Source organism: Leucoraja erinacea, chromosome 24 (assembly GCF_028641065.1).
Source record: "Leucoraja erinacea ecotype New England chromosome 24, Leri_hhj_1, whole genome shotgun sequence".
In the NCBI taxonomy this organism is placed as follows: domain Eukaryota; kingdom Metazoa; phylum Chordata; class Chondrichthyes; order Rajiformes; family Rajidae; genus Leucoraja; species Leucoraja erinaceus.
Genome location: NC_073400.1, coordinates 19,902,178 through 20,045,511, shown reverse-complemented (window position 1 = coordinate 20,045,511; position 143,334 = coordinate 19,902,178). Strand labels below are relative to the sequence as shown.

At 47.7% G+C, this 143,334-nt stretch overlaps 7 protein-coding genes across 9 annotated transcripts in view; 2 read left to right on the top strand and 5 right to left on the bottom strand.

Moving 5' to 3' along the window:
* LOC129708543 (probable G-protein coupled receptor 139) overlaps positions 1-1,436 on the top strand; it is a 4,563-nt gene extending 3,127 nt beyond the window's left edge. The window contains exon 2 of the mRNA XM_055654344.1: positions 535-1,436. Within this exon, the coding sequence (XP_055510319.1) occupies positions 535-1,436 (902 nt within the window). The remainder of the gene's footprint in view (positions 1-534) is intronic.
* A 42,700-nt stretch (positions 1,437-44,136) lies between these two features.
* LOC129708746 (cilia- and flagella-associated protein 45-like) lies at positions 44,137-64,928 on the top strand. Its single transcript, XM_055654708.1, has 12 exons — positions 44,137-44,272; positions 44,425-44,556; positions 47,775-47,920; positions 48,732-48,876; positions 49,537-49,698; positions 50,202-50,380; positions 50,845-50,974; positions 52,636-52,782; positions 53,310-53,423; positions 55,021-55,214; positions 56,732-56,956; positions 59,489-64,928. Exons 1-12 carry the CDS (start codon positions 44,270-44,272, stop codon positions 59,553-59,555), a joined length of 1,644 nt encoding a protein of 547 aa, XP_055510683.1. The 5' UTR covers positions 44,137-44,269; the 3' UTR covers positions 59,556-64,928.
* A 124-nt stretch (positions 64,929-65,052) lies between these two features.
* Positions 65,053-78,996, bottom strand: zgc:194627 (uncharacterized protein LOC799208 homolog). The gene is made up of 8 exons (XM_055654707.1): positions 78,903-78,996; positions 76,773-76,841; positions 73,479-73,521; positions 72,843-72,913; positions 69,984-70,058; positions 68,032-68,376; positions 66,340-66,405; positions 65,053-65,204 (listed from the first exon to the last, which is right to left on the bottom strand). Exons 4-8 carry the CDS (start codon positions 72,859-72,861, stop codon positions 65,110-65,112), a joined length of 600 nt encoding a protein of 199 aa, XP_055510682.1. The 5' UTR covers positions 72,862-72,913; positions 73,479-73,521; positions 76,773-76,841; positions 78,903-78,996; the 3' UTR covers positions 65,053-65,109.
* Positions 78,997-83,960: 4,964 nt separating this feature from the next.
* Positions 83,961-96,449, bottom strand: LOC129708742 (coxsackievirus and adenovirus receptor homolog). The gene is made up of 7 exons (XM_055654703.1): positions 96,147-96,449; positions 92,478-92,647; positions 89,783-89,984; positions 88,954-89,103; positions 87,652-87,774; positions 86,878-87,016; positions 83,961-85,055 (listed from the first exon to the last, which is right to left on the bottom strand). Exons 1-7 carry the CDS (start codon positions 96,211-96,213, stop codon positions 84,842-84,844), a joined length of 1,065 nt encoding a protein of 354 aa, XP_055510678.1. The 5' UTR covers positions 96,214-96,449; the 3' UTR covers positions 83,961-84,841.
* Positions 96,450-98,895: 2,446 nt separating this feature from the next.
* LOC129708739 (G protein-activated inward rectifier potassium channel 3-like) lies at positions 98,896-104,918 on the bottom strand. 2 transcript variants are annotated; one of them, XM_055654695.1, is made up of 3 exons: positions 104,783-104,918; positions 101,426-102,350; positions 98,896-99,333 (listed from the first exon to the last, which is right to left on the bottom strand). In XM_055654695.1, the coding sequence occupies exons 2-3, from the start codon at positions 102,288-102,290 to the stop codon at positions 98,939-98,941; spliced, it is 1,260 nt and encodes a 419-aa protein (XP_055510670.1). In that variant the 5' UTR covers positions 102,291-102,350; positions 104,783-104,918; the 3' UTR covers positions 98,896-98,938. The 2 variants fall into 2 exon arrangements, with proteins under 2 accessions (XP_055510670.1, XP_055510672.1); XM_055654697.1 differs by lacking the exon at positions 104,783-104,918 and adding an exon at positions 104,635-104,776.
* Positions 104,919-110,276: 5,358 nt separating this feature from the next.
* LOC129708738 (uncharacterized) lies at positions 110,277-128,228 on the bottom strand. The gene is made up of 8 exons (XM_055654694.1): positions 127,934-128,228; positions 125,690-125,989; positions 123,392-123,499; positions 118,483-118,524; positions 117,238-117,279; positions 116,895-116,936; positions 114,790-114,915; positions 110,277-111,385 (listed from the first exon to the last, which is right to left on the bottom strand). Exons 1-8 carry the CDS (start codon positions 127,989-127,991, stop codon positions 111,228-111,230), a joined length of 876 nt encoding a protein of 291 aa, XP_055510669.1. The 5' UTR covers positions 127,992-128,228; the 3' UTR covers positions 110,277-111,227.
* A 6,674-nt stretch (positions 128,229-134,902) lies between these two features.
* The window catches only part of LOC129708737 (uncharacterized), a 14,223-nt gene continuing 5,791 nt past the window's right edge, over positions 134,903-143,334 (bottom strand). For both annotated transcript variants that reach the window (XM_055654692.1, XM_055654693.1), the window contains exons 3-6: positions 142,843-142,950; positions 140,493-140,534; positions 137,585-137,776; positions 134,903-135,511 (exon numbers count right to left, since the gene is read on the bottom strand). In XM_055654692.1, the coding sequence (XP_055510667.1) occupies positions 135,354-135,511; positions 137,585-137,776; positions 140,493-140,534; positions 142,843-142,950 (500 nt within the window). In that variant the 3' untranslated portion in view covers positions 134,903-135,353. The remainder of the gene's footprint in view (positions 135,512-137,584; positions 137,777-140,492; positions 140,535-142,842; positions 142,951-143,334) is intronic.

Genomic DNA, 143,334 nt, shown 5'->3' with positions numbered 1-143,334 from the left:
ACCAGGAAATTTGAACTTTTGGCGAGAGTACCGATTTAATTTATTGCAATGGGCCAAGTCATCGGGAGATATTAAGACGAACTGACGAACTCAGTTCGGTTCAGGTTAGTTTATTGTCACGTATACCGAGGCACAAGGATGGTTCCCCTTGTAGTAAAGAACTAGAAGGAGTAACTCGGGTCTCCATAGATGGTGCCTTCCCGTGAATTAACCCAACATTTTGTTTTTTTAAGCATGTGGAAAGTGCTTGGTGTGTTTAAACAAATCTATACGATCATCTAAAAGGGATGAAATAAACAGGATGTGGGGAAATATTTTCGTGCAATGGGCCATGTAATGGGTTCAAACTGAAGGGGACGAATAGCCTCTTCTACTGCATCATTCTATCGTCATTGCCTTTCTATATAACCCCAAAGATCCTCGGGAAACGCGTGATTCTGAAAAATACATTTTTCTCTTTGGTGTCTACTTGGAATTGCGAACTTTCCTCTCCGCCTAATATGCAATTTTCCTGTTTATTTCCCGTACACGCAGTTAACTTGGTGACGATTGTTATCCTATCCCGGGGAAAGAGCGGCCTCTCCAAGTGTGTCACTCGCTACCTCGTGGCCATGGCAGCAGCAGATCTACTGGTCGTTGTCTTCGACGTGATTTTGAGGAAGATTCCAATTACTTATCGGGATTATTTCACTTTCGTGCGAACTATCCCGGTTTGCGATATTCACGCCGTTCTGCTTTTCACAGCCACAGACTGCTCGGTTTGGTTCACCGTCGCGTTCACCTTTGATCGATTTGTGGCCATTTGTTGCCAGAAACTGAAAAATCAATATTGTCAGGGGAGAACAGCGGCTATAGTTGTAGGAACAGTGACTGGGCTGAGCTTTTTAAAGAACATCACCTGGCTTTTTATGCTCACATCTGAATATTCTCTTGCGTATGCCGCCTGGTTTTGTATGCCAAGAGTCCGTCTCGTGAAATCACCGGTCTGGGCAGGAATCGAACTGGTTCACTACCTCGTCACCCCTATCATCCCATTTGGCCTGGTTGTGCTTCTCAATGCTTTAACTATCAGGTACGTTTTAATGGCCAGCCGATCCCGCAAGAGACTCCGGGCACCCAATCATGGGGATAGTGCGAGAGACCCGGAGATGGAGAACCGTCGGAAATCCCTCATTTTACTGCTGGTTATCTCGGGAAATTTCATCCTGTTATGGGCTCCATTCACGGTGTATTACGTGTGGAACCGACTGCGATTTTTGGGGGTGGTGGTTGCAATTCCACCATCATCTATGCGACAACTCTGCTTCATGCTGCAGCTCTTGAGCTGCTGCACGAACACAGCTCTTTACGTCGTGACTCAGGCTAAATTTAGGGAACAACTAAGGAATGCGATGAAATTTCCACGGATTCTAACTTTAAAATGCATTCAGTCCTGAGATCAAACGAACAATACGCGGTGGTGTCCCACTTGATCCGCCCTGCTTTTTATGTTAATAAATTGCGCTTATCCTAAGCGTTTTCTGCGCTGTGGCATTTGGAAGTATTGGTGTCCACATTCCTTCACCTGTTCCACTGATGTTTTACGCATTCCAAGTGCTCGCCCCCAACACACACACAAACACACACACACACACACACACACACACACACACACACCACACACACACACACACACACGCACACACACACACACACACACACACACACACACACACACACACACCCACACACACACACACACACACACACACACACACACCCCCACACCCACACACGGTTCACCAGCTTAACATCTTCACTACGCCTTACTGAAGACGCATATATTTATTGAAGTACTCGCAGCATGTGACGTCACCGACTGAATTCCCACTGCTCGCCGCATTCAGGGTATCTGCTGTTTAAATCACATCTCAGATAAACCTACACAGTCTGCAAATATTAGTCAGAGTGTTATGCAACATAGAAACAGACACATTCGGCCCATCAACCACATGCCGTCCAGCAGACACATTTCAATGTTCCACCTCCAGTTTAAATTCCATTGGAATATTTTGGAGGACCAAGAAACTAAGAACCAATAATTTATGTTACTACCATCATTTTATCAACATTTGGTTGTATGCACGCCTTCCACTCTTTGGTGATTCAAATATTATTCTACATATCTGGTCAGTTTGTTGCTAGTTTCTGCCTCCCCTACCCGCTCAAGCTATGTTTTCCAAAATTCAATAGCCACATGCGTCAAATTGTTCTCCCTCGGATACACAATAAATATTTTACTGTTTATTCTTCAACTATTGCCTTTAGCTTTAGATACCTCTGCTGTGGAAAATACTATTATACCACTCATACTATCAATGCTAGAATTGTGTGTATTAAATTAGGTATCAACCTCGACATCTTTCGCTGCAACGAGTATAAACCCAACCAATGCAGTCCCTCCTCGTAAATGCATACATTTCACTCTTCCTTTTCTTTCCCCATCTAACATATTTTCTCTCCTCGTCTCCTCAAGTCTCAAATTTACTCCACCCATCTGCAAATCACCCCCCTCCATCATCTGCATCAATCTATGACGTTGTCCGACTTTGTCATTACCCACCTCCCCCCCCCGCTTTCTCCGCCATATTCCAATCAGTACTAGGAAATATCCCGACCCGAGACAATTTTTGTCTATTTCCCTTCATAAATGCTGCCTGACCCACCGAGTTCCTGCAGTATTTTGCTTTCGTTCAAGATTCCTGCATCTACAGTTTCTCAGACCGCGCATATATACAGTTTTGAATATCTGAAGATAATGATGCAAGAATGCAGGTTTATCCAAGACATTTGCCCAAGCAGAGCGTAGAAAACACTCACGGAAATCAGTAGAGATATGGTGCGAGCTCACTGTCCCAACTCGCTGAGAAAAATACAGAACACAGCATACAAAATCGATATCTTGACCACGGACAGATGTGGAACCACACGCAGTGTCCCTCCACTCAAGCACTGAACGTACAAAAATAGCCACAAACACATTCAGACAAGGCGCTCGCGTACGGATATAGCTACAAAATACGCGCACACACATGCAAAAAAAAATGTCATGACACAAATTAGTCACCAATCTACGTGGGTGCAATTCAATGCAAGCATAAACCGGTAAGCGTCCGGTTTCCATGGTGGCACATACGTGGCGGACACACAAACTTACATAATGACGATAAGGTTATAAACAGAAGTGGGTGCAGTACAAACACTTAGATACTCACGTCAGACACATACATATCCATACAGATAAGCAGATACACATATGTATGCACGCACACATGCATTTAGATTGGATAACACAAGATCAGACAACGAAACAAATACGCGTGCGGACCTTAGTAAGAACAAATCCACACGTCGTATCCGCATCCAAGTGCGCACAAAAGCACATACAGGCAGGCACAGAGACAGGCACCATGTGAGCACACACACAAATGAAGGTGGACACAATATAACAAAGTTTCCATACACGCACATGAAGTGGTGAAAACACAAATATGGATTTAAAAAAATGTATCACTCAGGTAGGTTCACAAATAAGTGTAAACATTTTGTGCAAATTCACTCGCACAAACAGAAACACACGTACGCTCAGAAAGAATCACTCTTACGCACGCATATACACGACACGGCCTCATATTGGATGATACATATGTGGCTGCACACATGGAACGCAAGGACGTGAATTCAAACTCACGTATGCAACTGCAACTTCTCCCTCTCTCTCTCTCTCTCTCTCTCTCTCTCTGTCTCTCTCTCTCTCTCTCTCTCTCTCTCTCTCTCTCTCTCTCTCTCCCTCTCTCTCTCTCTCTCTCTCTCTCTCTCTCTCTCTCTCTCTCTCTCTCTCACACTCACACAAACACTCGCGCGCACACTCACGTACCGACAGACATCGAACAAACAAATGCTGACACCACGTACATAAGCACTCAAATACATCCACAGCACAGACCTGTCTCTTGGTGTTCTCGCCACCATCCTTCGTTATCCACTTATCTAAACATGTTGCATTTCGAAAGTTTCAGGTTTTAATCCTCAAATCCGAAAGTCACTAAGGAAGACATAAATAATTTGCCGGAAATAGCAGGGGACCGCGGGTCAAAGGAGTTGGAGGAATTGAGTGAAATCCAGGTTAGCCGGGAAGTGGCGTTGGGTAAATTGAATGGATTAAAGGCCGATAAATCCCCAGGGCCAGATAGGCTGCATCCCAGAGTACTTAAGGAAATAGCTCCAGAAATAGTGGATGCATTAGTAATAATCTTTCAAAACTCTTTAGATTCTGGAGTAGTTCCTGAGGATTGGCGGGTAGCAAACGTACCCCCACTTTTTAAGAAGGGAGGGGAGAGAGAAAACGGGGAATTACAGACCAGTTAGTCTAACATCGGTAGTGGGGAAACTGCTAGAGTCAGTTATTAAAGATGGGATAGCAGCACATTTGGAAAGTGGTGAGATCATTGGACAAAGTCAGCATAGATTTACGAAAGGTAAATCATGTCTAACGAATCTTATAGAATTTTTCGAGGATGTAACTAGTAGCATGGATAGGGGAGAACCAGTGGATGTGGTGTATCTGGACTTCCAGAAGGCTTTCGACAAGGTCCCACATAAGAGATTAGTATACAAACTTAAAGTACACGGCATTGGGGGTTCAGAATTGATGTGGATAGAGAACTGGCTGGCAAACAGGAAGCAAAGAGTAGGAGTAAACGGGTCCTTTTCACAATGGCAGGCAGTGACTAGTGGGGTACCGCAAGGCTCAGTGCTGGGACCCCAGCTATTTACAATATTTATTAATGATCTGGATGAGGGAATTGAAGGCAATATCTCCAAGTTTGCGGATGACACTAAGCTGGGGGCAGTGTTAGTTGAGAGGAGGATGCTAGGAGACTGCAAGGTGACTTGGATAGGCTGGGTGAGTGGGCAAATGTTTGGCAGATGCAGTATAATGTGGATAAATGTGAGGTTATCCATTTTGGTGACAAAAACAGGAAAGCAGACTATTATCTAAATGGTGGCCGACTAGGAAAAGGGGAGATGCAGCGAGACCTGGGTGTCATGGTACACCAGTCATTGAAAGTAGACATGCAGGTGCAGCAGGCAGTGAAGAAAGCGAATGGTATGTTAGCTTTCATAGCAAAATGATTTGAGTATAGGAGCAGGGAGGTTCTACTGCAGTTGTACAGGGTCTTGGTGAGACCACACCTGGAGTATTGCGTACAGTTTTGGTCTCCAAATCTGAGGAAGGACATTATTGCCGTAGAGGGAGTGCAGAGAAGGTTCACCAGACTAATTCATGGGATGTCAGGACTGTCTTATGAAGAAAAACTGGATAGACTTGGTTTATACTCTCTAAAACGTAGGAGCTTGAGAGGGGATCTTATAGAAACTTACAAAATACTTAAGGGGTTGGACAGGCTAGATGCAGGAAGATTGCTCCCGATGTTGGGGAAGTCCAGGACAAGGGGTCACAGCTTAAGGATAAGGGGGAAATCCTTTAAAACCGAGATGAGAAGTACTTTTTTCACACAGAGAGTGGTGAATCTCTGGAACTCTCTGCCGCAGAGGGTAGTCGAGGCCAGTTAATTGGCTATATTAAAGAGGGAGTTAGATGTGGCCCTTGTGGCTAAGGGGACCAGAGGGTATGGCGAGAAGGCAGGTACGGGATACTGAGTTGGATGATCAGCCATGATCATATTGAATGGCGGTGCAGGCTCGAAGGGCCGAATGGCCTACTCCTGCACCTAATTTCTATGTTTCTATGTTTCTATGAAAAGCTAACTCCGTTTTACTCTATATCAATGTCCCTCGTCCTGCTTAATATGTCCAGCATTTTCAGTTTGGATGATGCAAAAACTGTTCTGCGTATCACTGCTCGCGTGCCCGCACACACGCACACACTGGCGCACACTCAGCCTGCATACACACGCACACACTCACACACGAGCGGACGTGCGTAAGTGAACGCGCCACTATGGCCAGAAGTACTATCAGCTTCACCGATTCTATTCTCACGACATCCACTGACCTGTACAGGTGGAGGCGTATTCTCGCAGACATGGATATGCAAACGCTGATACCCGAGGGAAGCCATATGAGCGAGAACTTTAAATTTGAAAAGAGAACGAGTGGGGAGAGGTGAGCTGGAAATAAAATGAGTGAGGCAGAAAATTAAACAGAATCGGGAATGGAGACAATGCCAAAATAATCTATAAATACATCAGTGGAAAAGGGTAACTAGAGAGAGAGTGGGACGTCTCAGGAATCAAAGCGGTCACCTCTGTGTGGAGCCACGGAAGATGGGCAAGGTCCTCAATGAGTATTTCTCCTCTGTATTTACCGAGGAGAAGGACTAGGACGGCGGAACTTGGGGCAGTCAATGGAAGTGGCTTGAGAGCAGTCAGTGTTACCTTTGAAGAGGTACTGAAGGACATTGCATGAAACTAGTGAGGAATTTGTGGGAGCCCTGGTTGAAATTTACGAGTCGTTCTTAAATACAGGGGAGGTGCTGGAAGAGCGGAGGGTGGCAAATGTTGTGCCTCTTTGCTGCAGGGAAAATGCTGGGAGCAATAGGCCGGTGAACTTAACATCTGTAGTTGGAAAGTTACGATAGATTATTCCGAACAGGCATTTGGATGGGTAAGGGCAGATTAGGGGTAGTCATGTCTCACAAATCTGATTGATTTATTTGAAGTGATTAAAAAGATCGATGAAGGCAGAGCTTCCTACATGGATATCAGTAAGGCGTTCGACAAGGTTCCACATGGTAGGCTGCTGTGGAAGGTTAGATCGCATGCGATCCAAGCGGAGATAGCTGAATGTATAAGGCTTCATGGAAGGAAGCAAAGGGTGATGGTGGAAGAGCGGACTGGAGGCCTGTGACGAGGTGTGCTTCATAGTTCGGTGCTGGGCCGGTTACTGTTTGTCATCTACATCAATGATTTGGATGAGAACATACTGGGCAAGTTTGCTGGTGATATAAAAGTTAGTGGTTTTGCAGATAGTGAAGATGGTTGTGAAAGATTGCAGCAGGATCTGGATCGATTGGCCAGATGGGCGGAGGAATGGTTGTTGGAATTTAATACAGAGAAGTGCGTGGTGTTGCATTTTGGGGCGTCGAACAAGGGCAGGACCTAAGCAGTAAATGGTAGGCCTCTGGGTAGTGTTGTAGAGCAGAGAGGTCTAGGAGTACATGTGCATTGTTCCTTGAAGCTCGAGTCACAGGTATATATGGTGGTCAAAAGGGCTTTTGGAACTTTGGCCTTCATCAGTCGCAGTATTCAGTATTGGCAGGTCATGTTGCAGTTATATAAGAGACCGCATTTAGAATATTGTGTTCAGTTATGGGCACCATGTCAAAGGAAATATATTGTCAAGCTTGAAAAGTATTCAGAAAAGATTAATAAGGATGTTGCCAGGACAAGAGTTTGTCTGTTTTGTAGTGTCTGTTTTGGGTGGCTGTGGTTCGGAATATGAGTGTCCTGATATTCCCACTGATGTCAATATATCACGAAAGGTAATGAGGCAATGGACGGATTTTGTATTGATGGACCGATACATATTTAGCTCGGAGATTGAAACTTAAAGTGAACGTTGTATCCATTATGGACGATTAAACTGTTCAGAGATGTATTAGCTAAATTGCAGACAAGGGACTGCAGACGTTACAACTGAACTTCATTCAATGAAGAAAGTGAGACGTTAGCCAAGGAGCACGTGTTCCAATATCGGGTTGACGTGGCGTCGAGAGAAAGGGGCAAACAAATTAGTGAATAAGAGGGAGATTAAAGAGCAACAGAGATCGGTGTAAAGAGATGGAAAGGGAGATAAGAAGAGACAGTTTGGAAGAAATAAGGGAAAGCATTCAAAATGCGAGGAAGGTCGATGGTGAGGAAAATATAGAGTACGACAGATGAAGCGAAATGAAGAGCGGCTGCAAGGCAGGCAGGCGACAGAAAACAGAGAAAGTGGAAAGAAAGGAGAGAACAATAAAGTAAATGGGGGAGTAAGCGATGTGAGTATCGAGGGAGACACTGAAACTGGAAGGCTTGAGGGGGCGGGAGCGGAGGCGCAAATGGGAAAAGGCTGGAGTAAAGGAGAGAGTAAATATGTATGTAAACGGGAAGCAAGTGGGAGTCCGATACGTGGTTGGGGGGGGGGGGGGGGGGGGGGGGGGAACGTCAGGTCATCGGGTCAAAAGGCGTGACGCACGGTACAGCTCAATTCTGCTGGAGGACATGGCAGCTTCCGGCATACACACGAAACGCGTATTTTTTTCCTGTTAAAAACCGTGGAAATTGTCAATTTTTGCGCTGTAAATAATTGTGGAGGGTGACTGGACGCTCTGAACCAAATGCTCTAGTATCTTTGCTCTGAACCGTCACACCACAGCACGAGACTATTTTTTATCCGGAGCAAAAATGAGTCAGGCCCAGGAATAGTTGTTGATTAACCATAGCTGACAATATAAGAGTCTGTTGGTTAATGCATAAATTAACATGTCATTATCCGGCCACTGCTGAAGTGCTGCCAGTGACCGGGATCACAGAGGAAATGAATGACGGTAGAGGATAGGAGGCCGTTGAGATTCACCAGGATGCTGCCTGCGTTAAGGTATTGCTGTTATGAGGAGAGACTGGAAAGGCTAGTATTATATTTATTGCAACGACTGAGCTAAGGGGGAATAGTTGATATGTGTACATTAAATTATGAAGAATATAGGTACGGTAAATATTGAGAAATATTTCCACAAAGCAGAGTTATGTAACGCGGGAAGGCATAGGTTTATCATAAGGGGTAAGAGGTTCAAGGGCGGCGTGAAATAGAATATGTTCAGCCACAGGGTAGTCCGAATCGCTGCCCGTATGGGTGATCGATGTAAATATCAGCACTTGAATTGCCGAGGTATAGTAACTTACGGGCCAAGTCTTGACAAAATAAACAAATAAAGTGTTCGATGGTTAACGCATTATCACAATAGTGAAACGTATATTTTTCAAAAAATATTGTTATATTCCTGCTAGGGTTATTAAGGTTTTCAAAATGCAAATCCCGAATAGATTTTGCCGGGGTCGCTTACAGCATGAACATTAAAATCTCCAATTTCAGAAAACCCAATTCCCGTCTTTGTCCTTCTAACTCCTTCACATCTTGGCAGGTCCTCTCACTTACAAGTATGTTGGCAGGTCCTCCCACTTACTTCTTTCAAGTATACCTCCGAGCTTCTATCACCCATTTACCCTTTCCTTCACCGCGTGCCTCACCCGCCTAACACCCACGCACTATTTCCATTAGGTTTCTTAATCCATCCCCCACTGTTCCTACCTGCCCAACATCCCTCCCGTGTCCACTCTTCCTTTAGCATCAGATGCCATAATAAGCAATTTGTTGTCTCGAGTTATCATTCCCCGGCCACTGCCGCTATCTCCACCCTTCTCTCCATCATCCGACTTCATCTGTCATGTAACGCCTCCCTCCCTTGGATCCACAAATCACTTTCCAGCTAACCCTGCCCCGTCCTTCATCGGTTCATACTGGCTATCTCCCCGATATTTTTTAGTTCAGGCCCCGAAAGATCGTCTGCCCATTTCACACTACATGTGCTGCCTGTCTGGCTGAGATACGTCAACAGTTTGATCCGTACTTAGACTTGGTTGATTAAAAATATTTGAGGTCCTGATATTTGCCACAACGATTGAGCCTGAGGTTCTGCATTAATTTAAGGAACTTTGTCGTTTTGTCGGGATATTTTAGTGTTTCATTGTTAGCGGGAATTGATGCGCTATTATTTTTTTGGCTTGAAACTGTGTTTTAATGAGTTAGTAGCGTCATAATTGTGAAACGCAGAATATTTGAAGCAAATCCACGAGTCAGATATACGAAAGCAAAACATAGAAAAGGTCAGCATATACCCTTCGGTCCATCATGTCTATCCGCGACCACAGGCCCTTCGGTCCATCATGCCTGGTATGGTAATTATATCTCCTACCTCCACCGTAGACGTTGGTCACAGTTTGGGGCTCTTTTATCATCATGATATTTTGAGTTATTTCCAGGTCCTCTGTAGATTGATTGTGGAGTAATATTTACATGTATGAGTATTAATAGTCTTGCATTTTGAAAAAAAAATTATTGTGGGCCAGAGGTTTTCTATCATCTCAGGCGATGCCCATCTTAAATCTGTTGTATTATTTTGAGATTTCTACAAACCTGACGACCATCTGAAAGATGGTTCAATGGAGCCATGCGCAGTGGCCGTCTCTAATTTATAAATATGTGTTTGGATTTATGATCCGATATTTAATGTTGATGAGCTGGAATTGTCTGAGACCCTTCAATGGCGATAACGGTTTACACGCCATGGACTCGACATCATCGTGCAGAGCAGCACAAGGCGGACTGTTGTGCAAGGAGACAAATGGCTGAAAAAAGAGCTTTCAAAATGAGGATACAGGCCCTGGCCCCGTCATTGTTAGCACTGAAGATGGGAAACTGGAAGCTGTCTCCGCAACTCAAAGTGCGAATAACTAAGATCTGCTCATTATCAGTGATGTTTCTTTAAAAATAGAATATATTGGTGACCCTGAAGTAACCATGTATCGTGTTGTGCCGAGTAAATCAGTCCAATTTCCCGGGAAATATATATTTTAAATAAGTTATTGAATAGATTGGCGAATTCTTCAAGAGAGACTGACTTCAGTAGCAGTGGGGGTGAATCCTCCAGAATTGTGTGGATGGCCGGTACACAAAAATGCTGGAGAAACTCATTTTGGATGGATGGCCGATGGTCGGCATAGGCGAGTATTTCCACTAGTGTATGTCAAGTTGGAGAAATAGCGCCCCAGGTTAGCGATAACTTCGCGTATTAAAGAATTGGAGAAACATGTAAGAATAATGTGTGATGTTGCCTAAGCCTAAATCAACACTTTAATGCCTATCTATTATAAGCATCTACGTTCGCTTACTGTAGGGAGATTATACCGTATGTCATTCAAAGACTAATTTTCTTGCTGTATTATTTCCTTTTTCGGAATGGATTTAGTTGACAATAATCATTAATCGGAGCGGTGGGTCTCCCACCCAAACGAGAAGCCGATACTTGCACCTAACAAACCAGGACAGGTCGCCCGCGTGGAAAGAGGCTGGGGAGTGCATTCAGTGTCGTTTCTCTATATCTGAAATCACCCTCCTGACTTCTAATATTATACAGATTTTTCTTCTTGTTGATACCATTTGCATGTGTTATTTTACAAGATCAAGTAGATAGCGCGACACAACGCTGGTTTTATCATCATCTTCTTAAGGCTCCTTAAGGCCCCGTGGTTTGGGATTAATTGTTCTTGGAACAGGAGGCCATACTATTATGTACACTTGTTTAGTGGTTGGAACAAGAGGGTGATATTCTTAAGGACATCATTTTCAAAAAAAGTCAAGATGATTGGCAATATATGCTTCTCAGACCGCAGAACCAACCAATCCCCGTCTACCAATACTCTCCTCCACCTAGCGGAGCTGGTCCTTACCCTCAACAACTTTTCCTTTGACTCCACCCATTTTCTCCAAGTCCAAGGCGTAGCTATGGGCACGAGCATGGGCCCAGCTATGCCTGACTCTTTGTAGGGTACGTCAAAAAATCTTTGCTCGTGACGTACCGTGGTCCTGTCCCCGAACTCTACCTCCGCCACATTAACGACTGCATTGGTGCTACCTCTTGCACCCATGCAGAACTCACTGACTTCATCCATTTCACAACTAACTTCCATCCGGCACTCAAATTCACCTGGACCATTTCCGACAACTCCCTACCGTTTCTTGACCTCACTAGCTCCATCGCAGGTAACTGCTGACAGACATCTACTACAAACCCACCGACTCCCATGGCTATCTGGACTACACTTCGTTCCGCCCTGCTTCGGGTCCAGTGACCACAATACCGTTAGTTTCAATATAATTACGGAGAGGGACAGAACTGGACCAAGGGTTGAGATTTTTGATTGGAGAAAGGCTAACTTTGAGGAGATTTAAGGATTTAAAATGAGTGAATTGGGACATTTTGTTTTATGGGAAGGATGTAGAAGAGATCTAAAGGGGAAATTTTAAGAGTATAGAATCTTTATGTCCCTGTTCGGTTGAAAGGAAGTAATAATAATTGGAAAGAGCCCTGGTTTTCAAGGGAAATTGGACACTTGGTTCGAAAAAAAGAAAGAGATCTACAATAATTATAGGCAGCATGGAGTAAATGAGGTGCTTGAGGAGTATAAAGAATGTAAAAAGAATCGTAAGAAATAAATTAGAAAAGCTAAAAGAAGATATGAGGTTGCTTTGGCAAGTAAGGTGATAGTAAATCCAAAGGGTTTCAACAGCTATATTAATAGCAAAGGGATAACGAGGGATACAATTGGTCCATTATAGTGTCAGAGTGGACAGCTATCTGCAGAGCCAAAAGAGATGGGGAGATGTTGAATAATTTGTTTTCTTCCGGATTCAACTAGGAGAAGGATATTTAATTATGTGAGGTAAGGGAAACAAGTAGAGTAGCGATGGAAACTATGAGATTCAAAGAAGAGGAAGTACGGACACTTTTGAAAAATATAAAAGTGGATAAGTCTCCAGGTCCTGACAGGATATTCCCGAGGACATTGCGGGAAGTTAGTGTAGAAATAGCAGGGGCTACGACAGAAATGTTTCAAATGTCATTAGAAACGGGAATGGTGCCAGAAGATCGGCGTACTGCGCATGTTGTTCCATTGTTTAATAAGGGTTCTAAGATTAAACCTAGCAATTATAGACCTGTTAGTTTGACGTCAGTGGTGGGCAAATTAATGGAAAGGATACTTAGAGATAATATATACAAGCATCTGGATAAACATAGTCTGATGAGGAACAGGCAACATGGATTTGTGCCTGGAAGGTCATGTTTGACTAATCTTGATTTTTTGAAGAGGTTACTAGGGAAATTGATGAGGGTAAAGCGGTGGATGTTGTCTATATGGACTTCAGTAACGTCTTTGACAAGGTTCCAGGTGGAAGTTTGGTTAAGAAGGTTCAATTGTTGGGTATTAATGGTGGAATAGCAAGATGGATTCAACAGTGGCTGAATGGGAGATGCCAGAGAGTAATGGTGGATGGCTGTTTTTCAGGTTGGAGGCCGGTGACGGGTGGGCTGCCTTAGGGATCTGTGTTGGGTCCACTGTTGCTTGTCATATGCACCAATGATCTGGATGATGGTGTGGTAAGTTGGATTTGTAAATATGCAGATGATACTGAGATAGGTGGTGTTGTGGATAATGAAGTGGATTTTCAAAGTCTACAGAGAGATTTAGGCCATTTGGAAGAGTGAGCTGAAAGATGGCAGATGGAGTTTACTGCTAATAAGTGTGAGGTGCTACATCTTGGTAGGAAAAATCTAAATAGGACGTACATGGTAAATGGTAGCGAATTGCGGAATGCAGTTGAACAGAGGGATCTATGAATAACTGTACATAGTTCCCCGAAGGTGGAATCTCATTTAGATAGGGTGGTAAAGAAAGCTTTTGGTGTGCTGGCCTTTATAAATTAGAGCATTGATTATATGTTGGGATGTAATGGTAAAATTTTCCAATGCATTGGTGAGGCCAATTCTGGAGGATGGTGCACAATTGTGGTCGCCAAATTATAGGAAAGATGTCAACAAAATAGAGAGAGTACAGAGGAGATTTACTAGAATGTTGCCTGGGTTTCAGCAACTAAGTTACAGAGAAAGGTTGAACACGTTAGGTCTTTATTCTTTGGAGCGCAGAAGGTTAAGTGGGGACTTGATAGAGGTCTTTAAAATGATGAGAGGGATAGACAGAGTTGACGTGGATAATCTTTTTCCATTGAGAGTAGAGAAGATTCAATCAAGAGGACATGATTTGAGAATTAAGGGCAGAAGTTTAGTGGTAACATGAGGGGGCACTTCTTTACTCATAGTGGTAGCTGTGTGGAATGAGCTTCCAGTGGAAGTTGTGGAGCAGGTTCGATTTTATCATTTAAAAATAAATTGGATAGGTATATGGACCGTAAAGGAATGGAGGATTATGGGCTGAGTGCAGGTGGATGGGGCTAAGGGAGAATAAGTGTTCAGCACGGACTAGAAGGGCCGAGATGGCCTGTTTCCGTGCTGTACTTGTTATATTGTCTATATGGTTATAAGGCAAGGAACTACATTCAGGGGCTGACCTATCTGAAGTGAAAATAACTCCATGAGCCTATCTCGGAATCACAAGGACGGCAAAATGTCGCAATGCGATAATGTGATAATGTGATAATGTGAGATAATGTGAGGGTGGACTAGGGATCAACGAGAACATTCGGAGCCACAGCAGTAAAGCATGCATTCATTTCATTAATGAATTGCGGCAAGCGATGCGGTCTTGGCGAGGTAGCGTCGCGGATTCCACCATTCACCTCAGGAACGGGTGCCTTTTCCAATCAGAGTGATCGGCGATTTCACTCTGTCCTTCACCAGATCCCTAAATCCCTAAATTTAGCTTGGATTTGTGCGTAAAGAAACATATTTGTGCAGCAACTCAGGAGCTGCAGCATCAAGCCCAGTTTGTACATGGAGTAAGGTGGAGAATCAAACACAGAATCCAAATAATACAAACAGAAGGGCGGGTTCTATAGTTTGTTAATTGTGGTATTTGGTCGGTTTTAAATCTTTTTTGAATAAATTGTACATCATTGACCATATTAATAGCTTCGTATCCATGTTGTCCCATTCTTCTGCACATGCACGACTTACATCTATTTGTTCGTTGATTTCAATTAATGTCAGCCCCCCCATGGAGCCTGATTATGTCATCAAATGAGCGGCCACTATTAAAGGTACCTGCCCATGATTTATTGCAGTCAGAAAGAGCAGTCCTTGATACGGACGGATCAGTGGCTCCACGGAGGAGAGAGAGAGAGAGACAGAAAGACAGAGAGAGAGAGAGCGAGAGTGAGAGAGAGAGATATTGGAATTTTAGAACAATAGAGGGGGTTGTTGCAGCAATGGATCGGGATCTTGTAAAAGGAGGATACCCTGCCACAGCAATTGAAGACAAGCTGAGAATAGAAGAATGGAAGAATGTTACCGGAGTTGATCGGGATTTGCGACCATTGGAGTTGGATGATACGGGGTGGGGGAGGAATAGCTTCGAGTGGTCCAACTATATTCTTGGAAATGATGACTGGTTGACGATAGATCTTCGGATCTATTACGCACTCCTGACCATCGAGCTATTTTACTATCCCATCCTCGCTGTTGTTGCAGTGCCTGGTAAGTTGTATCTTTGTTTAAATTGTAATAACGTCATTCGTGGGCATCCATGTGTCGTAAATTGTTCACTCCGTATCCTTGATCTTGGTATTCGTGATCTGGCACTAACCAGATTTACTCGGTAAATCTTTGTTAGCGATGCTGCAGTTCTAATAATTAATTCCATAACCATGTTAGGGGTGCTTCATGAAAATCTCTGTATATTTTTTTTATAAAAAGTGGAAACTATATTTTTGTTTTGCCTTTTCACTTGTTCGTTTATTATTGGCCAATTTGTAGATGTTCAATTCTTAACCTCTCTTTCCAGCCTATCAGTCCACCCTCCCACGTGGCTCATACTTATCGTCGCCTCCTTGCTGTTTTCTTACAAGGCACTGAATCTGCTGCTCCATTAACTTTGGATGTAGTGCAGGAGACCAGCTCCCATTGTTGATAGAACGTTTATCAATGCACTCGCTGCCTCTGAACAACAACGTTACTCGAGCGCTTCCTTGAAGAAATTGCTCGTTTCACCTCCTCTTAACAATTGCAATTGGCATTGGTTAATTATTGTCACGTAACAACATACGTGAAAACCTTTGTTTTTTTTTGCTACCCAGGAAAATCTTACAATACATATGAACAGCGGTGTAGTGAAAAAGATAAATTAAATGTTACCGCTGAAAAGAAACGGCATATTAAAAGTGCAACGGGCCCAACAGTCTGTCTGTCCTTTCTTATTTTGTGTTTTAATATGTGTCCTGATATAGTAGTGGCCAGGGGATCTGGGGTGACGGAGGAATTGAAGGAAATCCACATTAGGCAGGACGTGATGTTGGATAGACTGATGGGACAGAAGGCTGATAAATACCCAGGGCCTGGTGGTCTGCATCCCAGGGTACTTAAGTGAGTGGCTAGAAATTGTGGAAGGGAGAAAACAGGGAATTATAGACCAGTTATCCTGACATCGGTGGCGGGTAAGATGCTGGAGTCAATTATAAAAGATGAGACAGCCGAACATTTGGATAGCAGTAACAGGATCGGTCCGAGTCACCATGGATTTACGAAAGGGAAATCATGCGTCATTAATTTTCTGGAATAGTTTGAAGATGTAACTGGGGAAATGGACAAAGGAGAGCCAGTGGATGTAGCGTACCTGGACCTTCAGAAAGCATTTGATAAGGTCCCACATAGGAGATTAGTGGGCAAAATCAGTGCACATGGTATTCGGGGTAGATTGCAAACATGGATAGAGAAGTGGTTGGCAGACAGGAAACACAAAGTTTAATGCAGATAAATGTGAGGTTATCCACTTTTTCTAATCTCTTACCTCGACGAAGATGCGATTTATTTCGTATCGTATACCCGTCCGAACTGCGGCCTAACATCGAGGAGTTGGAGACCAATTTTGAGAGCTCCATCGCGGGCGCCAGCACATCACCTTTACTAGGGATCAATCTCAGAGCTCAAATCGTGGGTGCTTGCGGACTTAACATCATGGAGCCCGCGGTCTCTGGAACTCCAGGCCGCAGGAGCTTCGACCGCCCCGACCTGGGAGCTTCGACCGCGCCGACCTGGGAGCTTCGATCGCCCCGACGCGGGAGCTTCGATCGACCGACGCGGGAGCTTCGATCGCCTCAACGGATGATTCGACTGTCCCGACCGCGGGAGAATAAAGAGGAAGAGGGTTGGTCTATTTTGCCTTCCATCACAGTAAGGAATGTAGGGAATCCGCTGTGGTGGATGTTTTAGTTTACCTTTATGTAGTTGTCGCTTCCTCCCCGTATGGTTGTATGGCAATTCGCAATATCACTGCACCTTAATTGGTACATATGACAATAAAAGACCCTTGGCACATTTGAAACCCGAAGACGCGTTTACTGAATCAGGTTGTTTGATCTTTCAGGCGATTGTATTTTCTGTCCGACGGCAGAGGGGAGCGACAGGGGTGTAAATGGCCCTTGACTAAATCGGGGGGTGGGGGGCGGGTGTAGGTAACCTTTAATTATATTTGGTACTTTCCAGATGCAGCGTGAAGTAGAGATGGAGTCATCGAGTGGAAGTCTGGCTTGTGTGATGGGCTGAGCTGCGTTTACATCGCTCTGCAATTCCATACCAAGCTGTAATGCGCGTGGTAAAAATCTTTTCAATAGTCCATCTGTAGAAATGGGTAAGGATCAGTGATGAGAATTTCCCCAAGCTTTCTGACGAAGTAGAGATACCCGCATGTTTTCTTGAAGGTATCGTCAAATGTTGTTGGACTCATTTTTATGACATTTACAAATAATAACTTGAAATTCTCGACTTTAACCACGAGAGCACTATTGTTGAATGCTGGATTGTGCACTGCATTCTGTTTTCAGAGGTCGTGCCCAGGCCTTTTTTTTTGCAATATAGCGGGACTTTGTTGTCTTGACACAATACTATTCATCTCTCACTCTCTCCTTGTACTCCATCTCACCCCTGTTTGGAATCCAGCATGTTGCTGCGATGCCATCGGCAAACTAGTGATAAAGCCAGAGCACAATTTGGCCGCACAGGCGTGAGTGCATTGGAAGGATCGGAAGGGACAGGGAACGCAGCCTTGCGGGGGTACAGTGTTGAGAATTATCGGGATTGATGTTTTATGGCCCATCCTTACAGATTTTGGTCCAAGTCATGGATCCCGTTTTCGGAAGTCCACCGAGATTCTAATACCAGATGCGAAACTCGTTGACCTGTCAAGCCTGCGCTCCCTGATCTATAGGTATAGGGTCAGTATAGGATCCATACTGACCCTATACTGGAAATGTTGGCATTGCCCAAACTGAGGAAGGCTGACACGTGTTCAGCAGGATTTACGCCAGCCACGGAAATTGATGTGGAAAGTGGCCCAGATGAAGTTTAATCCGGGATAATGTGAGGTGTTGCACTTTGGGAGATCGAATGTAAGTTAATGACAAGTGCCCCAAACACAATATGATTTGCAGAGGGATTTGGACGTCTACGTCCATAGCTCCCTAAAAGTGGCAACACCAGTCGATAGAATGGTAAAGGATACTTTCTATGGAATGCTTGCTATTAATGTTCGAGGCATTGAGCGTGTGGCAGGTTCTGTTATTGCAACTTTAAACAACTTTCATTATGCACCATTTGTTGTGTGCAGTTCTGTGCATTACAGTGGAGGCTTTTGGACGGAGTACAGAATGCCTTTACTAGAATGCTGCCTGGATTACATGGCATTATGAGGAGAGGTTGGCACACCTGGATTGCTTTCCCAGGAGAATTCGATTGTGAGTGGGAGACATGAAAGAAGTGTGCAAAATTACATGACGTATAGATAGGGTAGGCAGAATCTCACTTACTTCTGAGTGTCTGTGAGGGCTTTGTTTCCATTTTGACATGTTATTTCATCTTCATACAGTAAACGTTATAACGATTATCATCCTGTCCCGCGCCAAGTGTGGTCTCTCCAGAGGTGTCACTCGCTACCTGGTGGCCATGGCGGTGGCGGATCTACTGGGCGTCTTCCTCGATCTGATATTCAGACAGATTCCGATCATTTATTGGGAACAATTTACTTTCCTCATGGCCATCCCTGTGTGTAATATACATGCCGTCCTGCTTTACGCGGCCACTGACTGTTCTGTTTGGTTCACCGTTACCTTTACCTTTGATCGATTTGTCGCAATTTCTTGCCAGAAGCTGAAAGCGAAATATTGCACAGAGAGAACAGGAACTGTGGTTCTGGGAACGGTGACTGTGCTCAGCTGCTCAAAAAACATTATTTGGTATTTTATGCTCACAGGTGACTACATCCTCCTTAATAACCCCTGGTTTTGTTGGGAACGATATGGTACTCGGTTTTCCCCAGAGTGGGCAGTAATCGAACTCCTTCATTACTTGTTCACTCCTGTGGTCCCATTTGTCCTTATTCTGTTACTCAACGCTTTGACCATCAGATACATTTTAGTCGCCAGCAGAGCCCGCAGAAGACTCCGGGGTCACTGCAACGGGGAAACTAGGGACCCAGAAATGAAAAACCGCCGAAAGTCGCTCATTTTACTGCTGGTCATCTCGGGCAATTTCATCTCCTTATGGACATTCTTCACGGTGAATTATGTGTGGGCCCGACTTTGGTTTTTCCTGTCTTTGCCGCGGTCAATGCTTCCACCGTGGTCTGTTCAAGAATTAGGCTTCATGCTCCAGCTCTTGAGCTGCTGCACTAACACTGCTCTCTACGCCGTTACCCAGACTAAGTTCAGGGAGCAGGTGAAGGATATGGTGAAATCTCCCTTCAGGACATTAATAAAATGCATACCAAAGCGACAGAATATAAGGACTCCGTAGCACTCCTTATCCTAAGCCGTTCCCCTTTTCCCCACTCCCCAAGCTCTGTGAACACCCACTGTTCCACTGAGCATATATCCTTCCCAGTTTATCAAGGGCTCTGTCCCCAATATCAGATGTGTAAGAAGGAACTGCGGATGCTGGTTTAAACGGAAGGTAGACACAAAAAGCTGGAGTAACTCAGCGGGACCGCCAGCATCTCCAGAGTGGAGGAATGGCCCAAAATACCAGATGACGGTTTCATGGAGCACCTGCGGTCACCTTCAGCAGCCACTTTCCCCTTTCCGGTTGCATGTTTTATTTTTTAACTCGTCTTCCCACTCCCACGCTGACGTGTATGCCCTCGGCCTTCTCCATTGCTCCATTAATTCCCGTTGATTAATGTATTTATGTCACGCGTGCCGAAGTACAGTGAACAACTTGTTTGCGTGTTATCCAGTCACGAACATATTACACCAAGTTTAGTCTTTTTATGAGTGGATAGCGCGCAAACAAAAGATTTTCGCTCTACCTTAGTACACGTGACAACAAACTGAATTAAACCCGGTGTTCTTCAGCCACAAGCACTCACCTGTTCCCCAAATATTCTTCCATCTTCGTTCGATTTTCCTATCCCCTTTCCATCAAGTGTTTCCACGTGTTCATCGACCCCTCCCATCGGTTCCCACCCACCACCTCCTCCCGACTACTCCACACCAGGTCGCGTCTGCACAACCTCCCCTTCCCATCGTGTTTAAACTGTCACTTACTAGCCTCTTGTACCGACAATCCTTCTTCACACTCAGTACTCTAGACACGAAACATCAGCTGACACAATTTGGCTGCACAGATGCTGCTTTGCCTGGTGAATCCCTCCATCGTTCTATTTTTTGTTGCATACTCAACTTCATCACGTTGAACCATTGATGTCCTGTGTTTTTGCACTGTCTCCCGTACACCGCTCAGGTCCCTCTCTCTGGCTTAAGGACGCCCCGCGTTTACTTAGACTCGCGATGTCCTAATTAAGCCACATAGATGCACAAAACAACTCAAAAGTATAGTTCCTCCTATCCACATTTAAATTGTTCTTGTAAGGCATAATTAGCAAATAAAGCACTTTGAAACACTGGAACGTCTCAGAATAATAAAATATTTAATCATCGCGAAAGACGACGTTGAATGTAACTTAAACAAATATGCCCACCAGAGCCATGTATTAATCGCATCTTACAGCCATTAATGCAGATTCACAGGTCCCTACAGCGGGTCGCAGCAATACAGCAACACGGACACAGGGAATCTCAAAATAATCGAGAATTTCAAATGTATAAAACATTTGACGTGCGGAAGCAATCCTACAGTCAACTTAACGGTACCACAATCCTTCTCTAGATTTCGGTAATCAAAAACAGCAATGCACTACTGGGGGAAACACAGAATCGATGCCTAATCAATAACTATTCATCATAATTGCAACCGTGTAAAAATAAACGCGCGGAGAGGGTGAGATGGCAAGTGTTGTTATAGAATACGGACTAATGTCATAATCAGAAATACTTGAAAAAATGCAACTGCTGGACATGGCAGAGTAAAATAAAGCAATTGTAAAAGAAGAAAAAATATACGGTCACGTATCTGTAGATAACATACTGTTAAATCACTGTTAAATAAGGGAGGTGACAGTTTGTTTTGTGGTAGTGATATAAGTGCAATGGCTGGAGAATTGAAGCTGGATGTCGCTCGAGGTGATCTGCAAAGCGGTCTGTAAATAATGATGTTTTTCAAAACCACGAAATCCCTCAAAATTAAAAAAAAAACACATGACCGTTTGCACCCCACAAACCTTGTAAACTACTCTCCACAAAATAATGCCGCACCTGAGACCAAAACCCCATCTCACTGAAACACTACACACAGACAGCGCCTCGGCATAATGTGGCCACTCACACGTAAAACATCTCAAAGTATCTGAAAATCGAATTCATACAAAAAGCCTTACACCAATTTGGTTTCACAAGAGGACAGACAAACGGCTCAGAATTGAATTAATATGTACCTCGCCAGCGCCATGGAGCCATTTGAGGAAATCAACAGCAAACAGGAAGTTCTCTTCTCATAAATCCTCACCCCCTGCCCCCCCCCCCCCCCCCCCCCCCCCCCCCACAGCACCACAACCCTCCAGCCTCTTCCAATTCTCCAATCGCAATGAATTGAAATATATTATTTCGATGACAATCTAGAACTTGCCTTTACTTTCACGCTGGGTATCCCTGGTGTTTCTGGAGTTTCCTTCTCTTTCTAGATCTCTATTTTTTTTAGGGTGTAGGATACCCCAAAGGCTTTAACTACTGGTACAGAGTCTACCACGTCTACTTTGATTATAGTCCCTCCTCTTTGGCTCTTATATAGATGTTATTCGATGCCTCAGTCCTTTCGATAACCATATAACCATATAACCATATAACAATTACAGCACGGAAACAGGCCATCTCGGCCCTACAAGTCCATGCCGAACAAATTTTTTTCCCCTTAGTCCCACCTGCCTGCACTCGTACCATAACCCTCCATTCCCTTCTCATCCATATGCCTATCCAATTTATTTTTAAATGATACCAATGAACCTGCCTCCACCACTTCCACTGGGAGCTCATTCCACACCGCCACCACTCTCTGCGTAAAGAAGTTCCCCCCTCATATTACCCCTAAACTTCTGTCCCTTAATTCTGAAGTCATGTCCTCTTGTTTGAATCTTCCCTATTCTCAAAGGGAAAAGCTTGTCCACATCAACTCTGTCTATCCCTCTCATCATTTTAAAGACCTCTATCAGGTCCCCCCTTAACCTTCTGCGCTCCAGAGAATAAAGACCTAACTTATTCAACCTATCTCTGTAACTTAGTTGTTGAAACCCAGGCAACATTCTAGTAAATCTCCTCTGTACTCTCTCTATTTTGTTGACATCCTTCCTATAATTTGGCGACCAAAATTGTACACCATACTCCAGATTTGGTCTCACCAATGCCTTGTACAATTTTAACATTACATCCCAGCTTCTATACTCAATGCTCTGATTTATAAAGGCTAGCATACCAAAAGCTTTCTTTACCACCCTATCTATATGAGATTCCACCTTCAAGGAACTATGCACGGTTATACCCAGATCCCTCTGTTCAACTGTATTCTTCAATTCCCTACCATTTACCATGTACGTCCTATTTTGATTTGTCCTGCCAAGGTGTAGCACCTCACATTTATCAGCATTAAACGTTGTATCTGCCCCGATGGCGAGACATCACAGGTGGCTTTGATTCTTCTAGTGTTGTAGTTTCCACACCGGCAAGGTTGCAAACCGTATCTCAAGCAATGTCTGCAAAAACTCACTCTACACACCCTCTTCTAATAACCTCTATTCCAGGCATTATTCCCCATAAACCCTCTTCTGCAATGGTTCCATGTCGCTCCCGCAATGGGTCGTTCAGAACTCTACACACTAATCCAAACTTGACCTAACCAAAGCCCCGTTGCAACATGACTTACTTACTTCCATGCCTGTCCACTGTTATACTTAGTGCCCTAACCGGTAAGCACGCATTCCATAAACCTTCTTTAACACTATCTACTTGTGCTGCCAGCCCCAGGGAGCTATCGATGGAGACCCCCAAGATCGCACTGCAGATTAATGCTCAGAGTTACAGCACCAAAAAAAGTCCATCGAGTTCTCGCCGATTATCGATGCAGTCTGTTCACAGCTACTCCATGTTATATCATTTTCGCATTCACTCCCTACACACGTGGGACAATTGATAGAGGCACAGAGTTTACAGAATTAACTTAGAAACACGCACGTCTTCGGGATACGGGATGAAACCGCATGAAAGCAACACATTCACAAGCCGAACGTGCAAACTGCACATGGACAGCATCCGAGGTCAGGATGGAACAGGCGTCTCTGGTGCAGTGGGACAGCGGTTCTATCAGCTGCTCCACTGTGCCGTCCAACGTGGTTAAGGGTCTTGCCATTAACTATGTAGCTTCCCCTAGCATTCCACCCCCCCCCCCCCACCCCCCAGTTCAACACCCAGGTTTGTTTGGATCAAACATCGTGTGCCATTTCTCAGCCTATTTCTGTGGCTGATCTATATGCCTTGCATACTTTGGCAACCTTCCCCAGTCCGGAATTCTACCAAGGTAGGTCTAATCTGCAGAACTACTAAGCAAACGATCTAGTTTACGTCCACATCGTTTATGAATATGCGTCACCAATCACAGAAGTCGCTGCACAGGTTCCCGCGGAAGAATATTAGTCACAGACCTTCAGCCAGAATAACACCCTTCCACCACAACCTTCTAGGCCGGTTCTGAAGCCAAATGGCCAAATTAACTCACCCCCCACCCACTCTCCTTCCCTGCACGACGGCAAAATTCGCACCAATTTCTCCCCTACACTTCCATCGGTGGCGCCAGCAGTCTGCCTATCCCTTCCTTTTTTGTTGATTAGTAGTATGCGTTAAATGTATGTTTTAGTGTTCTTCAACTTGTTTTATGTGGGGGATGGGGGGTGGAGAGGGGGAAACATGTTTTAATCTCTTACCTCGACGGATACGTGCTTTTTTCCCGTATCGTATCTCGGTCCGCACTGCGGCCTAACATCGTGGAGCTGGAGGCCTCTGCTGGAGACCAACTTCGGGAACTCCAACCGCGGGAGCCTGTGGACTTACCATCGTGGAGCTCCAGAAACCGACCTCGGGAGATCGAAGCCGCAGGAGCTTCGATTGCCCCGACGCGGGAGTTTTGATCGCCGTCTGCGCGAGCTTCGACCGCCCCGACGGATGGTTCGACTGCCCTGAACGCGGGAGAATAAAGAGGGAAGAAGATTAGACTTCATTGCCTTATATCATAGTGATGAATGTGGGGAATCCGCTGTGGTGGATGTTTATGTTAACTTGTATGTAGTTGTGTGTCTTGTAGCTTTTTTTGTATGCCTGTATGGTAATTCGCAATATGACTGTACCTTTATTGGTACATGTGACAATAAAAGATCTTTGAATCCTTTGAAACCTTTCAAACCCTTCCCCTCCACTTGCATCCTTCCACCGGCTACACAAATTGTAACATTTCTAACCCCGAGCTCCACAATTAGTAACTCGTTATCCTTTTGAGCTCACGTCATTTCATCTCTCGCCTTTGTTTAATAATCTGCTTGGCCAGCCAATTTACTCCAGTATTTCGTGTCTTTGTTTGGTAAACGCTCCAGAGAGGGTGGAAATGCGAATTTAGGGTGAAACCTTTGCACAGGGTTTAGAGGTTTCAGTTTGTGGTGAGTTCTGTCAACTGAACACCGTCCAACATGTCAGCTACATTATGAGCCGAAGGGCCTGGTCCTGAACTGCACTTCATACCTTTTATGATTGCACGATGTTACAATTATTTGCACATCAGTCGAATATTTGAATTTATATTGTGTTATATACAGCCTGAAGTCGTTTCTCGAAGTCGATGTGTCTGTCGAGAAAGGGAAGGATAGAGGAGAAATGGCACTGGATGCCGTCTTCCCTTAGCCACGTTGCCTGTTCAATGTCATGCTTCTGGATACCTATGAGTTAACCGAAGTTTTTTTTCCGATAAGCACAATTAGGCTGTTTCCATGGAGTCGGATTGTGCAACCGGTGGAACTCCCCATTCTATTAATAAGGCGGACTTTCAACGATTTTCCATAGAGTTGGAAAGAACGGTCCCTTCGGTATTAACAGAGATGAACGGCTCCGTTGAGAGAGAGAGGGTTCGAAATTTAAGAACGTCAGCGGAGAATGTTACAGCATTAGATTGGAATTTGCTAACAGCAGAGTGGGCTGTTACAGCAATAGTGGAATCCATCAGAACAGGAGAGTTGAATGTGACAAGAACGGATCGGGATTTGAAACAAGTAGAGTGGGATGTTACAAGAATGGGGAGGGACGTCTTCGCATGGGCTTACTATATTTTTGCTAATTACAGCTGGTTAACATTAGACCTTCGGATCTATCATGCACTCCGGACAATTGAACTCATTTATTATCCCATCCTCGCTATTGTTGCAGCTCCCGGTAAGTACCACTAACCATTAAAAATATATATATATATATATCAATTGTTTGACTACATTTAATTATTAATGGTTACTATCTACTTGTTATCATACTCTTCTTCGTGGCATGTCCCGGATTCCAGGTATTAATTAGGAAAAAACACCAAAGCCGCGAAGGAACTCAGAGAATCAGGCAGTCTCTGCGGACGTTTCCTTTCTTCAGACTCGGCCCCGAACATCTCCTGCCCATTCCCTCCACCCATGCTCCCTGACCCGCTGAGCTCCTCCACCACTTTGTGTTTTACTCGAGATTCCGACATCTGCGGTTTCTTCTGCCTCTAATAATTGGAACTGCTAACTACAAACTGTTCCGTTCGTTCAGTCGGTACACGGGACATCGACAACATGGCGGTGACCGACTGAACCAACGGAGCTGTTTGTAGTTACTCTAAACACGGTAAACTGTATTATTTTTGCATTGCTCTGAATGGTAATTTCGTGGATCATGCTTAATCCATGCGATTTGCTTCCTGCTCTTGGATTCCATCCATCTATCTATCTATCCATCTATCTATCTATCTATCTATCTATCTATCTATCTATCTATCTATCTATCTATCTATCTATCTATCTATCTATCTATCTATCTATCTATCTATCTATCTATCTATCTATCTATCTATCTATCTATCTATCTATCTATCTATCTATCTATCTATCTATCTATCTATCTATCTATCATTATGTAAAACTCTGTGGCTGCCGACTGCCGTCCGTCCGGCCGGCTGCCTTTCTGCCTTTTGATTCGTTGACGCCTGCTCCTTCCTATCAGCTTCCAACACACTTCAAGACAAAGTTGCAAGACAGGAACACTCTGAACTTTTCACCTCAATGGGATATCACACCAAGTGCTTCAACAGGAGGGGGAGGGCCAATTGGTATTGCAATTGGAACTGCTGCAGCAGCCAGGGATGCAATTGGAATTTATTTTCAATCCACTGCTGAGGGAGGCAGGGGAGTGCTGGAATCTTACATTTGGGAACGGCTTCAGTTCCGTTGGAGGAGACGGGTGCATGGTGGAATATTGGGTTGGGGGTCTGCACTTGGTCTAGTATGTACTAGATCTCTGGCTGAAACTTTTGGATTCATGTCAAATGTTATTCTTCTATTTAGTTACCGATTATTAATTCACGTTCTCTCAATTACCAATCATTCTAGCGGCTGCAGAAAACGCCCCATTCTTTACCACGCTAACAGCCTAACTTCTCCTGAAATATGCATCCATAGCTTTGACTCCTCCACAGAGTTGATTTCGACGTCCCTCCGGGCATTCTCATCGTAACCGTGTTCCTTAGCATGTAAATACTCGTGGATTCTGTTGCCGGATTGCACTCGATCCTCTGTCATCCATGTGATCCCGGATCTACATTGACACTCGCTTGGGATACGAACCCACACATCCCCCGCTACGTATGCCCACTCACTTAGACTCTGTGAAAGATTTCACCCTCGTGTGCTTCTCAATTTATTTGCTCTCTTCCCCTCTCGTTTTAATTCTCTTTTGCTCCCAGACAGCCTCGTACAATGCACACACAAGACAATTTAACCCATTCCTTTTAGTTGAAACAGTCACAACGTTGGGAGCATTGCCGCTTTGTCATAATCGCCAGCCTCAGTAATCATTCGAAACGAATTATCCCGTATGAATAGATCAAGACCTTTTATGATTTGCTACTGTGCATTCATTTCCATTAAAAAGGGATAGCAAGAAGTGTTCATTCCTTAGAGATGAGCCATAACAATACATGACCGCGCAGCGTAACAGCCGATCACACTCTCTAAATCTATCTCTGTAACTTGTTTATGTCTATGCCCTTAGTGTGATGAGATAGGTTCATGCTTGTATTTGGATTTAATACAGCAAATGGGACAAACAGTCATTCAAGCACGCTAATTAACTCGCCCTGGCTGTTCGTCCCCCATGCCATTGTCGGAACAGGATGAGTAGAGAGTGTTAACTGACAAAAAGATGCGGGGAAACCTGGAGGATGGAGAAAGGAAGATTGCAGAATGCAATGCAGAATGGTTTAGATTATGAGATATAATATTGTCTAAAACCAAGGGCAGATGAGAGCGTGGATATAATTTTGATCCTCCTCACACATCCCCATTGCATTATTTTGGTTGATTTTTTCTCTGCAATTGTTTCACATTAGTCAATATCATTCCACATGTTGCGTTAAGCTGCATCAAACTACACCTGTCCGCTGCATCAAACAGCCGGTGATTCCATGTAACGCGGGTCCTCCTTACTCAAATGGTCTTCTCTGCGTCTGAATACATTGCATCGATATTAGTTACACTTATTGCAGCCCCTTTCCAACCCCGGGTAATCACATTACCTCACAATAGTTTTGGAAACAGTTCTTCAGCAGCACTACCTGCTGTCGATCGCTTCACAATTGTAAAATGTATCTTCAATAGCACATTTATTGTAGCAGTATGCTGGGAAGGAGTACAAATTCTGTTAACTTCTCCACATAACGCCAGTGCAGAAAGTTCACCTCTAGTTCCCTAAAACTGAATCTAAATGTGGCCTCACCAATATTTTATATAACTGTAACATGACCTCCTAACTTCTATACTCAATACTCGATGTCCTCATTATTTAGTACATTTAGTCCTCAATATCCGCGATGTCCTCATTATTTAGCACTTTTTTTAGCGCTCACCGTGCAGCCTACCGGCCTGCGTATTAAACACACCATTCTGCTACATTTCTGTCAACGCCAAAGTGATCCCCGTATTAGTCACATCTTCCCATCACTCCTTACCGCTTTCCGCATAGACTGCTTCCTCCGCAACCCCTTGGTTAAACTACCTCTTCCCCAGGTACATTCCCCTGCAACCGCAGGAGATATAACACCTGTCTTTATACTTCCTCCCTCGACTCCATCCAGGGACCCAGTCGTACTATGTCCAGGAATACAGAGAATGATATGCACCACCTCTTACCTCGTATATTGCATCTAGTGTTCACGATGAGGGCTTCTGTGGATCGATGACAGCAAGCGTGGACTCGGTGGCGGCTTTGCCACACACTGGCACTCGGTTCGCCAAGACCTGCTGGATCTCTCGATTACTAACTCGCTTTCCCATTCCCATACTCACCTGTCTGTGATTTGTCGGCGCATTTTTGCCACGTTATTGTTAAATCCACACTGACCTATGGGGGTCGTTTAAAGGCCAGTTGATCGCAACAGGCAAGCTCCGGGAAGGAGGAGGGACAAAGTAAATGATACTTGGATGACCAAAGAGGTTGTACATTTTGCGAAAAGGAAAACATGGCTTAAAATGTTCCCTGTGATGCTCATCAGTGTAGGGGTTACTAATATGCAAGGGCAGCGAGATCAGGAATTACGTGGTGTTGAGTCCCTTGAAGGGCATTAAAAGGTGGACAAATCCCGAGGGCCAGACGGATCTATCCCAATTTAGTCAGAGAAGGAAGAGAGAAAATCGCACGGGCCTCCATGAACGTATTTTCAACTTCTCTAGCACAGAAGTTGCAAATATATTCATCAAGGCCCCTGCAGTGATAATGTTCAGGAACTATTTGGATTTATTCAATCAAATTCAGCAAGGCTCGATCGGCAATTAGCAGAATACATCGGTCTCTCGGCAAAGTTTAGGAGCAGAAACGTGCACCAATGACTAATTACAACGATTAACCAGGGTTACTAAGTAACGAGCAGAACTATGATCGTTACAGGGTCTCTTCTATCCATCCAGGGATTACGGCGTAATAATGAAAAGTGGGACTGTGGGCTACTGTCCGAAACTAACCAAGGATTAGTCGGCATCAATAAGGAACAGAGACCTTCCACAATCCTATTTAAGATGAAACAGCAGGGGCGATATATGGCCTTTAATATAACTTCTGGTCATTGGGTATCCATTAGGACAAGTAACTTGAGGAGAAGCTAAAATACCTATCTTGAGCCATTTGAAATGATCAGCGGCAAGAAACTGATTTTGCCACGTGTGCCCTGAGTTCACAACCTTTCGCGGATAAAAAAAATCCAGCTAGAACCTAGCTGAATGAAAATAAAGGAATATTGGTTGATTATACCACGTCAACTGTGACCCGATCGCTAATGATCAGTTACATGAATCTGGTTTAATTGCTCCAAATATCTAAAAAGCATTAGAGACTGACGAAGCAACTCCAACCTTGAATCATTAACAATGGTGAAGTTTGGCTGAATTCGCCACACTGACCTATGATTAAAGTGATCCATGTCATGAACCAAATCTCAGTTACGTCTGGCCCATTTTAAGCGTTGAAATGTCGGATCATTTGACCCTGATGTAGTGTTTGTGATGCACTAATGTCTTGAATGTCAATTGGGCATGCTATCAGCGAATCCCTCTGCTTCAGACGTTCCTTCCATTTGTGGATACGAGAAAAAAAAATCTCACATTTCTCAGTGAATCTGCAATTCATGTTCCCGGCAAAAAAGCTAAAATATGCTATTTTCCTCCCTACAGTAAACATAGTGACGATCGTCATCCTCTCTCGCGGTAAATGTGGTCTCTCTGGAGGTGTCACTCGCTACTTGGTGGCCATGGCTGCAGCTGATCTACTGGGCGTTTTCCTCGATCTGATATGTAGGCAGATTCCGATTGCTTATGGGGAAAAGTTTCTTTTTGTACTGTCTCTCCCCGTGTGTAACATCCACGCCACACTGCTGTACGCAGCGACGGACTGTTCTGTCTGGTTCACTGTCACGTTCACCTTCGATCGATTTGTCGCAATTTCTTGCCAGGAGATGAAAATTCGATATTGTACCGGAAGAACGGCGGCCGTGGTCCTGGCGACCGTGACTGTGGTGAGCTGTTTGAAGAATATTTTTTGGTACTTTATGCTCTCAGGTGGCTACGTACTGATCAATAACCCTTGGTTTTGTTGGGAAATATACGGCGTTCGTTACTCGTTGGAGTGGGCCGTAATCGAACTTCTTCATTACATTGTCACTCCTCTGATCCCATTTATCCTGATTCTGCTGTTCAATGCTTTAACAATTAAACACGTTTTAGTGGCCAACCGAGCACGTAGACGACTCCTGGGACCCAACAATGAGAATAGTTCCAAGGACGCGGAAATGGTAAACCGCAGGAAGTCGCTGATTTTATTGTTGGCAATCTCGGGCAATTTCATCGTGTTATGGGTGATGTTCACGATCAACTTTGTGTGGGCACGTCTGATTTTTCTGCCTATTTTCGTTCGGGTTGTATATCCTCCTTGGTCTGTCCAAGAACTGGGCTTCATGTTGCAGCTCCTGAGCTGTTGCACTAACACTGCGCTTTACGCCGTGACTCAGACCAAGTTCAGGGAGCAGCTAAAGAATATGCTGAAACCTGTCCTCCTGCTAATAAAATGCAATCGGAGCTGAGAGAAATGTTCGGTAAAATTATTTTCTGGTTCACTCGTCACACTGAAGTTGTATTTTTCCCGCATTAATTAAACCAGTTAGACGCACAAAATAACTTAAACAGTGCAGCTCTTCCATTACCCACTGATCAGTGTGACAATGTGGCCACCAGGTGGCGCCAGCAATGGCCACCTCGCCAACAGTCGTTTCGCCGAACACCTCTGCTCGGTCCGCAATAAACAACCTGACCTCCCGGTGGCTCAGCACTTCAACTGCCCCTCCCATTCCCCATCCGACCTCTCCGTCCTGGGTCTCCTCCATGGCCAGAGCGAGCAACACCGGAAATTGGAGGAACAGCACCTCATATTTCGCTAGGGGAGTCTGCATCCTGCGGGCATGAACATTGAATTCTCCCATATTTTGATAGCCCTTGCTGTCTCCTCCCCTTCCTCAGCCGTCGGGCTGACTCCTCCAATCCCCCAGCCTTCGGGCTCCTCCTCCTCCTCCTTTTTTCTTTCTTCTCCCCGCCACCCCCCATCAGTCTGAAGAAGGGTTTCGGCCCGAAACGTTGCCTATTTCCTTCGCTCCATAGATGCTGCTGCACCCGCTGAGTTTCTCCAGCATTTTTGTGTACCTTTGTCTGTCCCATCCTTCTTTTCTCGTTTGTTTTTATGTTAAATGTCGGATGTTAGTGTTCTTTGGCTTGTTTTATGTGTGTGTGTGTGTGGGGGGGGGGGGGCTTTTCACCTACGCGCACATGGTAATAAATGTTGGAACCGACACCGTCAAACAATTAAGGTCACAGCACAGGTCGAGACCTGAATATGTCTGATTTTAAAGCGCATCTTGTGCCTCCTTACAAAAATAAAGAGAGGTCATAGGCAGATGGGATGCTGTGTAAGTGGTCGCTCTTTCTTTTTAAATGGACGAATTTACAGTCTGTCACATACTGACCTTTCTGTCCAGGGCCTCCTCCATTGTCAGACTGAGGCCAAACGCAAATTGGAAGAACGCACCTCATATTTTGCTTGGGCAGCTCACGACCCAGCGGAATGAATATTGATTTCTCCAACTTCAAGTAACCCTTGCATCCCCTTTCTGGAGGGGACGTTTCCATTGGTGGGAGAGTCTAGGACTAGAGGTCATAGTCTCAGAATTAAAGGACGCCCCTTTAGGAAGGAGGTGAGGAGGAATTTCGTTAGCCAGAGGGTGGTGAATATGTGGAATTCTTTGCCACTGAAGGCTGTGGTCGGCAATTGATTTTTTTAGAGCACTGACTATTGTTTAGTGCGTGTGTCAGCGGTTATGGGGAGAACGTATGGGAATTGGGTTAGGAGGAAGAGATACGCAGCCATGATTGGATGGCGGAGTAGACTTGACGGGCCGAATGGCTTAAATCTTCCCCATTCATTTGCGACCTTAAGGGCCTGTCCCACCAGCATGCGTTTGCATGCGTCTAGCGCGAACAAACGTGGTGGCTTGAGGCGTACGGCCTCTCGGGGCCGGTCCCACGCCAGGCGCTAGGCGTACGCCGTCAACACGGTGCGTACGGCATCAATGCGGCTGCGGGCCGACAGGCCGTTGTCGCGCGGGATTTTCGGACAGTGCAAGATTTTTGGAGCCCCGCGCGATGTCGGGACCAGCCCCGCACAACTTGATACGCCTCCGCCGATCGAAATGGGAGCGGCCCCGCGTGGCCGCACGCCTCAAGCGACCACCTTTGGTCGCGCTAGACGCATGCTATCGCATGTTGGTGGGACAGGCCCTTTATGACCAGAAGACATTTCTCTCCGTCTCTCCCCCACCCAAGTCGTCGTATCCTGTTGAGTTTCATTGTTTGTATAACTCGTTATCACCTTATCAGCAGCGAACAATCATAAAACCATTGTGGGCTCCACCTTTCCTCGATCGGCGCTACTTTGTTGCATATATTTTCATTTCGCGGTCCATTCCATGGGCTGCAACCCATCCACTTATTTTGGCGGGACATGCTTCATAACCCGAAATTATCTGGCCCGCAGGCGTATTTTTCCCTTCTTTTGAGGACCTTCGACATCCAGAATCTCAGAACAAGCGCACAGTGAGCGCGGCAAAACCACGACCAGCCGTGGCGGAAAACCGACTGCCCCCCAAAACCCTCCCTCCCCTCCGCTCAACGGCCAATCAGAGCGCGGTTCACAGTCGATATATGGGGCAGTGAACGAAACGCTGTGATTAGCCGCCGAGCGGAAGGGAGGGGGAGAGGGGGAGAGGGGAAGAGGGGAGGAGGGGGAGAGGGGGAGAGGGAGAGAAAGGGTCGGTCCCATTCGGGACCTCCACCACGGTATGTTTCGCCACTTGTCAGCCGGACATTTAGCCCAAACGAGTTGGTGAATGTCTCGGGGGTGCAGGTCGTGTATTTCCCACATCTTCTTCAACACCCTCCAGAACTCGGTATTTTTACCATGGGGCGCCGGTGCCAAGGTCCTTTAGGATAGCATGTTTCCCAAGGGCCCCTCAGGAAGCTTTATATCTAGGGTTGGCCCGCCGGGTGACGGGGGCACATTGTGCTAGTGTCGCGCCGTCCTCCGGTTGCGCAGCCGGACCAGATGAGTACGGTAGATGGGCGTCAAAGGGTGGACTCCCCTACGATCTAACTTTTCCCATTCGTCAATCCGATTGGCTTGTTGATCTAATTGTTTATCCTTTCCCTCCAATTCCGAAATGAAAAGATATGCAACAAAGTAGTGACGACCAAGGAAAGGTGGAGCCCACATGGTTTTATGATTGTTCGCTGTTGATTAGGTGATAACGAGTTATACAAACAATGAAACTCCAAGTATTTCGTGATGTCACTGGTCACATAAAGTACGGGAATTGGGGGAGTCCAGAACCAGGGGCCATAGTTTAAGAATAAGTGATAAGCCATTTAGAACGGAGATGAGGAAAAACATTTTCACACAGGGAGTTGTGAGTGTGGAATTCTATGCATGGGCGGTGAAGGGTGGTGGAAGCTGGTTCTCTGGATACTTTCAAGAAAGTGTTAGATAGAGCTCTTAGATAGACTGCTCTTAGGGATAGCGGAGTTAATGGATATCGCGGGAAGGCAGGAACGGGGTACTGACTGTGGATGATCAGCCATGATCATATTGAATGGCGGTACTGGCGAGAAGGGCCAACTGGCCTACTCCTACACCTACTGTCTATTGTCTAATATCCTCGTCTAACATTTGCTGCATTTAGTTTGCTACGTAAATCAACCGTCTGATTCTCCTCCTCTCACTCAACACGGGTTACAAGCATGCACCGGTGCAGGTAGGTAGTGTATATTTACAGTAAGATAAGAATTCTAAGATCGCTATCACCTTCTGAGAACACATTGCTCCTTTCCCCACGCATCCTCGCACCAGTTATATTAAAGTAATCCCTTCTTCATGTTGTCATCCTACTAAGGGAAAGGAGACATTCTTATGTATTCTGCCCCCTCCCCTCACAATCTCATGCACTTCAGATAATGTCACATTGTCAGTCTAAATCGTTCTTCTTTATTGCCAACGGGTTGACTAGATGTATCGTTTACAAACGTCTTCGTCCTGCATTTACGTCAAAACCATCCAGAAGGCTGCGAAGCACAAGCCCACGACAGGGTAAGTGGTCCAACCACGAAATCACAGAAAATATTTAAAATAGTACTAAATGCATTGGAAAATTTAACAATACTGCTGGAAAAGGACAAACGATTTAGAGGATTACACAATTCATCCAACTATGGCCGAAACATAGAAAAAGAAATAGAAAAATTGAGTATGATTATAAAATTCTTAAGGGGTTGGACAGGCTAGATGCAGGAAGATTGTTCCCGATGTTGGGGAAGTCCAGAACAAGGGGTCACAGTTTAAGGATAAGGGGGAAATCTTTTAGGACCGAGAAGAGAAAAACATTTTTCACACAGAGCGTGGCGAATCTCTGGAATTCTCTGCCACAGAAGGTAGTTGAGGCAAGTTCATTGGCTATATTTAAGAGCGAGTTAGATGTGGCCCTTGTGGCAAAAGGCATCAGGGGGTATGGAGAGAAGGGAGGTACAGGATACTGAGTTGGATGATCAGCCATGATCATATCGAATGGCGTGCAGGCTCGAAGGGCCGAATGGCCTACTCCTGCACCTATTTTCTATGTTTCTAGGTTTCTATGATGGTGAACTTGCAGAGGACATTTTAAAAACAAATTATACGAGCTTCTATATCCATGAAAAAAGAGAAAGACTGAAGGGGCCAAATGAGGTCCACTATTCCGTGATCTTTATTCATTTGCGAGTCTCTTATTAAATTGACGGTCTTTATTTAGAGGTCTCGTTTGTTTGGTGATCTCTAATACTTCGGTGTATTTACCATTTTCAAGATCTCTATTGGTTTATGCTATAATATTTGAAATCTCAATTACATTTGGGCGATTTTAGCATTTGTGGATTCTATTAGTTGCAGGGTCCCTTTTGCTTCAGATTCTCCTTCAGATTTAGAGCCTGCTAGTTTCAGGAATCTATTAAGTTGTATTTCCTGATAGTTGGAAGTATCTATTAGTTTGAGGGTCACCATTGGTGTGGCATCATTAATACGTTAAGTGTCCAATGGTTCCAACCAGTTCCAATGGTTTATCATCACTAATAGTGTTCTGTGTCTCTATTTGGCTCGGTGTCTCTTTAGTTTGGATGAAGCTATCCGTACGATTACTCCATTAGTTTGACCATGTCCTTTAGTTTGAGAGTTCCATTAGTATTACCTCACTATTAATTTGAGCATCTTCGTTAGTTTCGCGTCACTATTAGTTTGGGGACTCATTTAGATTGAGTTGCCTCTTTTAGTTTAAGGGAGCTATATTTATTTGAGTGTTCCTATCAGCCCGGGTTTCCATTTGGCAGGGTTACTATTAGTTTTCGTATGTATATTTGTTGGAGCATCTCCACTCGTTTGTCATCGCTATTTATTGCAGATCTGAGTTTGAGACGGTCTTAGTTTTGGAGGTTTGAGTTTTGAGAGTCTGTCTCAATTCAGGGTCTCTGCTCAGCTTTGGATCTCCAATAGCTTGCGGGTCTCTATTGCTGCGAGGGCTTCTACGAGTGTGAAGGTCTCTTCTAGGGTGTCATCTATACTTGGGTGTTTATATTAGTTTGTTGGCTTCACAAGTCTCAGGGCATCCATCAGTTTAATGATCACTATTACATTGGGTCATTAATTTTTCGAGGGCTTATTTGATGGACTCCACCAGTTGGCAGGGTTCCATTCGTTTGAAGGTCTATTAATTTTGGGTCATAATTTGTGGCCTTAATTTGAGGCTCGCAAATAGATTGATGGTCTGTATAGTATTGGTGGTTTTATTAATTTGGGCGCCTCTGTTAGTAGCGGGACCTGTTCGTTAATTCAGAGTCACTTATTAGATTGAAGATTTCATCGGTTTGAGGATTTTTATCAGCTCGAGTGTCTCTGTTAGATTGGGATTCCTATTTGTTTGAAGCTCCCCAATAGTTTTGTCTCTAGCAGTTTGGCGGCTCTTAGTCTGAGAGTCTGTGGTCTCTGCTGATTTAGTGGCTCCGTCTATTTTGAATCTTTTAGTTTGAGGTCTCTTCGTCTGACGGTTCTGTTAGATGGATATCACATTGGCCTGCAGGTCCCTATTCGTCTGAGGTTTTTACCAATTTCCACCTGCACCAACTTTCCACCGTCCTTCCTCCTTGGCGATTCTTACACGTCCAATGCTATTAATGTCCAATTTAAGTCTTGATATAACAAGCGTCAAGCTCAAAACGGTTAAACAAATTTGTTTGTTCGACGATTGTAATGAGCCCGCTCTCCGGGGACTATTTATGTCTTGGGAGAGTTTGCTGCTTCTCCCAATAAAGGGTGCTTCTCCCTCCCTCCCAGATATTCAAATTGCCAGCGAACGCACAGTGAGCGGCGCCTGCATATGAGGGATAGGCGGGACCACTATATGGGAACACCGATGTGGAATGTTACATCAATGGGTCGCGATCTAGGAACTGTAATCGGGAATGCTACTTGGACTGGTCGGAATCTAGGCATGGTCGACCGGAATGCAACTTCAATCGGTCGGGATGCGGGACCGCTAGACGCCAATAATCCAACATTGGGAACGAATCCCTTCTGGGCATTTGAGTATCTTTTTACCAATTATGATGTGCTCGCCTTGGAAGAACGGATCATTTTGGCTCTCAGGGGTATTCAACCCATTTATTTCCCCCTCCTTGCCATTTTTACTGTGCCTGGTAAGTAAATCTGTCCCATTTCTCTTCAGACCTCATTAAACTGCATTTACACATCACTAATCTCGGCTACGGGTTGTTTTTAGCCAATACACCTATTTGCCTAGACCGTGTCAGTATGGGCTAATTGTTGGAAACAATAAATGAAACTATTCATTGGGAAGACTCGGATGAAACAAGAGGTCGGTGGCTAATGAACGATTTTTGTTTTCAGGAGGACGGTGTGGATGGTGAGTTTGATGGCGTTATATGTGTATGTCGGTGAGGCAGTAAGACAAGGTCCCACGTGGCAGGCTGGTGAAGAAAGTTAAAAAGCCCATGGGACCAGAGGCAGAGCAGCAAATTGGATCCAAATTGAAAGGAAATAGAGGGGAACGATAAAGGGGTGTTTTTGTTACTGGAATTGCTACCAATGGGGCTCCGCGCGGTCAGTCTCCCGCTATCTATTGTTGATGGCAGCGAATTACAGCTAATTGGGAGGGGGGAGGTGAGGAGGGGGATGATAAATAAATTTGTAGCCGGTACAGAAATTTCCCGAGTGGTTACAATGGGGAGACTGAGGGGACTAGGAGACGGAGACGTGAGCGGTAAAGTAGCAAATTGAGTTTAATCCAGCGATGCGTAAATTAACGATTGGTGCAACAAGCTAGTGAATAGACAATGCATTAGAAGGTGTCCCGTAGGAAAGAACTGCAGATGCGGGTTTAAAGGTGGACACAAAATGCTGGAGTAACTCAATGGGACAGGCAACATCTCTAGAGAGAAGGAATGGGTGACGTTTCTGGTCGAGAGCTTTCTTCAGTCTGAAGAAGGGTCTCGTCCCGAAACGTCACCCAATCCTTCTCCAGAGATGCTGCCTGTCCCGCTACATTAGAAGGCGTTGGGTGGCGTGTGAGACTAAATCATCACGGAGTGTAAGTCTGTAGGTCCTTAAAGGTCATGTCTATGTTGGGGTTAAAAGGGCAGACGGGACACTTTTCCTTTATCTGAAATAGAGTATACGAGCAGGACTGTAACGCTGGGCCGTGTTAGACCAGAGTTTGACTACTGGTTGCCGTTCCGGTCCCGCTCCCAGGAAGGATGTTACTACAGTGCAGACTTGTGGGGTGTGCTAAGGTGAGAAATATGTACTTGCGAGAAGGTGTCCATAGGCTGGGAAGCAGAATAAAACTGCAGGCAGTGGAAATTTGAATTTAAATCACGGAACAGATATATCGGGGGCAAGGATAGGGAACACAGTCCCTCATTAAGATGTAATGTTGATCTCCTCTGTACACTCCCATCCAGCGAAGTAGACGTTTGATCTCTCCAACTCCCCGAATTATATATAAAACTCTCCCACCACTACTCTTTGCAGAAGAACGTTCGAAAGATTTGTATCTCTGAGAAATCGTTATTTTTCAGATGGTTTAAATCGGTGGTCCACTAGTTTGAAACGGTGAACAATAAATAGAATTTGGGACATGCGAGCTAATACCTTCTTCAATCGTCCCACCCACGAACTATTTGAATATTGAACGTTTCCATCCCTTTCTTTCCTCCAGGTTCTAGTGGATACAATCCGATCCTAGCCAGTGTTTCCTGGCAATCCACCATTCCAGAAAATCAGTCTGGTCAACCTTCTCTGAACTATTTACAATGCGTTTAACGTCCTTTCTTACAGAAGGAAAACAATATGTTGCACAATACTCCAGATGTAGTCCCACCATGCCCCCCCCCCCCACCCCCCCCCCCCCCCCCCCCCACACACACACACACACACACACCGTAACTGGAGCAGAACCTCCCGAACACTGTATCTTAATGACTTGCTTTCCTGCAGACCATGAATCAGCACTAGGACTCCCAATCCCCTCTGCATCTCAGGCTTCTCAAGTCTCCCTGTACCAAGATATTTTGCGTCTTTCGTTGACTGTGTGATAATAACATTAGATTAATGTTTAAGGGCGTTTGATAGTTTGGCGTGCACTCGGCGGGTCGAAGGCCTGTTTCTCTGGTTTTGCCTCTTCCATTCACATTGTTTCCCTTTCTACCGTTGCTAACTGACCGGTTGGGGAATTCCCCAGTAACCCCCCCCCCCCCCCCCCCATCCCCCCTCCCACCCCCACCCGACCCCTAAATCGTGTTGCTACATCTTCAACATCTTCAAACAATGGAAGATATTGGTAAATAATATACATATAGAAGTTGTAGAACTTATTCAATGATGGGTAAAACTGCTAACTCATCTCCCAGACCGCTGTTTAACATCCTGTTTATTCCCCCATCCCCTTCACAGTGAACTCAGTGGCAATTGTCATCCTCTCGCGGGGCAAGTGTGGTCTCTCCGAGTGTGTCACCCGCTACCTGGTGGCCATGGCGACCGCAGATCTGGTCGTCGTTGTCCTCGACCTGATATGGAGGCACATCCCGATGACATATCGGGACCAGTTCAGTTTCCTGTGGAGCATCCCCGTGTGTAATTTCCACGCCGTCCTGCTTTTCGCAGACGCGGACTGTTCCGTTTGGTTCACCGTCGCGTTCACCTTCGACCGCACATTGGCAATTTGCTGCCAGAAGCTGAAATTGAAATATTGCACAAAGAGAATCGCGGCCGTTGTTCTGTGGACAGTGGCCCTAGTGAGCTGTTTAAAGAACATCTTCTGGTACTTCATGCTGACCGGCGAGTATAATTTCCACAATGACCCCTTTATTTGCAGGGAGAGGCCCGGTATCTTGGAATCACAAATCTGGGCAGCGGTTGAGTTGATTCACTATATCATCACCCCGGTGGCTCCATTTTTTCTGGTTATGCTGTTCAATGTCTTCACCGTTCGGCACATCGTTATGGCCAACAGAGCCCGTCGGAGGCTCCGGGCTCCCAGCAATGGAGAGACCCCCAAAGATCCAGGGATGGACAGTCGCAGAAAATCCATCATCCTATTGCTTGCTGTCTCGGGCAATTTCGTCTTGCTGTGGTTCGTCTTCATGGTGCATTCAATTTGGAACAGGATGTACTGGTTAGGCTACCGGGTCAAGGTCCCACCTGAGATCGTGCAGAGGACGGGCTTCGTCCTGCAACACCTCAGCTGCTGTACAAATACCGGCGTTTATGCCTTGACCCAGAGCAAGTTCAGACAGCAGCTTGGGATGGCGCTGATCTACCCTCTCACTCGCCTCGCACGCGTCTTCAAATAGCGATGCGCAACGAATCAGCGGCGCTCTCTCCTCCCCTGACCTACCCCCCCCCCCCCCCCCCCCCACCCCCTACCCCCCCCCCCCCCCCCCCCCCCACCCCCCCCCCCCCCCACCCCCTACCCCCACACACACACACACGCACACACACACACAATCCCCCTTCCTAAGACGTGATCAATATTATATTGAAAGACACCAATAAAAATGTTCATATATTAAACAATTATAGTGCAAATCAGAGTTTGGTTGGTATTGATTTTGATTGACACCTCGGTTGATATGCAGTGTGAGCATGATGCAGGCAGATCTGACTGTCATCGCGGTCATCTCTCCCCCTCTGTTCAATCATGTGGGGAGGGACAGGGATATTCATAGAAGCAGAGTTGCATCATAGAAAACGGGCCCTGCCCCCCTCCCCCCACTCCTCGTGCCTGTGTTGACTCTCCTGTCCGTCTATACTAATCCTACTGGGATGACTTCTATATCCCACTGTGGCCAGCACATTCGGAGAAACCCCACGCGTTCACCGGGAGAACTTGCAAACTCCGCACAGATAGCACCCGTAATCAGGATCGAACCCGGGTCTCTGGTAGTTGTTCAGATGCCTCTTAAATGTTTTTTTTTACCTAATGTAGGGCGGCACCATTTTCCTGCACCTATTTTCTATATTTCTATGTTTTCCATACCTCTCAGATCCGCTTTTAACCTTCTACCTCTCTGCCTAAACCTAGATTTTGAATAACCCTAGAATGGGAAACATACATTTGGCTATCTACCTTTTCAACGCCTGTCACAATTTTATATACATCTATTATGTTATCTCTCAGCCTCCTTCACTTCAGGAAGATTACGCCCAGCCTATTGAATCTCTCTTTAGGATTCAAACCCTCTGACCCAGGTTGCATGCTTGTGAATCTTGTCTGCACCCTCGCTGCTTAATATTTCATAATTGTTCAACTTCTGTCAAGGAGAAGCTATACTCCACCCTCGTTAGACCTCATTTGGACTACGCAGTTGCAGCATGGGACCCATACACAAATAAAAATACATTTCTTCCATCGAACGTGTCCAAAGACAGGCAGCTCGGTTTGTTACTAACACGAGAGAAGCGAGTGTCACCAAACTTCTGAATTCTCTGGGGTGGAACCCACTCCAAGACAGACGTGAAGCTCACCGTTTGACCTGTTTTTACAAAATGTTAAATGGTCAGCTCGACATAGACTACAAGACCTACACCAAACCCAAACCAATTAGGGGCAGACGAGGACATTCGATCCAATTTGTGATCCCAGCTACAAAGACAGATGTATACAGCAATTCGTTCTTCCCCCGCACAATTAAAGCATGGAATAATCTCCATCCAACTATAGTTACCCAACCAGACGCAACTAAATTTAAAGTAGCTCTTTCTTCCCAATAACCCTTTCTGGCTTAAGCCCTCCCTTCACCACCTCCAGTTTAAATTCCATTTGGAATATTTTGGAGGACCAAGAAACCAAGAATATTGTCTTTCCTACATTGTGCTAGCCAGAACGGTGTACAGTACTCCAAATGAGGCCTTATCAACAGTCCATACAACCACCCCATGACATCTCGCCTCGTTGATGAAGGACAGCACTTTCTTCACCGCCCTATCTACATGTGTTGCCACTTTGCATTATCTCAGCATAGCACACTCAGTAGTGTTAGGAGCATCCGCCTGGATTATGTATGCCAATCTCTTATTTATTTTTAATATAATGTGCACGTTTGATATCTTTGTTCTTATGTGTTCAGCAGTGAATATAAAGCTTTCTTCCCATATCACGTTTCAAGATTAAACAAAAACACCTCAAAGACACAGAGGTGTACACAATCATGAAAGGAATAGATCGGGTCTCTCGCCCAGAATAGGGGAATTTAGGACCAGAGGACATAGGTTCAAGGTGAAGAAGAAAATATTCAATAGGGCACTGAGGGGTAAATTCATGTCATTCAATTATGTCATTCAATACAAACAAATGTAATTCCACGCATGTCTCACACAAGATCAAACCACTTTTATCGGAATACAACATGGGTAGCCATACATTGCTTGCTGTCGACCATCACCCATATCTAGGAGTCGAATTAAGCAAAGATTTAAGTTGGCGATGCATATTAATCAAGTGTCTAACAAGGCAAATAAAACTCTCGGCCTTCTCAAGAGAATTTTTCACGCATGTGGTACATCCGTCAAAGAGAATGCCTACAAGTTCTTGGTCAGACCCAAATTGGAGTATTGTGGAGACGTACGGGATCCTTTCAACAACAAGATCACCCTGGAGAAAGTACAGCGCGAGCAGCCCGCTTTGAATGTAGTGACTACAAGTGCAAATCGAGCGTGAACAATATGCTGACCTCTCGGATGTTATACCCTAGAGCTTCGCAGAATTAGGCTAAGACTTATTGCAATTGATAAGGAGATTCACAAAATCACGCCATCATATCTCCCATCATCCGAGAGCACCAACTGCCATGAAACATGACAAAATAACGGTCCCTACATCATCAACTCGCTAAATTTCAATAAAGTTTGCTATCAATATTCCCTTTACCCAAGGACGATGAGGGAATGGAATATGTTACCACCCAACACACGTGCTGCTCCCGATGTTAAGTCATTTAAAAAGTGGATTGAGCAACTAGATCTCCTCAACTTAGTCGAACAGGCCCACTTCAAAGTTTAATCGCTACTCTACTCACTCCGACCTGCGCGAGGTAACCACGAGGTAACCAGGTGTTTGCGCAGTAATCAACCAGAACCAGAACTTTTTCACACAAGGGTGGTGGGTGTATGGAACAAGGTGCCAGGTGAGGTAGCTGAGGCTGAGACTATCCCAACGTTTAAGAAACTGTTAGGCAGGTACATGGATAGGACAGGTTTGGAGGGATATGGACCAAGCGCAGGCAGGTAGGTGGGTCTAGTGTAGCTGGGACATGTTGGCCGGCGTGGGCACGTTGGGCCTGTTTCGACACTATATCACTCTACGACTCTGTGACATAGAAGTTGTGGGTTAATTGGCTTGGCATCATTGTAAATTGTTCCTAGTGTCCGTGTGTCTTCTTCTTGTGTATGGCGTGCAGAGCCTAAAGTTGTAGGACAACTTGTTCTATTTGATCGTATTTGATTGTGCACGCCAGGTTGTTTGCATTCGTCGAAACAAGGCGGACCACGTGAAGGTTGCAATCTTCCACCCCGTTCCTAGTGTGTGTAGGTAGAATAGTGTTGGTGTAGGGGGGTCGCTGGTCGGCGTGGACGCGGTGGGCCTGTTACCGAGCTGTATTTCTGAACTAAACTACGCTGAACTAACGATAGACACGAAAAGCTGGAGTAACTTAGCGGGACAGGCAGCATCTCTGGAGAGATGAATGGGTGACATTTCGGGTGGAGACCCTTCTTCAGCGTCTGCAATAGCTCAACATGGACTGTGAACACAGTGACTGGTGTCCAAAACTAACCACGCTGGCCGGATCGGGAGCCTGTGTCGGTGCCTGCATTCCGCCAGCAGGGGGCGGTGTCGCTAACCAGGCGCGGGATTGCCACAGAGGGAGGAGGGGGCGGGGTCTGGTGATTGACAGCGGCCGTGTTTTCGACCACGCGTGCAAGCGGCCGGTCTCCATGACAACGTTTGCTGTTGTTCGTAGCAACGGAAGGAGGTGCACGCCGCGCTTCCGGTGCGATTGAGCGTCCGTTTCCATAGTGACGGGAGATTGGGCCAGAAGTCATGGTGAGAAAGGGGAGGAGTGGGAGTAGGGGAGAGGGCCCGGGGTCTGTTCGCCGTCCCCCCCGTGTCTCCCACCCCCCGCCCCCCCCACCCCCACCTCGCTCCGGGCCCCCACCTGCCGCTCGCCTCTCACCGCCGCCCGCTGTCTCTTCCAGGTGGCCTGTCCTGGCAGTTGTGACCGTTATGGGGACAACGTCCCGTCCGCTGGCCTGGCCCGCAGCCGGCGATATCGTCCCAACGGCATCTCCTCTCAGGTGGACGAGTCTCTCTTTGGCAACCATCAGCAGGTAACTGAATCAACGGTTCCGAGGTCGAGTGCAGCGATAGACAAAGCAAGATCCCAACCCCTCGACCGCCTGAGCTCAAAGTGCAACTCCCACCCCCACTATTTAGTTTAAACTAAAGTTCTTTTTACGGCCCAGTTTCACAGTTTGCCAGTAGTGTGGTTCCAGTCGGGTTCAAGTGGAGTCCGTCTCGTCGGAACATCCTTTACCCAATACTGGTGCCAATGCCCCACAAATTCAAAACCACTTCTTCCACACCAGTCCTTGAGCAACGCATTCAACTCTCTTATCCTCTCAACCCTATGCCAATTTGCACGCGGCTCAGGTAGCAATCCAGAGATTATTACTTTATTAGTTCTGCTTTTGAATTTGGTTCCGAGGTGCTCAAATTCCTTTAGCAGAACCTCTTTCCTCAATCTTCCCACGTCATTGGTACCCACATGGACCACGATGACTGGATCTTTCTCCTCCCACTCCAAGTTCCTCTACAGGTCAGACGAAACGTCCTGAATCCCCGGGCACCAGGCAGGCAACACAGCCTTCGGGATCCCCATGACAGAGAACATTGTCAATGTCCCTACCAACACTATCCCCAATGACAACTACATTTTTATTTCCTGTTCCCTCTTGAATGGACCACTGAACCACAGTGCCCTGGTTAGGTTGCTCATCTTTCCTGCAGTCATCTAACTCAGTCCTAACCTCTGTTCCCCTGCCTGCCTCACTAGCAGTCACACCCTCCATGTCACCACTGGGCTTCAGTGGGCGTAACTGCTTCCAGATATATAGCGTCCAGGTAATTCACACCATCTCTGATGTGCCTCAGCGTTTGAAGCTCAGATTCGAGGTCGTCCACCTACAGTCTTAGTTCTTCAATCAACCAGCATTTGCTGCAGATGTGGTCATCATGATTGAACACCAGCTCCCACATCATGCAGCTGCAGCACATCGCGTGATCCAGCATGTCTCATGTCTCTTTTGCGTTTCTCATAATTCTTTGCGAAACTTCCTACTTACTGTTGCTCTGGGTCTTACAGGTCTGCTTCTCTCCTCAACCCTTCGCTCCGAAGCCTCTCAAGCCTAAGCCTCAAGATGCATTTTCCTCCACACGGCACTTCCCCTCACACGGCCGCTCCCAACAGCATCCAATCACACAATGAAATAAAATATTCTACCTTTATATATTTGCACAAAAATAATTGACTTTGTATTTTTTCAACTTGTATTCCATGTCCTTACCCAGTCAATTAACTTATCTGCATCTTTGTCATATTTCAAGCTACTGCAGGGCTTTGTGTCATCAATAACCTTGAATAGATTTCACTTGACCTACTCTTCCAAATCATTCATACAAGCGTCAAGAGTGTTTCATTGCGTGCACCAGGACTGGAACAATGAAATACATATTTGCTGCTGCTTCAATGGGTTAAGTGTTCGGCTGGCGACCGGAAGGTAGCCGGTTCGAATCCCGCTTGGAGTGCATACTGTCGTTGTGTCCTTGGGCGAGACACATCACCCACCTTTGCCTGCGTGTGAATGTGTGTGAGTGATTGGTGGTGGTCGGAGGGGCCGTAGGCGCAAATTAGCAGCCACGCTTCCGTCACTGCCCCAGGGCAGCTGTGGCTACAGAGGTAGCTCACCACCACCGAGTGTGACTGAGGAGTGAATTAATAATGCGATGTAAAGCGCCTTGAGTATCTAGAAAGGCGCTATATAAATCCCATCCATTATTATTAAGTGCAAAATCACAACAAATACAATAAATCATCAGTTGCATAAATTATATATTTTCAGTTCAGCAGAAATTGTGAGGAGCTGAGACCTCACTACCAATCTTGTGACATCCCAGTGGTCACATCCAAGAATGACCAATCTTTTCCATCTGTTCATTCCCATATCCTCAATTCATCTAGCACATGCCGTGGGTCTGAATTTTGTTCAATTATCTCTTTGCACAAAGTTTTTGAAAGTCCCAATGCAAGAGGTTTGTCTGAATTTAATCACAACTTCAAAATTATAATAGATTTGTGAAGCATATCATTATTTCCAATCGTTTTTTGCCTCGTTTAATTCGTTTTCAGAATCTGGGTAAAACTAGGGATATACGCTGGCTGTGACGGGTGCTCCTTCTCTCCAGCCAATCTAGCTCATGCATTCTGGTCTTGCCCCAAACTTGGTAACTACTGGGCAGGGGTTTTCAAAACCATCAGTGAAGTCCTTGGGATGACAGTGAGACCTTGCCTGCTTGTAGCTGTATTTGGTGTAGCAGATAAAACCTTGGGTTTAAATACAACCTAGTCTGATATCATTACATTTACATCACTTTTGGCCCGTAGGAGAATCTTGCTGGTCTGGAAATCTACCACTCCTCCATCTGCTGCTGCTTGGCTGGAAGACGTGATGTTTTTTTTAAGGCTAGAAAAGATTAAATTCACATTGAGGGGGTCTGTGAAAAAGTTTTATTTGAAATGGGAACCCTTTTTATCATACTTTTGAGGGTCTAAAGGAACTACCTATTGACTGAGGGCACTTGACAGTAAGTGGGGAGCCACCTTTATTCTGTTTTGTTACTTTATTATTGTTAAAATGTGCATTTGTATTTGTGATATATTTGTATTGTGAAAACATTAGCTGCCAAGGGGTGTTTTAGGGAGGGTGATAAGGGTTATTTTGTTATTATATATAAAACACAAAATGGAGGGAAATGTAAAGCAATACATTAGATGTACTGTAATTTTTTTTCCTCCAATAAAAAAAAAATTAAATTAAAAAAAAAAAAAAAAAAACTAGGAATATAGAATTTGTTGTCCAACTCTGATTGCCCTTGACAAAGTGGTGATCATCAGCCAGCCCTGAACAAAGGGACAAACCCTGGGATAAAAGTTCCTCTACTAGTTCTAAGTTGAAGAATATTTTATTTGTTCTGAGGTTTGAACATTTTTGGAATTGTCTCCCCTCAAGATTCAATAGGTGAGGGAGTCGTGACATCAAGGGTGTAGGCTCAATCGATTAATTTTAATTAAGTAGGTTGAAGGAGCTGGCTGGGCATTCTCCTATTCTGGTCCATAAACTAGCTATGAAGCGTTCCTGACCTGACCCAAGGAAGACAAGCCTGGTCAGGGTCGTTGGTAGAGCAAGGGGAGTTTGGGGGATGATGGTTGGTGCGGCTTTTGTGAGAGTAGAGGCGTGAGGTTTCATTGTCTGCACACATGGTATTTCAGAGATCGGCTCCCACTGAACAAGCAGCTGCAGGCTTCGACCCCTGCTCCGATGAAGCCCTCGCCAAGGCATTGCAGACGGTTCCCACCTCCATCAAGGTCCATGAGAGCATGCGTATCATCACCAAGGACCACATTCGGGACCTCATGTAAGACGGACAAGCTGGGGAGAGGGAAATCTAATTGAGAGGCTCCTGCCCATCACCAGGTCTCTCTCCGTGTCCCACTACTCACCCTACACTTTCACCATTGTCGCTGCCTCTCATCCTCCTGTCCCTGCACCATCACAACTTATTTTTGCTATTGCTCTCCTCTTCCCCAACCCCATCAACCCAAGCCCCTCCTCCACCTCTCTGCCACACCATCCCTCCTTCCCACCCTTTTCCTCCCATCCCCCAGTCTTTCCTTCAATTTTCCCACTACTGCTCACCCCCCACCCCTTCCCATCCCTCTCTACTGTACTTCCCATCTGTGCTTTTCTGTTCCTCATCCTTCACTTCACCCTACATCCCTAATCTGTCTAATCTGTGCCCTTTCCTAATCCCATTTCCATTCCCCTTCATTACTCATTCACAAAATGGTGACCTTTCTGCTCTCTCTCTCTCTCTCTCTTCCTCCCTCTCTCTCTCCCCCTCTGTCTCCTCTCTCTCTGTGGAAGCGTGGGTGTGTGGGCGCCCCTCTCTCTCTCTCTCTCTCTCTCTCTCTCTCTCACTCTCTCTCTTTCTCTCTCTCTAACCCCCCCCCTCTCTCTCTCTCTCCATTAATTTCTCTATCATTATATCTACCTTTCCTAATTCACTTCATTTGCCTTTACCTGCCCCATTCTCACGCTCTGTTTCAACCTTCCTCTTTCGCTCTCCCATCTCTTGTCTCTCGCTGATCTTATTTTCCCTCTGTCGACTCTGTTGCCTCCTATTTCTCTCTATCATTCATTCCCTCTCCCATGCTGTCTCTTTGCAGTATTCCCACAGAAGATCCCTCAGGCAAGACTCTGATCATCAGTCCTGTGGATTTCGAGCGAATAAAGGCAGCTTCGCGGGTGATCAGTGATGAGGAACGTGAGGTCATGCGAAAGGCTATTAGTGCAGAGAAAATGAATGCAGCGGTAGGTAATTCTCCAACAATGACCCACATAGGCCACAATGCAACGCTGGGGACCTGTGGCTCTCCCCCTCATAGGAGTCTGTGCATCCTCTCTCACAGAAGTGCCCCTCACCCCAGCTCTTACCCACACTCATCCCTGACTCATTCTTACCTTTGTCCCCACTTGCCATGTCATTGGTTTCTCTGTCCTAGCACAATTGCCCCTGATTATGCTCAGTCATTATGCCACCCTCCCACTTTTATTGGCCATCCTGGTTCCTCTTGCCATTATTCCTTTCCCAACCATTCCTATGATCACCCCTTCCCATTCACACCGTTGAGCCTTTCCCATCCCACCTCGAACCCTTCCCATCCCACCATTGAACCCTCTCCTTCCTACCTTGTCCTCCCCATCCCTTCTTGACCTCTCCCCATCCCACTATTGAGCCCTGCCCAGTCCAGTCGAGCCCTTCCCATCCCACTGTTGAGGCATACCATATCACTGTCAACCCCACACTACTGTCGATGCCTCCCCATCGCAGCTTCGCCCCTCCTCCTACCATTGCCCCACTTCCCCTGTCATCCTCTGCCACCATCGATCTTCCTTCCAGCCAGCATTGCCCCCTCGCTCTAGCCACTGTCTCGCCCTTTGACGCTCAGTGGTCTCTGCAGGAATTGGCAGCCGATCGGAAAAAGCTTCATCCGAACCAAGGAGTTGCAGAGACAGAAGAATGAGAAGCTGAACGACGTGGAGGAGGCAGCACGGGACAGGGCTCTGTACCTACTGGAGAAAGCCAACACCATGCGCCTGGAGCAGGAGGACGAGATCAAAAAGATCAATGAGGTCAGTGAGGTGGGACGGTGCGGCAAGAGGTAGAGAGAGGGTGTGTAGGGAGAGGGAGTGGAAGAGGAAGTGGCACAAGGAAGGAGAGAATGGGACGGCATGAAGGGCACAGAGTGGGGAGAGTAAGGGATGGGATGCAGACAGCCAGAGAGAGAAAGAGAGAGGTAATATGGGAGATCACAAAGAAAATTAGAGCAAAGGAATAGATGATGTTTCGGGTCAAGACCCTTCTTCAGACTGAGTCAGGGGAAAGGGAAACAAGTGATATAGATGGTGATATAGAGAGATATAGAACAATTGAATGATAGATATCCAAAAAGCGACGATGATCCCTGTACTGACTGACATGGAGAAGAAAATATATTTTGAAGTCTACATTGCACCCTGGGAATGAGTGACATTACAGTGTAGAGGGAGATTTACTGTTTCTTACTTATACGATATGTGTGATAGGCCAAATCAGGAGAACTTCACTCTCAATGTTGGTGTGATGTTTCTTTTAGACCATTGTAGGAGCTCGATGCCATGCAATTCGTGATGCACAGATCCTGGAGAAGGAACAAATAACGAAGGAGATGTTGGAGGAGGATCGACGACTGGATATGATGATGGAGGTGGATCGACAGAAAGCAATGAAGATGCAGGATGAGATTGAACGCAAAAGGAAAGAGAACGGACTGAGGTAAGAACGGAGGGAAAGGCTGAGAGACGGAAGAGCAACAGCAATGACAGGGAGAGATCAGTGAGATTAAAAAAAGGTGCACAGGTAGATGTGGAGCAGGAACAATGAGACAGAGAGGCAGGACAAAGAGAAGAGCCTGAGAAAGGAAGAGGTGGACAGAAAGAGAAGGAAAAGAAACTGATAAATGGCGTGATTGGGAAAGTGCAGTGAGGGAGGGAGATGCAGCCACAGGCAAGGCAGATGAAAGAAAATGGTGGTGGAGGAAGAAGAAGAAGGGGGAGAGAGGTTAGAATAGGACAGTGAGGAGATAAGAAGGCAAAGAGAGGGGCAGAGGGAGAGCAAAGGGATGAAAATGGAAGGTAGGGTATGAGGGCAAAATATGAGAGTAAGACGGAAATGAGAGACAGTTGGAGCACAAGATGAGATTACACAGGGTGGCTGTAATTGTCTACCGACTGTCCCAGAGCTAAAGCTGGCATCATCGAGCAGATGGAGGAGAAGGAAAGGGAGCGGATGCTGCAGCAGGAAATCAAGGCGTTGGAGGCAAGGGACAGGCTGAAGGCCCTGGAACGGCTGCACCAAGAGGATCTGGAGGTGAGAATGTGAAACCTTAACATTCTGTATCCTCCACCTTCCTCACCCCTATGTCTCTCATCCATTTTCCCTCTACCTCCCAACTCTCCTCCCACCACTCCTTTCCCCATTGTCCCTCCTTTATCCCTCCCTCTCCCCCTTCCACCACATCCCCCTCTCTCCACCCTCTCTGCCTCCTCCCCCTCTCCCCTTCATCCAGCTCTCCCCTACACCCCATCTCTCTCACCCCTCTTGCCCACCTCTCTCACCATCTCTCCCCCCTCCTCCCTCTCTCACCCTCCCCATTCCCCCCTCTCTACCCCCTCTCTCCTCCTTCTTTCCTTCTCCCTCCCTCCTCTTCCCTTCCCTACTCCCACCTTCCCCCCTTCCCCCTTCCTTACTCCGCCCCTCCTCTCTCCCCTCTCCCCACTCTTCCCCTCCTCCCCCCTCTCTCTCCTCCCCTCTCCTCTAAACTCCCCGTCCCCTCTCTCCCACCGCTCGCTCTCCTCCCTCCCCCTCCCCAACCCTCTCCTCCCTGATCCTCCCCGCTCCCCCGTCGCCTCTCCTTATCCCCTCTCCTTACTCCCTCCATTTACCCCTCCTTTTCCCCCGTCTTTCCCCACTCCTTCCCCCTCCTTCCCCCCTCCCCACTCCCACACCATCCTCCCCCTCCCCACTCCCACACCATCCTCCCCCCTCCTTCCTTTCCACCCCCTCCGCCCTCTCCTTCCTCCCCCTCCCTCTGATCACTCTCCCCTGTCCCTCTTCCCCTACTACTCCCCCTCTCACCCTCTCCTCCCTCTCTCTCCTCTCACCCCCCTCAACTCGCTCACCCACCTTACTTCCCCTTTCTTCCAAGTTTTTACTGCCATCCCTGGTCCCCATGTATCCTCCCTCTCCAACCCTCTCTTCCCCCCACTCTCTGCTCTCCCTAATTACCCCCTTTTCCTCTCTCCTGCCCCCTTCCCCATCTACCCCATTCCTTTGCACCTTCTAATCCATCCTCCCCCCCACCTTGCCCTTCTACCCCTCTTTCCCCTCTCTCTCCTTCCCCCAATCTCCCCATCTCCCCCACTCTCCCAACTTTCACTTCTCCCCCTCTCCCCTTTCCAGATCCTCCCCCGTCCCTCATTTCACCCACACTCCTCACCCCATCCCCACTCTCCCCTCCCCCATCCTCTCTCTCCCCTTTCTTTGCGCTATATCGCCCCTCTCCGTCCCCCTCTCAATCCCCCTCCCTCTCCCTCCTTCCTTCACCCACCCCCTCTCCTTTTTCCCCCACTCTCCTTCCCCTTCCCCCCTGGTCTCCTCCTCCCCCATCCCTTCCCCTTCCCCCCATCTCTGCTCTCTCTCTGACCCCCCTCTCTATCCCCCTCTCTTTATGCACCCTCTCCTACGCCATTATCTCTTTCCCCTCCATTCCCCATCTTCTCCCTCCCCTTTCCTCCCCTCCACTCTCTCTCCCCCTCTCTACCTTTCCCTCACCCCTTTCCTCTTCCTTTCTACGTCTCTCTCTAACGCTCTCTCTGTCCCTCTCTTACTTTTTGGGCTCCTCATCCTCCTCCGAGCACCCTGCTCCTCACATCCACTATCCATTTCTCTGCCCCTTTGCAATGTCACATGTCAGCTGCACCCGCTCTGCCCTGATCCAGTGACCATCAGCCAACTCTCTTCCCACCTAGAATCTGCGGGCAAAACACCGGAAGCAGATGCAGACTCACCACGAGATCAAGGAGGCGAATGATGCCGTGCAGCGCAGGAAGGAAGAGCTGCACGAACAGGACCTCATGGCCGACCAGAAGGTCCGTGAATTCCAGGACCTCAAGTTGGTGAGTAGCCCAGGAAGGTCACTGAGCAGTAGGTGCTGGGGAAGAGAAGGGGGGGATGGGGATGGAAAGGAATGTGCGGAAGCGATTTGGGTGGGAGATTGGGAGATGGGTGAGGAGACGATCAGGGAATGGGGCAAGGAGACTCAGTGCACAGTGAAAATGGGGGACAGTGTGTGGAGAGAGAGTAGGGGACAGTTTTTGGAGACTGGGTGGAGGTCTGTGTTTGTAGTGGGACTTGGTGTGTGGAACCAGGAGGGGGCAGCGTGTGGAGAGGGGGACAGCCCCAATTCACTGAGTTTCAGTGGCTTGCTGAGTGAACACATGTGCATTCTATCCACTGAACCAGACAGTGCAGGCCTTGTGCGGGGGATATTGTTCATGACATGATAGAGGGAATGTGTGATGTGACAGTGAAGAGGGAATTTCACTCTGTGTCTAACCTGTTCCCTGGGAGTATGTGACATGGCAGTATATGGAGGGGAGGTTCACTCAGTGCCCACTACTCTCCCTCATGTGTTCCTTGTTAGAAACGAGAGACTGAATTTGAGGAGTTGCAGAAGCGTTTGAGACGAGAGAAGGCGGTAGAGGTTGCTCGCCTGCAGGCCCTACAGGAACGTGCACAAGACATCAAGGCCGAGCAGGTTGGTGCAACATCAGCACAAAAATCACCCATCACCCAGTTACCACATCAGTCTTCCCAAGAATGGTTTTGTCAAAGGCATTTGCATTGGCCCTTGCTATGGCCGTCTTCTTGTTGGTGGTATGTGGAGCAGTCTTTGTTCCAAGCTTGACAAAAGTGCTGGAGAAACTGAGTGGGTGCGGCAGCATCTATGGAGCGAAGAAAATAGGCAACATTTCAGGCCGAAACCCTTCTTCAGACTGATGTAGCTTGCTGATGACCAAGCTTGATGTAGCACCATTTTCCAACTCTTTCTCTACTACATCGATGATGGCATTCATGCTGCCTCCTGTGGAACTCATGAATTTCATCAACTTCACCAACTTCACCTTAAATTAACTAGGACCATTTCTGCTTCCTCCCTCCCCTTTCTTGATCTATTCGTCTTTATCATGGGAAACAATCTACTGACTCACAGAGTCATCTTGACTACACCTCCTCCCATCCTGTCTCTTGTAAGAACTACATCCCTTTCTCTGTCTCTTTATCTCTGCTGCATCTGGTCTCCAGATGTAACTTTCAACCACTTGACTTCGGAAATGTAGTTTCTTCAGGAAACATGGCTGTCATGCCACTATCATTGAAGCCTTCGCCAGTATCTCCACCATATCCTACACCTGCTCTCACCCCATCTCCCCTCAGAATTAACAAAGTTCCCTTAGTTCTTACCTTTCACCTCATCAGCCACCACAACCAGCACATCTTATATTTTACTTTTCTGCCAGCTGTAGCATGATACCATCACCCATCACATCTTCCCACCCCTTACTGCCTTCTACAGGAACCACTCTCTCCATGATGCCTGGCTCACACACCCCTCCCTACCTATCCCTCCCCTTCCTTTGTCCTGTGATGTCGGAGGTGCAGCACCTCCTCCCTCACCTCCGAAGGACATATCAGCCCTTCATGTGAGACAGTGATTCACATGCACCTCCTCCAACCTTGACTATTGTACTTCATGTGGCCTCTCCTAATCTAATACAGATTAGGCAACCACTGCCATGGATCTGCATCCATCTGGTCCTGCCAGTTGCTCACCATTTTAATTCGCCTTCCCATTCCCACACCAACCTCTCTGTCTTCAGCCTCCTCCACTTCCAGAGTGACACAACATTCTAACTAGATGAACTGAGAGACACTAGTCAGTGTACATATATCCCCCTGAGAGGGCGAGGGATTGGGAAACACCAGTAAGTGTAAAGATAATCTCCTTAAGGGATAGGGACACCAGTCAGCAGACATTTAACCCCCGAGAGAGAGAGAGAGAGACTGAGTGATACACTGTACACTGATGTCAGTGTACAGACATGCCCTGAGAGCGAGAGGGATTGAGATAGACGTGTTCAGATATTTTCCTGAGCGACAGGGACTGAGGAACACTAGTCAGTGAACAATTAGCCCTCGAAGGAGAGTAACTGAGGGTCCTTTCCTATTTCCTTCGCTCCATAGATGCTGCCTCACCCACTGAGTTTCTCTAGCATTTTTGTCTACCTTCGTCCTTTCCTATTTCCTCGGTCAATGAAGTGCCTCTGAGATGCTGCCATGCTCATGTTCTGCAGGATGAATTACGGGCCAAACGGAGCCAGGAGGCTGCTGAGCGGGATTGGCGGCGGAAGGAGCTGGACGACGAGAAGAAGAAGGCCAAGTTGAACGCAGTGCTGAAGGAATCCCGGTCGACCCAAATCCAGCAGAAACAACATTTCCTAGCCGTGCAGGCCAACAAGGAGCGGCAGGAGTTTGAGAGAGTGCTCAAGTAGGTTGGTCAGTCTTGCCCTCTCTGCAGGCAATACTGGCACATGCCGTGATTTGCCGGCACAGTAGCTAGGATCAATATACTGGGGAGCCTTCTGACATGCTCACCTCACCTTGCAGTTCTGCTCTTTCTCTTCAAAGCCGACATCATCCTTCATACAGAGCTCTGATTTGATCCATAACCACCAGGGCAGTGGTATATACCGTCTCTGTGGATACACTTTCCCATGCACCTCACTTCCCCCACTCCCCCAATTCTAGCGTCATCAAAATCTAAAATCACTGCAGCCTCCTTCCTTGAACTGTCCGAATATGGGGATGGATTCCCATTACCTCTACTCCTAAATCATCGGCAACATGTTCGTCACTTACAGATATCTCCTCAGCCCTTCTCATGACAAGGAGGGCAGCCTCAGCTTCTCCAGTCTATCTCCGGAGCTAAAATCCCTTGCCCAAGGAGCCACTCTGGAGAGTCTGCCTTGTGCCTTGTTAGGGGGCTTCACACCTTCCCCAAGGGGGGTAACACAAACTGGGCCCAGTCGTCCGGCTCTGTCCTGACCTGAGTCCGGTCCTCCAGCTCTGGCCTGAACTAAGCATCCTTTCCACTGGGTGGTTCCAGGGCTCTGGGTGGTTGGGATGAAGAAGCGTGGAATCCTGAAGCCACCCAATGTAGTGGCCAGATATTCCAAAACACAACTGCACCATGCACTGGTGCTCTCCAATCTGTCCCTCAGAATATCTCTGGCCCTACCTCCCTTTCTATTTATGTACCCCTTTCAGCCAGTACACCCCACATTTTGCTGTAGCTCCCTCCGACACCTATACTCCTCCCTATTGCTGTAATCCCCTCCACCCCGACCAGTCCCGACTCCCCCTCTCTAGTTTTTCAGCGTATTGAAAGAATTTCCGCGAGTAAAATTTGGTCAGCATGGGCCTTTTTCACTCGCAGTGCAGTGGACTGGGGTCGTTACTTATTTACAGGCACTCGAAGGCAGCCTTAGGCCATCTCCTTCGCTGACTGGCCATTTTGATTAGCTCATTGCAGTTTCACGACCTAGGAAGACCTACCCGTAGGTAAAATGCCCGCTAAACTTCTTAAAAGTGGCTGCACTCCTTCTCCCCTCCCCCCCCTGCTCTCCCCTTCTCCCTTTCTCTCCCCTTCTCCCCTTCTCTCCCCTTCTCTCCCACTTCTATCCACTTCCCCCTCTCCCCCCCCCCACCCCCACGCTCTCTAAAGGACTTATGGTACTCTGTGACAGCTGTTTACCTACTTCTTCATCGTGCAGACAGCGCTCCTCCGCTGTCCCTGGTCCTCACCTTTGCGATGTGTGTGTGGTCGGTAGATGCAGGTCGCTGTTCGCTCGATCCAGCTCGCGGTTTCAACGCGGCCGGTCCATCCAGCTCGCGGTTGCAACGCGGCCGGTCGATCCAGCTCGAGGCTTTCCAGGTGAGTGCCCTCCTTGTCTCTATGTGTCTCTCTGGCCATCTAGTCGTTCACTCTCCCTCTCGACCTTTTAGGGTTCAGAAGGAGCAGATGGAAAAGGAGCAGATGGAGGAAGATGACAAGAGGCATGGCAGGACCAAGTTTGCCACAGATCTAAGGGAGCAGATCCGGGAAAAGGAGCAGAAACATATTGCGGAGAGAGCTGCCTTCTTTGAGGAAGGCAAACGGCTGAAGGAGGAAGCTCACCAGCGCCGGGTCCGCCTTGATCAGGTCAAGCAGAAGAAGCTGGATGAGCTAAGGTGAGTGGAGCAGCATTTTGTGTTTAGGACAGTGGGGTGACGGGAAGGGTCAAGTCCATAGAAATTGTGTATAGTGCAACGATGGACAATGGGAAAAATGTGGGTCCACGTGATTATGTATAGTTGGAGGGGGGAGGGGGGGGGGGGGGCGTTCGATGGGAAGGACCATTCCCTTGGAGATTGTGAACTGGGTGGAAGAATGGGAAGATTCGGTCCCATGAGGATTGTGTACACTTGGCATAGGCTAATGGGAAGGGTCCTCCAGTTGGCATTTACAGTGGAGGGGTTAATGTCACTGGTGGGGTCCATGGGGCTGTGTATATTGGAGGGGGGAAGGGGAAGGGTTGGTCCATGGTGATTGTTTATAATGGGACTGAAATGGGAAGTAGCGCCCATGGGAATATGTACAGTGGGGAGGGGATGGTTAATGGGAACCAGTTACAGGTAGATCGATGGGATTATAGACATAAGTGAATGGGAAAGGGTGGGTCCCTTTGGGATGGTGCACTTGGAGTGAAAAGAAAAGGTCAAGTTGCATTGGGATTGTGATCATTGGAAGAGTGAGAAGGGGATAGATCACATTAAGTTTATTGTCATATGCACAAGTACAATGAGGTACTGGTATAATGAAAATCTTGCTTGCAGCAGCATCACAGGCACATAGACTCAGACAACACTGCTGGCTGGACACTGCAACACTGCGGTGCTGGCTTGAAGGGCCAAATGGCCTGCTCCTGCACCTATTGTCCAACACAAAAAACAAATTATACATAAATTTAACAAGACGGAGAAACAGAAAAGACTACAAAAACAATAAAAGCAAGTCCATGGTAGTGCAAGAGGTGCGCTATGGTGTTCCATCACCTGGATAGGATTAGCCTCATGCAGGTCGGTTGAACAATCTAGTAGTTGTAGAAATAGCTGATCTTGATCCTGATGGCGTGGAACTTCAGGCTACTACAGCCCAACAGCAGCAAGAAAAGAGCATGGCCCAGATGGGGGGGATTCTTGAAGATCATTGATCCCCTTTTTAAAGCAGCAGCTTCTGTAGATGCTTTTGATGGTTAGGAATGTTGGAACAATAATTAACTAGTCCACCACTGCTACAGTCTCTTAAATGCCTAAGCAATGGAATTGCCAAATCAGTTCTTAATATAACTTCTACAGTGGAGAATTTCTACATGGCATCTGTTGTAATTTGTTAGAGAACATGTTAACATGCTGCATCTCCTAAAACCTCAGAAAGTAGGGGTGTTGTCTACCTTGTGATTATATCTATGAACTGGGATGAGGATAGGTCATTTGAGTTGTTAGGAACCAGGAATTTAAGGCTGCCAACTCTCTCCACCACCATCCCATCAAGGAAATTTGCACATGGTCTCCCAACGTTTCATTGCTGAAGTCAACTATTAGTTCCTTGGAGACACAAGAAACTGCAAATGCTAGTGGTTTTGTTGAGGTTGGGCAAGAGGTTATGTTGTCACACCACTCAACCAAGTGTTCTATCTTGCCCATATATGTTGTCTCATCACCACTAATGATTTGGCCAATGGAGCTGTGTGCTTGGCCACATAGACACAAGTGTAAAGAGAGTAGAGAAGTGGACTCAGTCCCAGGGTGCATGTGCATTGATGGCGAGTGATGAATGTTATTACTGATCTGCACTGATTGACCTCATTGAAGCCCCCAGACTATCTTTAATCGGACTTTACTGGCTTTATCTTGCACGAGACATCATTCCCTTAATCCTGTACACTGTGGACAGTGTTGGAATAATTTACACTAGACGTGAATGACAATCAAACTGTGGCTACTTTATTAGCAATAACTTGTCAGACGAGAACATTCAAGCAAGAGGCTGTCCTCATGATACAAAGCATGTAGTATTTTTATATCATTTTTGATTGCATTGAAGCAAGGTTAGTCACGTACACATGTTTACAGGGTTAATTATTGTGATCCAGCATTCAGGAACTTTCCACGTAGAAACAGGCTTCTTTATCTATGTCGGAAGATTAGGGAGTCTCGGTGTAGCCTTGAGTTCATAAGCTCTCCTTTGTATTAAGTGAACTTTTGACTATGCTAAACAGGCATCGTGCAATGACCCTTGGAGTCAAAAGTTCAATTCCCACAGAGTGAAGTGCTGCCCATGTTGAAAGACAAAATGGAAGAACAGCTCAGTTCTTCCCACAATTCCCACAACAGCTTGATAGTAATCCTGCATAGTTCTTTCACTGACTGTACAGCATGCAACAAAAACATTTTTCATGTAACTTGGTACACATGACTTTAATAAACTAAACATTGGGTTTCTGTACAGTGAAAATCAGGTGTGGCCTTGATGCAATTTACAATGCAGAAATTGGCCAGGAAAGGTTTGGAGTTGAGTTGCAGACTGTTGTGAGTGAACTGGGACAGGAACCAAGGCTGAGTGTTTCTGTGTGATTGCATTCACCCGCTCTCCAAGAGTGGCAGTGAAGATTTCTCTCTTATTCATTTTTCACTCCTATCTCTCTAATGTTCCTTCCACAGATCCGTTGGACTTCCAGAGAAATACTGTCATCAAATTGAGCGCCGTTTGAAGTCTATCTCAACCTAGAGGCTCGTCAATTTGGGCTGAAAATTTTTATTATAGACCTTGTCAGACATTGTGTCAAATATATTAAAATTAAATGAATCATCTTTGTGTCATTGGGGGAGTATCCATGGGCTGTGGGAGGAGATTCAGTTAGTGAGGACTTTCTTGAGAGGAGGAGAGAGAGAGAGAGACATTAACCTCAACACAAAATCACCCACTCTGCATAAGTGCAATAATCAAACTCTGGCATCCGGATACACAAAACACTCAGACCTGCAGGCAGAAAATGGAGAGACGGAGTTGAGAGGATTGCTTTAGTCAAATTGATTCAGATTTACTGTCATATGCACATATGGTGAGACAGGTATAATGAAAATCTTACAACAGCATTATAAGCACATAGATTCAAATAGCACACAAAGACACAAGTGATAGAATTATCCAGCATGGGAACAGGCCCTTCAGCCCAACTTTCACATGCCGACCAAAGTGCCCCATTTACATCAGTCCTACCTGCTGCCCGCCTTTGGCCCATTTCCCTCTAAACATTTCCCATCACATATCTGTCAAAATGCCTTTTATAGTACCTGCCTCAATTGTCACCTCTGGCTGCATGTTCTATATATGCACCAACTTTATTGTGAAAATGGGGTCTCCGGCTCCACCATGAGAAGCACGTTATTGGCGGAGGTCGCGAGACCACCTCCATGCCCAGCCCACGCAGAGCCAGACCATCAACCTCTGCAGACATAGACACAAGAATCGCTCTCCACAGATGGAATGTACAGTAACTGGCTGGACATGAGGCAACCCTTACATACTCCTGTCCCAACTGAAGGCAGGGGTAAAAAACACATTAATCTTCATCATACTCTGTAGCTGTGTACAAAAGCCAGGCCTGGGCCACAAAATGCAGTCCGATACCAAAGGCGTGCAGAGCTCTGAATAGATAGCCACGATCCACCCTGTCGAACGCATTTTCCTGATTGAGGGAAAGGTGACCAACAGACCAGCCCTCTGGGGCAGGTAGATCTGGTGCTGGGCCAGATAAATGTTGTGCTGCATGGACTGGCCTGGGCCTGTGTAGGATAGGTCTGGGTGGATCATGTGAGAGTGCACAGAGCCTGGATGATTTGCCACTGCCCTGGCAAAGAGCTTTTAGTCTGTGCAGGGAACGGCGATTGGGTGCCAGTTCTGCAAAAAGCGGAGATCCTCCTTCAGACAGCAGGACTATATAAGAAAGGGTCATCTCCCTAGTCACTTCCTACCAGGACCCTGAATTAGTCATCCCCAAGGACATCCCAAAAAGCTCTGAGGAATTCTACAGTTAGCCCATCGTCATAGTCATAGTGTGGAAAAATACCTTTCAGCCCACCTTGCCCACACCAGCCAACAATGTCCCAGCTACACTTGTCCCACTTGCCTGCGCTTGGTCCATATCCCTCCAAACCCGTCCAATCCATGTACCTGTCTAACTGTCTTTTAAACGATGGGATGGTCCCAGCCTCAACTACCTCCTCTGGCAGCTTGTCCCATACACCCATCAACCTTGGTGTGAAAAAGATACCACTCGGATTCCTATTAAATCCTTTCCCCTTCACCTTGTCCTCTGGGCCTCGATTCCCCTAATCTGGGCAAGAGACTCTGTGCATCTACCCGATCTATTCTTATGATTTTGTATACCTCGCCAAGATCCCCCCCTCATCCTCCCGCACTCCATGAAATAGAGACCCAGCCTACTCAACCCCTCCCGATACCTCACACCCTCTAGTCTTGGCAATATCCTCGTAAATCTTTTCTGAACCGTTTCAAGCTTGACAAAAATCTTTCTATTAACATGGTGCCCAGACTGAACACAATATTTTAAATGCGGTCTCACCAACGTCTTATACAACTGCAACATGACCTCCCAGCAGGGCGGCACGGTGGCTCTGCGGTAGAGTTGCTGCCTTACAGCGAATGCAGCGCCGGAGACCCGGGTTCGATCCTGACTACGGGTGCTGTCTGTACGGAGCTTGTACATTCTCCCCGTGACCTGCGTGGGTATTCTCCGAGATCTTCGGTTTCCTTCCACACTCCAAAGATGTACAGGTATGTAGGTTAATTGGCTTGGTAAATGTAAAAATTGTCCCTAGTAGGTATAGGATGGTGTTAATGTGCGGGGATCGCTGGTCGGCGCAGACCTGGGGGGCCGAAAGGGCCTGTTTCCGCACTGTATCTCTAAACTAAACTAAACTTCTATACTCAATACTCTAACTGATGCAGGTCAAAATGCCAAAAGCCTTTTTGACCACCTTATCTACCTTATTTACTGTGTAGGTCCAACCCCTTGTTTGATGTCCCAAAATACAACACCTCACATTTCTCTGTATTAAATTACATCAACATTTCAAATGCCCACCTAGCCAATGGATCCAGATACTGCTGCAATATTTCACAACCATCTTCACTTTCTGCAAAATTTGCTTTTGTATAATCATTAAGTCCTGGGGACTTGGCCGTGTGGAGCTGGTGGAAGATGCCACTCAGCTCCACCATCAACAGAGGAGCGTCAAGATGCTTGGCATCCCGCCGGACTGAACCTTGTTAGGTCTTCTCACTAACTCGGCTTTTCATCCTTGGCCAATAGATCTGGCGAGAGCAGTCCCTTAGGAGGAATGGACCATGTGAAAGATAAACCCTGTGTTAGTGACGTCGACATCCACCAGACCACCTGCAATTTCTTCTCTAGCATCCCAGTGTCCTTGGTTATATCTGATCAGGCCCAGAAAATCTATCTACCTTCATTCACCTCAGGATGTTCAGCACCTCCTCAACCATAATACTGACTATCTGTAAGACACTTCATTAACTGTCCCAAGTCCCTTCATGTCTCAATTCCATGGTAAAAAGTGAAGAAATACTCACTGAGGACCTTTCCCATCTCCTGCAGCTCCACACAGAGATGACCGTTTTGGTTTCTGAGGGCCCCTATTCTCTCAGACACCCTCATTCCCTTAATCTAAAAAAATGTCTCTGAATTTTACCTCATTTTATCTGCCTGTCCCCTTTCTATCTTCCTGATTTCCTTCTTATGTATGCTCCCGAGTTCCCAAATTCCAAGGATACGCATGAACCCATCTGCCTACATTGTCCTTTTTCCTGACCAGAGCCTCAATTTCTCATTCTCCAAGCTTACATGCCCACAAGCTTACCCTGCCCTTCACTCTAACAGAAACATGCATGCCCTGAACACTTGTCATCACACTTTTAAAAGCATCCCACTCTTTGGATATTCCTTTGTCAGCAAAGAACCTACTCCAATCAACTTGAGCTAGTACCTGTCTAATAACATCAAAGTTGGCCTTATCCCAATTTAGTATTTTAACATGTGTCTTTATCCAAAACTATTTTAGAATTATTTGAACTGTAATTGCTGGTCCCAAAAGGTTCACCCATAGACACTTCTCAATTTCCTAAGAGTATGTCAAGCTTTGCCCTCTCCCATGTTAGGCCCTCTCTATATTGTCTGAGGAAACTTCCCTGAACACATTTGAGAAATTCACCCCTTGCAAGCCTTTTGCACTATGATAGAGCCAGTCTATATTGGGAAAGTTAAAATCTACTTTATTAATCTTACAGCTATTTGCAATCTCCTGGCATATTTGCTCTTCAAATTCCCATTGACTATTTGGGGGCCATGGTATACTCCCAACAAGGTATTCATCCCTTTTTTTTTTTTTAAATTCTCAGCTCCACCCGTATAGCCTCACTGGACGAACCAGCAGTAATTTCATCTCAAACTACTGCTGTGACATTCTCTTTGATCAATAAAGCAACATTCACTCCTCTACACCCCACCTCTATCTCTCCTGTAGCATTGTACCATGGAACATGAAGCTTCCAGCCCTGTCCCTCTCCTAGCCAGGTTTCCGTAATGGCTAAGAACATCCCTTAGCAGACTATTATCTAAATGGTGGCCGACTAGGAAAAGGGGAGATGCAGCGAGACCTGGGTGTCATGGTACACCAGTCATTGAAAGTAGGCATGCAGGTGCAGCAGGCAGTGAAGAAAGCGAATGGTATGTTAGCTTTCATAGCAAAAGGATTTGGGTATAGGAGCAGGGAGGTTCTACTGCAGTTGTACAGGGTCTTGGTGAGACCACACCTGGAGTATTGCGTACAGTTTTGGTCTCCAAATCTGAGGAAGGACATTATTGCCATAGAGGGAGTGCAGAGAACGTTCATCAGACTGATTCCTGGGATGTCAGGACTGTCTTATAAAGAAAGACGGGATAGACTTGGTTTATACTCTCTAGAATTTAGGAGATTGAGAGGGGATCTTATAGAAACGTACAAAATTCTTAGGGGGTTGGACAGGCTAGATGCAGGAAGATTGTTCCCGATGTTGGGGAAGTCCAGGACAAGCGGCCACAGCTTAAGGATAAGAGGGAAATCCTTTAAAACCGAGATGAGAAGAACTTTTTTCACACCGAGAGTGGTGAATCTCTGGAACTCTCTGCCGCAGAGGGTGGTTGAGGCCAGTTCATTGGCTATATTTAAGAGGGAGTTAGATGTGGCCCTTGTGGCTAAGGGGATCAGAGGGTATGGAGAGAAGGCAGATACGGGATATTGAGTTGGATGATCAGCCATGATCATATTGAATGGCGGTGCAGGCTCGAAGGGCCGAATGGCCTACTCCTGCACCTAATTTCTATGTTTCTATCCCGGTCATACATACCTATCCATGTCCGGAATTCATCTGCCTTACCCATCAAGTCTCTTAAAATAGGTGCGCTCTTGCCATACTCTTGTTTCCCTGCCATACTCCTGCCCATTCCATCCACTGAACCATTTTTTCATCACCATCCATACCAACTTTCAGACTCTCACCTGTCTCAGTCCTGCATCCCACCCCCTGCCAATCTAATTCAAAACCAAACTCGTGTGGCACGAGGAAACCTGCCCAAGATATTGGTTCCTCCGCCAGTTTAGGTGGAAGTCATCCCTCTTGTGCAGGTCACCATTTCACCAGAAGAGATCCCAATGGTCCAATAAACTGAATCCCAGCCCTCAGTAGAGTTACTGCATTTCTAGCAGGAGGCTTAGAGTGAATGCTTTAATCTTTCCCTCTGACCGCCTGATGGTGGAGCAGAACGAGTGTCACATAGTATTTTAAGTTGGTTCATGGGCTCTCAGGCTGCGTGCCATTTGGGTGCTCTTTGTTCCCTGTTTATCTGGGACATGAGAATTAAAATATCAGTTTTCGCGTATTTGAAGGAGCTGCTATTCATGTTTTGACTTCAATTCAGTCACATGTACCTGACACCAGCTTGCAGAGCATTAGAGAGGCACGAGTTGGTTAGGGGAAATCATCGTCACTCTGCTCCTAGGCCTGAGCCAAGTGACCATTAACAGGTCTAGGTGGTGGACTGTTGAGGGAGCCGTCTGCTCCTCTTCCAATGTGCCCGGTTGTCCCTGGAGAGGAAGCCCACTGGTTCCCTGGAGGCCCCTCAGAAACAAGAAAGAGTACATGTTGGATAGGTTCAACTTCACTTTTTATTTTATTTTTCTATTTGAAAGTGATTTGTAGTATTTCAGATTATTTTTTTAAAAATCACAAATAATGCTCCTAATAAAAGACCGATAGGTATCAGGAGAAAATATCGCTCTCTGCGTCCTGTTCCCAGACCTGTAAAAGAGAAGAATTTTAAGAGGGGGAGGGAATTAAAACAGTGTGACATTGGGGAATCAGAATAAGAGGGCGAGAAATGAGAGACAACATATTAAAATTTAGAAAATATGACAGGAGGGTAGAGAGAGAGAAAATGAGAGTGAGAAATAAAATGAGAGACAAAGAGTGAGGGAGAGAGAGAGGATGGAGTGACAAGGGAGAAAGTAATCTATGCAGGGTTAAAGTGAGGAGGTAGTGAAGGGGTGCCCAGGGATAGAGAAATACAGAGACAGAGAGGGTGGAAATTACTTGGGATTTCTAAAGGAGAATCTCAGCATTCCCTCCATTAAGACCCAACCAGTGAAATATGTGCTACCTCCCCCCAACACCCTTATGGCAGCCCTCTACAATTCCCATCAGTGCTAGGCTAAACATGAATGTTCACACTGGCCCACAAAGACAACAATTGCATATCTTGTTTTTATTAAATTATAATGTTGTGTTCCTGGGAGTAAGGGCAGAATACTGGATCACAATACCCAACCGTGGGAAAAACTGTATATGACCCACTCCATGGGTAAGTCCCTATCAAAAAATGTATAAAAAGGCTGCATGCTTTGAGTCCGTAGAGCAGTCTCTTGTTCAACTGTTCTCCTTGGTTGACAAGCCATTGCCAATTGCTGACAAATAAAGATATACTTACCAGTCACTCACATCCCATGTGAAGTATTCTGATAGCAGAGTGGCAGAGTAGCTGAGAAAGATGGAGTTAGAGAGAGGGTGTGAAGGAGAAAGTGAGAAAAGAGTGAGATAAAGCGAATGGATGAGAAGGGTTAGAAAGATGCAGCTGGAGAGAGAAGGGGAGAGAGGGGGAGAGGGGGAGAGGGGGGGAGGGGAGAGGGGGGGGGGAGGGGGGGGAGAGGGGGAGATAGAGAAAGGGGGAGAGGGGATAGAGAAGGAGAGAGGGGAGGAGAGGAGAGGGAGAGAGAGGGGGAGAGGGGGGAGAGGGGGAGGGGGGAGGGAGAGGGGAAGGGAGAGGGGGGGGGGGAGGGGAGGGGGGGGAGGGGGGAGGGGGGGGGAGAGGGGGGAGAGGGGGGGGAGAGGGGGGAGAGGGGGGAGGAGAGGGGTGAGAGAACATTTCACTGGTCTTCACCTGCATTAATGGCACTGGAGTCATTTCTGGTAATTGGATTGATTGGTTCCATTACAACTTCAGGCTCTGCAGAGAAGTTAAAATAAGGCAAAATTAATTTTTGATGTAGAATTAGGGGAGTCTAGGGACTTAGAGAAAAGGACCAAGGGGCAGAGAGAAAGAGATGGACTATGAAACATGCTCTTGGTGTTGGACGTTTCTACCCAGGGAAAAAGGTTCTGACTGTCCATCCTATATACGTCTCTTGTAATTTTTATACATCTATCAAGTCTTCCCTCAACCTCCAACGTTCTGGTGAAAAAAATTGAAGTTTATCCAATCTCTCCCTGTAGCTGAAACTCTAATCCAGGCAGTATTCTGGTAAACCGACTCGCACCCTCTCCAAAACCTCGTCATCTTTCCTTAATGGGGCATCCACAAATACACGTGATACATCAAAAGTGGCCCAAAGTGCTATAGAGCCACATCATCACTTCCTGACTTATATTCAATGCCCCTACCAATAAAGGCAAGCAAAGCCATATGCCTTCTTTACCACCCCATGTACTTGTGCTGCCACCTTTAGTGAGCTATGAACTTGGATTCCAAGATCCCTCTGCATATCCTGCCCGTAGCAGTATCATTTCTCCTTACATTCACCTCCCCAAGTGCAAAACCTCACACTTGCTCGGGTTAAACTCCATCTGCCACTTCTCCGCCCATTTCCGAAGCTGATCTATATCCTGTATATTCCATACTGTCTGCAACTCCTCCCTACATTGGTGTCACCTGCAAACTTGCTCATGAACCAGTCTATATGTACGTATAGGTTTTATATATAACTCCACAGGTTACAGACCTCGATCCAGAATATCTACCTTCACCAGAACCTCCATCTACAAGCCAGTTCTTAATCCATATGACAGTCATTAGGAATCCCTAATGCCCCTGTCCCACTTAGGAAACCCGAACGGAATCCTCTGGAGACTTTGCACCCCACCCAAGGTTTCCGTGCGGTTCCCGGAGGTTGCAGGTGGTTGCCGGAGGTTGCAGGTAGCGGAAGCAGGTAGGGAGACTGACAAAAACATCCGGGAACCAGACGGAAACCCTGTGTGGGGCGCAAAGACTCCAGATGTTTCCGTTCAGGTTTCCTAAGTGGGACAGGGGCATTACATCTTAATGATAGCGGCATTTTAGAAGCTTTTAAACAGGCGTGCGGATATACAGGAAATAGATGGATGCAGATCAAATGCACACAGTGGGGATTAGTTTAACTTGGCATCATGTGTGGCATGGAAATTGTGCGCCAAAGGGCCTGTTCTTGTGCGGTACTGTTTTGTATTCTGTGTTGTCAAGGAGGGGATAGGTCACAGGGTGGGAGAGGGAGAGGTGGAAAGGTAACAAGGAGTGGTGGAGGAGGGTGGCGGGGGAGAGTGAGGAACTGAGGTCATGGGAAAGGTCAGGGAGAGGTGAAGCGGTCATAGGGAGAGACAGATGAGGGGGAGAGGTAGGGCGAGAGGTCATCGGAAAGGTCAGGGAGGGGTTACACGATGAGACAATGGAGGAGTGTGCAGGAAAGGAACAGAGATTGGTGAAGGTTACAAGAAGGGAAGGGAATGGGAGGGGAGTTTACCGGAAGCAATGCAGATTGTTTACAGAAAAGGAATAGAGAGGGGTGGGTAGGTTACAGGGGTACACAGACTCTGCACTTACCCATCACTTTGAGTTTTATGCTGAAAGTATCAGCGGGTTGACCGTCTCTTGTGATGACACATTCATATTCTCCGGTGTCGTTGAGCTCCAGCTGCTGAAGGTTCATTGACAGATTCCCTGAGCTGATGCCTGGGATCGAGACTTCCACACGACTGTGAAAGGATGGGTGAACATGCTTCCACTCATACTTATTCTTTCTGAATACCCAAGCAGTCAAGTCCCTGGTCTGCCAGTATACCATCAATCCATTTGTCTCTCCATCTTCCATATAGCAGGGCAGTGTGGCATTTCCCCCCATCAATCCTGTTATCTCCACAGCCTCATTGATCTGCGCTAGTGTGGGGCCTAACAGAGGAAAGTGTGTGAGTACGTGACCATATTAACACCTCATGCAATGTGCAGTTTGATACATTCCCGCATTTGCCACCGCTATCCGCTGCAAATGTAATGCAAGAAATAGAAGCCCTTTGAGCCTATCGCACCATCCGATACCATATCTGCTCTATCCCAGCACAATTTACCTATCCAACATCGTAATCTTTGGTTCCTTATATATCTTAAAAGAACCGCTATCATTGAACATCCTCAGTGACAACCTCTTGGAGGGAGAGTTCTCCAAGATTCATCCCATCTGGGTGAAGAAATCCTGCCCCCCCCCCCCCCCCCCATCTGTCCTGAATGTCCACCCCCTTACTTGTGAACCTTGCAACATTTTTCCTTACATTGGTCTTTCACAATTTTTTATGTTTCCTTTGCTCTGAACTCTCCAAACTATACAGACGTGGACTCCGATACATCAGCGAGACCAAGCGCAGGCTCGACGATCGTTTTGCTGAACACCTCCGCTCAGTCCGCCTAAACCTACCAGATCTCCCGATTTTTCACACAGAGAGTTGTGTCTGTGGAATTTTCTGCCTCAGACGGCGCTGGAGGACGGTTCTCTGGATACTTTTCAGAGCGAGCTAGTTAGGGCTCTTAAAGATAGCTCTTAAAGATCAGGGGATATGGGGAGAAAGCAGGAACAGATTGTGGATGATCAGCCATGATCACATTGAATGGCGGTGCTCGAAGGGCCGAATGGCCTACTCCTGCACCTATTCTCTATTGTTCAACACTTGAACTCCCATTCCCACACTGACTTTTCTGTCCTTCATTGTTAGAGTGAGGCCCAGCACAATTTGGAGGAACAGCACCTCATATTTCGCATGGGTAGCTTACACCCTGTTGTATGAACATTGACTTCTCTAACTTCAAGTAGCCCTTGCTTTCCCTCTCTCTCCATCCCTCCCCCTTCCCAGTTCTCCGACCATTCTTACTGTCTCTTGTCTACATTTTATTTCTGTACCGCCACCTCACTGACATCAGTCTGAAGAAGGGTCTCGATACGAAACGTCGCCCATTCCTTCTCTCCAGAGATGCTGCCTGTCCCCCCCGCTGAGTTACTCCAGCATTTTGTGTCTATCTCCAAACTTCTACCCTTGAAGAAAGTCACCGCATATGTTGAGTGCTTGATCTTCTTGCAACACATAAGAGTGACAAAGGCCACTTAAGACCCTTCTTCAGACTTTCTTCAAGGTAAAGTTAGGGAACCCATGGATGACAAAGGGTATTGAGGGTTTGATGAAGTTGGAATCAAAATTGGCTTGGTAATAAGTCACAATGAGTGGTGGGAGGGGGTTGTTTTTTTTATTGGCAGTCTGTGAGTGGTGGGACCCCACTAAGATTGGAGCTAGAACCCTTGACGTTGCTGAGATACATTAATCATGTGAATGTCTGAGTTACGATAAGTAAGTTTGCAGGTGATCTTAAACTTAACGATGGTAGGAGACCAGAACTGGTCAGTGTTCCTGGGTATGCCATGTCCTTATACACATCAGTAGATAGCATTACAATCACTTCACTTGTTATCTTAAATATTTAACACTGAACAACTATCCAGTTGTTTAAACTACCCGTATTGTTCTTACGTGCATGGATTATCATTAGTACGAGATATGCAACCAAACACTTGTTTATCTTCAGCAGATCTGAAAAGGAGGAATTATACATATATGAGTGCTGGAGATCAAGTAACTAGAGGAGATACCAGACAGAGGCAGATAGAAAGATGGAGGGACAGAGACAGAGCGAGCGAGACAGACAGACAGAGCGAGACAGACAGAGCGAGACAGACAGACAGAGCGAGACAGACAGACAGAGCGAGACAGACAGACAGAGCGAGACAGACAGACAGAGCGAGACAGACAGACAGAGCGAGACAGACAGACAGAGCGAGACAGACAGACAGAGCGAGACAGACAGACAGAGCGAGACAGACAGACAGAGCGAGACAGACAGACAGAGCGAGACAGACAGACAGAGCGAGACAGACAGACGAGAGCAGAGACAGACAGACAGAGAGAGAGCGAGAGAGAGAGAGAGAGAGAGAGAGAGAGAGTTGGAAAAAAGGAAGACAGAAGAGATTCTGGCAACCAAGAGAAAACTGAATATGCGGCCACTGTTTGCCAGATGAGGTTGAAACAGAGGTGCACTTCCTCCTAAAATGAAAAAAAAATTGACAAAACAAGGAAAACATACTTTGACAAAGTCAGTCTGGCAACCCCTGATTTTAAAGAACTAGATGATACATCAAAACCAAGAATAATCCTTGGTGAAGGAAATACGGCACATCTTGGTGCACAATACTTAACAGCAGAGAGACGGTGAATGACCAATATGCACATATGCACGCACACACTAATTAACGGATACTAAGAAATTAAGAATGGGAGGGAGGGAGAGAGAGAGCGCGAGAGAATCAGAATCTGCAGTTTATTGTGTCTACTTGATGCCAAGACCATCTCTTATCCACCTACACATAATCCATATTCCTCCATTCCCTGTAGATCCATGTGCCTATCCAAAGTCTCTTAAATGCCACTAATATATCTGCCTCCACCACCAACCTAGGCAGTGCATTCCAGCACTCACTAACTTCTGTGTAAAAATCTTGCCCGCACATTTCCTTTAAACTTTGCCCATCTTTGATTTTTCCCATCCTGGGGAAAAGGTTTTGACTTTCTACCCTATCTCTGCCTTTCATCATTTTATATACTTGTATCAGGTCCCCACAAACTGCAGTGTTGTGGAGAAAACAAGCCGAGGCTGTCCAACATCTCCGCGTAGCTAATACCTGCTAATCCAGGCATCATCCTGGGAAAATGCTTAAGAAGGAACTGCAGATGCTGGAAAATCGAAGATACACAAAAATGCTGGAGAAACTCAGCAGGTGCAGCAGCATCTATGGAGCGAAGGAAATAGCCTCTCTGCATTCCATATCCTTGTTGTAATGGGGTTACCAGAAACGCACGCGATACTCCAAATGAATCCTAACCAAGTGCTATAAAACCGCACCAGAGATTTTCTGACTCTTATAAAGGCCCTGACCTATGATAGCAAGCATACCATATGACACCTTTACCAGTCTATTTATTTGTGGTGTCACTTTCAGGGAATATGGACCCCAAGATCCATCTTCGCATCAATGCTGTTAAGGGTCATGCCAATAATTGTATATTTCCCCCATACCTTTGACCTCCCAAAATGCAACATCTTACACTTGCTCAGATTAAACTCTATCTGCCGTTTTTCAGCCCATTTCTGCAGTTGATCTATATCTTGCTATATACCTTGGCAGCCTTGCTCACTGTTCAAGACCCCAGAAATGTTGGCGTCCTTTGCAAAATTACTAAACAACCCACCCATGGTACGTCCAAGTCATTGATATGTATCACAAACCACAAAGCTCAGACCCCTGCAGAACAACACTGGTCACCAAGCACCCCAACACCTCCTCCTTCTTCATCCCAAACTGTCCTTATATATTAGTAATCTCCACATTGATCTCATTGTACTCCATGCCTTTTACCTTGGTGAAAGCCGATGCAAGTACCTCGCTTACATCCTCAAACACCAAGAACAAATTCCCTTCTTTGAGCAATCCTACCTTATCCCAGGTTACACTCTTGTTTTTAAATATTGGTATTAAAAATCTTTGGGATTTTCTTTAATCCACTTTGCCAAAGTCAATTCATGGCCCCTTTTGGCTGTTCTAATCGCCCACATCAGTTCTTGCTTCCTTTCTTTACACACATCAAGGGGCCTGTCTAATTTCATCCACTAAAACTTCCTTTTAGTTTTTGACAAATTTTGCAGCCTTTTTGGTCATCCAAGGTTCCCTCGCTTTGCCATCCTTATCCTTCCTACTTACTGGCACATGCCGGTTCTGAACCACAATCAACTGGCCTTTAAACGATTTCCCCATGTCAGACGTGAACTTTCCCAATAACAATTGCTCCCAGTACACCCTCCTGAACTCATGCACAATGTAACGTTGTAATTTGCTGTACTCTAATTTAGTACCTTCTGCGATGTCCAGCCTTCTCCCTATTCAAAACAATCTTAAAACTAATGGAAGGTAGACACAAAATGCTGGAGTAACTCAGCGGGACAGGCATCATCTCTAGTTATAATCTCTAATTATTAAAACTAATGGAGTTGTGATCACTATCCTCAAAATGCTCTTCCACTGATATATCAGTCACCTGGCTAGGCTCATTTCCAAACGAAAGGTCCAGTAGTTCTCGTTTCGGGTTGGACTATCATCATACTGTTTTAAGAACCCTCGTGGATACAGCTCACAAATTCTGCCTCGACTAAGCCGTTGGAACTGAGCAAGTTCCAATCAATACTGGGGAGTTAAAGTCAGCCGCTAAGATTGGAGATGCACAGACACAGACAGAGATGGAGAAGACTGAATTATATAAGCTTACTGAAGGAGCTGCACAGCATTGCAGGAGTTCCCACTCTCCTGTGTCTGTGGAGTGAGATGCAGGGCAGGGGACTGGAAGGAAAGAGACAGCTATTGTGAGATAAATATTGAGGGGACAACAGATGGAACAATAATATGAGATGGTAACAAGGGAAAGAGGAAGAGAGATCAAATGAGGGGCAGTAAAAATGGAAAGAAGGACTGGAAGAGAGATGCAATGGGAGAGAGGAGAGATGGCGGTAGAGAGGTTGGATAGACATCGAGGGAGGAAGAGATTGGGGATAAGGAAATGGAGAGAGGAGAAATCAGGCAAAAGATACATCAACAGCAGCATAGGAGATGGGGATGGAGAAGAAATGGAGGGAGCAATGCAAGGAGAAGGTTAGAGATGGAGAAAGAGGGGGGGGAGGCTCTTAATTATAAGTATTTAATTGTTAAATGCAGCAGGAATAGAATAATAACATTGCTACTTATTGCAACATCGTGGGCACACTAAACGCAAAAAAAACAACAAATAAAGACATTGGACAGTGAGGGAGGATGTGATACACAGGTCGATGGGAGAGATTATGGGGAAGAAGTGTTGACAACGGAAACAGTTAGAAGTGAGGGGAATTTCCAGTACATGGATGGTCACCAGCATGGATGACAGCTCTGCTCTCTTCTCTGCTCTCTGCAGCCTGTGGAAGACACAAAGGAGATTTATATTGTTGGATGCCAGACTGAGGCCAGGTGAAGCTTTCCATAAGTGCAGCACCCCATTCCCAACTGTGCCCCTGACCCCACCTCAACCTTTGAGTTTTCAAGCCCTAAAATCTGATCTCTTACCCTGGCCTAAATCTAAACCCTCTGGCCACCACCGCCCCCCTACCCCCCATACTTGTGCCTGCTGATACTTAAACCTCAAGTCCTCTAACCCTTGAGACTGACCCCTGAACTGCGAGAGTCTTCGGGCCCTAAATTCTGAAACCTTTGATCCCTAACATCAAGCCCTCTGATCCTCCAGCCCTGTACCCTGTGACTCCCCCAACACGAGATCACTGATCCTCAAGTCCTCTCATCCCCAAACACAGAAATCTCTGGCCGACCATCCCCAAGCTGTGTGATCCCATTAAACCTGAGCCTTGACCTCGCCCACAACTCTGACAAGAGAACCCACTATCTGGGTTCTCCATTAGAGGATATTCCTCCACAGGGGGTATTACCGACACGTTCCAGGCAACTACTCTGAGGATCACGAATGCCACGTGGAACTCCATGCCCATGCATGTGGAAGGAAACAGGAAGCAAAGGATTGGCTTGGAGACCTTGTGTTCCTGTATGGGTGCAGCCTGCCACTACTCAAAGTACTTAGATTTTGCTGTGTCTTTGTGGGTTGGACCTGTTAGTCAGGTGGATCTTGCTGTGTGTGAATGTATGGGAACCACTAGGGTATTGCGATGCGTGGTTGAGACTTCCTGGGAGCAGGGTCTTCTTGTGCATGGGCGGGACCTATGGTTGCTTTAGGGAGTTGGATCTTGCTGTGCCAGTGTGGGTAGAGTCCACTGCCAATCCAGGTATTTGGGTCTTGCTGTGCATGTAGAGGCGGAAAGCACTGGCATTGCCAGGTGCTGATATATTACCGTATCTTGTTGGAACCCATTCCCATTACATTGTGTGCCGGTGTGGGTAGAACCCTTTGCCATTCTACTGGGTTGGATCTTGCTATGGTTGTGGTGGTGTGGCCCATTCCATCCTAGGGATTTGCATGTTGTCATACCTGGATGGGTGGACCTGTTGGATCTCTTTGTACCTGTATGCATGGGGCCCCAATACATGTAACATAGTGCAGCAAAGTGTGGAGTCATGCATTTTGCTTGTTGGGATAAAGATGTAGACTACTTTCTAAATTGGGTGAGAATCCAGAAATCGGAGGTGCAAAGGGACTTGTGAATGGTGGTGCAGGATTCCCAAAAAGTTCATCTGCAAGTCAAATCGGTAGTAAAGAAAGCAAACTCAATGCTAGCATTTACTTCAAAGAGGGCTTGTATACTAAAACAGGAATGTAATGTTGAGGCTCTATAAGTTGCTGGTAAGGCCACATTTGGATTATTGTGTCCAATTTTGGGCACCATATCCTGAGGAAAGATGGGCTGGCTCTGGAGAGAGTCCAGATGTGGTTTACAAGAATGATCCTAGGAATGAGTAGGTTAACCTATGATGAGGGTTTGTCGGCATTGGGCCTGTACTCGCTGGAGTTTAGAAGAATGAGGTGGGACCGAAATGAAACATACAGAATATTGAAAGGCTTGGATAGAGTAGATGTGGAGAGAATGGTCCAAATGGCCTAATTCTACTCCAATTCCTTATGACATGACATTCTATCACATTGGATCTTGCTGTTCCTGAGTGGGTGGCTCAACTGGGAGTTGGACAATGCTGTGCCTCTGTCAGCCAGACTGGCTCCCAAATTAAGGAGGTAGATATTGGTGCTTGTATGGGTGAGACCTGAAACTATTGACTGTCATCTACATTAATCATTTGGATGAGAACATACAGGGCAAGATTAGCAGGTTTGCTGATGATACAAAAGTGAGTGATTTTGCAGATAGTGAAGATGGTTGGAAAGATTGCAACAGGATCTTGATTGATTGGTCAGGTGGGCTGAGGAATGGTTGATGGAATTTAATACATAGAAATGTGAAGTGTTGATTTTGGGATATCTAACAAGGGCAGGACTACACAGTGAATGTTAGGCCTCTGGGGAGTGTTGTAGAGCAGAGAGATCTAGGAATGCAGGTGCATGGTCCTTGAATGTCGAGTTGCAGGTAGATAAGGTGATCAAAAAGGCTTTTAGCACATTGGCCTTCATGAGTCAGTGATAGAAGTTGGGATGACATGTTGCAGTTGTATAAGACATTGGTGATGAAGAGGTAGGATCCGAAAACAGATGGCACAAGATGGATGCCTGGTACAAAATGGACTATGTGTAAAGACATTAAAATGTGCTGACTTAAGCACAAGATACTACCATGGCTTGAGCAAGAAAATGGCGGGCATCTGTTAGACTGATTCTGTATCTATGTACAACTGCAGTGTACGATAGCAAGTTCTAATATCTGCTAGTCAGCTATCACTCCTGCCTAACAAGCTGACTCCAGGTCAAACGACTGACCTGTATAAAGGTCAAACTCAAAAGGCAATCGTGGAGAAGTCGGCGACTGTACTACCTGAAGGTTTAGCGCTTCTCCCAGAGCTCTGTTAGATTAAATAAACCCGGCTTAAACAGTCTGGTGTTGACAGATTATTCTGACAACAGTAAGACCGCATTTAGAGTATTGTGTTCAGTTCAGGGCACCATGTTACAGGAAAGATATTGTCAAGCTTGAAAAGGTTCAGAGTAGATTTACGAGGATGTTGTCAGGACGAGAGGACCTGCGCTATAGGGAGAGGTTGAGTCGGCTGGGTCTCTGTTCCTCGGAGAGCAGGTGGATGAGGAGTGATCTTATAGAGGTGTATAAAATCATGAGAGGAATGGATCAGGTAGATGCACAGAATCTCTTTTCCAGAGTAGGGAAATTGAGGACCAGAGGACATAGGTTCAAGGTAAAGGGGAATGGAACAAGCTGCCAGAGGTGATAGTTGAGGCTAGGACTACCTCAACGTTTAAGAAACAGTTATAGAGGTACATGCATAGGACAAGTTTGGACCAAGCGCAGGCAGGTGAGACTCGTGTAGCAGGTGACATGTTGGCCGGTGTGGGCGAGTTGAGCCAAAGGGCCTGTTTCCATGCTGTATCACTGTGGCTCTTATGACTATTCTTGGCTGTTGCATGGGACACACCGGAAAAGACCTTGCTTTGCCCGCCTCTGGCTTGAACATTGCTGGGAGAGGGTGCAAACCTTGAGGAATGGAACCTGCTTGCCTCTCCCAAGATGCACTGGGCACTCACCTGACAATCTTTTTGAGTTGAATTGACGACTTTGCGGAGGAGGAAGAGAAACCTCCTCATCGACTCCATCTGTGGAGCAAACACAGAATTTACAACAGGCCTGATCGAGGGTAGATGGATTCAGAACTGGTGAGGGGGCTGTGAGAAGCCCTGGGATTTGGGTGGCAAGGAGTTCCACAATTCGAAAGAGGCAAGGACAGAATGAAAGCGTCACAGTGGCACAGCTGTAGACCGTGGTGCCGCAGCCTACCCTGAAGAGGGAATTCGCCATTCATGGCCCCTGCTTGTCCCCGAGGACCAGTGAGGAGGGTGGAGGGAGTGAGCAGTGATTGACACAAACACAAAGGGCCTGTTAGAGGACCCGGGCTCTTACCTTCTGCACCTTCAAGGTCAGTTGCAGGAGGTGACCCCAGAACACAAATGCTAAATGGTGGCTGGGCGAGGAGAGGGGATGACGTTTCTCTGGCTGATCCGGATCGAGTCAATGGCTGGAAGTCCTGCAGCAGCCTGGAACTTGACTGGATTGTGTGCGTGCACTTAAAACAACTTGGACTTTGAAAACAACGCCAAAACCTGGCGACTGTTGTATATGGTCTCAGTGGACTATTTCTTTACACTTTGTACTTAATCTAGGACTGCTTATGTATAGTGATAATTTACAAAACTGAATGTAAAAATGTTTGTGTGTACGTGTGATAATAAAGAACCATTCAGCTATCGCAGTGCCAGACCTCAGGTGCTGTCTGTGTGGAGTTTGCATGTTCTTCCTGCCCCAGAGTTTCCTACGGGTTTCCTCTCACATCCCAAAGACGTGTTGGTTTGTAGGTTAATTGGCCTCTGTAAATTGTTTCTTGTGTGTATTTTACTTGAGATACAGTGTGGAAACAGGCCCTTCGGCCCACCAAATCCACACTAACACTGTCCTACACACTAGGGGCAATTTGCCAAAGTCAATTAACCTACAAATCTGTACGTCTTTAGAGTGTGGGAGCAAACCAGAACACCCAGAGAAAATCCACACAGTCACAGGAAGAATGTACAAACTCCATACAGACAGCACCCGTAGTCAGGATCGAACCCGGGTCTATTGGTGCTGTAAAGCAGCAACTACCACAATGCAGCTTTGCGGCCCCAGACGGTGAATAACATAGAACTAGTGCAAACAGGTGATCTATGATTGGCACAGACTAAGTGGGTAGAAGGGCCTGTTTCCATACTGTATCTTTAAACTAAACTAAAGTACAGGACCGAGTTGCCCCAGAGGAGGGAGACGTATAGCCAGAGGGAGTTACAATGATAGGAGGGGAGTGTAGGGGCTGCAGGTGTTACAGATATAGAGATAGGCATAGGACGTGATGGGCTATAGGGATAGGGAGGTGTGTAGAGTCTGGGTGTAAAGGGATCAGGGTGAATGTGGGGGATGGAGGGGATATAGACCCAGACAAAGTCGAGACATGGGAAAGGCTTCAGTGAGAGGAGCCCTGTACAGAAACCGCCATTGTTGTCCTGAATACTGTGGTGGTGAGGACACGGCTCTGCGAGGGTCTGGTTTCTTGTAGGTCATGAACGGAGAGGAGGGGAGGAGGGGGGACGGAAGGAAGGGGGGGGGGGGGGGGGGGGAGGAAAGGGAGGTTATGTATCGTGCATATGGATAGCTGATAACATCCTCCCTCCTCTTCCCCAGCGGCAAGGAACAACAATCCACAACCAACATCCCCGACCCGACCCGACCTCCCCAAGACCGGACATATCAAACATTCGGCCCGCCGAGTGCTGCCTCCATTCAATCTGGTATCCACCCCAGTCCCCCATCTTCCTCCTCCTCCCCCTCCTTCCCAATCCCCTTCTCCCTCCCCAGCCCTGGAAACGTCCCGAAAGATCTCCGTCCAAGATCGGCGCGGCTGAGAGGTTTGATAGGACCCAGGGCACCTCATGGTGGACCCTGGCCCGTGTAGTAGAGAGGGAGTGGGCGACTGAGCGCGGAATCGATGCCGGTGTTTCCAAAGCTTGGTAACCCATGTTACAGTTTGGACACCCCTGCCCAAAGATCGTATAGCAGAGATCTTTGCCCCTGCCTACATCTGCACGTGTCCACCATTTCCCGCCCTGTCGCAACCCATACAAGCCTACCTTGTGGAGTGAATGCAGAAACAAAGAACTGCACCTGTTGACTATGAAATCGCTGATGTTTCGGTTTGGGACCCTTCTTATTGAGTGAATGTCGGGTTCGTCAGATGCCGTGAGGCTCCCTCTCTCCTGTCTCTCTCTCTGTGTCGCTTCTGTCCGGGGGATGGGCCACAGAGCGAGGAGGAAATGACGGTCTATCCAGGAAATTGAAGTTGAATCAGGACAAGTCAAAGAGTTAAAACGCGAGGCTGTGCCGTGACTGGATATCAATCATTTCCAATTTGTGAGAGTAATTATTTTGTATAAGGCAGGGAGTCCGGAAAGAGTTCCAAGAGTGTTTTATTCCTGTGTCGCCAAACGGAAAAAAGGAAATTCTTACATACGGCAGCACATCATGTATGTAAACACAACACTCAGTAGATACCATCATCAACAATAACAAGAAGTTCAATAAATTAAGAAAGAAGGGGAAAATAGTAATTATACATTGTCATTAATTATACAAAAATCAATACATCGATCAACATTCCGCAGTAAATGTAATTGTGTTTTAACACCGCGTTCCTTTGAATAAAATTCAATGGAGAATTTCTTAAACTCACTGTCAGGGCTGCCGGACCGCGAGCACGGGCTCAGGTGAAGTCACGTTATTTTATTATTCCACGTTATTTTATTTGCCTCTCTGCGCCCCTATCTGCCCCCGTGCCTCTCTCCGCTCTCGAAAACTCGATGATGCATTTCGGGAGGTGTTTTGGAGAAAGGAGATGCATGAAATGTGCCCATTTTAAAAAAAAATCCGGGTTCTAAAGCTCGTCCTGACATTCTAAATGAAATCTTGAGTGTGTTTTCTAGAATTGGGTTTGCGTGTAACATCACTTTTTGCTGGGTTCCCGGGCATGCTGGGGTGAGGGGGAATGAGCAGGTGGACCTCATAGCAAAGGAGAGTTTAAGAAGAGAAATAGATATCCATGTATCATTGGGGAGAGTGGAACTGAGAGAAATAATTAAAGAGGGCTTAACAAAAGAATGGCAGAGAGGATGGGAAATGGAAGTCAGGGGTAGACACTACTTTTCTATACAATCTGAAGTTAGGAAAATATGTTTCTGTACATCTCTGTCCCGTAGGGACTCAGTTAAACTGTGTAGATTGAGGTTGGGACACTGTGGGTTAAATGAGTATTTGTGCATTGTAGGGAAACATGTTTCTGGCTTGTGTGAATGTGGGAGTAATGAGACAGTTAAGCATGTTTTCCTAGAATGGAAAAAGTACAGGGTAGAAAGAAAAGTTGTTTGTTAGACCGACAGGACTTGGAGTTGAGGCTTTTTCTGTTTCATCTTTGTTTGGACACAGTGAGAAACATCAACTGATATCCAGGGCTGTTCTTCAATTCCTGCAAGTTACAGGACTGTATGCAAGAATTTAGTTCAAACTTTGACCTGTAGAGGGCAGTAATACGCTTAGCAGCGTCTACACCGATCTTTGGTCTACACTGCCGGAATCCTATAAGAAGAAGAAAATCCAGGTTCAGATTTACAAACCTTTGGCGGTGGCAAGAACGACAACTAAGTTTTGTAACTTATTTAATTCTGATAATAGCTTCTTAGCTCACAGGTTCTTACTACTACCTCGCGAAAAACAGCAGCCCCTCCCCAGTCATGTGGCCGCGGCTTCCCAACGCCGGGTTCGATACCTGCATGCGCCAGCAGGCGCTGCTACGTGCCTGCCGCCCCAGAATTCGCGGTAGGAAAACGCAAGGGTAACCGGATTGTTCGACCGGAACGCACAGTCCGAGATCGCGGGGCGAGTGTAACAGTATGGGCCGGCAAAACAGAACCGGAGGGGCGTGACAAACGCGAACGAGGGACGGGCGTAACAGAGGGGACCGGTGAAACATAACCGGGGGTAAAAGGTACAGAGGTCCGCAAAACGTATAACTACGCCGCGGAGTGGCAGCCTGGTCGACGTGTGCTGGCTTAAGGCGGCTGGCGGAGAAACTCCTCCTTGCCACCCATGTCCAACATGAACGTCGAGGTACCAGTCCTCAGTATCCTGTATGGACCCTCGTACACCCGCTGTAACGGCGAGCGCTGAGCATCCCTACGAAGGAAAACATAAGCACAATCCCGTAACATAGTAGGTACATGCACCGCGATACGACCCGTGTCGGGAAGTGGGAACCGGGACCAAAGCTCGTGCCCGCTCGCGGAGGTCAGCTAGCACGGCCGAAGCCGGGACCTCCTGATCCCGGGGGTCGGGCAGAAAATCCACAGGTACCCGCAAAACCAGCTCGGCCGAGGAGTCGTTGAGGTCCTCCTGAGGCGAGGTTCTGATGCCTAGAAGAAACCAAGGCAACTTGGTCAACCCAATCGGGGCCGCTGAGCCGAGCCTTCAACGCCGACTTGAGGTGTTTGTGGAAACGCTCAACCAACCCGTTTGACTCTGGATGGTGCGCGGTGGTCTAGTGCAGCTTCGCACCGCACAGCTGCGCCATACCACCCCACAGGTTCTTGCTGAGCTAGGAGCTGATATGCACCAACCAACCTATCAAAGTACTTCATCACCACGGATGTTAGTGCCACTGGTCAGTGGTCATTGAGGCATGTCACCTTATTCTTACTGGGCACTGGAAATATTAATGCCCTTTTAAAGCAGGTGGGAACCTCAGTAATGAGAGGCTGAAGATATCCACAAAAACTCCAGCCAGTTGGGTCCGTGCAGGTTATGAGAATGCAACCACGTCTAGATGTTTTCTGAGGATTCAACCTCATGAAGGTTCTTTTAATGTTGGCCTCGGTGACAGAGATTCAACACCATCGGGGGCTATGGGGCCTGAATAGACACATTAGTGTAATCCATATCAAAGCATGCGCAGAGCTCCACCGGGAGTGAAGGCTCACTGTTAGGAAGCATTAGCGTCTCTGCCCTGCTGCCGAGCATCCATATCCTTCTCCCATGCTGTACCCTTGCGTTTGGTCCACCAATACCTACTCTATCTCCCAGTTGCTACCTATTTAACTCCCCTTTCCATTCCCATTCCCATAATGACCTTTCTGCTCTGGGTTACCTCCATTGCTACATTGACACCACATGGAAACTGGACCAGCGCTTCATATTCTGCTTGGGTAGCTTACACGGCAATGGTATGAATATTGAATTCTCCAATTTTAGGTAACCTCTAACAACCCCCCCCTCCTCTTTCTACCCCACATCCCCCTTTCTTCCCTTCCACTAGTGGGAGAGTCTAGGACCGGAGGCCATAGCATCAGAATAAAAGGATGTACCTTTGGAAAACCTGAGGAGGAATTTCTTTAGAGAGTGGTGAATCTGTGGAATTCATTGCCACAAAAATCTTTGGAGGCCATCAATTGGTATTTTTATGGTGGTGATTGATAGATTCTTGATTAGTACAGGTGTCAAGGGATATGGGGAGAATGCAGGAGAATCGAGTTGAGACGGAAAGATAGATCAGCAATGATTGAATGGCAGAGTAGACTTGATGGGCCGTCTGGCCTAATTCTGCCCTTACTAACTTATGAACTTCCCCTGTTCCCCACCTAAATTCCAACCTATTTTTCCTATGCCTCTCCGTCTACTCCTACATTGTTCCTCCAACTTTAGTTTGCAACTCTTCAATCAGTCTGTCTCACACCTACTTTAATCCCTGGCCTTTATTCCAGTCATCTGCTTATGAACAACCCCCTCACATGTGTCTATGGATTACCTGTCAAACTTTGGCCTCATGTCTCTCCCAGCAATCTTTTCCTCTCCCTCTCCCGCTCCCCCCACCACCACAATCAGTCTGAAGAAGGGTTCCGGCTTGATGAGTCTCCCATCCATGTTCTCCATTGATGCTGCCTGTCCTGCTGTGTTACACCAGCACTTTTTGTCCTTTTGTGTAAACCAGCATCTGCAGTTGCTTGTCTCTTCATCCTCCAGTTTAGAGCTAATGCCCATTTTAGTCTTTGTGATGACCTTATTGAGGTTGTATCTGCAATTTATATACCAATGTACATCGCCAAACTTGAACACTCAAGATCTGGGCCTCGGATTATTGCAGACTTCCTGGTTCAACCGAGGTATTTGTTTGGTCAACACTTGACTGGTTTTTGTGGAAACACTCCTCCACACATTTTCTCATGAAGTTGGTACCAATTGTGGCATATTCATTCAGGTCTGTTGCCAAGTCAACAATGGGGCTGAAGGAGGAATGAAGAGAGTTTACTTGCAGAGCTGTGTGCGTGTGTGTGAGTGAGAGATTCAGATTCAGATTCAGATTCAATTTTAATTGTCATTGTCAGTGTACAGTACAGAGACAGCGAAATGCATTTAGCATCTCCCTGGAAGAGCGACATAGCAAATGATTTGAATAAATAATAATAAGTGTCCGGGGGGGTGGTGATTGGCAGTCACCAAGGTACGTTGTTGAGTAGAGTGACAGCCACCGGGAAGAAGCTGTTCCTCGACCTGCTGGTTTGGCAACGGAGAGACCTGTAGCGCCTCCCGGATGGTAGGAGGGTAAACAGTCCATGGTTGGGGTGAGAGCAGTCCTTGGCGATGCTGAGCGCTCTCCGCAGACAACGCTTGTCTGAGTACACCTCAGTGTGTGGGCGGCGCAGAGGCACAGCCGCAGAGTTGCTGCCTTACAGCACCAGAGACCCAAGTTCAATCCTGACTATGGGGTGCTGTCTGTACAAAGTTTGTACGTTCTCCCTGTGACCACGTTGGTTTTCTCTGGGACCTCTGGTTTACTCCCACATTGTAAAATCGGCTTTGGTATGAATTGTAAATTGTCACTCGTGTGTAGGATAGTGCTAGTGTCTGGGGATCACTGATTGGTTCGGACTCGGTGGGTCAAAGGGCCTGTTTCCGCACACTGTATTTTAAAAGTAAACCAAACAAAACTCATATAGTTCTGTCCATGTGAGTGAGTTTACCAGCAGAACTCTCAGCGTGAGGCAGAGCAACCAATCTGAAACATGTAGACGGCAAAATGCAGACAGAGACAGACACTCAGCCAGATGGAGCTGGCCAACAGAAATAAAGACCATGTTTTCGAGACATGTTTTCGAGTTGTGTATTGTACAAGTTTTTTCTTATTTACAAAATGTACCAATGTTGATAATTGCGCTTAACATCATCCCCTTCCTCCTGGGGGTCTCTCTGCAATGGCAATTTATAAACCATTTGACCTTCCTCCATTATGAGCCCCTCTTGACTGTCGATATCCTCCAGCTGCGCAGCACCTTATGGACAGTGGATCATTTTCCACTCTGGCCCCATCCTCCCCCAAATACAAATTAACATTCACAATGGGAACAAACACCTGGGACTTTTCCATTGTACAAATGGTGCTCCTTCGCGAGACCACCTCCATCATTAACCACACTCTGGATTCTTCCTCACTCTGGGAACGTGGCTGTACTGCGGGGACAATCTACAGCCAAGGAGCCTTTTGAACCATGGCGGAGTAACCATAGCTGTGGGGGCATTTCATCGCATGGGCTATTTCATACCCCATGTGGCCTCCTTCATTGTGGGGACCACCTCCGATCCACAGCCCACGAGCCTTTTGAGCATGGGTCCTTTCTCCACTGCATGGATAACCTCCACTGTGGGGACATCCATTGCCAAGGACAATTTCTGATCATTGTGACCCACGTCAAACAGGGAGAAACTCCACCCCAGTGGCACCTTGTCCTCTATGGGACCTTCCTCTGCTTTAGCACCGCAATGGAGATGCCATGCCACAATAGACACCTTCCTTCTTTAGGGCCCTGGAGATGCCCTCCTCACCATCCTAAAGCACCCACTTCACTGCGGAGAGACCCCATCCCCCTCCTTCCTTAGGGCCCTTATTCGCCATGACGACACCCTCCTCCTCTGCCGTGGAGACACCTCCCGATGCTGTTAGGACTCTACTCCACGGTACATTTGATGGGTCTCACACCACAAAGTCCAGCCTCGACCCCTCATTCAGGCTCATGGGCGAACGTCGGGTTGGCAAAGGCTGGTCTGAATTTAGGGGCTGTGTGGTGTCAACCATAGGGACAGCATTGTAGAAAGTCACCTTCCCAGGTTTGCGAGCATTGTGGGCCTTGTAACTTTTGATGGAGCGAATGCTGGGCGCAGTGCTGAGAGGGGGAGCAGCATCTTCCCTGAGAGAGAGAGAAAAGAGACAAGGGTTAAACTAACACACACAGCAAGCTCTGGTAGCATCTATGGAAATTCAGCGGGTGAGGCAGCATCTATGGAAGGAATTAATTGGCGATGTTTCGGGTCGAGACCCTTCTTCAGACTGATGGGACAATGATGTGGGGAGCTTCGCCTTATGTCTAACCTTTGCCGTTTTTTTTACAAAATTAAATATATTCAATTATATACAATAATAGACAACAAACGATAAGAAAACACGCACCACCCTAAGATCAAACTGACAAACTGTTCTTACTTCTAAACATCAAATTACTATATTACAATCCTGATCCAAGGTACAGTGGTGCCCAGCAATCCCAGAATTCTTGCCATAGAGGGAGTACAGAGAAGGTTCACCAGACTGATTCCTGGGATGTCAGGACTTTCATATGAAGAAAGACTGGATAGACTCGGCTTGTACTCACTAAAATTTAGAAGATTGAGGGGGGATCTTATAGAAACTTACAAAATTCTTCAGGGGTTGGACAGGCTGGATGCAGGAAGATTATTCCCAATGTTGGGGAAGTCCAGAACAAGGGGTCACAGTTTAAGGATAAGGGGGAAATCTTTTAGGGCCAAGATGAGAAAAACATTTTTCACACGGAGAGTGGTGAATCTCTGGAATTCTCTGCCACAGAAGGTAGTTGAGGCCAGTTCATTGGCTATATTTAAGAGGGAGTTAGATGTGGCCCTTGTGTCTAAAGGTATCAAGGGGGTATGGAGAGAAGGCAGGTACAGGATACTGAATTGGATGATCAGCCATGATCATATTGAATGACGGTGCAGGCTCAAAGGGCCGAATGGCCTACTCCTATTTTCTATGTTTCTATGTAACTCATCCATGGTAGCCCGCGGATATCGCATATTCTTTTTCAAGGGACTAACCCATGCCCAGGGAGTGTGTGGCAGGACAATGTAGAAAGAGCTTCACTGTGGCTAAACCTTACCCTGGAAACGTGTGACATGACGGTATAGAGGTAACTTTATTCTGAAGAAGGGTCTCGACCGGAAACTTCACCTATTTCCTTTGCTCCAGAGATGCTGCCTCACCCACTGAGTTTCTCCAGCATGTTTGTCCGCCTTTACTCTGTACAGGTAGTTTTGTCATAATACAACAGCAATGTTCCCAAGAAGCCTCGCGTTGCCGTAAAGTTATCAAAACAATCGTTTCAATGGGTAAAGGGGGTTAGTGGTTCAGACTCGCAAAAGCAATGTTATTTCCTCCAAATAATTTTCAAAAATAAGTCTTTTAAAAACTACTGCAAGCCACCCTCCCGTGAACTATTTTCCAAAGATAAACTTCCCATGATTACTGCAGGGAAGTTTCATGCAAACTGTTTCGTTACCTGTTTTTTTCTTTCCAAGACACCTTTCTGAAGAAGGGTCTCGACTGAAAATTCCTTTTCTCCAGGGATGCTACCCGTCCTGCTGAGTTACTCCAGTATTTTGTGTCTATCTTTTTTCCGCTTGTCAATTTCCAAAATAACTTTTAAGTGATTCTTCACTTTCCCATTGAAATAGCATTTAAATCAATTTGGCCCACCTAGTGTTCCATAAATCTTCAATCACATTATATTCACGTTAAGAAAGTGTGCATCATAGCAAAACTACCTGCGCCTAACCCATGCTTTTTTCCCCCTTAACAATGAGCTTCTATTCAAATTATCACAGTGACAGGATCGAAAATGCTTGGCAGTTTGCAAACATCAATCAATCAATCAATCAAGTACAATCTTGTCATCCTCGTCTACGAGGCAGTCCCCGGACAGACCCTCTCCGATTTACCTGATGTCATGAGGTTTGTCCTTCTCCTGATTACGCTTCCGGCAACAGCAGCACAGGAGGAGGATCAGGAGCAGCAACAGCAGGAAAGCAAGGAGAGCTCCCAGAACTGCTCCAATTATCACCCCAGTCTCACTTTTCCCTGGAACAGTCAGAATTGGGAGATGTTTGAGAAAGGGAGGTTGAGTAAAATAGAGATAGAGTGAAAAAGAGAGAGAAATGCAGTGGGAGAGAGAAACAGAGATAAAGTGGAGAGAGACAGAAAGAAAGGAAGTGTGAGAGAGACTAAGAAAGGTGGAATAGAGAGAGCGAGTGACAGCAGAGGTGGAGTTAGAGGCAAGGTTAGTCTGTGCAGGAGTGACTTGTGTTAGTCAGATCTCCTGAGCTGGAGATCTGTATCCATCATCCCTCCTTTCCCTGACTGGAACCCATCCCCTTCCCTCTCATCCTCTCTCTGCCTCCCTCTTCCCCTCACACCTCCCCCTCCAAGCCACTATTTACTCTCTCACCTCCACCGCCTTCTCCCTCTCCCTCCATTCTCCATCCTCACATTCCCCTCCCCCCCCCCCAAATCACCTTCCTCCCCTCACTCTCTGCCTAGACCACACATCCACATGCAGTGCCCAATCCCACCCCATTCCCGATGTCCCCTTCAGGTGTTCTGATAGCCTTCTCCTCCTCCTCCTCCTTCTCCTCCTCCTCCCCCTCCTCCACCCTGTCACCCTCTGTCTCCATTCTCCCGCGCACTCCGTCTCATCTGCCGCCATCCACACTGACCTGCAGGGGCAGCTAAGGCGAGCTCACACTCCTCCTGACCCACCAGGTTCTGTGCCCGGCATCTGTAGGTCCCGTCCAATGTCTCTGTGGTGTTCCTGATCACCAACGTTCCTGAACCACTGTCTGTAGGAGAGAGAGAGAGAGAGAGAGGGAGTGAAATTGTGATCACTGGCAGGGGGGAAGCAGGAGATGGGGTTGGGAGAGGTAGAATGAGAGTAAAGAGGTAGAGAGAATAACCTGACACATATACAGACACTCAGATAGACACATATACAGACACTCGGTGAAAGGGAGAGACAAGAGAGAGAAGGAGAGAAAAAGTGGAGATACAAAGAGCAGAATGAGACAGCCAGACAGAAAGAGACAGAGGCAAATTATAATTTTTATAGACAATAGACAATAGACAATGGGTGCAGGAGTAGGCCATTCGGCCCTTCGAGCCAGCACCGCCATTCAATGTGATCATGGCTGATCATCTCCAATCAGTACCCCGTTCCTGCCTTCTCCCCATACCCCCTGACTCCGCTATTTTTAAGAGCCCTATCTAGCTCTCTCTTGAAAGCATCCAGAGAACCTGCCTCCACCGCCCTCTGAGGCAGAGAATTCCACACCTTTCCACACCTATTAATTCTACTTGCGTAGTTTAAACCCAATGGTATGAATATGGAATTCTCCCATTTAAAGTACTCTATTCTTCCTCACTCCGTTTCCAGCCCACTCTCTCCCAGAACACAGTTTCATTCATCTCATTCTTCCCACCTAGTACACCTAGTCCATCATCCCTTGCTCACCTGGTTTCACCTTTCACCTGCCAACCCCGGTCCCATTCCACACCCTCATTACGCTGTCTATCTCCACTCTCAGTCCTGATGCAGGGTCTCAACCCAAAACACTGACCATCCCTCTAACTAATTTGCTAGCTTCCTCCAGCAGTTCAATTTTTGCTCCAGATTCCAGCATCTGTAGTCTCTCGTGACTCTAGTGTCTGTATGTCTCTTTCTTTCTCTCTTTCACTTCCTCAGTGTCTGACTGCCTCTTGTCCGTGTGTAAGAAGGAACTGCAGATGCTGGTTTCAATCAAAGATAGACATAAAAAGCTAATGTATCTCAGGCAGCATCTCTGGAGAGAGGGAATGGGTGACGTTTCGGGTCGAGACCCTTCATCAGACTGTGGTGGTGTTCCACGACTGCCCTTTACCTGCCACAACAGTCCCCTGTACCTGTGGTGGAGCTCCACAGAAATTTGCCTGTACCTGTGGTGGAGCTCCACAGCAATCACCTGTCTAGGTGCAGCCCCCAGTACCTGCTGTGGAGCTCTGCGGCATGCCCTGGGTCCCACCACTGATTCTGTCCCAGGTGTACGAGAGCGGTGGCGATCCAACATCACTGTGGCAGTGAAGCACGACGTTCTGGTCTGAGCGGTCTGCCCAGCATCTGGGGACCTGAGGTCGCACTGCAGGGAGAACAACAGAGGCACGTCAGCACTGGAGTCCATGGGGAAGGCTAAGAACAGGGAGGTGGAATGGAGGGAGATACGGGGAAGAAAAGGAAGGTGGAGAGACAGAAAGAATGAGGGGGCAATGGGAGAGAAAGGCAGATAGATCAAGTGGGAACCTGTGGTGGGGGCAAGGGGGAGAGAAAGAGAGGGGGGGGAATGGAAAGAGTATGGATTGATAGAAGGAGAGAAGGGGTCTGGGAGAGAGAGGGAAAGAAGGGAGCCTCTCGACTCCCATCACCATCAACCTCCACACCTTCATCCACCCGACCCCATTCCCTTCCTCCTTCCCTCCCCCACCTCCTACTCATTCTTACATAACTGCCTCATCCTCCCCAACTTCATCCCAGCTCCACTCTCCCACCTTCCCCTCATCTCTCTTCTCCCGTCATGCTCCACCTACTCCTCCCCTCATCCCTACCTCCCCAATATCATCCACCCTACCCACTCCCTCCCCCCTTCACTCTTGACTGTCTCCCCCTCTTGTGCCTTCCTCCTCACTTCCGACTTCCCTCAACCTCCTACCTTCATCCATCCTTCCTCCTTCCCCCTTCTCCACCATCCTCTCCTCTCCATTTCTCTCTCCCCTGCCCACTCTGCATACTCCCCTCCACCCCCCCACATTGAGGCCGCTCACCGTGCACTCCCATCGTCACCTTCCTGGTGTCGATGCCTGGGGCCTTCTTCACTTTGCACTGGAAGGTGTTGGTGTCACCGATTCTCAGGGCGAGCACATTCACGCTGGCGTTCCCCTTGCTTGGGTCCGACTCGACGAAGCTGAACCTGCTGCTGAAGACCGAGGGATAATCGAAAACCTGGCCATGGACGTATGTCAGGATCTGTGGAAGCAAGCAGAGGGGAGCACATTGCACATTGCGAGCCAGGATAGAGCCACTGGCACACAGAGCCTTGACATGCAGAGGGACCTGGGTGTCCTGGTGCAGGATTCACAAAGGGCGAGTGAACAGATGAATCGTGCAGCATGTAACATGCCATTCGGCCCACCACATCCAACTGACCAGAGGCCAGCCTCCATATTAAACCCATCTATCAGCACGGCCATTAGCCTTCCATGTCTGGATGATTCAAGAGCTTGTCAAGACACTTGGTAAATAGTGTTGGTGACTGTTTCCACCATTCTCTCCAAGAAGGGTCTCAACACCAAAACGTCACCCATTCCTTCTCTCCAGAGATGCTGCCTGTCCCAGTGAGTTCCTCCATCATTTTGTGTCTATTTCTCCAGCATAATGTGCTCCAGGTACTCCGCAGTCTCTGGGCGAAGAAAAAGTCCCCCTCGCATCTCTTCCTCTTTACCCTAAATTTATGCCCTCCATCTTTATCATGTATTATATGTATTATTCTTTAATATTTGGAGACATATAAACGAAGGAAGAATGTACTAGGTTATATGTTCCATTGATGAGACCACATCTGGAGTGCTACACAGTACCAGGTTTTACTTAAAGATATTAATAGCAACAGGAGCGGTTGAAATAATGTTTCCACCACCCTGGAATGGAAGGGTATCTTGCTAGGAAAGGTTGTAGAGGCTCAAGTTATATCCGCTGCAGTTTAGAAGTGTAACAAGGGACTGAAGTGAATCATATGTGATCCTGAGGTGCAACAGGGTGGGTGTGGAGAGAATGTGTCCTGCTGTGGGAGAATCTTGAAACATGAGTCATTGTTTAACAATAAGGGGGTTTCCCATTTAAACAGAGGTAGGTGAAATAATTTCTGTCAGAGCCAAAGCTCTGCGGGTTTCTGGAACTCTGTTCCTCAAAGGCTGGTGGGAGTAAAATCAGTTTATTTTAAGGCGGGGCAGAGTTTATTGATGCAGAGGGTAAAATGTCCTAGGGAGTGGATCTGAGGTTACGGTGGGATTAGCCAAAATATCTTCCAGTGGAGAAGTCAAGTCAGTGGAGAAGTGTGCTGGAAGGGCCAAATGACCACCTACTAAGGGACCAAATAAGCTCATCTATGAACATATCCAAAGATCTTAGAGCATAGCACTTCGCTATAAGATCTTTGAACGCAACTAAGTTGCTGCAAAACATAAAGTGCTGGAGTAACCCACTGGGTCACACACCATCTGTGGAGAAAATGGACGCAACATTTAGGTTGAAATGTTCTTCATGGAGAAAGATGGAAAAATGAGGTGGGATGGGACCAAGGCTGGCGGTAAAGCTTCACTGAGTTCATATCATATCACTGGTTGGCATTTTACCACTACTGCCAGTGAAGCATAGACTTAACAAAAGCTTTCAACACCTCTGACATAGATATTGTTTGCAAATACATTCACCCTGAAGTGTGACAGGACATTGTTTATAGAAGCCTTCACTCAGTGTCTAACCCGTATCCTGGGAGTGTGTGATGGGACAGTGTAGAGCAGGGGTGGGGAACCTTTTCCTGTTGGAATGCCGCATTAAGTTAGCTGAAATCTAATAAGGCCGCATCCAAGAAACTTTAACAATTAAAAGTACATCTATACTTCAAAATGTACATTATTTTGTAAAAATCTAACTGCTATGTACTAACTTCAAGAAAATGAAAGAAAATTGTTTATTCTAAAGTTAATTAACCTTTTAATGACTTTGTTGTGACTGCTTTTTGTGGGAAAACATTGGAATATTTGGTTGCAACATGGAGGTACGCAGTTTCAGCTGATCTTCTAGATAGGTATCTGTCATTTGTGACATTAACGACGTCTTGATTTGGGTTAGGTAGGAGAATGTGGGAGAAAGCATTTTTCGTGCATGTCAAAGTTAACATACATTCTATAGTCGCATTAGAACTAAATCATGAGCATAACAGGCGTGAAAATAGCCCTCATGATTTACTGGTAGACAAAAATGCTGGAGAAACTCAGCGGGTTAGGCAGTATCAATGGAGCGAAGGAAATAGGCGACGTTTCGGGTCGAGACCCAAAACTTTGCCTATTTCCTTCGCTCCATAGATGCTGCCTCACCTGCTGAGTTTCTCCAGCATTTTTGTCTACCTTCAATTTTCCAGCATCTGCAGTTCCTTCTTAAAACCTCATGATTTACTAATGTTTTAATTGTGGCCGTCAGTCGGGGAGGATTATTTTGTTGAATCTTCTTATACTCTTTGGTATTTTAAATACGTTCATTTTAAGATTAAAATAAAAATAATAAAAGACGAACAAAAACATTAATAAAACTAAAAGGATTTGTTCTTGAAAATTTGGATCCAATCAAAAGGCCGCACTTAATGGCCTACAAGGCCGCAGGTTCCCCACCCCTGGTGTAGATTAAATTTCACTCTGCTTCTAACCCGTGTCCTGGGAGTATTTGATGGACCGTGTGACTTACAATGACATCTCGTTCGGTGGTGTCGGGGTTAATGATGGCCCATTCGATGTCCAGTTCTCCTGCGTCACCGGAGTCCAGCTCGAATACACAGCTGATCAGGATATTATTTCCTTCTGCCACGTAGACGGTCTGTGGACCTCCTGATGTAATCCTCACAGCGCCCGAGGGACCTGAGGCAGACAACAGAGGTGGTGACAAACTCATCGCCCACACTTGCCTCAATATCTCACTTCCCAGACATTGGACAGGCCTTCTAAAAGGGATTAAAACATTTTCATCCACCTCTCTGCATTGACAGAGAGCAGGCAGCTGGTCCTGTCAGAAAGGGTTAATCATACTACACTGTTGGGCATTGGAAGTGTGTTTTGATGTTTTGTTGAAGCGTCCACGCCCTTGCTTCAGCTGCCTGTAATCGTGAGAGAACGTCAGCAATGTCAACAGACCAGTCTGACGGAAACTAATACCTTGGGGAAGAGTATTCAGGGTGGGAAGGGGTGGGTGTGGAACTCCAATACGACTCCACCCAAGGTCCTGTGTATAGTCCCAGATCGCCCCAAATCTACCATGGACATTCTGGACATTTGCCCCTCGTGGCTCCTCGTGACCCCACACACTTTAATTCTTGTCAGATCACTGTCTCACATCTCATTGCCCTTGCAACACACTCCAACAGTGTTTCATTGTCATGTGCATCTGGAATGGAACAACATTTTTTTTTAATTTGCTGCACCATTACATGCACATGAATGCAGTGACAAAACAAATGTGCAATGATCAATAGCATAATAAATTATGAGTAATACTTCATGACCAGACCATAACAATAATGTAAGGTACACAAAAATGCTGGAGAAACTCAGCGGCTGCAGCAGCATCTATGGAGCGAAGAAAATAGGCAATGTTTCGGGCCGAAACCCTTCTTCCTTCGCTCCATAGATGCTGCTGCACCCGCTGAGTTTCTCCAGCATTTTTGTGTACCTTCGATTTTCCAGCATCTGCAGTTCCTTCTTGATAACAATAATGTAGTTCAACCTAAACAAAGACTGCAGTAGATTGTCATAGCCCTCACCATATCTTTAACCCACTCCAATCCCCGCACCCCTCCTTATCCCTATAACCCCCCCCCCCCACAGTCCCTACACCCTTCCTTGTCGTAATCCCTTACAGACCCCGAACCACTCACCCCTCCCTATCTTGGTAACAACCTCTCGCCTCTAAACACCCCCTGACCCATTAACTGCTGCAGCCCTTACAACCCTTCCTATCCCCCCCCAACTCTCCATCACTCCCGTAACCATCTCCAGCCCTTGCACCTTCCCTTTTGCTAGAACCAACTCCAGCCCTTGCTGCCCTCACAATCCAATTAACACCCTCCACCCCTGTATCCTTCTGTAGTTTCCTCCTCTCCTGCACTACTCCATATTTCTGTACCTTCCTCCAGCCTCACGCCCCTCCCAATCCCCAGACCCCTCACCAGTCACTCCACATGCCCCAATCTACATAGGCCTTTGTTCGTACTGCCCCACTATTGCTGCAACCCCCTCCAACCCTTAAACACCTACATCCCTGAAACCCTGAACCCCCCCTAACTTTGTATTCCTCTCCAGCTCCTGCGCCATTCCCTACCCCTGTTACTACCTCTAGCCCCACAAACCTTCCCTAGTGCTGTAACTCCTTTCAGCCTCTCCAGTAACTCTCTACAGGCCATACATTCTCCCTACCTGCACAACTACCCCTATCCCAATAACGTTCTCCAGCCCATACAACTTTTCGTATACTTTTAACGTCCTATTCCTATAATCACTGCGACTCCACCCACCCTATCCCTGTAATTCCTGTCCTACACCTCTTCTTATACCTATACTCTTCTCCTCCTACATTTCTCCCCCTCCCCCCGCGACCACCATTGCCTACATCTCCCCTTTTATCTGTCAGTATACCCCTCTGACATGTAGAACTATTATCAGTCACTATACCCCTCTGACGTTTGAACTCATTCGAGCCTCTGTACCCCAAATTTCTGTAACTCTCACCAGTTTCTACATCCGCCCCTATTTGTTAAACCCTCCTCCCTAGCTCTGCAATCTTTTCTAGCCCCTACACCCCTCTCAATCTCTGTAATTCCTTCCAGCTCCTAGACCTCTTGCTCCTTTTCCCTCTCTAACCTACACACCCACTCTCCCTCTCTTGTAATTTAAACATGTGGCCATCTCCAATAAGAGCATTTAATCATATCCCATTACATTCCCACCACCTAAATCTCGCTGCTAATATGTTGTCAGTTATCATCAGTCAGGCGTGTAGGCAGAAGTTCAAATACATTAGTTCCATAAACAACATACCTGCAGTTAGAGGCTGCTGGAGGGTGGGGAGTGACACATCTCATTGAAACATATAAGAATGTTAAGGGCTTGGCACGCTAGAGGCATGAACCGTGTTCCCGATGTTGGGGGAGTCCAGAACCACAGTTTAAGAATAAGGAGTAAGCCATTTAGAACGGAGACGATGAAACACTTTTTCTCACAGTGAGTTATGAGTCTGTGGAATTCTCTGCCTCAGAGGCGGTGGAGGCAGGTTCTCTGGATGCTTTCAAGAGAGAGCTCGATAGGGCTCTTAAAAAGAGTCAGTGGATATGGGGAGAAGGCAGGATCGGGGTACTGATTGGGGATGATCAGCCATGATCACATTGAATGGCGGTGCTGACTCGAAGGGCCGAATGGCCTACTCCTGCACCTATTGTCTATTGTCTATCACCTGATGCCCCAAGACCTTTCCCCATCGATAGGGCACGTCAGGCGTATTCTCCTTTCGCTTTCTCCCCCTCTCTCCCCCCCCCCCCCATTTTGTTTCCCTCCCCCTTCCTCTCTCCCCATATTTATCCTACTCTCTCGTCCCCTTTTCTGCCCTCTCTTTTTCTCTCCTCTCCCTCTAATCCCCCCCCCCCCCCCGCCCCATCTCAGCTCTTTCTCTGCCTCTATCCTTCTGTTCGCTTATCTCCCTTCCTCCACGTTGCATCACTTTATACTTATCCTCTGCACACAAAGATTGTCCATTCAAATAATAGCCTTGACACAGTCAGACAGTCACCCAGGTTAATGCTGGTCTTGGAGGGACCGCCACAATATCAAGGGGAACTACTGAGGAAGTGCGGCACTGTCGGAGGAGAAAAGGAGACGAGTGCTCTCAACACTGGCGCTTCTGACAGGCCAGCACTCCCTTAGTGATGCTTCTCTGATAGTGCGATGCTGCCTCAGCACTGTCCCTCTGACTCTGTGACATCCTCTTTGTGCTTGTTTCATGAGAAATACCCCCTTCCAGAGTGTGGAGCTGCCTATCTGTTGTCCCTCTAACACTGGTGCTCGCTCAGTGCTGCCCGTCTGACACTGCAGTGCTCCCTCAATGCTGCCCCTCCAACTGTGCTGTTCTCCACCATGCAGCCCGTCTGATGGTACGGCAGCATCACCGAGTCATACAGCACGAAAACAGGCCCATTTCCCCAATCAATTCTGATCAAAAATGCTCTGGTATCTTTGATGCTGACTAAGCTGCCCCCATCCAAGCTAATCACATTTCTCCGTGCCTGGCCCATATCCCTCCAAACCGTTCCGATCCAGGTCCCTGTCCAAACGCTGTAGTTCCTCAGCATTGCCCCTCTGGGAGGTCTCTCACCTGTCAGCAGCCATGCCACCAGGAGCAGTGCGTATGTGGAGCTGGAGGGGGACCACAGCTCTGCCATCCTCGGATACCGGAGTAGCGTTTATCTTCTCCACAGCGTGACGAGCCCTGAGCTTTTGGACGGAGAGATATCCGATGCTGATAGCAGCTCACACACTGTTCTTCTCCAGTCACTGGAAAACAATCTCTGGACTCCTGACCCACGTGCACAGAATATTTTTATTAAATGGAACCGGCTCTACAAGTTGAGCAGCATTCTCCACGTGCATATTCCGGGCACACTGAGCAAGGCAGAAAGCAAGGTATAAGGTTAAAGGTAGACAAACATGCTGGAGAAACTCAGCGGGCGAGGCAGCATCTGTGGAGCGAAGGAATAGGTGACGTTTCGGGTCGACACCCTTCTTCAGACTGATCAGTTTCGACCCGAAACGTCACCTATTCCTTCGCTCCATAGATGCAGCCTCACCCGCTGAGTTTCTCCAGCATTTTTGTCTACCTTCGATTTTTCCAGCATCTGCAGTTCTTTCTTAAACAAGGTATAAGATTACATCTCTGAGAGAGAACGCCCTGACACTCCCTCCCGCAGTGGCAAATGGCTTCACATAACTCACTCCCCCCGGGTCACCTCCTCTCTTCCCGCGCACCCCCCAGTTCTGCCCCTCTCCCTGCCCCTTCCTCACACCCCCCTCACCATCTCCCTCTTACTCGTGTCCTTCTCTATTTTACTCTGTTTCACCACATCTCCGCCCCCTCTGACCCCCCCCCCACCCTCTCATTCTCCCCCTCATTGCATCCGTCCCTATCTCCCCTTCTGATACTATTCCATCATTTCCCCTTCCCGCTTTCTTTCCTGACCCTTTCTCCGCCCCCTCACTATACCGCGTATTCCTCCCACCCTTCCCTCCCTTCCCTTGCTCCACTCGTTCAATTTCTCCTTCCCTCTAACTCTTTCTCTCCTTTTCTCTCTCTCCCTCCCCCTATCCACTCCTGATTTCCACCCCGTATTTCCTCTCTGCTCTCCACCTTCCCCTCTGTTCACGCTTCTCCGCTCCCTCACTTTCTCCATACAACTCACTCCCACACTTCTCTCCTCTACACCTCACCCCTCTTCCATCCACTACCCCTTCCACCCCTCTCTTCATTACGAGTTAGATAGAGCTCTAGGGGCTGGTGGAGTCAAGGGGTATGGGGAGAAGGCAGGCACGGGTTATTTATAGGGGACGAACAGCCATAATCACAATGAATGGCGGTGCTGGCCCGAAGGGCCAAATGGCCTCCTCCTGCACCTATTTTCTATGTTTCTTGCCCTTCTATCCGCGACCTCTCCCTCCCTCTTCCCTCCGCTACCCCTCCCTCAAGCCTCTCCTACTTTTGCTATTCTTATTATTATCGTGTGTCCGTTGTGAAATCAACATATGTGTGGTACAAAAGAATACTGTTCCCGAATATGGGTGGTAGGTGCAAGGGCCGCACCGGGGGGGGGGGGGGGGGGGACTTTTACACCCAAAGCTTTGAAATGTCTGTCAGCAATCCGGTATCAACATGGAAGAAGCTATTCCCGAATCTGGTGGTAGGTGTTTTAAAGCTTTTATCGTCTCCTTTTTCAGGGAGTGGGGGAGAAGTGAGACTGGCCTCCTCTCTCTGTCCCTATTCCTGCCCCGCTTTCTCCTCTCGTTTCCCTCTTCGTCTCCCCCTTCTTCAGCCGCGATGTGACACTAAAACACACGACGGTGTCTTCCCCCATTCAGTGTCCCCCTCCCGCTTTCACTCCCCCTCCCTCTCTCCCTCCCTCGCCCCCTGCCCGAGTTCCAATACACTTGTCTCTTGTAATTTGTGATTTTATTGGGAAATGTATCTGACACAACGACAGGGAACAGAACAGGAGAAACATCAGGAGGGACTTTCTGTGGAAGAGATCACTGTGGGATTGGTGGGGAGAGAAGGGCGGTGGTAGGGGTGGGAGGATGGGGTGGAATTAAACCCAACGTGCCCCCGGCCGTGTGAGGGCCCTGTCATAAATTCATTGAATGTGGTCTCGGGGCGGCCATCCCCAACTTCAGTCAACCGTCCCTTGTCCAGCAGTGTCGGTGCCTGTAGCAGTTGAATTGCCACCCAAAGCCGTGCCCGTTGGCGAGGCCGACAGCTGCGTGGTGAATTCCCCTTGTAGAGCGAGCAGCGGCCTGCTAGTAACCTCCCGCCCTCCATGGGACCAGCGCGCCATCCTGAGAGTTCATACATCTTCTAGCCAAATACGCCGTCGCCACATCCCTTGACTCCTCACCGCTCCGTCCCGAGAGAATGCCATTTGCAGTCAATAATCTGTCAAAAATTCCCATTTTATCGGGTTACCTTTGATGTTAATTATCGCCTTCCCTGGAGAAGCCGCCTCCTGTGGTCAGTCATTCATCTCTTCCATTGTCCCACCCACCGTCTCGTTCTCTCGGCTTTTGTTGAACATGCACTTACTTCCCCGTGTGGAGGCCTCTCACAGTCAAACGTCCATTCTTCCAGTCCCTTTCCCTGTCACTAGACCCGTTGATGTGCCCGGCTCCAGGCTGGGGCGCGATACATCCTAGTCGGCTTTCCTGGATGTTACTGCCCTGCCCAATGATTTCAGGACCCGGGGACGAAGCCAAACCGCCATAGCCGTGCACCCCCTCTCCCCTCTCCCTCCACCCCCTCCCACCCCCACCCCATGGCGCCACTGTTGCCCCCCCCCCCCCCCCCCACCATCACGTCACGTCAACATGGGGGCGCGCTGTCTCCCACGGCCGACTGTCCGCAGGTCACAGGGCGGACTCGTTCAGGTTGCCATTGGGCTGCCGGTCCACGCCTCCTCGCTCCTGCTCCTCCACCTCATCCTGCTGCTGCCTCCTGTCTCCCTGTGTTGGGCCGGAGCCGGAGACGGAGCCGGAGACGGAGACGGGGCCAGGCCCGGTTGCGGGGGGCGCTTCCTCTGCCTCCGGCCGGGCCACGGACCAGTAGAGCTGCGCCTCGGTTTCGGCCAAGCGCTCGGTGAGTTCGCGGGCGCTACAGGTCGGGGTGGACACCTCGAAGGTCTGGTGGAACATGCCGTAGTCCACCTCGTAGTGGCCGTCCTCCAGAGAGAGCACCGACATGAAGCGGTAGCCCAACAGCCCCTCCTCGCATAGGTAGGAGCTGCGGGCCTGGCAGGTCAGCCCTGCGGCAGAGGGAAGAGTTAATTCAGTCACTCACTGGAGCGCTCACCTTCCCACAGCACACCCCCCCCCTCCCCCTTCCCGCACTCCACCCCCTCCCCTCAATCCGTCCTCTCCCCACTTTTCTCCCCCTCCTCCTCACTTCCCCTCCACCTCCCTCCACTTCCCAATTCTTCTCTATCCCCACTACATCCTTCTCCCTATCCACCCCTTCATCATTCTGCTACGTTTCCCTTCCCTTTCCCATTCTCCCCTACCTGCCCCTTACCATCCCATCCTCTCCTCCTACCTTTCCATCTCTCCCCTCCAACCCTCTCCTGCCCTCCTGCTCCCACCGATCACTCACTCCCTCTCCGTTTCCATTCTCACGCTCTCTCCATTGCCCGGCCTCACTCTCCCTATCCCTTCCCTCCTCCTCCTCCCCTCTCCCTTCCTCTCTCCATCCCCGACCTCATGCCTCCCCCGATTCCTTCCCTCCTCCACCTCTCCACTTCTAGCCTCTTCTCCCAGCCCTTTTTCTATCCCCTCCTCCTTTTCCCTACTCCCTACCTACCTCTCCCACCCCTCCCTCTTCCCCTCCTTTCCCACCTCCCCCGTTTCCTTCCACACACCCTCCCATCCCCCACCTTTCCCACTCCCACTATTTTCCCCTCTGTCCTTCCTTCCTTCTCCCTCATTCTCCACACCGATTTCTCTCCCCATCCCTCTCCGCCATCATTCCCTCCCCGCCATCATTCCCTCCCACCCCACTGCCATCTTCACTTCCTCCTTCATTCCCTCCCCTCTCTTCCCTCCATCAAGTCTCTCCCCCTCACCCCTACTGCCACCATATTTTCTTAAATCCCACCATCACATGTGCCTGCACCACACACTTGATAGCGCGTTCCAAGTAAACCACTTTTGTGCAAAAAAAACAACTCGGTCCGTATATATCCTTTAAACTTTGCCCCCCATACCTCAATGTTCCGCTCCCTCGTCATTGACATCTTTACCCTGGGAAAAGGGTTTTGAATGTCTACCCTGTCCATGCCTCTCATAATTTAATATATTCATATCAGCTCTCTGTTCAACCTCCGATGTTACAGAAAAAAAACAATCCAGTTTGTTCAACTTCACCTGATAGTTAATACTCTCTAATCTACTGCGGGTTGCATCATAGTAAACCTCCTCTGTGCCCTTTCCTTGGCATCAACATCCTTTCTGTAATGGGGTGACCACAACTGCACACAATACTCCAAATTCAGCGTAACCAAGCCCTGTGAAACCACAACATGACCTCCTGACTCAATGGCCCTAACCGATGAAAGCAGGCATATCACACACCCTATTTACCACTTTACGTGTTGTTGCCATGGACTGGAACGAAATGTTGTTAAGGGACTTACTATTATCTGGATATTTCCCTTTATATTCTACCTCCCAATGCGCAAGACCTCACACTTGCTCAGATTAAGCTCCATCTGCCAATTCCCCGCCCATTTCTGTAGTTGTAGCCAATCTACATTTACGTCCCTCCACTCTGCCCCTCCATCACTCAGCCTGACTGCCTTCTTCTCTCCTTCCCTCTCGTCACCCTCTTTCACCCTTGCTCCCTGTCTACTTGCTGCCCTACCTCACATTCCCTTTCCTTACCCTTCTTTATCTACCATCCCTAACTCTCTGCCCCTTCCACTCTACCCCCCCCCCCCATGCACGCTGCACCTCCACTACCTCCCACTCCACCACTTCCCGCCACCCGTCTTGCCGTCCCGCTCCCACATTCCCCCCCCAATCATTCCCCCTCCATTCCATTTCCCTCAAGCCCCACCTCCCTACTGCTCCCACTCTTTCCCTTCCTTCTTTTCCTCTTCCCTTCCTCCTTCCCCCTTCCTCTCTCCACTACACTCCATCCATCACCCTCCTGTCCTCCCTCTCACTGTCTCTACTCCCTTCCACCTTCCCTTCCCCACCTCGCCCCTTCGTATCTCTTTCCTCCCCTCCCTTTCCCCACCCACCTTTTCCCCCAACCGTTCCCCCTCCCTACTAGTCCCTTTCTTTCCTTCCTCTATCTCCCCCTCCCTCCTGCTCCCACTCTTTCCCCTCGCCCCTCCCTACCTGTGGCCTCCACCATGCCCTCCAGAATGACCACGATCTCGAAGTCCTCGGCCCGCAGCCGGTCCTTACTCATCTCCCAGAACGGGCTGCGATCGTCGATCTCGTGGGCGATGATGAGCGGGGAGACGAGGAAGAGCCGGTCGTCACCGGTCTCCAGCCCCACGCCCACATCCGTCTGGTCAAGCGGGATGAACTCGCCCTCAGCCGTCTGCTTGGAGCGGATCAGCTTGGCCCGGATAGAGGCCTCTACGATGTGCGAGCGCCGAAGGTCGCCCACACGGAACATGAGGCAGAGACGGCCGTCCCGCGGCGACACCACCGCCCGGTCAGAGAAGATCAGGGTCTCGGCGCGCTTGGTGGGCTGCGAGATCTTGACGAACATGCAGCCCACCATGAAGGCGTTGACCATGGAGCCCAGGATGGCCTGGAGCAGGAGCAGCGCGATGCCCAGGGGGCAGGAGTCGGCGATCACCCGGAACCCGTAGCCGATGGTCGTCTCGGTCTCGATGGAGAAGAGGAAGGCGGAGACGAAGCCGTTGAGGTTGTGGACGCAGGGAGTCCATGCCTTGTCGCCCAGGTGCTCCAGATCGCCGCGGCAGTAGGCCAGGAACCACCAGACCAAGCCGAAGGCGAGCCAGGTGAGTGTGTAGGCCAGCACGAAGACCAGCAGGCTGACCCGCCAGCGCAGGTCCACCAGCGTGGTGAAGATGTCGGTCAGGTAGCGGTAAGTCTCCAACATGTTGCCGTGCTGCACATTGCACTTGCCGTTCTTCTCCACGTAGCGTTGCTTGCGGCGCCCGCCGGACCCCCGGCCCTCGGTGCACTGCGAGGCGCCCAGGCCGCAGTAGGCACTGTCTCGGCCCATGGGAAGGGCGGGATCACCGGCGGTTGGCGGCCTGCACCATCGGCTGCGGAGGAGGGAGAGCTGAGGAAGGAGGGAGCGGGGGCGCGGCAAATAGCAGACATGAGGAAAGAGAAAAAGAGCGGGAGATAGAGGGGGGGGGGGGGGGGGGAGGTGGAGAGAGGAGAGAGGACAGCGAAGTAGGAGAGGATATGGAAAGGAGGGAAGAGATAGGTGTAGAGATGGGGATGAGGAGAAAGATAGTAGCGATGTGGGAGAGGGAAAGAAGAAGAGGGAGGAAGAAGTGGGGAAAGCGAGGAGGCGAAGATAGTGGAATGGGAGAGAGCGAGAGGGGGGAGTGGGGAGCAGGGGGGTAGAGAGAAATTGAGGGTGGGAGAAATGGCAGAGGCGATGGAGGGAGAGGAAGTAAAGAGACAGAGTAGAGGGATCAGGGAGAAGGGGGAGAGAGAGGAAGTTGCAATGGAGAGAAAGAAGGAGGGAGTGTGAGAGAGGGGTCGAGTGAAAAGAGAGAGAGAGAGGGAGTTCACAGAGAGATAGATTGTGGAGCGAGAGCCAGGGGAGAGGAATTGCAGAAAATATTAATGGATTTGAAAGAGATGTGGTGAGAGAGGGGAGGATGTGGAGAGAGGAGAGTAGTGGTAAGATGAGTAATTGGAGAATGAGCAGAGGAGGGATAGTGGAGAGGAGAATGTGTGGAGGGAGAGAGGGACGAGGGCAAGTGAAGAGAGGGAATGGGGGAAGGAGAAAGGGAGAGAGGAGAGGAAGTGGAAAGAAAGGTGGAGTGGAAAGAAAGAAATAGAAGAAAGAAAGAGAGAGGGAGGGAGAGGTAGATGACAAGGAGGTGAAGAGTTGAGATAGAGCAGAGGGATGGAGAAAAGGGGAGGTATTGGAGAGGGAGAGGACAGATATGGGGAGAGAACATGCGGAGAGAGTGAGAGGGCATGGAGACGCAAGGAGAGAGCATAAATAGTACATAATGAGTGGAGAGAAAGAGGGAAGAGTAAAAGAGGGGGGGAGCGGAGAGGGAGATGGGAGGTATACGAGGGAGACAGGAGCGATGAACAGATTGAGAGAAGGAGAGGAGAGGGAGAAGGATAGAGAAGACCAAGTGAAGACATTGATGGGAGGTGGGTGTGCAGAGAGGGAGGAGCAGTGAGAGAAGATAGGAATTGGAGGGAGGGGTGGGAAGAGAGGGATTGGAGAGAGGGGAGAGTGGAGTAATGGAGGAAGATAGCAGAGGGTGCGAAGCACAAGGGAGGGGAGACATTGAAGAGAAAGAGAAGACAGATCGGACAGAAAGGGAAAGAAGACAGGAATTGGGGGAGAGAGGAATGAGGGAGCAGGTAGACCGGAGAGAACAAGGAATGGGAGAGGATGGAGTAGAGAGAGTGATAGAGGAGGTAGAGAGAGAGGTAGAGATGGAAGGAGGGACGAGCGAATGGAGGGGGAGAGAGAGATAGGACGAGCCGGGGTAGAGAGAGAGAGAGAGAGAGAGCAGAGACGAAGTGCAGAAAAAAGAAGTGGGAGTGAAGATAGAGATGAGAGCGAATGGAGTAAGAGAGAGGAGGGGGAAGTGGGGATAAAGGATGAGACGGTGAGAAATAGTGTAAGGGGATGAGATAGTAAAGGGGGTTGGTGTGGTGGGTATCATGGTTGACGTCAGAGAGGGTGATGGGACAGAGGAAGAGGGTGTGAGAAGGCAGAGAGAGAGAGAGAGGTGGTGGTATTAACTGAGAACATCCCTCAGAACCCATTTCCAGCAGCCCCCCCCCCCCCCCCCCCCCCCCCCCCCCCCCCCCCCCCCCCCCCCCGTCCCCCAATCCTGGTCCGATCCCCACTATCCTCTCTCCCAGCTTTTCTGCACATAATTCGATACATAGAGCGAGCGTCCACACATAAATTTTCATGTACGCAGGCATGCACACATGCACACTCCCACTGACACACACACGCGTAGACCCCCCCCCCCCCTCCCTTTCCCCCTGTCAGAGAAACAGACGTACGCACGTTAACCCACACATATGCCGTTTTCACGACACGGTTTCCCCCGGACAGCACATATAAATGTAAATAAAAACATATATTGAATCCAAATTATAATAATATGGCAAACACATCACACGCATAAATATATTGTTCTGTTGTCGATATAGAATATATATATAAACATAAAAATATATATAATTTTTAATATATATATATATATATAAACACACACACACACACACACATTTATATATATATATACATATGTTCATATGTTCATATGTTTATATATATATAAGCACATATATCAAACACAGTATTTCTCCTCTCACACTACAGAGGACAGCTGGAGCCCGGTTACCTCCCTCTGCCTCAGCTATGGTGGAAACGCAGTTTGGATATCGAATCAACATGGGAGTGTCCGCATCACCCCCGGCCGCCATCATCCATCGCCTGGCCTCCATCCATCGCCCGCCGCATCCTCCCCATCCCCACTGCTCGCTGCTCACCGCGGTTTTCAGGACCCATCTGCCAATCCCGTCACCCGGCCCGGAGAGCTATAGCGGCTGCGAAGGTGCTCAGAGCGGCCGAGCTGCGCTCTCTGTCGGTGCCCCAGGATGACAAGCGAGGTAGGTTCCGCTGCCGCACTGAGCAACGGCGGGCTGACGTACTGCCCGCTGCCCCCTCCCCCTCCCCATCACCTCTCACCCCTGCCTCATCCAACCCCTCCACACCCTCCTTCTCCCGCACACCCATCCCCTGCTTCGCCCAACCCCCTCCACACCTTCCCTCCCCCCTCACCCGTCCCATACCTCGCTCCCCACCCCTTTGGCCATCCCCTTCACATCCTACCTCGCCCTTCCCCTCCACACCCTACCTCACACACCCACCCACGCATTACCCTTCACACCCTACCTCCCTCCACCCTACCCACCCTCTCACCCCATCACCACCCCCCACACCTCACCTCTCTCCAGCCACTCCCTCACCTACCCCCTCCAACTCTACATCACCCATTCTTTCCCCCCTCACGTAATCCCCTCCATCACCCAACCCACTCCACATCCACCTTCACCCCCACCCCCTCCAACCTCCCATCCCAACCATCCTCCAACCATCCCTCCCACCCCTTCAGCATTGAAATTTGACCAAGTCAATGCCGTGGTAAAAGCTAGATTCTTCCAGCTTCAGATGATAGCTAAAATAAAACAATTCCTCCAGTTTGACAACCACGAAAAGATCATCCACACATTTATCTCCTCCCGCCTCGATTACTGCAACTCCCTCTACACTGGCATCAGCCATTCTTCCCTGTCCCGCCTGCAACTGGTCCAAAACACCGCAGCAAGACTCCCGACCGATCATGCACACAGATCATCCCGGGGGTGCACACACACACACACACACACACACACACACACACACACACACACACACACACACACACACACACACACACACACACACACACACACACAATCTCACCACCCTGAGTCCAGGTCCAGGCTGGGAACTAATCGAGCTGATCGGGAGAAGGGGAGGGGGGGAGGGTGGGGGGGAGGGGGGGAGGGTGGGGAGGGTGGGGGGGGGGGTATAAAATGAATAATAACTGCCCTGGAGCAAGTTACAGTTTGGGAGATAATGCAGTAGTTCAGGGGGGAACATATCTACAATCACGCCGACCCAGGAGTGAGTTACACGCTGCAATCTCATTGATGGATTCAGGGGGTTTATACAATATCAGACACTTGGCAGCGAGTTCCAGGCTGGGATCGAATCGCAGAATTACCAAATTGACATCTAAATGACAGATCTCAGGGAGAGAGTTCCAGGCTAGGATCTAATCGATGAGTTCAGGGAGCTTATATATAGACTGACAGTTACAACAGTGAGAGATCAGCAAATCCCCTTACCTTTGGCAGTGGTGTGTCCTTTCTTCCCTGCTTTCTTCTGAGCTAGTTCAGGAGAGACAGAGGGGCAGTTAACACAAAGATCCAGCCTGGACCCACTGATGTAAACTGCAGATGCATCATGCTGACTTCACACATTGCCCATCTACCTTGCTCTGCCCTCCCTCCCATGATCTCCCTGCCACTGTCTACATCACTCCTTGCCCTACTCCCCAAGGCCCACATACCTCACTCTACAATTCTCTAGAATTCGTGGACGCATTGGTGATGATTTTATAATGATCTATAGATTCAGGATCAGTTCCTGTGGATTGGAGGGTAGCTAATGTTATCCCACCTTGCAAGAAAGGAGCGAGAGAGAAAACGAGGAATTATAGACCAGTTAGCCTGACATTGGTGGTGGGAAAGATGCTGGAGTCAATTATAAAAGATGAAATAACGGCACATTTGGACAGCAGTAACAGGATCGGTCTGAGTCAGCATGGATTTACGAAGGGGAATTCATGCTTGACGAATCTTCTGGAATTTTTTGAAGGTGTAACTAGGAAAATGGACAAAGGAGAGCCAGTGGATGTAGTGTACCTGGACTTTCAGAAAGATTTTGATTAGGTTCCACATCGGAGATTAGTGGGCAAAATTAGAGCACATGGTATAGGGGGTAGGGTCCTGACATGGAGAGAAAATTGGTTGGCAGACAGGAAACAAAGAGTAGGGATTAACGGGTCCCTCTCAGAATGGCAGGCAGTGACTAGTGGGGTACCGCAAGGCTCGGTGCTGGGACCGCAGCTATTTCTAATATATATTAATGATTTAGATGAAGGGATTACAAGTAACATTAGCTAATTTGCAGATGACACAAAGCTGCGTGGCAGTGTGAACTGTGAGAAAGATGCTATGAGCATGCAGGGTGACTTGGACAGGTTGGGTGAGTGGGTAGGTGCATGGCAGATGCAGTTTAATGTGGATAAATATTAGGTTATCCACTTTGGTGGCAGGAACAGGAAGGCAGATTATTATCTGAATGGTGTCAAGTTCGGAAAAGAAGAAGTACAACAGGATCTGGGTGGCCTTGTTCATCAGAATACTAACGGTATATTGGCCTTCATAACAAGAGGAGTTGAGTATAGGAGCAAAGAGGTCCTTCTGCAGTTCTGCAGGGCCCTAGTGAGACCACATCTGGAGTATTGTGTGCAGTGTTTGTCTACAAATTTGTGGAAGAACATTCTTGCTATTGAGGCAGTGCAGCATATGTTCACAAGGTTAATTCCCGGTATTGCGGGGCTGTCATATACTGATGTAATGGAGCGACTGGGCTTGTATACACTGGAATTTAGACGAATGAGAGGGAATCTTACTGAAACATATAAGATTATTAAGGGATTGGACACGCTAGAGGCAGGAAACATGTTCCCAGTGTTGGGGCAGTCCAGAACCAGGAGCCACAGTTTAGGAATAAGGGGTAGGCCATTTAGAATGAGGAAAAAAAATTCACCCACAGAATCAGTGGAATTTTCTGCCTCAGAAGGGAGTGGGACGCCAATTCTCTGAATGCTTTCATGTGAGAGTTAGATAGAGCTCTTAAAGATATTGGAGTCAAGGGATATGTGGAGAAGGCAGGAACGGGGTACTGATTGTGGATGATAAGCCATGATCACAGGGAATGGTGCTCGAAGGGCCGAATGGCCATACCTTTCAGGGTTTAGGTTAATTGGCCTCTGTAAATTGCCCCCAGTGTATAGGGAGTGGATGAGAAAGTGGGATAACATAGATCAAACGTGAACTATTGATCGATGGTCGGCATGTACTCAGTGGGCCGAAGGGCCTGTTTCCATGTTGTATCTCTAAATCAAACTAAACAAAATGTTGTGCTTTTCATCAAGAAGGGCTGCAGAGTAAAACCCAGGAGTGCTCAGGTTTTATCTCTGTCGGTGCGACACACTGCCCCCTGCCCCTCCCCATCCCCTCTCACCCCTGCCTCACCCAACCCGCACCACATCCCCCTCTCCCCCACACCCACCCACTGCTTCGCCCAACCTCCTCCACATCTTCCCTCCCCCCCTCACCCGTCCCACATCTCGCTCCCCCACCCCTTTGACCATCCCTTTCACATCCTACCTCGCCCTTCCCCTCCACACCCCACCTCACACACCCACCCACGCATTACCCTTCACACTTTACCTCCCTCCACCCTACCCACCCTCTCACCCCACCCCACCACCTCCAGCCAGTCCCTCATCTACACCTCCATCACCCAACCCACTCCTCCCATCTCCATTCCCTACAACCATCCCTCCCACCCCATCAGCATTGAAATTTGACAAACAAGTCAATGCCGTGGTAAAAGCTAGCTTCTTCCAGCTTCGGACGATAGCTAAAATAAAACAATTCCTCCAGTTTGATGGCCTCGAAAAGATCATCCACACATTTATCTCCTCCTGCCTCGATTACTGCAACTCTCTTTACACTGGCATCAGCCAATCTTCCCTGTCCCGCCTGCAACTGGTCCAAAACGCCGCAGCGAGACTCCTGACGGGCACCCGAAAAAGGGACCACATCACCCCGATTCTGGCCTCTCTCCACTGGCTCCCTGTGCGGTTCCGTATAAATTTCAAGATCCTTCTTTATGTCTACAAAGCCCTTAACGGGCTTGCCCCCTCCTACATTAAAAGTCTGCTTACCCATCACACCACCTCCAGGTCCCTCAGATCGGCCGACTTGGGGTTACTGAACATCCCGCGGTCTAGGCATAAGCTCTGGGGCGACCGTGCCTTTGCGGTTGCAGCTCCTAGACTGTGGAACAGCATCCCTCTTCCCATCAGAACTGCCCCCTCCATCGACTCCTTTAAGTTGAGACTTAAAACTCATCTTTACTCTCAAGCCTTTCTTGACGTCCTCTGAGGGAGGGCTATATGTATGTATTTATGTATGTACTTAATCTATGAACCAATGTTGTATAACGTTAGTACCTCCACCAATGTAAAGCACTTTGGCCAACAAGAGTTGTTTTTTAAATGTGCTTTAGAAATAAAAGTGACTTGACGTGACTTGACTTGACTTCCAACTCTCCCTCACCCACCCCTCCCTGTAACTCTCCCTCATCCAATCCCCCCTCCTACCCTCTCCTCTCCTGGCCCTCCCCCTTCCTCTCTGCCTACCTATTTTACCCCCATTCTATCCTCAGTCCTATTCTCAATTTACTTACTCAACCTCCAATACTCCCCCAGACTTTTTTATGTGTGGGGTGAGGGGGGGAGGGGAAACTACCTTTCAGGGTCCCTACCTGGTCGGAGAGGCAGCTTTTCTCTGGGCTGCAGCTTCGACCCGTCCTCGCGGCCTACCAGCGGGCCTGGAGCGGCGTTTCCTGTCGGGGACCGCCCAGAACCTCGGCTTCGGTGGCGGCACAGCGCTGGAGCGCTATCGCGGAGCGGAGTGGGCGATGCCTTGCCCGGGGCGCCGCGCTGGAGCTCCGGTGAGCTGACAATCGCTGAGTAAAACATCACGGAGCTGCGGGACTGCGGAGCGATCAGCTGTGGGCGGCGGCGCTGACTTTACACCGGGAGCCTGGGATCTCTAGATGAGATCGCCAGTTGTGGAGCTCCAACCGGCGCGGCCTTGTTGGCTTTGGAAGCCGTGGCCTCCAGTACGGAAGTGGCCATTCCAGGGTTCCCAAGCCGCTGAGAGGACTCTCCCGACGCCGGAGCAACATCACCCGGCGAGAACGGCCTGGAACATCGGGCCTCCATAGAGGCAACTGTGGAGGCCTCAATGGGCCCGACTATGGGTGAACTGGGGTTGGGGACTGGACTTTGTGCCTTCCCTCATAATGGGAACCATTGTGGGGGGATGTTCTTTATGTTTAAAACTCTTATTAATGTTATGTCTGTATTCCTTCTTTATGTGCTGCAAAATGGCAAGAAGCATTTCACTTCACTACACCTCGGTGTATGTGAATGTGACCAATAAAATACCTTTGATACCTTTGGTACCCTCTCCCACCCCGTTCCCCTCCACCATCCATGTCAACCTACCCCCCCCTCCCCCACCAAGGGGTACAGTTGACGTGAAGAAATGCTCAGTTACAAGCAAGAATTTTGAAACATTTTAAATCGCATACTTATTGTTATTCAATAAACAGCCACACACATTGCCACAAATGGCAGAGGATACTTTGCAAAATTGGCATGTTAATAGCTCAGCAATCAGTGAGGTGCCCAAAGTGTAATAGTATGGGAGCTTCAACTCTGGAGAAGGGGACGGGGGAGGTGGAACGGAGAGGGTGAGTGGGGGACATAGAAAATGAGCGAATAGGACCTTGAGGGGGGTGGAAATTCCAGAGTTGGGGTATCTGGAAGCCGGAAGAACTGCTGGTGGTGTGAATATACATTAAGTGGAGCAGAAATATCAGTGGGTTGTTAAGGCTGGAGGCTGATAGGGAGGGGTGCAGAACCTGGAGGGAGATACAGAGAAAGAGAGGGGTGTAGAGGCTGGAGCGGTTTACATGGACAAGGAAGGGTGTAGAGGCATGGAGGGGGTTACAGGAACAGGGAGTGGTGTAAGCTCTGGAGGGCTGGCTGGGTGTCGGGGATTGGTAGAAGTTACAGGGACAGGGAGGAGGGATGATAGGGAGCGGTACGATGTTGAAGGATTGCACCGGATTTGATTTGAAGCAGTGGAATGCAAATGCTATAAATTGCTGGGAATTAGCCAACCTGGAAGAAGGAATATCTGTGCTATTGGGATATTGGGATATTTGTGAGGAAGTCAAGCTTGTTGGAAACAACTGAGATTGTGGAGGTTATGGGTGAATGGTAAACTGGCAGTAAGTAGGCCCTGTGGCAGGTCTGCAGCCCAGTGGCAAGTCTGCAGCCCAGTGGCACATTAGCTGGCCAGCTGCATGCCCAAGGTTACAGAGGTGCGGTGGTGAGGCCAGTGTTCGCTGAGGGATTTCTGGAAGGCATCTCGGTGCGCCGGGGAGGGCTGTGACAGCTCTGGGAGGTGCTTTATACAGAGAATGTGTGGCCTTGTAAGTGAGCTGCTGACTGCCTCACTCCTGGCCTTTGGCTCCACCTGGCAGAAAGAACTCGACAGTGACCTCTTTGTTCAGTCCAGAGAATGTCACCACGGGCTTCCCAACAGATGCCTGTGGCCTGATCGCACTGTAGTCTTCTTCTTTGTCCTTGCCCAGGGCCTGATACGTTGAATCTGGGGACAGAGGCAATGATGTCAGCAAATGGGGAAGTAGAAACAAAGAACTGCAAATGCTGGACATAAAGTGCGGGAATAGCTGAGCAGGTCAAACAGCATCTCTGTGGAGAACATGGACAAGTGCCGTTGCGGGTCGGAGTCTGATGAAAGGTCTCGACCTGAAATGTCATGTATCCATTTTTCTCCAGAGATGCTGCTCCAGCACTTTGTGTCCTTTTGTGTGAGGGATCACTGAACACAAACAGTTTACAGTGTAACAGGAGGCTTGGAGCCCGTCCTGTTCCCACTGTTCTGTGTGGAGTGATCCAGCGAGCCTCCCTCCATCCCATCTCCTCATTTCAGTTTCTCTCCTATCATATACTTGTAGGTCTTTATATTATTTCCTCTCATACTCATAAAGTCATAAGGGATAGTAGAATTAGGCCATTTGGCCCATTTAGTCTACTCGGCAAAGCAATCATGGCTGATCTCCCTCCTAACCTCATTCTGCTGCCTTCTCCTCATAAACTCTGACAACTGTACTAATCAAGAATCTATCTATCTCTTCCTTGAAAATATTCACTGATGGCCTCCACAGCCTTCTGTGGCAGAGAATTCCACAGATTCACCACCCTCTGACTAAAGACATTTCTCCTAATCTCCTTCCTGAAAGAACCAACCAGATGCAACTAAATTTAAAGTAGCTCTTTCTTCCCAATAACCCTTTCTGACTTAAGTCCTCCCTCCACCACCTTCAGTTTAAATTCCATTTGGAATATTTTGAAGGACCAAGAAACCAAGAACCAAGAACCTCCTTTAATTCTGAGGCTATGACCACTAGTGGAAACATCCTCTCCACATCCACTCTATCTAAGCCTTTCACTATTCTGTACATTTCAATGAGGTCCCCCCTCATTCTTCTAAACTCCAGCGAGTACAGGCCCACTGCCGCCCAACATTCATCATATGTTAACCTACTCATTCCTGGGATAATTCCTGTAAACTTCGTCTGGACCTTCTTCAGAGCCAGATGTCCTTCCTCAGATATGGTGCTCGAAATTGCTCACAATACTCCAAATGTGGCCTTACCAGCCGTTTTCAGAGCCTCAACATTATACCCCTGTTTTTGTATATAAGCCCTCTTGAAGTAAATGCTAGCATTATGTTTGCTTTCTTTACTACTGATTTTGACTTGCAGATTAACTATTTGGGAATCCTGCACCTGCATTCCCAAGTCCCTTTACACCTCTGATTTCTGGATTCTCACCCCATTTAGAAAATAGCCTACACCTTTATGCCTACTAGCAACATGAATGACTCCACACTTTGCTGCACTACAGTCCAAGATCGCACCTCTCTGCCCGCTCTTCCAACTTGTCGAAGTCCTTCTGCAGAGTCCCTACCTTCGCTACATTGCTTGCCTCTCCATCTATTTTCATATCATCTGCAAACTTTGCCACAAAGTCTTCAATCGATCTTCTTACAGTAACTAATTTTTGTTTGTCATCCTTTGCTAGTTTAAAATTCACAAGTTCTCTGGCCTCCACTCATCTGCAAGTACTGTTCACCCTTACTTTCAGTTGGATGTCATCCTGAAACTCATTTGTGAACTGTGGATGGTGCACCCTACTCCCAGAGCCTATCTGCCTCACTGGTACTTTTGCTGAGATTTACAATGTACTTGTACAATCTTCCCTGTAACACCCTTCAATCCCTACACCCTCCCTATCTCTGTACCCCCTCCGGTCTCTTTCCTGATTTCTATCACTCCTCCAGCCCTTAAGCCCTCACCCCACCTCTGAGGAACATTCAGATGAAACCTGCTTGTGCAAATCACAGCAGTTCGCACCTCTCCCCCTTGCACATCTTACTCTGTGCCTGGCTCTACCTCATGTCTGTATCTTGCACGACATCTATCACTCTGTTAAACATTTCCAATCTCTCTCTCTCTCTCTGTCCCTCCCCCCTCTTCCCCTCTCTCTGCCTCTCTCCCCCTCTCTCTCTGTCACTCTCTTTCCTCCCTCTCTCTCCCCATCTCCCCCCTCTCTCTCCCACCATCTCTCCCTCTCCCCCTCTCTTTCACTGTATATATATACTGTATATATCTCTCTCCTTGCTCTCTCTCTCTCTCTCCCCCCCCTCACTCTCCCCTCAAATCTCTCTCTCTCCCCTCTTCCCCTTTTCTCTCATTGCTCCCCTCTCTCTCCCCATCTCTCCGCATCTCTCTCTCCCCCTCACCCTCTCTCCCTCTTTCACCCCCTTTCACTCTCTTTCTCTCCTTTCACTTTTTCTCTCTCTCTCCCACTATCTCCCACTCTCCCACTCACTAACTATCTCTCCCCATCTATATCTCTCTCCCCTCTCTCTCTCTCTCTCTCTCTCTTCTCTCTTCTCTCTCTCTCTCTCTCACCTTCCTTCTCTCTCCCTCCCCCTGCCCCTCCTCTCTCTCTCTCACACCACCCCTATTTCTCTCTCTCTCCATCACTCTCTCCCATAAAATCTCCCATAACCACCGTAGCATTACTTTTGCTACACGTACATCTACCTCTATCTCCACATCTCTCTTCTCCACATTGATTTATCTCCCTCAACACCTCTTTCTCAATTTAAATTTCTCTCTCCATCTGCCTTTTTGTTTTGCTTGTTGTCCCTCTCTCTACCAGAACCTGGTTAAGATCCATCTTACAACATACTTGGTGTCATCCTTGAAGAATCCAAACAAACCAAGTATCTTGGCATCAAATTGCAGAATGATCTGCGTTGGAATGGTCAGACTCATCATGCAACAGTGAAAGCAACAGGTGTCCTAAACTTCCTGAGGCGCAACTTTCATCATTGTTCAGCTTCTGTCAAGGAGAAGCTGTATTTCACCCTCGTTAGACCTCATTTGGACTACGCAGTTGCAGCTTGGGACCCATACACAGATAAAAACATTTCATCCATCGAACGTGTCCAAAGACAGGCCGCTCGATTTGTTACTAACACCTATGAGAGAGAAGCGAGTGTCACCAAACGTCTGAATTCTCTGGGGTGGAACCCTCTCCAAGACAGACGTGAAGCTCACCGTTTGACCTGTTTTTACAAAATGTTAAATGGTCAGCTAGACATAGATCACAAGACCTACACCAACCCCAAACCAATTAGGAGCAGACGAGGGCATTCGATCCAATTTCTGATCCCAGCTACAAAGACAGATGTGTACAGCAATTCGTTCTTCCCACGCACAATTAAAGCATGGAATAATCTCCACCCAACTATAGTTACCCAACCAGATGCAACTAAATTTAAAGTAGCACTTTCTTCCCAATAACCCTTTCTGGCTTAATCCCTCCCTTCACCACCTCCAGTTTAAATTCCAGTTGGAATATTTTGGAGGACCAAGGAACCAAGAACCAAGAACCTGCCTTTCTCTGACTGCCTACCTTGTGGATGTGCCTCGGCGGCTGTTGGTATCATACTGTAGTTCCTGACTTTCTTTTTCCTTAGGGGCTGGTGGTTGGTATTGGAGGCTCCTTTAGCCGAGCTGGGCCCAGGCGTCTCCTCATTGTCTGTGGGGGGTAAAAGGGAGGTGATAATTGAAGATTAAGATCCACTTGGTCACATTCCCCTCGTTCTTCGCTCTTCTCCCTATGGCAGCACCATCTCTCGGTCTCCTCCATTGAAGGACACATGAGAGAGAACAGATTACAAGAAGAGATTCTGGCAAACAAGAGAAAACAGAATATGCGGCCATTGTTTGCCAGATGAGGTTGAAACAGAGGTGCACTTCCGCCTAAAATGCAAAAAAATTGACAAAACAAGGAAAGCATACTTTGACAAACTCAGTCTGGCAACCCCTAATTTTAAAGAACTAGATGATACATCAAAACTAAGAATAATCCTTGGTGAAGGAAATACGGCACATCTTGGTGCACAATACGTAACAGCATGCCATAACCTGAGAGATGGTGAATAACCAACATGCACAAATGTACGCACTCACTAATTAAGATTAACTGACACTAAGAAATTAATATTGAATTGCTAAACTTGCTATTCTGATGTACTGCTTACAGCTCCAAGAATGTGTAACAATCAATAAAGGGCTATAGGCCTATTGCAAGTTTATGTACAGGGACATATCTATCCATGCACTGTATACTTGTATTTATATTGATGCATTTTTAATATGGATGTTATCTTTTATACTTTGGCGATATAACCATGTATTTTTATCATGCCAATAAAGTTTTTAAATTGAAAAAAAATTTGAAAAAATTGACAAGAAAACAATCAGGGAGCGGTGGGAGATGAGGGGGAGGGGGGGTGGAGAGTTGGCGTCGACCTAATGAGCTGAAAGATCTTGTGAATATTTAAATTTGCTCTGTCCACACTTTTTCTGATGTTACCAACCATGCCCCGATCGTCACTGCTTTCTCTGTGTTGGGAGCAAACCCGCCACTCAGTGTCATCCCACTGAGCAAAAGTTCCACATCCCAGGAATTTGAGGAAATTTCCCTGGAATCCTCTGCAAAAAAACATTCTTGTGGAAACATACAAATTGGGGCAGGTATGGTTCTCTTTGCAATAACATTGTGATTCCATACCTCATTTTTTAAATACCAACCTTTCGTGAATCAGCAATTGGGCACCCAGATCTTTCTGAGCCCGAAATCTTTCTTCATTGAGAATAGTGTTTTTTTTTAAATGTTCTCAAAATGGATGTTCACATTTTCCCATTTGCCAGATAGTTACACAATCGTAGCTTCTCCACATTTCCATTGCCTATACTGTCTCATGTTTGAAACAAGTTTATTCATGGATAACCCCTTGAGATGGACAAGTTCAAAACTAGATGAACATAGAATGTTATAGAACAAGTTCATTCAGCGGGTTGAGTCTGGGTCAGTCGCTGAGCTATCCATTCCCCCACAGTTCCTGGAGCCTACTGTGACATCGGCCCACAATTTGCATGGCCCTCATGTATACACAAGGGGAAACTTACAGTGGCCAATTGATGATGATGATTCTTTATTGTCAGGTTTACCTCGGTACAGTGATATTCTTTGTTTTTGCAAACAAAGTACACAAAAGCGTCACCACAAAGGCGCCCGACAAAGTTACAAAAAGTGCTCGTCTGTTCTTCGTCCCCCCATTCTGCAGGCAAGTTTCTGCATGTCTTTGACACCTAGGAGGAGATTCAAGCACATGGGAGATACTTACATATTCAGAGGAAGAAAGTGCAAACTCCACACAGACAGATTTGGCGGTCAGGATTGAACGTGATGTCAGAATAGAGGCCGGGTGCCCGGAGGTGTGAGGCCGCAGTTCCTGCCATCCTGCGTGCCTGGGCTCTGAAGGGAATGTCAGTATTGCAACGATGCAGGGTCATTGCCTGAGCACATGGGGGATGCTAGCAGTGGTTCTGAACACCAGAGGGATGATTCGGAGTACCCATCGGCTCCAGCAACGCCAACTTCCCAGAAATCAGCTTCTGAAAATACCCAGGAGTTGCTGAAGGCAGTGAGAGATCAGCAAATACCCTTACCTTTGGCAGTGGTGTGTCCTTTCTTCCCTGCTTTCTTCTGACCTAGTTCAGGAGAGACAGAGGAGCAGTTAGCACAAAGATCGAGCTTCAATTCCTCTTCCCATTGTCTTCTGACCGCCTTCAATCTCCTCCACTGGCAGAGGGAGGCCACACGCACACTGGAGGTACAGAGTAGTAAAGGAGGTGGCTCTAGAGCATACGGGGGATGCTGGCAGTGGTTCTGAACACCAGAGGGATGGTTCGAAGTACCCACCGGCTCCAGCAATGCCAACTTCCCAGAAATCAGCTTCTGAAAATACCCAGGAGTTGCTGATAGCAGTGAGGGATCAGCAAATACCCTTACCTTTGGCAGTGGTGTGTCCTTTCTTCCCTGCTTTCTTCTGACCTAGTTCAGGAGAGGCAGAGGGGCAGTTAACACAAAGATCGAGCACAGACCCACTAATGTAAACTGCAGATGCATCATGCTGACTTCACACACTGCCCATCTACCTCGCTCTGCCCTCCCTCCCACAATCTCCTTGCCATTGTCTACATCGCTTTCTGCCCTACTCCCCCAAGGCCCACATACCATTAAGTTTGCGATCATGGACTTTAGGAGGGCACACCATCCGAGGACGTACACTCCATTGAGGATAAATGGGGGTCCTGTGGATAGGGTGAGCTGTTTTAAATATCTGGGAGTCCACATCTCCGAGGATATGACATGAACATCACATGCCTCAGCACTCGTGAGTAAAGCAAGGCAGCGCCTTTACCACCTCAGGCAATTGACGAAATTCAGAGTGTCTCCGAGGATCCTCCAGTGCTTCTACGCAGCGGTGGTGGAAAGCATCTTGTCCGGGAATATTACCATCTGGTTTGGGAATTGTTCTGCCCAGGACAAGAAGGCTCTGCAGAGAGTAGTGCGTTTGGCCGAATGCACTATGGGAACTTCACTCGCCCCCCTGCAGGAACTATACATCAGGAGGTGCAACTCCAGAGCCAATAAAATCATGAGAGACCCCTTCCACCCATGCAACGGACTGTTCCAGCTGCTACGGTCAGGCAAACGCCTCCGTTGCCATGCTGTGAGAACGGAGGTTGAGAAGGAGTTTCCTCCCAGAGGCCATTCGGACTGTAAATGCCTTTCTCACCAGGGACTAACTATACTGAACGTTTTTCCTTCCAATATTTATTATGTAAAAGAATGTGTGTGTTTATGATTGTGTTTATGGTTTGTTTGGTTGTTTGTTTGTTTGTCTTTTTGCACAAAGTCCGCGAGCATTGACACTTTTTACTGAACATTTGACCACCAGGGACACCGGGAGTTCCCAGTTGCTAGCTACTTCAATTCCTCTTCCCATTACCTTGACGATCTGACTGCCTTCAATCTCCTCCACTGGCAGAGGGAGGCCACACGCATACCGGGGGGACAGAGTAGTAAAGGAGGTGGCTCTAGAGCATACGGGGGATGCTGGCAGTGGTTCTGAACACCAGAGGGATGGTTCGGAGTACCCATCAGCTCCAGCAACGCCAACTTCCCAGAAATCAGCCTCTGAAAATACCCAGGAGTTGCTGATGGCAGTGAGAGATCAGCAAATCCCCTTACCTTTGGCAGTGGTGTGTCCTTTCTTCCCTGCTTTCTTCTGACCTAGTTCAGGAGAGACAGAGGGGCAGTTAACACAAAGATCCAGCACGGACCCACTGATGTAAACTGCAGATGCATCATGCTGACTTCACACACTGCCCATCTACCTCGCTCTGCCCTCCCTCCCACGATCTCCCTGCCACTGTCTACATCATTCCTTGCCCTACTCCCCCAAGGCCCACATACCTCACTCTATAATTCTCTAGAATTCGTGGACGCATTGGTGATGATTTTATAATGATCTATAGATTCAGGATCAGTTCCTGTGGATTGGAGGGTAGCTAATGTTATCCCACCTTGCAAGAAAGGAGCGAGAGAGAAAACGAGGAATTATAGACCAGTTAGCCTGACATTGGTGGTGGGAAAGATGCTGGAGTCAATTATAAAAGATGAAATAACGGCACATTTGGACAGCAGTAACAGGATCGGTCTGAGTCAGCATGGATTTACGAAGGGGAATTCATGCTTGACGAATCTTCTGGAATTTTTTGAAGATGTAACTAGGAAAATGGACAAAGGAGAGCCAGTGGATGTAGTGTACCTGGACTTTCAGAAAGATTTTGATTAGGTTCCACATCGGAGATTAGTGGGCAAAATTAGAGCACATGGAGAGAAAATTGCTTGGCAGACAGGAAACAAAGAGTAGGGATTAACGGGTCCCTCTCAGAATGGCAGGCAGTGACTAGTGGGGTACCGCAAGGCTCGGTGCTGGGACCGCAGCTATTTCTAATATATATTAATGATTTAGATGAAGGGATTACAAGTAACATTAGCTAATTTGCAGATGACACAAAGCTGCGTGGCAGTGTGAACTGTGAGAAGGATGCTATGAGCATGCAGGTTGGACGGTTGGGTGAGTGGGCAGGTGCATGGCAGATGCAGTTTAATGTGGATAAATGTGAGGTTATCCACTTTGGTGGCAGGAACAGGAAGGCAGATTATTATCTGAATGGTGTCAAGTTCGGAAAAGGAGAAGTACAACAGGATCTGGGTGGCTTTGTTCATCAGAATACTAACGGTATATTGGCCTTCATAACAAGAGGAGTTGAGTATAGGAGCAAAGAGGTGTCAGAGCTAAGAGCAAAATAGGAGCAAAGAGAGTGTTCCCACCCTCACCTGGCTCCTGTACTACCCCACTCACTCTCGGGGAACACGATGTCAGACGGGTGCTCCTGGCAGTGAACCCCAAGAAGGCTACCGGCCCAGATGGAGTCCCTGGTAAGGTGCTCAAAGCGTGCGCCCACCAGCTCACTGCCATCTTCACCAGAATTTTCAATCTCTCCCTGGCCCAGGCAGTTATTCCGTCCTGCCTAAAATCAGCCACAATCGTCCCTGTGCTGAAGAAGTCTCCCATCACCAGCCTTAATGACTACCGTCCTGTTGCCCTCACTCCGGTAATCACGAAGTGCTTCGAGAGATTGGTCCTCCAGCACATCAAGGACTATCTACCACCAGACTTCGACCGACCCCCACCAATTCGCTTATCGCCAAAACAGATCCACAGAAGACGCCATCACCGTAGCTCTCCACTCTGTGCTGAGCCATCTGGAGCAGGGGCAGAGCTACGTCCGGATGCTCTTTGTGGATTTTAGTTCAGCCTTTAATACAATCATCCCGGACATCCTCATTGGTAAACTGGTCACTCTCGGCCTCCCCACTGTCACATGTGCCTGGATTAAGGATTTCCTCACAAACCGGCCCCAGACTGTGAGACTCGGCCCCCACCTCTCCTCCACTCGCAGGTTGAGTACCGGTTCCCCACAGGGCTGTGTGCTAAGCCCCCTCTTATACTGTCTCTACACCTACGACTGTAGTCCGGCCCACAACAACAACCGCATCGTCAAATTTGCTGACGACACTACTGTGGTCGGACTTATTTCAAAGGGAGACGAGGCAGCCTACAGAGAGGAAGTCCTGAAGTTGACAACCTGGTGCTCAGAAAACAATCTGGCTCTGAACACCAGGAAAACAAAAGAGCTCATTGTCGACTTCAGGAGGCACAGCACCGACTTAGTCCCCCTACACATTAACGGCGAGTGTGTGGAGAGGGTCAACACCTTCCGGTTTCTCGGCGTCCATATCGCTGCTGACATCTCCTGGACGGACAACACGACGGCGGTCATCAAGAAGGCTCAGCAGCGGCTGCACTTCCTGAGGGTCCTCAGGAAGCACAACCTGGACTCTAACCTGCTGCTGACCTTCTACCGCTCGTCCATCGAGAGCCTGCTGACATACTGCATTACAGCATGGTATGGCAGCTGCACCATGGCAGACAGGGAGAGGCTTCAGAGGGTAACCAGGACAGCGCAGAGGATCATTGGTTGCCCTCTCCCCTCCCTGATGGACATCTACACCTCCCGCTGCCTTAGCAGGGTAAAGAAGATCACCAAAGACAGCTCCCATCCTGCGTTTGGACTGTTCGACCTGCTGCCCTCTGGAAGGCGCTATAGGTGCATCAAATCCAGGACAAACAGACTCAGGAATAGCTGCTTCCCGAGAATTATATCTACCATAAATTCAAATCCACACATGCACTGACTACACCGCCCAACACGGACTTCCATCTGTATATATGTATATATGTATGTAGCGCCGTAGAATTTGTGCACCTATTCCCCCCCCCCATCTCCCTTCTGTTTTGTTTTTCTGTTCTTGTTTTTTGTGTAAAATTGTATGTATGCACTGAGTACGAGCAGCTTTCAGTTTCACTGTACATGTATAGTGACAATAAATGGCATATCATATCATTCTGCAGTTCTGCAGGGCCCTAGTGAGACCACATCTGGAGTATTGTGTGCAGTGTTTGTCTATAAATTTGTGGAAGAACATTCTTGCTATTGAGGGAGTGCAGCGTAGGTTCACGAGGTTAAATCCCGGGATGGCGGGGCTGTCATATGCTGATGGAATGAAGCGACTGGGCTTGTATACACTGGAATTTAGACGAATGAGAGGGAATCTTACTGAAACATATAAGATTATTAAGGGATTGGACACGCTAGAGGCAGGAAACATGTTCCCAGTGTTGTGGCAGTCCAGAACCAGGAGCCACAGTTTAGGAATAAGGGGTAGGCCATTTCGAACGGAGATGAGGAAAAAAAATTCACCCACAGAGCTGTGAATCAGTGGAATTTTCTGCCTCAGAAGGGAGTGGGACGCCAATTCTCTGAATGCTTTCATGTGAGAGTTAGATAGAGCTCTTAAAGATATTGGAGTCAAGGGATATGTGGAGAAGGCAGGAACGGGGTACTGATTGTGGATGATAATCCATGATCACAGGGAATGGTGCTCGAAGGGCCGAATGGCCATACACCTGCACCTATTGTCTATTGTCTATTGAATTCCCTAATTTTAGGTAACAAACCCCTAGCCCTCATGCATACCTTTCTCCCCTACTAAACTCATCCAGTACAGTCAGATGGGCCCTTTCCTCTCCTCCACCTCCATCCACTCATCACTTTCTTTTTTACATTCCACTCCCAATTTCCATATCACATTCTACCATCACAGTCTTTTTGTGTCATCCACCTTTTACCTCCAGTCTTGGTTCCCATCTCCACCCCATTCCCATTCACACACGATTCACATGAGTAACTTTGCTGATGACACCAACATTGGAAGAGTTGCAGTTGGAATGGTGTCTGGAGATACAGCAAAATATAGATCAGCTGCAGAAATGGGCGGAGAAAGCACAACCTCCAGTCTTCTATACTGCTTCAACTGGTACTGTGGACACTCACGCTCCCACCTGGCTGCACCATCTCCTCCACTCCCTGATAACAAGACCATTCCTGTGCCCGATACTCGTCAGAAAATATTTCTTGCAGAGTATTGGGCACAGGTATGGTCTTGTTATTAATTCTGGCGTGTGTGCCAGCTCCCCGTCTGGCCGTGTCCCGGACACAACTTGACCCTGAATGGCCATTAAGGAGGCCGGAGATGGGTGGATTGTTGAGGTGGGGGAGGGCGTTTAAGGTGCAGCGCTGGACACAGGGAAGGGGAACCACTCTTTGTGTTTGGCTGTCACAAATTCAAGGGGCCGACGGACTTTTGTCCACATCGTCAGTTTTCTCGGTGTTGTGGGCTAGCCCGGTGGGAACGGGCGGAAGGGCAAGTTTATGGTCTTCGGCGTTCTGTGATCCAGTGTGGGCGAGCACGCAGGCCGTTAACAGATGTGTTGACATTTGTTGTTCTTCCCCATCAAGCCCGTGGTAGTTAAACCCACACCCCTGGCAATGTGGCCGGAGTTGCCTATCGGGAGGGGCATCAGTGACCCACAGTGGCGCGGCAGGGTTTGGAAACCCGCACTGTGATGGGGTTTTTTTTAATCCAGAGATTGGACTTTTAGACTTTATGGATCCAGCGCGGAAACAGGCCCACCACGTCCGCACCCACCAGCGATTACCCTGACATTAACACACGAGGGACATTTTTTAAAACAATTTTACCAAAGCCAATTAACCTTCAAACCTACAATTATTTGGAATGTGAGAGGAAACCGGAGCTCCCGGAGTATCCCACGCAACTGCCGTACCGCTAGATGATTTTCGTGCAACAGTCACCACCGGCCTGTCGCGTAAATGACGCGCAATTGACGCCCAAGTGGGACAGGCCCTTTAGAATTCTCAGCTGCTTCGGGCAATTTGAGTAAAATCAAAGTGCAGGAGGAACTTTGCCATTCAGGGAGGGAATGAACAGGCATTTGGGGTCGGGAGCCTTCATCACACTGATGATTAGTCTTTTGAGTTCCTCCAGCACTTGCGTTGTGCTCATGGTTCCAGCATCTACAGTTTCTTGTGTCTGTTACCTCTGGTTTATCATCCAGTCCCTGCCCTCTCCATGCTGCCCTAACCCAAGAAGACCCCCACTTAACTGGTCTGTCCACAGCAGAAGCAGGCGGTGAATCCCAAGGCACTGAACCACAGGCACACGAAGGTGATTGTCACGGCCATCCTAACTCGGGAGCACATGCACGAAGAGCCTGTGAACAGAAAGAAACGGGATACTCACCGGCGTTCCGTGCACAGAGTTGATGATCACTGTGCATCATGTGCATTATTGTCATTACCTATGACAATCCGTGTTAATTTACATGTGAGACAGAAATAGCGTCCTGTCTGGTTTTGAAGACGTGACCATCCATGTGTGTTTGACCATTTGTGTGTCACGCTGTATGGTGTGTATGCAATATCAGCCATGAATGAATGGTGTAGATTTGATGGGCCGAATGGCCTAATTCTGCTCCTCTGACATGAACTAATGATCCTGCTCTTTAACTGTTCACACCTGTCTATCATTGCATGTCTGAAACACTCAAGGTGTGTTTGTGCCCGTGATAACCGTATAACTGTGAGTGTAAGTGAGATTTATGGTCGTGATTAGGTGTGCACAACCTTCTGTTTGTATGGGGCCACCTGAACATGTGTATGTTTGGCCGTTCATATGCATATCTGCGAGTAAATGTGTGAGATGTGTAATGGTCTGTGTGTGCTTAACTATGTATGAATGCAATTAGTCTTATAGTCACACCATGCGGAAACAGGTCCTTCAGCTCAACTTACCCCATCTAAACTATTCTCACCTGCCTGTTTTTGGCTTATGTCCCCCCAAATCTACCCTATTCATGTACCTGTCTCAATGTTTCTCAAACGTTCTGTGTAACTAAGCCTCGTGCGGTGCATACATTTCACTTTGTGAGTCAGAGAGAGATTCTGATGGTAGTATCTGTGTGTGATGGTGAGAATGTGATTTTTGGTGCAGCTGGCTGTATCTTTGATTATTCATCCACGTGTCTGTGACTGTGTATGCAATTCTATGATTGTGCAGATATCTGTGTGTGTGTGTGTGTGTGTGTCTGTGTGTGTGCGTGTGCGCATGTTCATGAGGTTGTATTGATTTGTGTGTGTGAGGCGGTGTACCTCTTTGATTTGATTACCTCTTTTTATCTTACCTGTGTGTGTGTGTGTGGCTGCATATCTGATTTCTATGCCTGTGTGTGTGTGTGTGTGGGAGAGAGACAGAAACGATATATATGTATGCATGTCTATGTATGACAGACCATGTGTCTGTATGTGAGAGGCTGGGCATCCAACTTTGCAGATAACTTTACTGTGCAGTGTTACAGGTATGTGTGACCGTATATGTTTAACCGTGAGACGGTTTGTGCCAATGGTGTGTGATTTTCTCTGCACAGGACTGCGTTTGTGTGAGACTATGTGTAAGTGCATAATTCTCATGTTCCTATCTGCAACTAATTATGGGAGGTATTCCATACGGCCAGACTATTCCTCCAAACCCACTGTCAGCCATTTTCGGTACCCCTCCCAACACCAACCTCTCTGTTGCCGTGAAACGGGTTCTAGCTTTTACAACCTTGTTAGCCCGGAGACTGATCTTGCTTAACTGGAGGCTCACCTGTCCCCCGACACACACCCGCTGGATTAAGGAGATGCTTTACAATTTAAAGCTTGAAAAACGTAGGTTCTCTCTCAAAGGCTCTACCAAGACATTCCTAGATATATGGAACCCTTTCTTGGAACTTGTTAACTCTCTCAACTTGTCCCCGGACTCGGAAGAGCTTTCCACCATTGTTCTGCTCTACTGCAGCTGCTCTCCCCTTATCCCCCTCCCCTCCCCTCCCCTCCCCCCACTTATTTATTTAATTACTTACTTATTTACTGTTATTAGTAACCTCCTTTTTTTTCAGTACTTTTTGTTTCGTTTATCTTACCATATTTGTGTGGATGTGTATGTATGTGAGTGTTGTTTGTCCCCGTTTGGTTCCGACCTGATTCGGGTGGGTTGAAGGTGGGTAAGGGTAAGGGCTTTGAGGGTCGCTTACATACTGTTGCACAATTATGCCTTGACTGTCACTGTCTGTTATCATTGTATGTATGCAAATTGCTGTGAAATTCAAATAAAAAGATTTAAATCATGGGAGGTAGGTGCCTGTTTGAGATTGTGTTTGTGTAAATACATGAGTGTATGTTTCACTGGGAGCAAGACTAGTTGGGTGAGATTACTGCACATATGTACACGACTATCTAGTGAATGACCGCGTGATTGAGTGAGTGGTTCAATGCATATGCACGTGTGTCCCTTTCCACTTTGACGACTGTGTGAGATTTGTGTCGGGGCGGGGGGAAAGAGACATAACAAAAAGTCCAGACACCTTTTTGCGTAAAGTCGTCAATGAAGTTACAGGCTGGGGCCACGTCAACGGACAGGTTCTCTCGGGTTGCCTCCGAAAGGCATTTGTACACGGCGCTGTTGCTGTTGGGGTCAGGTGTGACGGTCAGCTGCGCGCCTCCGGACTTCACATGGTGCCTGCTGTCGTCAGATATGTTGGTGCTACCTCGGTGCCAGTGGAATTTCGGCGTTTGCGTCTCGATAGAGCAACTCAGCTCCAACTGACAGGGACTGCCCGAGGCGGAGAGTTTCTGAACCGTGTAGGCAATCCTTCCCGCGGAGCCTGGAGAGGAGAGAGTGAGGTTAGAGCACAGTCTGATATCGGCACGGCACATGGGGTCATCAACACAGGGCCACACGACCTGACTGAACCGGGCCGTGCCCTGCATCACGGGGGCAGCGATCAGTTTAAAGGGCAGAACACCCTCCTGCTCCGGGGCAAAAGGCAGGAAGCGTCCTGTAAATATCCCCCGCATACAGCATGGGGCAGTTCAGCGTGCGTCTGTGGGAGCATCCGTGTGCTGTGAGAGGGGGATTCGGTTGGTGGGAAGGGTCGGCGACGGGGGAAGAGCTTCTGTGGGAGAGGGGATTCTGTGTGTGGGGAGATTCGGTGATGGAGGGAAATGTCGATGGGCTCAGAGAGATTCAATGGGCCGAGAGAGTCTGTGATGGGAGAGAGTGTTTGCACTGTGTGAGTGGTTTCAGCGGGCAGAGATGGAATATCCGTGGGCTGTGGGAAATTCAGTAGATGGGAACATTCATGGACTGATGATGTCCGGAATTCAAGCAGTCATTGCATGTAAAGGATATGCAACAACATACTAAACATGACTACTTTCATTTACATGACATTGCTGTGTCCCAAACATTATGGTGCCCTGAAATGGGGAACTATGTATAAACACAGCTGTAATTTCTACATGGTGAAACCAAAATGTATAAAAATTGCCTTTATTAAAATATGCACTTTAACCAATGTGATTTTTTTCTATTACAAATCTCAAATTGTGGAATCCAGAGGCAAATAAATAAATGATGGGTCTTTGTCCCAAACATTATGGAGGGCACTGTAACCAAAAAGGAAGAAACTAAGAATGAACACAAGCAGATAGAAGCAGGAGGCAGCCACTCAAATAATCACACCAACATTACCCGTAATTCTACAAATGGAATGCTTACAGTACGCAGTAATTAATAAATACCATAAAATACATGGTCACTATTATCACCAGCTCACCAGCTTGAAAAATGCTCTATAAGATGTATGGGAGAATTTGTGTAAAGTTGGATAAAGTTTACATTTTTGGATATTGCTGGAATCACAAGATGTTGGGTTAGTGCCGGACAATGGCATTGAGGTAGATCACCATTCCCCCCACCCATCGCCCCTTCTTTACTGCCCCCCATCCCTCTGGCTGCCACCACCCTTCTTTCTGTCCTGCCAGCTAACTTCACCCTCTCTTTCATTTTCCTTTTATCTCAGTCTTGTCGCTCTCTCCCTCACTCCTCACCCTGCTTTTGCTGACTCCTCTCCCCCTCTCTCTCTCTATGACCTCCTCTCACAACCCGTGGGTGTCAGAGGTCCTCCTCAAAGTTCACTGCACCTGCTATACACCCATTTAAAGCTTATTCTGTACAATGGAGACTCTAAGAAAGGGGAGAGATACGGTCCCTCACAGCCTTCTTGGGCTGACCACCCCTTGACCCACTACAATATCACCTCACCAGGTGCTAACCCCTCCCCCCCCCCCTTCCCCCCACCCACCACATCCTCACTTCCTCAATCAGTTAGCATAGAAATGACATAAGTCTGAAGCAGCAGTGGCAGAGGTATGGGGTGAGAAAGCCGGTTGAGATGCAGTGAGAGCCCTTGGGAGAATGTTGTGGCTGAAAAGGGGGAAAGGACCTTTGCCTGGACTGTGCTGGGGATGAGGTTGACCCACAGCACTGGTCACAGTGTATATCGTTTACCCTCTGTGTTCTCTCTCCCCATCACTACACCCCTCTGAATCATCCTCAGGAGCACCAGTCCCTCAGTCTATTATTCATTCCTCAGTGTTCTTTCCCACTCCCTCTTGCTATCACTCTCTCACTAATCCCTGTCTCATCCTGCTGATTGTCCTCGCTCCCTGTCTCTGCCGCTCGCCCCTCTTGCCCACACGCTCACTTCTCCCACCCTCTCTCACTCCGCGCTTCCTCTGCCTTCCATGTCCCCACCCCAACTCACCAGTCCACATGGAGCAGAAGATGATGACTCCCAGTATAGCCTTGGGCAGGGTATCCATTGTTTGACAGCTGCTGCAAAGGGGTCTGAGTGGCAGAGGTGGCAAATATTCCGTGTGATCCCAATGAGACAAGGTCACAGACTGGCTGCAGATAGAGAGGGAGAGGCTCAGAATGGTCAAGTGACCACAAGACTCAGCACTTCCTGACTCATGCGAGAGCAGAATATAAGCCACAGGGACCAGCCCAGATCAGCCCCGAGATCTGGCTCTAGAGAGGGAGGGGGTGTGGACAGAGTGAGAGAGCCTGTGAGAAGAGGGGACAAAGAGAGGGAGAGAAAAGGCAGGGGGGGGGGGGGGGGGGGGGGGGGGGGGGGAGAGAGAAGAGGGAAGTGAGCATAGAGAAGAAGGGGGGGGCAGAGCGGAAATGGGTCACAGAGGGTGGGACAGTAAAGGAGAACGGGAAGGGAGAGAAAAGGGATCAGAGAAAGAAAGGAACAGGGCAGATAAAGAGGGTGGAGGAGTGGTATTGCAGTGGGGGGCAAAGAGAGGGTGAGGGAGAGATAGGTAAATGTGGCAGGCCCGTAAGAAGCTTTTCAAAAAAGGGGGTGGCATGACAGGATTACAAAGAACTTAATGTGAAATAATGTCTTGCGCTGCACACATCACGTGCGTGAAGCGTGAAGTCCCTCGATGCCGGGGTCCAGGGCCCGCTTAAGGACCCTGGAAGCTCAGGGGTTTTAGATGCTCTCTGATGCATTCTGAGCCTTGTTTTGGAGTGTTTTTTGCACCAAATTTATGACCAATATTTCAGAAATTAACAGGAATCTGAGGTAGCTTTTTCATGCAAAGGGTGCTGGGTGTATGTAACGAGCTGCCAGAGGAGGTAGTTATGGCTGGGACTATCCTAACGTTTAAGATACATTTGGACACGTACAGGGATAGGACAGATTTAGATGGATATATGGGCCAAACGCGTGTGAGTGGGACTAGTGTAGATGGGACATGTCGGTCTGTGTGGGCAAGTTGGGCTGAAAGGCCTGTTTCCACACTGCATCATTCTATGACTAAAAAGTGAAGAAAAAAAATGCATGTAGATAAGTAGAGCAGATTTGAAAGAGGAGTGAAATGTAAAGGCAGAGAGGGGTTTATGGGTGGAAAGGAACATAGGAAAGGAGGGGGGAGAGTGGGCTTGGGCAGATGGGTGAAGGGAAAATAGTCACAAAGTGCTGGAGTAACTCAGCGGGTCAGACAGCATCTGCGGAGAATATGAATAGGCGACGTTTCACAGAATGCTGGAGTAACTCAGCGAGTCAGGCAGCATCTGTGGAGAACATGGATAGGTGACATGTCACAGAGTGCTGGAGTAACTCAGTGGGTCAGGCAGCATCTGTGGAGAACATGGATAGGTGACATATCACAGAGTGCTGGAGTAACTCAGCGAGTCAGGCAGCATCTCTGGAGAAAAGATATAGATAATAGTTCGGGTCAAGACCGTTCTTCAGTAATATTCATGAGGTGCCATGCATAGACATTCCTGAATGTTACCCAAACCATCGTGAACTACTTTGTTCGAGTGCTTTCCCTCTCCTATAAAGTCTCTGCTGCCTTAGGTGATGCAGGACAGGACACAAGCTTTGGGAGATGGTGTGAAGCTGTTGTCATCTGTCCCAGCCTGGTAAAAACCTGGATGGAGTGGATTTGGAGAGGATGGTTCCACTGGTGGGAGAGTCTAGGACCAGTGGCCACAGCCTCAGAATTAAAAGACATTCCTTTTGGAAGGAGATGAGCAGGAATTTCTTGTCAGAGGGTGGTGAACTGTGGAATTCATTGCCACAGACAGCTGTGGAGGTCAAGTCAATGGACATTTTTCAGGAGATTGATAGATTCTTGATTGATAAGGGTTTCAGAGGTAATGGGGAGAAGGCAGGAGAATGGGTTTGAGAGGGAAAGATAGATAGAGTCATAGGGTGATACAGTGTGGAAACAGGCCCTTCGGCCCAGCATGTCCCATCTGCACTAGTCCCACCTGCCCACATTTGATCCATATCGCTCCGAACATGTCCTATCTATGTACCTGTCTAACTGTTTCTTAAATGTTGCGATAGTCCCTGTCACAACTACCTCCTCTGGCAGCTTGTTCCATACACCTACCACCCTTTGTGTGAAAAACGTACCCCTCTGATTCCTATTAAATCTTTTGCCCTTCACCTTAAACTTATGTCCTCTGCTCCTCGATTCACTTACTCTGGGCAAAAGACTCAACCATATCTAATCAAATCATGATTTTATACACCTCTATTAGATCATCCCTCAGCCTCCTGTGCTCCATGAAATAGAGTCCCAGCCTACTCAACCTCTCCCTATAGCTCTGGCCCTCTAGTCCTGGCAACATCTGCATAAATGTTCACTGTACCCTTTCCAGTTTGATGACATCTTTCCTATAACATGGTGCCCAGAACTGAACACAATACTCTGAATGCGGCCTCACCAACTTCTTATGCAACTGCAACATGACCTCCCAACTTCTATACTCACCCGACCCACTGAGTTACTCCAGCACTCTAAAACGTCACAGAACAGGGTAAGATTAGCAAGTTTGCTGATGATACAGAAGTGAGTGGTTTTGCAGATAGTGAAGATCGTTGCTGCAGTTGTATAAGATGTTGGTGAGACCGCATTTAGAATATTGTGTTCAGTTCTGGGAACCATGTTATAGGAAAGATATCATCAAACTGGAAAGAGTACAGAGATCCCCATCCTGGATCAGCCCAATCAGGGTTTTGTCATCCACAAACTTGAGAAGCTTGACAGAGGTGTCTGTGGAGGTGCAGTCATTGGGTGTGGTGGTGATTGGAGTGGAGTGGTGATTGGAGTGGGGTAGGTGTAGAAGGACCCAGTCTTTGCAGACTGAGGTCAGGCTGTGAGTGGGTGTGAAGTGGTTGGGTGGGGTGGGAAAGGTTCCACTCTTTTCATACTGGAGTCTTGCCTTAAGTAGGTGTGAAGTGGTGAATGGGAAGGAGAGGGTGCTGGGTCCATTCTTTGCAGACTGGGGTCTGGCTGTGTTTGTTGGGGAGGGGGTTTCAGGGTTATGTTTCTGATTTTCAAGCCTGCAGTAATACTCAGTCAGGTTGTTCATAAGCTGACGATTGTCCAAAGAGCGGGGGGCTTTCCTCTTATAGCTGGTGATTTCTTGCATGCCCTTCCAAACTGAAGAAGAATCACTAGCTGAGAACTTGCTCCTCAACTTCTTAGACTATCTTTCCTTGGCAGCTCTGAATCCTCTTCTCAGCGCTTTATCGATTAGGCTATCTTTTATCTCTAACGATTAGGCTATCGGCTTGACGCATATTTGCCCCCAGCACTCGCCCCCCGATCTTAAAATGGAAATGTTACATCTGTATATAATGATCCCATTAAAATGTGTATTTATGTCACAAACTATGGAATTCATATTTTTCAGTATTGTTATCAAGGAAAAGAAAGCAGTTGATATTATTTGATATTGTTTAATATTATTCATATGGAGGAGAAAATATAATAGCTCTAAAACCTACCTTAATTTTGCAATCTAACTTAAGATAATTCCCCTTTCCCTCACCGCTCCCCATCTCTCTCTCCTCTCGCTTCCCCTCTCTCTCTCCCCCTCCACCCTTTCACATCCCCTCTCTTTCTTGTGGGGGGGGGGCGAAGATGAAGGTGGCGCGGGCCCCGTGGACGGGGGGAATGAAGGTGGCGTGGGCCCAGCGGGGGTGGCGTGGGCCCAGCGGGGGGGGGATGGGCCCAGCGGTGGGGGTTGGGCGGGAGTGACGTGGACCCAGCGGGGGTGGCATGAGTCCAGCAGGGGTGGCGTGGGCCCAGCGGGGGTGGCATGGGCCCAGCGGGGGTGGCATGAGGCCAGCAGGGGTGGCGTGGGCCCAGCGGGGGTGGCATGGGCCCAGCGGGGGTCAGCGGGGGTGGCGTGGGCCCAGCGGGGGTGGCGTGGGCCCAGCGGGGGTGGCCTGAGTCCAGCAGGGGTGGCGTGGACCCAGCGGGGATGGCATGAGGCCAGCAGGGGTGGCGTGGGCCCAGCGGGGGTGGCGTGGGCCCAGCGGGGGTTAGCGGGAGTGACGTGGACCCAGCGGGGGTGGCATGAGTCCAGCAGGGGTGGCGTGGGCCCAGCGGGGGTCAGCGGGGGTAGTGCGGGAGGAAGATGGCTAGGGCCCCCTCCACATCTTCCCTCACCCGTCCCACACCTCGCTCCCCCACCCCTTTGACCATCCGTTTCACATCCTACCTTGCCCTTCCCCTCCACACCCCACCTCACACACCCACCCACGCATTACCCTTCACACTTTACCTCCCTCCACCCTACCCACCCTCTCACCCCACCCCACCACCTCCAGCCAGTCCCTCATCTACCCCTCCATCACCCAACCCACTCCTCCCATCTCCACTCCCTCCAACCATCCCTCTCACCCCTTCAGCATTGAAATTTGACAAACAAGTCAATGCCGTGGTAAAAGCTAGGTTCTTCCAGCTTCGGACGATAGCTAAAATAAAACAATTCCTCCAGTTTGATGGCCTCGAAAAGATCATCCACACATTTATCTCCTCCTGCCTCGATTACTGCAACTCTCTTTACACTGGCATCAGCCAATCTTCCCTGTCCCACCTGCAACTGGTCCAAAACGCCGCAGCGAGACTCCTGACGGGCACCCGAAAAAGGGACCACATCACCCCGATTCTGGCCTCTCTCCACTGGCTCCCTGTGCGGTTCCGTATAAATTTCAAGATCCTTCTTTATGTCTACAAAGCCCTTAACGGGCTTGCCCCCTCCTACATTAAAAGTCTGCTTACCCATCACACCACCTCCAGGTCCCTCAGATCGGCCGACTTGGGGTTACTGAACATCCCGCGGTCTAGGCATAAGCTCTGGGGCGACCGCGCCTTTGCGGTTGCAGCTCCTAGACTGTGGAACAGCATCCCTCTTCCCATCAGAACTGCCCCCTCCATCGACTCCTTTAAGTCGAGACTTAAAACTCATCTTTACTCTCAAGCCTTTCTTGACGTCCTCTGAGGGAGGGCTATATGTATGTATTTATGTATGTACTTAATCTATGAACCAATGTTGTATAACGTTAGTACCTCCACCAATGTAAAGCACTTTGGCCAACAAGAGTTGTTTTTTAAATGTGCTTTAGAAATAAAATTGACTAGACGTGATTTGACTTGACTTCCAACTCTCCCTCACCCACCCCTCCCTGTAACTCTCCCTCATCCAATCCCCCCCTGCTACTCTCTCCTCTCCTGGCCCTCCCCCCCCCATCTCTGCCTACCTATTTTACCCCCATTCTATCCTCAGTCCTATTCTCAATTTACGTACTCAACCTCCAATACTCCCCCAGACTTTTTTATGTGGGGAGTGAGGGGGGGAGGGGAAACTACCTTTCGGGGTCCCTACTTGGTCGGAGAGGCAGCTTTTATCCGGGCTGCAGCTACGACCCGTCCTCGCGGCCTACCAGCGGGCCTGGAGTGGCGTTTCCTGTCGGGGACCGCCCAGAACCTCGGCTTCGGTGGCGGCACAGCGCTGTAGCGCTATCGCGGAGCGGAGCGGGCGATGCCTTGCCCGGGGCGCCGCACTGGAGCTCCGGTGAGCTGACGATCGCTGAGGAAAACATCACGGAGCTGCGGGACTGTGGAGCGATCAGCTGCGGGCGGCGGCGCTGATTTTACACCGGGAGCCTGGGATCTCTAGATGAGATCGCCAGTTGTGGAGCTCCAACCGGCGCGGCCTTGTTGGCTTTGGAAGCGGTGGCCTCCAGTACGGAAGCGGTTGTTCCAGGGTTCCCAAGCCACTGAGAGGACTCTCCCGACGCCGGAGCAACATCACCCGGCGAGAACGGCCAGGAACATCGGGCCTCCGTAGAGGCAACTGTGGAGGCCTCAATGGGCCCGACTATGGGGTGAACTGGGGCTGGGGACTGGACTTTGTGCCTTCCCTCATAATGGGAACCACTGTGGGGGGATGTTCTTTATGTTTAAAACTCTTATTAATGTTATGTCTGTATTCCTTCTTTATGTGCTGCAAAATGGCAAGAAGCATTTCACTTCACTACACCTCGGTGTATGTGAATGTGACCAATAAAATACCTTTGATACCTTTGGTACCCTCTCCCACCCCGTTCCCCTCCACCATCCATGTCAACCTCCCCCCCCCCCACCAAGGGGTACAGTTGACGTGAAGAAATGCTCAGTTACAAGCAAGAATTTTGAAACATTTTAAATCGCATACTTATTGTTATTCAATAAACAGCCACACACATTGCCACAAATGGCAGAGGATACTTTGCAAAATTGGCATGTTAATAGCTCAGCAATCAGCGAGGTGCCCAAAGTGTAATAGTATGGGAGCTTCAACTCTGGAGAAGGGGACGGGGGAGGTGGAACGGAGAGGGTCAGTGGGGGATGTAGAAAATGAGCGAATAGGACCTTGAGGGGGGGGGGGGGGGGGGGGGGGAATTCCAGAGTTGGGGTATTTGGAAGCCGGAAGAACTGCTGGTGGTGTGGCTTGTATGGGGAAGCTTGTATCGACACCAAATGTGTGATGTCCTGGCACGTGCAGTGAATGCGCATACTATCGGGTGGCAGCAGTCTCACACATTCAGAAGAAGATATGTGGGAAGGAGAAGGTTGGTGGGATTGACTGTAGAACTCTCCTGGGAACTCGTTTGGAGTCATTAGGTCCAATATCCTTCAGCTTTATTGGACTTGCCCTGTGGCCACTGGTCTTTGGCCCTGGGAAGCACATTCATGTGAAAGCACGGTGCTCAGGGACACGTCTTCATGCACACAGATCATCCCTGGGGTGCACACACACACACACACACACACACACACCACACACACACACACACACACACACACACACACACACACACACACACACACACACACACACACACACACACACACACACATACACACACATCTCACCACCCTGGGGCCAAGCCCAGGCTGGGATCTAATCGAGCTGACCGGGAGGAGGGGAGAAGGGGAGGGGTATAAAATGAATAATAACTGCCCTGGAGTATGTTACAGGTTGGGAGATAAACCAGTGTTCAGGGGGGAACATATCTACAATCACGCCGACCCAGGTGTGAGTTACATGCTGCAATCTAATTGATGGATTCAGGGGGTTTATACAGTATCAGACACTTGGCAGCGAGTTCCAGGATGGGATCGAATCGCAGAATTACCAAATTGACATCTAAATGACAGATCTCAGGGAGAGAGTTCCAGGCTAGGATCTAATCGAGGAGTTCAGGGAGCTTATATATAGACTGACAGTTACAACAAGTGACTTGCAGGCCGGGATCTCATCCAGGGTCGTGGGCTTGCTTTATACAGAGAATGTGTGGCCTTGTAAATGAGCTGCTGACTGCCTCACTCCTGGCCATTGGCTCCATCTGGCAGAAGCAACTCGATCGTGACCTCTTTGTTCAGAGCAGAGAACGTCACCACGGGCTCCCCCTCAGACGCCTGTGGACTGATCGCACTGTAGTCTTCTTCTGTGTCCTTGCCCAGGGCCTGATACCTTGGATCTGGGGACAGAGGCAATGATGTGAGCAAACTGGGGAAGTAGAAACAAAGAACTGCAAATGCTGGACATAAAGTGCGGGAATAGCTGAGCAGGTCAAACAGCATCTCTGTGGAGAACATGGACAAGTGCCGTTGCGGGTCGGAGTCTGATGAAGGGTCTCGACCTGAAATGTCATGTATCCATTTTTCTCCAGAGATGCTGCTCCAGCACTTCGTGTCCTTTTGTGTGAGGGATCACTGAACACAAACAGTTTACAGTGTAACAGGAGGCTTGGAGCCCGTCCTGTTCCCACTGTTCTGTGTGGAGTGATCCAGCGAGCCTCCCTCCATCTCATCCCCTCTCCCCATTTCAGTTTCTCTCCTATCATATACTTGTAGGTCTTTATATTACTTATATTTCCTCTCATAAGGGATAGTAGAATTAGGCCATTTGGCCCATCAAGTCTACTCGGCAATTCAATCATGGCTGATATCGCTCCTAACCTCATTCTCCTGCCTTCTCCTCATAAACTCTGACAACTGTACTAATCAAGAATCTATCTATCGCTTCCTTAAAAATATCCACTGATGACCTCCACAGCCTTCTGTGGCAGAGAATTCCACAGACTCACCACCCTCTGACTAAAGACATTTCTCCTCATCTCCTTCCTGAAAGAACCTCCTTTAATTATGAGGCTATGACCTCTAGTCCTAGACTCTCCCAATCGTGGAAACATCCTCTCCACATCCTGCCGCTCCATCTATTTTCATATCATCTGCAAACTTTGCCACAGAGTCTTCAATCGATCTTCTTACAGCATCTAATTTTTGTTTGTCATCCTTTGCTGGTTTAAAATTCCCAAGTTCTCTGGCCTCCTCTGCATGTACTGTTCACCCTTACTTTCAGTTGGATGTCACCCTGAAACTCATTCATGAACCATGGATGGTGCACCCTTCTCCCAGAGCCTATCTGCCTCACTGGTACTTTTGCTGAGATTTTCAATGTACTTGTCCCTGTAACACCCTTCAATCCCTACACCCCTCCCTATCTCTGTACACCCTCCGGTCTCTTTCCTGATTTCTATCACTCCTCCAGCCCCCATGCCACCTATGATGAATATTCAGATGAAGCCTGCTTGTGCATATCACAGCAGTTCGCATCTCCCCCTTGCACACCTTACTCTGTGCCTGGCTCTACCTCATGTCTGTATCTAGCACGACATCCATCACTCTGTAAAACGTTAGAGTATTTCCAATCTCCCCCTCTCTCTCTCCCTCTCTCTCTCTCTCACTCTCTCTCTCTCTCTCTCTCTCTCTGTCCCTACCACTCTCCCCCTCTCTGCTTCTCTCCCCCTCTTCCCTCTCTCTCCCCCTCTCTCTCTGTCACTCTCTTTCCCCCCTCTCCCTATCTCCCCCTCTCTCTCACTGTCTATCCCTCTCTCTCTCCCAGCTCTCTCCCTCCCCCCTCTCTCTCTTTCTCCCCCATCTCTCTCTCTCCCCTCTTCTTCCCCTTTTCTCTCTCTGCTCCCATCTCTTTCCCCCTGTCTCACTCCCTCTCTCCCCTTCCTGCACTCTCTCCCCCTCCCTCTCACACACCCCTATTTTTCTCTCTCCCCATCTCTCTCACCCCTCTCTCTCCCCCTCACTCTCTCTCCCTCTTTCACCCCCTTTCACTTTCTCTTTCTCCCCTTTCACTCTCTCTCTCTCTCCACTCTCTCTCCCATTCTCTCTCCCTCTCACTAACTCTCTCTCCCCATCTCTATCTCTCTCCCCTCTCTCTTCCTCTTCTCCCCTCTCTCTGTTCCCCCTTCCTTTTCTGTCTCCCCGCCCCCCTCTCTCTCTCTCTCTCACCACCCCTATTTCTCTCTCTTCCCGTCTCTCTCTCTCCCATAAAATCTCCCATAGCCACCGTAGCATTATTTTATTACACGTACATCTACCTCTGTCTCCACATCTCTCTAATCCACATTGATTTATCTCCCTCGACACCTCTCTCGCTCAATTTATTTTGTCTCTAAATTTCTCTCTCCATCTGCCTTTTTGTTTTGCTTGTTGCCCCTCTCTCTACCAGAACCTGCCTTTCTCTGACTGCCTACCTTGTGGATCTGCCTTGGCAGCTGTCGGAGTAATCATACTGTAGTTGCTGACTTTCTCTTTATTCAGGGCCTGGTAGTTGGTATCAAGGTCTCCTTCAGTCGAGCTGGGCCCAGGCATCTCCTCATCCTGGGCACTCCCTTTGTTTCCAGTGTCAGCAATTCCCACAGGTGAATAAATCCCTTCCTCATTGTCTGTGGGGGATATAATGGAGGCGAAAATGGAAGATTAAGATCCACTTGGTCCCATTTCCCTCATTCTTCACACTTCTCCCTATGGCAGCACCATCTCTCGGTCTCCTCCATTGAAGGACACATGAGAGAGAACAGATTACAAGAAAACAATCAGGGGCGGGAGGGGGAGGGGGAGGGGTGGGGGGGGGGGGGGGGGGGGGGGGGGGGGGGGGGGGTGGAGAGCTGGCATCGACCTAATGAGCTGAAAGATCTTGTATATATTTAAATCTGCTCTTCCACACTTTTTCTGATGTTACCAACTATGCCCCGATCGTCACTGCTTTCTCTGTGTTGGGAGCAAACCCCCAAGTCAGTGTCATCCCACTGAGCAAAAGTCCCACATCCCGGGAATTTGAGGAAATTTCCCTGGAATCCTCTGCGAAAAAATATTCTTGTGGAAACATACAAATTAGGTATAGTTCTCTTTGCCCCCCCCCCCCCATCTGTGCCCCATCACTACAGTAGGTCATTATCTTAACAACAGATTCCCACCCACCTCTGTGACCTTTCTACCTTGGGTCAGGAAGAATGCATACAGTTCTGCCTTTATCATATTCAAAAACTCTGGTTTTACTGCACTTTGGGGAGGAGAGTTCCAAAAACTCACCATCCTCAGACCAAAATGGTTTATCCTCACTTTAGCAATAAACAGGTGGCTGCTTATTTGTGCAGCCTTGTTCAAAATTCTCCCACAAGAGCAGCATCTTCTCCACATAGGCTGTGGGCCGAGGAGCTTTATTCTACAGTTTTGTGACCCAAGTCACCAAACTACATGAAATTTTCACATATTGTGTAAAAATATTATATAAATCACCACTGAAACTCATCATGAACAAGACTTGCACATTTTTATTAAATTAGAGAAAAAACGGAAAATTTTGGGGTATATTTAGTCCAATCAAAGCACGTTTAACATTGAGTTGTCTGCCAGTTGGCCAATCACACGCTTTGTGTTCAGGCTAGCACACAACATAGCTGAGAGGGCTTCACTGATGCCTGTTTTACTGGAGATTCCGATGAAGATTCTTTCTAGTTCTGTGGAATACATGTCGTGGAAACTTGCAGCCGGGTAATTGAATTTAGTGAGAGAAGCATTAAGAAATCTGAAAAATGTGCAGCTAAGTGGATAGAAGTGGAAGAAAGTCTTGAAAGCAAAGTCCCTGCTGAGATGCTGCAACCCAAAGTTGTGAAACTTTGTGAATCAACTCAAACTGAAAGGTAAGATCTAAGTCTGAATTTATGAAAATTAATCTGTATGGACTTTAATTTATTTAATTGCACCCTTTACAATGTGAAAAAATGAGATTTGGAGGCTGTACATTCACTCATTTATTCATTCATTCACTCACTCATCCATTCACTCAATCATTCACTCATGCATTCACTCATTCACATATTCATTCATTCGTGAAGTTGAGGGCCTAAACTATATGTATCAATAACAAGGTAAATTAAGCATCTTCACTAATGCCAGCTTGTTGTAGAGTAATAAGTCTTAATCATCTAATCTCGGAGCTGCCTGCGATAACTTACCGGTAAAAGGTGCTCCGGTCGTGGGGCCTATGTATTTAACATAGTGAAGCCGCGGTCTCAATTAAAAAGCGGTCGATTCGCAAACGCGGAGCCGCGGATCTTCTCCGCGCGGGGCGGGGCGGGGCGGGGGGGGGGATTGTGTACATAGTGTCGTCCGTAGCGGCCGTTTTCAGGAAAACGGAGGAATATATCTTTCTGGAATATATATAGGTATAATAATATTTTATATTATATCATTGAATTATTATATTATTATACCTATATTACTATCTGGAATATATATAGGTATAATGAAATATAGTTTAAATGGACTGCAACACGGAAATAGGCTGCCCATCGTGTAATATGGGCATTGGCCACTAGATGGCGCTTACTTTCCCGATCTCATTTTCTAATTAGTTTAATTAATTAATGTGGAACATTTGGCAATGACGAGTTATGACATCCTTCTCAATTATATTTCATCTAAACCTGTGGAAAATTTCATGTAGTTCTGTAACTTGGGTCACAAAAACTGATTTCTAGACACATTTTTGATGCTCGGCCCACAGCCTACAACATTTGCAGGGCCCTCATGTATACACAAGGGGAAACTTACAGTGGCCAATTGATGATGATGATGATTCTTTATTGTCAGGTTTACCTCGGTACAGTGATATTCTTTGTTTTTGCAAACAAAGTACACAAAAGCGTCGCCACAAAGGCACCCGACAAAATTACAAAAAGTGCTCGTCTGTTCTTCGTCCCCCCCATTCTGCAGGCAAGTTTCTGCATGTCTTTGACACCTAGGAGGAGATTCAAGCACCTGGGAGATACTTACATATCCAGAGGAAGAAAGTGCAAACTCCACACAGACGATTTGGCGGTCAGGATTGAACGTGATGTCAGAATAAAGCCCGGGTGCCTGGAGGTGTGAGGCCGCAGTTCCTGCCATCCTGCGTGCCTGGGCTCTGAAGGGAATGTCAGTATTGCAACGATGCAGGGTCATTGCCAGAGCACATGGGGGATTCTAGCAGTGGTTCTGAACACCAGAGGGGTGATTCGAAGTACCCATCGGCTCCAGCAACGCCAACTTCCCAGAAATCAGCTTCTGAAAATACTCAGGAGTTGCTGAAGGCAGTGAGAGATCAGCAAATCCCCTTACCTTTGGCAGTGGTGTGTCCTTTCTTCCCTGCTTTCTTCTGACCTAGTTCAGGAGAGACAGAGGGGCAGTTAGCACAAAGATCCAGCACGGACCCACTGATGTAAACTGCAGATGCATCATGCTGACTTCCCACACTGCCCATCTACCTCGCTGCGTGCATTCTACGTACTTATCATGAGTTTGATTTTTTTTATACTCGGGAGAGCTTAAGAATTACCTCGTACAGTGGGACAGGCCCTTTTGCTTATGAGGCTGAAGGCTTATAAATCCCCAGGACCTGATAGTCTCCATCCCAGGGTACTTAATGAGATGGCTCTAGAAATTGTGGATGCATTGGTGATGATTTTATAATGTTCTATAGATTCAGGATCAGTTCCTGTGGATTGCTAATGTAGCTAATGTTATCCCACTTTGCAAGAAAGGAGCGAAAGGGAAAACGAGGAATTATAAACCAGTTAACCTGACATCGGTGGTGGGAATGATGCTGGAGTCAATTATAAAAGATGAAATAGCGGCACATTTGGACAGCAGTAACAGGATCGGTCTGAGTCAGCATGGATTTATGAAGGGGAATCTCCACATAGGAGATTAGTGGGCAAAATTTGGGCACATGGTATTGGGGGTACAGTGCTGACATGGAGAGAAAATTGGTTGGCAGACAGGAAACAAAGAGTAGGGATTAACGGGTCCCTCGCAGAATGGTAGGCAGCGACTAGTGGGGTACCGCAAGGCTCGGTGCTGGGACCACAGCTATTTCTAATATATATTAATGATTTAGATGAAGGGATTACAAGTAACATTAGCAAATTTGCAGATGACACAAAGCTGCATGGCAGTGTGAACTGTGAGGAGAATGCTATGAGCATGCAGGGTGACTTGGACAGGTTGGGTGAGTGGGCAGATGCATGGCAGGTGCAGTTTAATGTGGATAAATATGAGGTTATCCACTTTGGTGGCAAGAACAGGAAGGCAGATTGTTATCTGAATGGTGTCAAGTTCGGAAAAGGGGAAGTATAACGAGATCTGGGGGTCCTTGTTCATCAGTCACTGAAGGTAAGCATGCAGGTCCAACAGGCAGTGAAGTAAACTAACGATATATTGGCTGTCATAACAGGAGGAGTTGAGTATAGGAGCAAAGGGGTCCTTCTGCAGTTGTGCAGGGCTCTAGTGAGACCACATCTGGAGTATTGTGTGCAGTTTTGGTCTCCAAATTTGTGGAAGACCATTCTTGCTATTGTGGGAGTGCAGTGTAGGTTCACAAGGTTAATTCCCGGGCTGGCGGGACTGTCATTTGCTGATAGAATGGAGCGACTTGGCTTGTAGACACTGGAATTTAGAAGAATGAGAGGGAATCTTATTGAAACCATATAACCATATAACAATTACAGCATGGAAACAGGCCATCTCGGCCCTACAAGTCCGTGCCGAACAACTTTTTTTTCCCCTTAGTCCCACCTGCCAGCACTCATACCATAACCCTCCATTCCCTTCTCATCCATATGCCTATCCAATTTATTTTTAAATGATACCAACGAACCTGCCTCCACCACTTCCACTGGAAGCTCATTCCACACCGCTACCACTCTCTGAATAAAGAAGTTCCCCCTCATGTTACCCCTAAACTTCTGTCCCTTAATTCTGAAGTCATGTCCTCTTGTTTGAATCTTCCCTTTTCTCAAAGGGAAAAGCTTGTCCACATCAACCCTGTCTATCCCTCTCATCATCAAGTCCCACCTTAACCTTCTGCGCTCCAGAAAATAAAGACCTAACTTATTCAACCTATCTCTGTAACTTAGTTGTTGAAACCCAGGCACCATTCTAGTAAATCTCCTCGGTACTCTCTCTATTTTGTTGACATCCTTCCTATAATTGGGCGACCAAAATTGTACACCATATAACATATAAGATTATTAAGGGATTGGACACGCTAGAGGCAGGAAACATGTTCCCAGTGCTGGGGGAGTCCAGAAACAGGAGCCACAGTCAAGGAATATGGGGTAGGCCATTTAGGCCAGAGGTGATTTTCGTGCGACAGTCACCACCGGCCTGTCACATAAATGACGCGCAATTGACGCCCAAGTGGGACAGGCCCTTCAGAATTCTCAGCTGCTTCGGGCATTTGGAGTATAATCAAAGTGTAGGAGGAACTTTGCCATTCAGGGAGGGAATCAACAGGCGTTTGGGGTCGGGAGCCTTCATCACACTGATGATTAGTCTTTTGAGTTCCTCCAGCACTTGCGTTGTGCTCATGGTTCCAGCATCTACAGTTTCTTGTGTCCGTTACCTCTGGTTTATCATCCAGTCCCTGCCCTCTCCATGCTGCCCTAACCCAAGAAGTCCCCCACTTAACTGGTCTGTCCACAGCAGAAGTAGGCGGTGAATCCCAAGGCACTGAACCACAGGCACAGGAAGGTGATTGTCATGGCCATCCTAACTCGGGAGCACATGCACGAAGAGCCTGTGAACAGAAAGAAACGGGATACTCACCGGCGTTCCGTGCACAGAGTAGAGGATCGCTGTGCATCATGTGCATTATTGTCATTACCTATGACAATCCGTGTTAATTTACATGTGAGACAGAAATAGCGTCCTGTCTGGTTTTGAAGACGTGACCATCCATGTGTGTTTGACCATTTGTGTGTCACGCTGTATGGTGTGTATGCAAGATCAGCCATGAATGAATGGTGTAGACCTGATGGGCCAAATGGCCTAATTCTGCTACTCTAACATGAACTTATGATCCTGTTCTTTAACTGTTCACACCTGTCTATTGCATGTCTGAAACACTCAAGGTGTGTTTGTGCCCGTGATTGTGTATTCTGGCTGTTCATATGTATATCTG

Bases quoted from the DNA above. Each gene is read 5' to 3' on its own strand.
- LOC129708746 (XM_055654708.1), top strand. The intron at 53,424-55,020 runs GTTGGTGCAACA...CATGTTCTGCAG, and splicing joins AAGACATCAAGGCCGAGCAG to GATGAATTACGGGCCAAACG. The intron at 55,215-56,731 runs GTAGGTTGGTCA...TCGACCTTTTAG, and splicing joins GAGTTTGAGAGAGTGCTCAA to GGTTCAGAAGGAGCAGATGG.
- zgc:194627 (XM_055654707.1), bottom strand. The intron at 68,377-69,983 runs GTAGTTTAAACA...TTCCTCTGTTAG, and splicing joins TGCACGTAAGAACAATACGG to GCCCCACACTAGCGCAGATC. The intron at 66,406-68,031 runs GTAAGTGCAGAG...ACTTCTCTGCAG, and splicing joins CATAAAACTCAAAGTGATGG to AGCCTGAAGTTGTAATGGAA.
- LOC129708742 (XM_055654703.1), bottom strand. From the start codon at position 96,213: ATGGCAGAGCTGTGGTCCCCCTCCAGCTCCACATACGCACTGCTCCTG. The intron at 92,648-96,146 runs GTGAGAGACCTC...TGTCTGCCTCAG, and splicing joins GGTGGCATGGCTGCTGACAG to GTCCCTCGGGCGCTGTGAGG. The intron at 89,104-89,782 runs GTGAGCGGCCTC...TTCTCCCTGCAG, and splicing joins GGTGACGATGGGAGTGCACG to TGCGACCTCAGGTCCCCAGA.
- LOC129708739 (XM_055654695.1), bottom strand. From the start codon at position 102,290: ATGGGCCGAGACAGTGCCTACTGCGGCCTGGGCGCCTCGCAGTGCACC. The intron at 99,334-101,425 runs GTAGGGAGGGGC...CCTCTGCCGCAG, and splicing joins GGGCATGGTGGAGGCCACAG to GGCTGACCTGCCAGGCCCGC.
- LOC129708738 (XM_055654694.1), bottom strand. From the start codon at position 127,991: ATGGATACCCTGCCCAAGGCTATACTGGGAGTCATCATCTTCTGCTCC. The intron at 125,990-127,933 runs GTGAGTTGGGGT...TCTCCTCTCCAG, and splicing joins CTTCTGCTCCATGTGGACTG to GCTCCGCGGGAAGGATTGCC. The intron at 123,500-125,689 runs GTGTCTGGACTT...TTCTGTTCACAG, and splicing joins TGACGACTTTACGCAAAAAG to GCTCTTCGTGCATGTGCTCC.